At 49.0% G+C, this 130,585-nt stretch overlaps 1 protein-coding gene across 1 annotated transcript; it reads right to left on the bottom strand.

The window, feature by feature from the left end:
• Positions 1-43,552: 43,552 nt before the first annotated feature.
• PCP4 (Purkinje cell protein 4) lies at positions 43,553-97,926 on the bottom strand. The gene is made up of 3 exons (XM_059686495.1): positions 97,777-97,926; positions 68,103-68,154; positions 43,553-43,954 (listed from the first exon to the last, which is right to left on the bottom strand). The coding sequence occupies exons 1-3, from the start codon at positions 97,783-97,785 to the stop codon at positions 43,827-43,829; spliced, it is 189 nt and encodes a 62-aa protein (XP_059542478.1). The 5' UTR covers positions 97,786-97,926; the 3' UTR covers positions 43,553-43,826.
• Positions 97,927-130,585: the final 32,659 nt, after the last annotated feature.

Genomic DNA, 130,585 nt, shown 5'->3' with positions numbered 1-130,585 from the left:
AAAAAAATAAACCCATTAAAGCACCACCACTCTGAGATGACCTCAAAACCAAAGTACAGCTTTCCTGTAAAAATCTGTGAGGAAACGCTGATTTCATTTCGATTCCAAAGGGCAGGCCAGAGCGGACCGGAGCACTGACACAGATATAAATGGTCCGTGTTGGAGAAGGAAGAGCTGGTGGAAAGGGCGGCCCTTCAGAGCTAATCCCTAACAGCCTGAGATCAACACAGAAACCAGGACAATGGTCAGCTGTTGTTACGGACTGAACTGTGGGTTCTCACTAAACGATATGCCAGACCTCTAACGCCCAGGACCCAGAATGAGCTTTATTTGGAGATCCAGTCTTTACAGAGTAATAAAGGTAAAGCGAGGTCATCGGGTGACCTTAATACAACATAACTGCTGTCCTTGTATAGGGGAAATTCGGACACACAGACATGCATAGAGGGAAGGCGCTTTGCAGACACAGGGAGAAGACGGCCGTCTACAAACTGAGGAAAGAGGCCTGACACAGGTCCTCCCTTGGCCTCAGAAGGAACCAGCCCTGCCCATACCTGGGTCTCAGACTTGTGGCTGCCAGACTGTAAGACAGTACATCTCTTTTGTTTAAGCGCCTGGGTGCTGTGTACTTTGCTATCACAAGTTGGCTTTGTTAGCAAACTAACACATAGGTCATCTCCAAAGCCCTCAATTAATTACATGGACCAGCTTTTAGAAAGAAAAACAAACCATTAGAAAACAAGTCAGCATCACGGAGTTACTCTTGATTTCTACCCATAGGGCTTATTCTAGCAGGCACTCTTCTAAGTGCTCTGTGAGTAGTGTCATGAGCCGCACAGTTACCTATGGACCGGTCTGAGTATCATCGTCTCTTGATCAGGAAACTGAGGTGCAGAAGGAACTTGCTCAGAGACACAGGGATAGGACACAACCAGCAGTGGCTCTGGGATCGGTGGCCTTGACTCCTAGGCAACCCTGCCTGTCTTAAACTCCCATTCTCTTAGCACATGGGCTTGCGGGGGTCTGGCAGCTCCAGTCCTGCCCCACACAGATGTCACCACTGGGTTTGAGGATTTGGGGGAACTGCAGGAGGAGGGGCATTTCTTCCAATCAAATGGTGCAGTGAAATCGACAGCATCCAGGCTGCAGAATGAAAACACCAGAGCCAGCACCCAGTGGTGGGCACAGTGGGAGAGCAACATGACAGAAGCTCAGGAATTTGAGACCCCCAACCACTACCCCCCGTTCACTGTCTTTCTACTCATATATTCCAGGGAAGGCCTATGCCACCTTCTTCACCTGCCTCTGTCCTTGACACTGACCTCTACCTGGCCAGATGGTCTGGGGGTTTCCCATTCCCCTGCAGCAGGTGAGACAGCAAGTGTCGGCTGTTGTGGTGAATCATAAGGATATTCCAGGCCACAGAGAAGTCAGAGTTTAGGGTGGGTGGCCTTTGAGGGGCATAACGACACATCCTTAATTAGGATACAAGAGAATACGATAGGCATTTGAAAATTTAGATCTGGAACTCCAGAGGCTAGTCAGCGACAGAGATGTGCATGCACTTGGGCATCACCAGTATATTTTTACACAAACTTGTGGGCACAGGAGACATTGTCCAGGGATGAGAGGACAGGAAGTGCACTCCACAGGCAAGTGGTAGGGGCAGGGAGGAGTCAGCAAAGTGCAAAAGAGCCCCGATAGCAGAGGGCTTCATCCGGCCTGGACCACTCAGATGTCCGTCATAGCTGAGTCTTAGGATCACAAACAACACAGCACAAGTTCACATGCAATCATTTCCAATTTCACTGAACTCCCAGTCACCATCACATCCCTCCGTCTGATTTAGAGGCTGAATTTCTTTTTAGCTTGTTTCTCCAGCTGTTCAATTGAAATTTGTCCCTCTGTGTCCTCTCTCAAAATTGTATTTCCCAAACCAAAACCATGGTACACAATTAGAAATAATATTATTTATATGACTTATAAATTTATTTGTGAGAAGTTTTATGAGCATACAAAAATAGCGTTTCCTTATCTTATCTACTTTTAGCAAACTGACTTTATTGGAAGGAACAAAATCACACGAAGCACAGGGACTCTGGAAAATCTCACCCACGTTTGGGGAAGCTCTGGGAGATGCCGGTGGGTACCAGTGATGGGTGGAAGCAGCCCAGTACCTCCTAGCTTCTCTTCCCACCTTTTGACCTCAGTCTCAGAGAACAATAGAGGGAGGGAGGGAGAGAGAGAGGGAAGGGAGAAATGAGGAAGGGAAATAGGAAGAGAGAAGGAGAACTAGAAAGATGGTGGGCACGTCTTGAGGAGGGCATGACACAGAGGAGGTGGGGTCATGGCATCTGTTGACGGGGATTTCTGACTCCGACGCGAGATTTGTGAGGCTCTCTTGCCACCAACTCAAGGTAGTTGGTGTCCATGGGTTTTTAGCTTGGGGATCCTACTTGTTCTGCGTGTTCTTACAGGAATTTAGGGGGTTTCCAAAGTCAGGCTGCCTCCCCTTTCTTCCTCCTTGATGTTTTATTCAATCGACTTGTGAGAGATCATTTGATGATGGGAGCAAGAACCATTTTTAGTTAGAAATCTTCCCAGACCAGCCCAGTAAGCGCCATGTGGAAACTTGCAGAAAACCTGGGACAGTTGCTGATCACTGTGCAGACCCGCTGCATCGCTGATGGCACAGAGGGGACAAGTGCTGAATTGGTATAAAGATATGTTGCTGACCAGCAGGTGGCTGGCTCCTGTTTGTAGCTGCTTTGTGAGGCTACTTTGAAGAACTGCTTTGTCTGATGGCTACTGGGTAGCAATGGCTACTTGGTCTGAAATAAAGCCTCTCCTATATGCCTATGACTGCTCAGATCCTCTTCTAATACCCAGTGTCCATGGGGGTACAGCCCCTAGCAGAGAAGGACCTGTACTCCCACAGTTAACATAGTCAAGCAGGTACTTGCTCCCACAATTGGCGCAGCAAGCAGGGGCAAGGAGTAGGTGCTCTGATAGAACCTCAAGAAATAGCTCCTCCCCCTAAAATAATCACTATTTTCAGACAAGCTCTGGAAGCAGAAACTATGATATCTACATGTTGATTTTGAGGGGAAGGCTGAGAGGCCAAGACCTGCTTCTTGTGGTCCAGATGGAAGACTAGAAAATAAACCAACCATCCTTTCCTTTCTTGAGAACCTTTACTTGTGCCTTGTTCAATTATGCAAAAAAAAAAAAAAAAAAAAAAAAAAAAGAACACCTAGCCCTAACCGGTTTGGCTCAGTGGATAGAGCGTCGGCCTGTGGACTGAAAGGTCCCAGGTTCGATTCTGGCCAAGGGCATGTACCTTGGTTGCAGGCACATCCCCAGTGGGAGGTGTGCAGAAGGCAGCTGATCGATGTTTCTCTCTCATCAATGTTTCTAACTCTCTATCCCTCTCCTTTCCTCTCTGTGAAAAATCAATAAAATATATTTAAAAAAAAAAAAAAAAGAACATCTATCTTCCTCACCCAATCAGTTCTACACATTTCGAAATCTACATACTTAACTGGGCTCCATGACAATAGTTCTGATCTACACAAATAGTGACCTACAAGCTTTAACATGCCATCTGCAAGACCTCCTGTTTGTTTGAAGGACCAAGTCAATATATCATAAATATCCAACTCTTCATACTTAATCTGAGCTTTTCCTATGGGATCCCTTTATTGCTAACTGCATAAACAGTCCATGGAAACCAGAGCACTTAATGGCTGGAATGAAACTGGTAAATGCCTTTGAAGACCTTCGGGTGCTCAGCAGATGTAGGGGGAGGGTGCCCAGTGGCTGGGACAAGGGAAAGAAACAAGACGGCCTCCTTTAATTTCTTTAATGGATGGGGCTATTTGCTTCTTCTACTCCAGAATCAGCGTAAATGAGCTGCCTATAACAACCGCCAGCCGTTGGAATTCATTCTTGGTTACTATGTACTTATTTCCTAACTGGAAAATATCTATCAGCATGAATGTTCAAAGGGCACTGCAGGCCATTAAAACTCCATTTGTTCTGCAAACAAAGCACTTGATAATTTGGGGACCATCCTCTGTCAAGCAGCACTCACAGCTGAACCATCTAGAGATCTTCAGAGTCAGTCTTTCGAACTCGCAGTAAAAGGCAGCGTTGTGTCCATTTACTGGAAGAGTTATGCTGTTGGACAGGGGACTTAATCTCCATTTCTTCTAGAATTCCCAGGAGATTTAGACTTCGGAACTGCACAATGGATTCCAACTTCCTGAAGCAGTCGGTGGAGGCTGGACGAAATTGTTTGTTTCCTGAAATGTAGCAGAATGGTCACTTGGAGATGGGCTGGGACCACCAGTGTGTTTCTCAAACCCTGCCAAGATTTTTATGGCTCCAAAAAATTATTCTGCCAACAGAACTTCGTGCTGTAATCATCTTGACGGTAATTCACTGCCTGCCTGTGAGTGCAGAATGTAAAAAGATTGAATAAGAAAAATTAAACTCGGAAACCCTGGAGAAAGGGCAGAGATTTCCCAAGGGGGCTGTAAGGCTATAACCATGATTTAATCTTCCCTCTCACTGACGCCATCCGCCTACCTTGAGGAGGAGCCTGCCTAGAAAAGGTAGGGAGAGAGAAGGCAGAATAGGGGCCCCGAGGCAGCCAGTCAGAAGGAATTGTCCCATTCTTTATGGCCAACATGTGGACTATTGAAATGTATGGGACTTTAGTCCTTACTCTCAAGCAATTATGAAGGAGAAAGTAATGCTTAGAACCTCTTTTTCAAAGGCGCATACTATTAGAATTTGGAATATGGCTCTGATACTTGCTTCCCCACCCCCAGTAGACTTTCTCATCTTCTCAAATGCATGCAAATAAACTAGTATTTTTCTCAAGAATAGCCATATATGTTTTATGCTGAGACATCTCAAAGAAACTAGGCACAGGAAAGCCATGAGGATAATCACGATTATGGAATGTCTCATATGCCCCAGGCACAGTGCTGAGAGTTTACACATGTCCTTGCCTTACATCCCATCTGTGTAAAAGAGGATATTCCCCACACTTACCCGAGGAAGAACTGAGGCTAAGAGAAGTCACATGACTTGCCCCAGGTCAAGCACAGCTAGAAGATGGCTCAGCTGGGGCTTAACTTCACTCAGTGTCCCTGCAAAGACAGGAGTCTCTTTTCAGGGCAAATATAATGTCCTGAAAAAATTAAATAATAATGATATTATATTATCATTGGGTTGTTTCTTACTAGGGAAGATGGAGCCCATGTGAATAAACAACCAACACATGAGCTCAGGGGTACTGTGAGCTGGAAGTGATTTTTTTAAAAATATATTTTATTGATTTTTTTTACAGGGAGGAAGGGAGAGGGATAGAGAGTTAGAAAGATCGATGAGAGAGAAACATCGACCAGCTGCCTCCTGCATACTTACTACTGGGGATGTGCCTGCAACCAAGGTACATGCCCTTGGCCGGAATCGAACCTGGGACCTTTCAGTCTGCAGGCCGATGCTCTATCTACTGAGCCAAACCGGTTAGGGCTGGAAGTGATTTTTTTGGGAGAGCCCCACCTGCCCTTACACTTCCCCATAGCCCTAGGGTGAGAATACACCCTCACTGATGGGAAAATTAGGAGACAAAGCACTAGGGAAGCCCAGGTAGTAAGAACCAAAAACAAAAACAAACAAAAAAACCCCAAAGATTCAAACTTGAACAAAATACAGGCAAACAAAGCCTGATGGTCGCCACTCATTCTTTCATTACGACAATTTGTTGAGCACCTGTTATGTGTCAGCACTGAGGATAGGAACTGAGGATCCCACCCGAAACAGTGAACAGGACAGATGAGCTCCCCATCCCCATGGAGCCTTTATTCTCATAGGAAGATGGTAAGCAAGGAAACAAATCAATATGACCTTGATTTCACAAGCCAGGCGCGGTGAGGGCTCCCAAGGCCGGAATTATGGAGCCAGAGAAGATCAGCATGGTTTCCAACTGGACCAGCCGTATTTATTGGTATACAGGAACAGAAAGACTCTGGAATGTCATCCATACTAAGGGAGAGTTTGCATCCTCACAATATTTTGTTCCAAAGCCTCCATTTCTCCCCTTGGTTGGGCTCATTCCCTGTAGTCTACTGTGTTGTGGTTTCTATACGTTCCCCTCAGCTTCCCCAGCCTCGCCTTGCTCTGTAGCCATCGCTGTCCACTTCCTGACACACACTTCCTCAACGTTCCTGCTGACCCTTGACCCTCTTATTGGGGGAACGTGGGCTTCTCTGCCAGCCCCTTCCCTCCCACTGGAATCAATAACAGGGCTGCCTGTGGGTCTACAGTGGGAATATCATGCACTGTAGTTTGGGGGGGCAAGGAGAAGGCACCTCGGACCACAAAGATTTCTCCCATTAACTCTTGAGGGAACTAACCTGCCACTATTTGAGTCTAATTACCTTGAACTTTTACTTACAAAATCTCTTGTTTTAAATGAGAAATTGTCTGAATAGTACTACCGAATTCAAGGATTTAACCCAAGTTCCCAATTGTATGTGCAAATACAAAAAATTCCAGAGTTATGCAAAGGACCCCCCTCCAGAAACTAGGCAGGGAATTTCAAAATAATGTCTTGGGGGGAAGAAAGGAGGTGGAATCTACACAGTGCAATGCTTCCTGCTGCAACTTTGACTTTCCAACAAGTATCTCCTGGAAATGGAGTTACAACAATGTGATGGCCTGTCTCTGCTGTGTGCTGTGGCTGACGGTGAGCAGTGGGTTCATTAGTATCCTCCCCAGCACACATGTCCTGGGAACCATGAGCATCACCTTATTGGGGGGAGAGGGAATAAGGTCTTCGCAAGTGTAATTAAGTTAAGGACCTCAAGATAAGACCATCCTGGGTTATCCTGGTGGGCCCCACATCCAATGATTGGTGCCCTTGCAAGAGAAAGACAGAGAGAGACTATACAGATAGAAGAGGGACGAGCCTGTGGCCACAGAGGCAGAGATGGAGTGATGCGGCCACAAGCCAAGGAATGTCTGGAGCCACCAGAGCTGGAAGAGGCAGGAAGGACCCTCCCCGAGAGCCCACAGAGGTATCACAGCTCCATGGATACCTTGATTTTGGACTTCCTCTCCAGAACAGAGACTACATTTCTGAAGCTGGAAGCCACCCAGTTGTGATAAGTTGTTATGGCAACCCCAGAAACTACCAGAGGGGTGAGAAGACACCCCTAACCACACCATCCTTCCGTCAACTCTTCAGGAAGCCCATGTGCCATTAATTAATTTACTTATTTATCCTCACCCAAGGATATTTTCCCCATTGATTTTTAGAGAGCGTGGAAGGGGGCGTAGAGAGAGAGAGAGATCGGTGTGAGAGAGACATATGGATTGGTTGCCTCCCGCATGCACCCCGACCTGGGGTGGGGAGTGAACTGGAAATCATCAAACCCGTGACCCTTCAGTGAGGGGGCAGTGGAGGGGGGGCTGGGGGCGGGGGGTGGGCTCTAATCACTTAGCAACACCAGCCAGGTCCACGTGCCATTATTGGACATGAATCCTTGTGGATCTTGAAAGTTTTTCAGTTTTTAAAAGCTACATATTAAAATGTTTGCTTAAAATTTTTTTAAAAAAAAACCTTAGTGGATATCCATTTTCCAAACATGACAGTTAGCAAAATAATAAGAACCTACAGGCATGAAATCCTATGTAGGGGTCTGTAGGGGAGACACGAAGGACAGGGTGGAGGCCAAGGCAGGGCGCATCTGAAACAGGTCACCTAGCACACATTTTTGTCACACACGCACCAGCACGCACGCATGTACTTAATAAGACAAATGACTTTAAACCCCAAACTGTGCTTTCCATCTCCCCCAAGAGCTAATCATGCCTTTATGATTGTTACATAGTTTTAATGACTCACGAAAGTTATGAATCTTTAATATGAAATTGATGCCTTGCGCCCAGATGCAAGCTCCCTGGGAGACATTTACGAGGCTGTTGTTAGGTTTTCCTAATTAGATGCTCCGAGCACAGCCTCCTACTCACAGCACTCCTTTATGTGAAACCGCAGGCTCGGTGCAGCCGGCGCTGGCGTTTATCACAGGCCATCAAGGGAAGGTAGCTGAAATCATTTAAAGAGGCAGTTATGTGTTTCTGGTAAAAGAACAAAAACAACAACAACAAAAAACACAAAATTAAAAACCAGCATTTCATGGCCCTTCGCTAGCTTGAGCCAAAAAACCGTAGGACGGCAGCAATTTCCTTCCGTCTGAGGTTGACAGTGCGATTTGTGAGTGACGGCAGGACCCGGGCGTGGCCTCCCGGGTCACGAGCGCTTTGGGTGGAGGGACAGGGCACCAAGAGCAGCCCTGTACCCTGACTCAGTGGGGCCTCCCAGGAGGAGGGAGATCCGGGGCTGACAGGAAGGGCCCTCTCCTGGGAGGGGTGGCCTGTGGGTCCGGGGCTGAGGGGAAGGGTAGCTCCAGGCTAGAGCCTCTGACCGGCAAGTGTCCCAGGGTTCCTGCTTTTGGATGGACACAGGATTGCTGGCCCCACCCCGGGGCCCTCTGCACTCGTGGCCTTGGTGTATTTGAGACAACCCAGTAAGTGGGAGTAGATGAACTCATCAATAAATGGAACATTCTAGAAACCCACACAGCCAAACATTCTATTGGAGTTTTTGAAAAACACATACTGAAAAACTAAACAGCCCAGCTGGCGTGGCTCAGTGGTTGAGCGTCGACCTATGAACCAGGAGGTCACGGTTCTGATTCCTGGTCAGGGCACATGCCCAGGTTATGGGCTCAATCCCTAGTAGGGGGCGTGCAGGAGGCAGCTGATTATGATTCTCTGCTATCATTGATGTTTCTACCTCTCTCTCCCTCTCCCTTCCTCTCTGAAATCAATAAAAATATTTTTTTAAAGAATACAGAATGCAGGATCCTCCAGCGAACTCCTGTGGAACCATGTTTGTTGGTGACTCAGTTGTAACACATCAGTGAGCATCGCCCTCTGGGGGCGAGCCCCACACTGTGGCATCCCAGTGACAGCAGGGGTGGGTGTGTCACCTGACTGCTACTGAGTGGTCATGTGACTGCCACTGGGCCAACGAGAAGCCCCCCACCCCACTCTCTGCGGCCAGGAGGGTGACCCAGAGATGCCAGGATGATGAAGAAAACTGCTCACAGTGGCTGCCACACAGATGTGCGGGTGGCCTCTGTCCCCAGGGCATGTCAGCATTGGCATTAGGTGTCCAAGAGTGGCCACAGTGCTGACCACTGTGTCTAGACTGGGGGACTCCTGGCTCCAGCCCTCCTGTTGAGTCTACTGTGGCCCAGCCTTCCCTTTGGTTCTAGAAGCTTCCAGTGAATTCCCTTCTGCTAGAGGTTTTGATGATGTGATCATGGACAAATGACCCTCAAGATGGGGAAATGGGTGGCAATATCTGAGCCAACATTGCCAAATGGTTTAAGATACACAGATGAGCATTCCTCTGTAGCTCAGAGACTAATTTACATTTTATATGAGCATCTAAATTATTAACATGGATTTATTTATTCAACAAACAACATCGAGAGCCTCCCAGACGCTGGTTGTAGAAGATGGTCTATCTTTGAACAAAGACACAGAACCTCAGACTCAGGCAGGTCTTTAATCAGCAAGGAGAAGATGTGCCGGACTCCACAGCCAGCGTTCCTGAGACAAACTGCGGAGTCATTCAGGGACACAGAGGACTCGCTCCGCGTGATGCAATGAGATCATTCTATGTCAGTGCTTCAAAAGTCTCATTTCTCAAAACAGAATTATAATAATTGATCTGAGTGATAAAAATACATGGCTATTGGCTTTATAATCGAACCACACAAAAGGGCTTTATAGAGAGAGAGGTGCAAATTCATTAAGCCCTTGGTCTCCGTGGTTATGAAAACATTCAAGCACCTTAAGGAACCGTGCCAGCCAGCGATGGAGAGAAAATTCCGGTTCTAACGTAAAGAAATACTAGTAGATGTGCTATATTCCCTCGCCTGTTTCAGACGGTCGTCAGGTGTGAGGGAAACTGGAAGCTTCCTTCTGCTCCATTCAGTTGCCTCTTGGTGAACCCTGACTGTGGTGGACGTGGGATGAAGAGGCGGAGATGGCCACAGCAGCGCGTGGTCAGTCTGATGTCACAGAAATGTAACGCTGATGAGGTAACCGTCTGACCTCAGCATTGTCACTCTTGGGGACCCTCTTGTGCCCTGTCCTGCCTCCGCTGGGTCAGGCCGCAGCTTGGATATCGCGTCTCCTTTCCTGCGTGGTCCCTGCCTACTGCGATGACACAGCAGGACCAGGGCGTCAACTCACAGCTTCTGAGTTAAAAATGAGCTTGGCAACTCACTGGAAAAACCATCATTTACAGGAACAGCTGTTTGAGTCACAGGAGCCACCGTCCTGAAGGACCCAGGGAAACACATTCCACACCAGAAACAACAGATTTGGAAGAAATAAGATGAAGCGTGAACCCGTTTTTCCTGCCCCGTGCAGGCACTCACACCAGGAATGAAGAGCAGATGATGAAACTCTGACAGGCTGTGTGCCCCCGGCTCGGGGAGGGGCACAGAGGAAAAGGCCTGACAGTCAGTGGTCACGGGGTGTCCTGAGAAGGGGCCCCAGGCCCAGGCGGTCTATCCTCTGGAGTCAAAGGGAGGGGTGTGATGATCGATGTGACGTGTCAACTTGGCTGGGTCATGGTGCCCAGTTGTGTGGTCACACTCCAGCCTGGATGCTGCCGCGAAGGTATTTTGCAGATAGGAATATCATTTACGTCATTAGACTCTGAGTAATGCATATTGCCCACCGTAGTGTTGGTGGGCCTCATCCAATCAGTTGAAGGCCTTAAGCGCAAAGACGGAGCTTTCCCAGAGAGGAAGGAATTCACATGTGAGACCACCACATAGAAATCCCGCCTGAGGTCCCAGACTGCTGCCTGTGCAGCTTGAACTAGGACTGTCACATCAGCTCTGATCTGAATTGCAAGTCCGCTGGCCTAACCTAGGGATTCCAGACTGGTTGGTCCTCACCATCACACAGTCACGTGAGCCACGTCCTTAAAATAAATCTCTCTGTTACTTTGAAAAGCCCTGGCGAGTACCAGATGGGCATGACAGAGGCCCCCTCCCTCCCTCCCTGGAGAAGTTTGAGGGCCCAAGTGCAGAGGAACCTGTGCCTTGCTTCTTAGCTGGGGACCAACACCTTCAGCTTTTCACCCACCCCAGGGTAAATGACAGCTGGGACAGCTCCACAAAGTTCCTTACTAGCCAGAGAGTGTCCCTTAGGTGGCAGCCAGGGGTCCAGGGAAACAACCCAATAGACTATGTAAGGATATACATAAGAAGAGAGTTCTATAGGGATTGGCTCACATGGTTAGGGACTTGTTCTCAAGACCTGGCTCCGTTACTCTCTCATCTCTGGTGAGTTACTTCACCTCTAGTGATGGTTTTGGAAATGAAATAAATAAAAACACGAATGAGTGGTGTAAATTATAAGGCCATATGTAACTGTGTTGTCCACTAATCCAATCCCAGCACTATAGATTTGGACGCGCTAGGAGTTTTCATTGAAATTGGCTGTGTGTGTGTGTGTGTGTGTGTGTGTGTGTGTTTTGAAAAGGAAAGTGAAACTGAAAGTATAACTTTAAAACTATAACCATGGAAGCCTGTTCCTTTCCTGTTAAAAAACTGGTGTTACTATTTTATTTTATTTTATTTTATTTTATTTTATTTTATTTTATTGTTAATCCTCACCCAAGGATATTTTTCCATTGATTTTTAAAAAGAGTGGAAGAGACGGGAGAGACAGAGACACATGGATTGGTTGCCTCCCGTCTGTGGTGACCTAGGTGCATGCTCTTGACCCTTCAGTCAGTGTGCCAACACTCTATCCACTGAGCCAAACCAGCTAGGGCTGGTGTTGCTATTTTGGAAAAGACAACTCAGTAACTGTGGAGTGCAAAGGAAAATGAGATCAAAACAGCTGGTGGGGTTGGAAGGCACGGATAAGAGAACCTATTATCTTTTTTTTTCTCCATTAAAGAGCTGGATAATGTTTGTATGAGGGATCTTGATCCTGGCTCTTGGGGCTCATGGCCTAGGGCACTGAGCAGATCTTAGCCGCTGGGAAGCAAAATAATTACCTATCAAACTGAGTGCAAAGCCAATCAACAAATACGTCATCGAAATAAAAATGCAGCTTCTAAATGTAATTTATCTCCCCAATGATATGCTCCTGTTGGAAGCACAGAAAACCTAATCTAAGATGCCTGCAAGGCTCCTGGCCAGAAGCAGAAAAGAGAGGCTGTGAGTCAAAGCAATGAAAATGCTTTCCGCATCGTCATTCATAAGAGAGAGGTTGAGAGTTCTTCCCCTCCCCCCCCCCCCCCGCAGTCTTCTGAATATTCTAGTCTTTTCTATTAGAGTAGGAATCATTGCCTCTTCACAAGGTGTTCAACACACTTCCAAAACAAGGTGTAACTCAAAGGTAATGAGACAGGGCCAGGATTTATGTGCCCACAGGAGTTTGATGCTCTGAGCAGTTACCTTGAATCTTCGGGGGCCTTGTCAGTGATGCTGAATGGCTTCCTGACCTTGCTTCCACGTGAGTGGAGAAATACAGGCTGAAATTACTCACTTATAGCCTGGTGTTAGCTTGCAGAGAAGGCCTGGGGCTAACCTCCCTTCCCGCTCTTCTCACCTCTGGATGATTCTAGTCCATTTCAAAAATTCGAATCCACCATCAAAGGGCAAGAATTTGGCAACATCGAGAAGAACGGGTCTGTCTGGACGAAGGTGTTGTTGACCGCTGTGTCCTGTGCCAGCCCCCCGGACTTAAATAAATGGCCGTGTTTCCGAACTTGTTCATGATGGTTGGGAAGTGTGCTGCAGAGGAGCAAAAGCAGCTCTTTTCCTCTATCCGTCTTGTATTCATCGTCTGGAACCCCATAAATTAGATGGACAGAAGACAGGTTAACAAGAGGAAAAAAGTATAAGAGTACGTGCCATGTGCACACACGGGAGCCCTCCGTAATGAGTAACTGGAAGGGGTGGTTAGGACTTGGGTATATGCAGCATCTTAACATGTTTTTAGAGAAGTGTTGAGACATGAGAAAGGACTTGGGGAATGGGGGTGCCTGGGGAGCTGATGGAAGATAAAGGCTAGCAGTACAGTCTGCCATGAAGGTTCCTCTGGAGTTGATAAAGATCAGAGTTGTCTCCAGACATGAAGTCTGTCATTCCTGGTGGCAAGGGGAAGGGGGGCACCTTTACAAACTTATGTCCTGCTCTTAGGCAAATGGGAGGAGAACAGAGAGCTTTTCTTACATCTGCTCCGTCTTCAACTCAAAATAATCCTTATGTCCAAGTGGCATCTTTCGAGTGGATGTTCTGCTACCTGTCGGTGCTGTAGGCCAAGGAGGGCTGGTTAGTGACATGCTCTGTTCTTTTGCAAACATCCTGGTATTTATACATTGAAATAAACTTGCCCATCATTACGGAAAGATGGAGGCTAGCTGTAATGATGCTGCTGTTGAGCAAGTTGGTTGGGGAAGTCCTTTTGTTGGAATTTACATAACGAAATGCTACCGGGCTTAGGCAGCTCACCCGGAGTCCTTGAGAGGGTGAGGGCTACGCCCTCCATCTTACCCCGGATCCTCCATATTTAGGCAGCAGCCATTAGCCATGTGCTTGGCAAGGAGCTTCTTTCTGGAAGCCCTAGCCTCTGCTATCAATGACAATCAAGGGAAGTGCGCGCCATAGACACAACCACATCCTGTGTAACAAGACCCCGACTTGCACCTGGCCAATCGGCAGGGCCCACAGTCCTCTCTCCTCCCCTTACTCCAACCCCCCTATAAAATCCCTCTTCCCACAGAGCTAGCTCTCTCTCTGCTCCAGCCAGTGCGTCGGCGAGTGTGGGGGGAGCTCAAGCTAGCTTGAATAAAGACTCTCTGCTTTTGCATCGTACTCGGTGCTCCCTGGTGGTCTTTTGGGGATCCTGAAATCTGGGCTTAACATCCTCAGTTAGGCATTTACCATCAAATAACAAAGGAGGCCGGACAGAAAACTCACATACTCCGCTGGTTTCTGCACCATTTCAGGGGATACAGCCTGCTGCCCAGACAGTCCCAGAGACACTGGAACCAGGAGACTGATGGATTACTTCGGGAGGTGACAGGAGGCACTGGAACCAGGAGACTGATGGATTACTTCGGGAGGTGACAGGAGGCACTGGAACCAGGAGACTGATGGATTACTTCAGGAGGTGACAGGAGGCGCTGGAACCAGGAGACTGATGGATTACTTCGGGAGGTGACAGGAGGCACTGGAACCAGGAGACTGATGGATTACTTCGGGAGGTGACAGGAGGCACTGGAACCAGGAGACTGATGGATTACTTCGGGAGGTGACAGGAGGCGCTGGAACCAGGAGACTGATGGATTACTTCGGGAGGTGACAGGAGACGCTGGAACCAGGAGACTGATGGATTACTTCGGGAGGTGACAGGAGGCGCTGGAACCAGGAGACTGATGGATTACTTCGGGAGGTGACAGGAGGCGCTGGAACCAGGAGACTGATGGATTACTTCGGGAGGTGACAGGAGACACTGGAACCAGGAGACTGATGGATTACTTCGGGAGGTGACAGGAGGCACTGGAACCAGGAGACTGATGGATTACTTCGGGAGGTGACAGGAGACACTGGAACCAGGAGACTGATGGATTACTTCGGGAGGTGACAGGAGGCACTGGAACCAGGAGACTGATGGATTACTTCGGGAGGTGACAGCGGAAGCAAATAAACCTACTGCTCCAGAAAAGGTGACAAATGCTGCAAGTTGCCGGGGCCCGCGGGAGAGAGGGGACTCAGGAGGAGCCACACGGGACCTCGGGGAGAGCTCCTGGCGTTTCAGCTGAGTCATAAAGAATGTGTGTAAGCAAAGATTTTAGTAAACAAAAAGGAAGAAAGAGATTACAGAATGTAGATGAGAAGATAAGGCCTGGCTGGCATGGCTCAGTGGTTGAGGGTCACAGGTTGACTCTTGGTTAGGGCACATGCCTGGGTTGCAGGCTTGATCCCCAATAGGGGGTGTGCAGGAGGCAGCCAATCAATGATTCCCTCTCATCACTGATGTTTCTATCTCTCTCTCGCTTCTTCTCTGAAATCAATAAAACTATTTTTTTAAAGAAAAGAAGATAAGGCAAGACAGTGTGTTTAATGTTTCTTGCCTTTCAGAACCTGTACATCTACTGATGCATACGGTGAGTCGAGCCCTGCAGCTCACAGATCAGGGACACATGCGACCCATTTTTTTATGAAAGACACAGATCTAGCGCGGTTTCCCAGCCCCTGGATGTGGGCCTGGGTAATTGTTGTGTGAGCTGCCCTGTGCATGAGGTTTAGCAGCACCCCTGGCCTTCCTTGCTGGATGCCTGTAGCAGCGCCCACCTGGTCACAACAGGCAATGTCTCCAGGCATCGGCAACCTCGGGGGAGTGGTGCAAATCCCCCTGGCTGAGCACTGCTGCTCGGGGGAGCAAGAGAGAGACTTAGCAGATGGTGCAATGCAAGGTGGATGTTGTGATGGAGACATACGGGGAGCACAGAGAAACCCGCCCACCCTGCACCATGCAGCCTGGGGGCCAGCGATGGGTGCCGGGGGAAGGCAGCGTGGTCTGAGTCTTGAAGGATGATGGAGATGATGAAAATAAAATTTCAGGTCAAAATATTGGTTTTAAAGGTAATAAAGATCCAACTATCTGGAGATGTCTGATAAGCACTTGAAATCTTGGCTTATTGTCCCGGGCAAAGGTGACAGACTGCGGACGAAAATCTGGGGTCACTCAAATAAATGGAAGCTGAAGCCCTGTGTTGTCGTGACATTAGGAGAACATCTAGAAATTCACCAAGAAATGGGCTGAAAAGAACACCTCGAGGGAAACGCCAAAGGAGAGAGCGGGGGAGAGCCTGCTGGGGCCGGGGGGGAGAGGGGGGACCCACTGAGAAGAGTGGCTGCTGGGGCAGGGGGGGAGGGGGGACCCACTGAGAAGCCCCTGGGTTTTGTCAGGAGGTCACCTGAAGACCTTACAGGGAGCTTTCTGGAACCAGAGTGTGAGAACACACGTGGGAGACCGGGCAAAGACAACCAGACACCAGAGAGAAGGGGGAGTGGGAGGGCAGCTTGGGGCCAGTGTCAGGTTGGAAAGAAAACACTGTTAAGAACGCCAGAGCTCACGCCGAAACCGGTTTGGCTCAGTGGATAGAGCGTCGGCCTGCGGACTGAAAGGTCCCAGGTTTGATTCCAGTCAGGGGCATGTACCTGGGTTGCGGGCATATCCCCAGTAGGAGATGTGCAGGAGGCAGCTGATCGATGTTTCTCTCTCATCGATGTTTCTAACTCTCTATCTCTCTCCCTTCCTCTCTGTAAAAAATCAATAAAATATATTTAAAAAAAAAAAAAAAAAGAATGTTGACCATTCTCATTTAAAAAAAAAAAAAAAGAACGCCAGGGCTCACGCTGTTGGTGAGCTCGAGGAGAAGGCCGGGAGCAGAGAGATGCAGGGAAAGCCCCTCCCTGGAGCAGGGCCACCGAGGACTCAGAACCAGGAGAGCATAGGGGGACCTTCCCCTTTAAAAGAGACATCTGGGTCTGCCTGGGGTGGGATGTGACCACACAGCAGGCCAGTGCTCCTACTGCAGCAACCACAACAAGGGACTCAAGTACAAAGGATATTTCTGCAGCATCGGATGCGGTGGAGGCAACAAGGACCAGGTGAACTAAGATTCCAAATATGGGAAAACTCTTCTGAGGTGAACCGTGCTGGCCCTCTCCTGTCCCCCGGGAACTTGCTATTCCTAGTGTTTGCTGAGGATCAGGATGGCAGAGGGCCCTGCCAGGAGACAGAAACAGCAAAGCTTCCAGCAGCAAATGAGGCTGCGGTGACGAACTGGAAAGGAGAAGGGCCTTGGGACACCCTCTTCGCTCTGCAGCCACGTGGGAGGCTGGGGAAGGTCAGGAAGCTAAGCAACAAAGTGAATCCTCCCGCATTCTCTTGGTGCTTAAAAGCAAGGCCCTGCAGAAGGTCTACTTCCATCACAAGGAAGACCTCCCCTGAAGTCTCTTGCCAAAGTTTGGTTTAAAATGTGTTCACAAATGCTTTCCTACTCTTCCTTCCCTCCAGTGGAGCTAAGTCCCCTTTCCTTGAGTGTAGCTTCTACTTCTAAGGACTAGAATGTGGAAGACATGATGGAGTGTGACTCACAAGGTCATGAAGGTCAAGGTCACAAAGACATTGTGACTCCCACCTTGCTCTCTCTCCTGAACCACTCATTCTGCGGGACACCAACTGCCATGTCATTAGGACACACCAGGGCCCTGTCTACAGGCTGCATGGTGAAGAAATGAGGCCCCTGGCCAACAGCCAGAGGGAAAGGGGCACAGGGCACAGCCACGTGACCACATGCACAAGCAGACCTTCCAGCTCCAGTCCAGTCCTCATCTTGATGGAGTCCAGCCAACATCTTTTTTTTCCAGGTTCTTATGACAAGTTGTTATTACTATTACAAATTCAAAGTTCTTATTACCTGCCTGACATTCATAAGCATTGAATGTTTTTGTGTCTATTTTACTTATTTTTAACAGTTTACATTCAATATTATTTTGTATTACTTTCAGGTGTACGGCATAGTAGTCAGACAATCATATACTTCACAAAGTGTCCCCCCTAATATTTTCAGTACCCACCTGGCACCACACATAGTTATTACAATACTAGAGGCCCAGCGCACGAAATTCATGCACAGGTAGGATGCCTAGCGGCTGCTGGCCACCAGCCAGGGCCTCCTTTCCCCAGCTGCCAGCCACTGGCCGGGGCCTTCCTTCATTCCACACTGTCTCCTGGTGGTCAGCGCCTGTCATAGCAAGCAATCAAACTCCCGGTCGGTCAAACTCCCAAGGGGACACTTTGCATATTAGGCTTTTATATTTATATAGATTATTGACTATATTCCCTATGTTGTACTTTATCTCCCCATGAGTATTCTGTAACTACCAGTCTGTACTGCTCAATCCCTTCACCTAATCCCCAACAACCCTCCCCTCTGGTAACCATCAGTCTTTTCTCTGTGTCCATGAGTCTGTTTCTGTTTTGTTTGTTTATTTATATTGTTCATTAGGTCCCACATATAAATGAAACCATATGATATATACCTTTCTCTAACTGACTTATTTCACTGAGCATAACACGCTCTAGGTCCTACCATGCCCCAGTCAGCATCTTCACTGCAATGTTATAAGCAACCCTCAGCCGAATCACCCAACTAGGTTGGTCCCAAATTCTTGGCCCACAGAGACTGAGATAATGTTTGTTGTCTTAAGCCTCTACGTTTGGGGTAATTTGTTACACAGAAAGAGATAACTGATACATATGTAGAGTTAAAGAGCTAAATTAAAAACCTCTGAAGGGCACGACTGAAATTTCTGGTCTTTCGGGACTGAAATAAAGATCTGCTGGGCTCTCAATCAAAAGCCTGGAAGAGTGGTGAACCAGATGTGAACCGAGTCTCCCTAAAATTGCAGCTCAACACCCAACTCGGCTCAATCCTGATTGTACTAAGGTGATCGGTCTTTTATCCTCCCTGCCTGACAAAAGAAAAACACTTTTGTTTTTTGTGAAAGATCACAGCAACTGGAGTCTCTACTGTGTGAATTTTTAAAAATTAGATACAGGAAAGGGAAAGGACATATGAGCAATAATCAGTAGCAGAAATACTCAATAGAAGTAGAAACACAGGAAAGCTAGATATTGAAGATAGCAAACAAGGATTTTAACTAGATTAATATGTTTTAAATGAATGTAAAGTTTTATAAAATAGACAAAATGATGAAGAATTTTGTCCAAGAACTTAAGTTCATAAATAATCAGATGAACATCTAAATTTGAAAAAAATATAATTCTCAAGTTGACAGGTTTAACAGCAACTTGGACACACAGAACACAGTACTAACATATTGAAAGAAAAATAGTAGAAAGCACCAAAACTGCAGCAAGAAAATAATAGTGGGGAAAACAATTAAGAGCATAAATGACATAAGATACTCTCAGAAGGTCCAACATACATATATTTTGTGCCCCAAAGAGGAGAAGAGAAGAAAAATGGGCAGAATAGTCAGAGATAGTGGCTGAGAATTTTCTAGTGATGAAAAGAGAGATACTTCATCTTCTGAAATGTTAGAGGATGAAGAGGAATTCAGATATTGAGGTGTAAGAGGCCAAGAGTGAGGGAGAGCTTTCATAGCCGTATCTTCCTAGGGAAGTAGGACACAGACCGGTGCACCTTGAGAGAAGGAGACCATTTAAGAAAGTAAGATTGAAACTTGAAGAAAATAGAAAAATGGTAGATCAGCCACCGTGGCCAATTCACTAGGGAATTAACTAGAGTAAACAATAAGAAATGTCAAATAGTAAGGAGATCAAAGCTGAGGCTATACAAAATAACTTGAGTATCTTTCTCTAATAGCATCTAATGGTTCAACATCAACACTAAAAACACGGACATGTTCACAGGCCCACACATGCACACACCCATATACATACATACACACACAGATGCACACACATCACACAAGAATTTAATCAATGTTAGGCAAAAATCACAATGGGTCGTGAGGACATTCAAGCAGGTACTGAATAAGAAAACTAGATGAGATTATAGGACTACTTCTTTGATGAAGTGCGGGGGTGGGGGGGGGGGACATTCAGAATGAGACAGTGGAAGAGACCAAAGGTCGTAGCCGTGGTGAGGAATTTGCCCTCCTTTAAGGGGGAGGAACTCTGGAAGTTATGATACAAGAAAAGGCCATGCATGACAATTTCTGAAACAAAGTGGAAGTGAAGATTTTTGATGTAAAAATGGTTTTTAAAAAACCTGCAATGCCAAAGGTTACTTCATTTTCCTAAATCTGAGGAAAGAACCCAGGTCAGACCCATCCACTTTATCTCCGCTCCTCCGTTTCCTGATGTGAGCTAAAATGCACTGGTTTTGTCTGGAGTTTTTAGTTACGTTCTGATTTTCAAGAAAACTTTCCTCCTGTAAGCTTCCTTGCTGACATAAAGCAGTCTTTTCAAATGTCCGCTCCAACCGTTAGAAATAAAAATCCAGAAATAACACTCTTTGAAAAGTCACCCTTTTAGAAATGCTTGCCTGTTTGCTTTTTGAACCTCAGCTAAAGATAACAAAAACTTACAGAATTTGGACTTCAGATAAATCCACCTGGCTCTTGAAATTTGAGGTGAAAAACATCAGGTCAGCACGTTTCAAAAAAAGAAGCAAGTAAGAACATCCAACCCAACCTGACAGCTCAGCTTATCCGAAGGCATCAGCTGGTCCGGGCGAGTTCCTGGGACAACAAAGAGAAAGGTGACTTGGCAAATGCAATAGGCGGCCCATGTAGTGACCTCTTAATTACCTTGACCTGACAGTCAATAATGCTGCATGTGAGCTACCCCTAACACTGGCGGCCTCTACCTGGAGTGAGGGTGATAAGGCATGAAAATCTGGGCTGAGGTAGTCTGTGGATGCCCGGTTGCCCGGCCCTTGGAGAGTCAGCTAACAGAGGTACAATTACATGCCTCTCCAAACGGGTCTCCATGATCCCATCACACCTTCCCAGAAATGTCTTCATCCTCAGATAAACTGAACTCTGAGACCCTCAGAAGTCCTACTTCTTCTCATGAATCTTACTTCATGAGACCAGAAAGATATTTTTTTTTAAAAAAATATTGAGTTCTTAGAAGCCAGCATTCATCTTTACCACCAAGGTCTGAGTTAGACATAATTTTTTTTAAAAAAAAATACCACTTCTGTTTAGTTTTGTTCTACTGTGTATCATAACTCCCCAAGGTCAAAACTTATGTTTAAAAACCCAGTGTGCAGTGTTTATTGAGAGTGCTAGAACTAGAAAGAAACCAATTTTTCATCAGCTTAATTTAATTTACATGACATTGACTTGCACTTTCAAGTTTTAAAGATGTTAGTAAGCTTCTAGAAATAGTTTCCCAGGACAATAGCTGAGGGAACATGGCCAGTTTTTATCAGAAGGAAGCCGACTATCCTGGGATACACTTTTTCTTTTTTAACATAATCCATTGTCCAAAACTGGCTTTGGATTTGGGACTTAGTAATAACTTGTCCCCTGACAAATCCAACCGAAATTTATAAGGAATCAACGACATGAGTGTTTTCCTAAGTTTATACCAACGTGACTAATGCAAGATTTATAGTGTTTAAAATCATTATCTTCCCATTGATAGGAGAGGATTTGTTCTATTTTCCCTTCAAGTTTTGCTTTCTCCAATGTAGAGACTTTATGTAGCATAACTTCAAAAATATTCTAAAACAGCCACTCTTTTTCCCAAAAAAAATCTGAGTAAAAGTCTCAATAAAATCAGCAAATAAATTCCATAAAAACCATCATCTCAATTATTGATAGCTTTGCAAGCAAAGCATTTTTATATTAGCCTTCCCAAATCAAAAGTTTCAGCTGTAAAACTGTGCATTAAAATCCCCCTGCATTTTAGCTACTAGCAATTCTACTTTGGGGGAGCAGGGGATGGGGGAAGGTTGCAGAGCCTGTTACTGTTATATTAGCCCATTGTATCTCCACAGGTTGCTTCTATTTTTAACAATAAGCAGTTAGGTTTTCTCTAAGACAGCGGTTCTCAACCTTCCTATTGCCGCGACCCTTTAATACAGCTCCTCATGTTGTGGTGACCCCCAATTTCATTGTTACAAATTGAACATAATTAAAGCATAGTGATTAATCACAAAAACAATATGTAATTATATATGTGTTTTCCGATGGTCTTAGGCGACACCTGTGAAAGGGTCGTTCGACCCCCAAAGGGGTCTCGACCCACAGGTTGAGAACCACTGCTCTAAGATCACCCTTCACAGCTGGCTGTAGGGGTAGCTGAGAGAACTAAGTATCAGATCTTACATCTTTATATTTTGTAAACTATGTTAATCAATCCCTCTTTAAAGTCACTATTTTAACATCATTCCAGTCATGAGGGCTATGCAGGAGGACCCTGAGCCCCAGGATTCAGGAAGAGTGGGAGGAAAGGAACACACCCCACATGGCATGTCTCCCCTAAAGAATAAAGTCATCCCCTGGGGACGACTGGAGAACAGAATGAACTTGTACGTGAATGGTTAGGCTACACCACCAGCTTTCAAGCACATTTGGGGCCTTGGGGCTGGTCATGTCTTGGGCTGGACATGACACAAGATATAACTTAGGGTTTTTCCTCAATGGTCTCAGAAACGAAGTCAGTCCCAGAGGAACAGCCATTGCAGAACTTGAGTTTCAAAATAGACAACCTCTCCAAAGCAGAAACACCCCAGAGTATTCTATTACGAGTTGTTAGACACTGGTCATTCTCTGGGGCAGCAATCATTCAGCAAACGGTCATCGAATGTTTGCCAGGGTGCCAGGTATTCAGCTGTGCCCGGGGTCCCACTCCCCTCTCCCGGGGGTGCCGGGTTGATCCCCTCCCTCATGCTCTAGAGCACCTAACCAGCTTTTGAGGCCCATTCAGGGGCCCCATTCAAGTCCCAGCTGAACTAGGAGGTTTTTTACTAATATTTAGACTCAATAGTATTAATAACTAAGGGTGGGGGATTCTGACTATGTCTGCACCAGATAAAATCTTACTGCATGCTGGTGCCAAGCCCGGGTGCTTGCAAGTTAGAAAAAGCAGGTGGCCTGATTCTGGTCTTCAAGTAATTCATCATGTCAGTGTGAGGGGAGTGTGTGTGAGATGACTGATGAACAGCCTTTAAAAATACACAGAAGAAAAGTATAATGATGCACAATATATGTGGGACATCAGCTGAGTGTAGAAAAGCTGAACCGGAAGCTCACACAGCGGTACATCAAGAGACCAGCCTAGAGGCTGAGCATCAGGAGGAAACCATGGCTCAGACCTCAGCAGGGATGGAAGAGCCAGAGCTCCCCCAGAAGCAGATAGAGCACCCAGAAGAGGTGGAGAAAGCCGCGTACACCAGTCCGGGGGCCTATAGATCCACACCTGGTTTTCGGGGGCAGGGCCAGTCCAGGTCATAGAATTCAAAGACTGTCCCAGGGCAACCTGCCATTTCTGGAGTTTTTGGTTGCAAGTTCATCTTCCTCTTCCAAGCATTTTGGCCACGGGCCTTAGGAGTGACTGGAGTTGATAGGATGTGCCTTGAGGTGGCACAGCCCTTTCACTGTCTCTGACTTGGTGTTGCCCATGATGTGAAGGTGCCAGCACCTTCTCAGAGCACAGAAAAGCCTTCAGTGCCTGAGTCTAGGGCAGTGGTTCCCAAAGTGGGGCGCACACCGCACGGAGGGGGGGGGCATTTTGATTTTTAAGAGGGGCAATTCGAAAATCAGTTATTAACGGTGAATTTTTTGCATTTCTTATGGTTTGAGGGGCCTCATATGCAGTATGTAAATATATTGTGACATATTTATGCATGTCAGTTCTCTATTACATGTTTTGAAACTTTATTTGCTATTTTTTCATATCACTTCTTATTATTATTTTCTTTTTAACAATTTCTTAGTGATTTCTTCCTCAGGACTTCAACTGTCCTTTTGTGCTTTGATTTTTCTCTTTCAAGGATGCCATGTTCTTTGAGAGCTTGTTTGGATCAAGTTAATGGCCTTCCAGGCTTCCTTCACAAAAAGTGAATAGGAGTTCGCTTTTTGAATAATAAGAATTATATGTCACAGGTGTGGGGGGCGGGGGCATCAGGATTTTAGAGATGCTTGGGTGGGGCGTGGCCAAAAAAAACGGTTGGGGACCACTGGTCTAGGGTGAAGCGCTCTCCATGCTGCTCCATGTGGTCTCTTTTTTGTGCCCAGAGCACAATTGCTCCAAAAATCTTCTGATAGGCCGTCCACAGCGGTTGGCCTGCATAACAAAGTGCACATTTAATAGTCACAGATTTTTATTTACATCATTTGCTGCTTAATGGCCCACTGTAGACAACCTTCAGAGCTGTTACTATGTCAGAGGAGCTGCGTTCCAGTGGTTTCTAGCCCATTCTTTCTGGAAAGCATTTTTATAGACTCCTTAGTCAGCCAGCCAGTCCTGGTGGAGGCGATGTGTTTTCAGAATATCTCACTTTTGATAAGCACAAGACACAGGAAATACCCCCCATAGGAGAGCAGTGGTTGGGGCAACTGCAACTGTATTCATTTCCTGTGGCGGCTGTAATTACTACAAAATCAGTGGCTTAAAAACAAGAGAAGTATCTTCTCTCACAGTTCGGGAGAAGTCCAAAGTCAAGGCATCAGTACTTACCCTCGCTCTGAGGACAATAGGAGAGAACCCATTCCATGTCCTTCTGATCTTGGGGAAGGGCACGTAATGAGAATATAGCCACCGTTGTTTAATAATTGTTCACCTTACCCACTATAGATAAGAGTTTTCTTACAGACCTGGGAAACTGGAGGGTGAAACAAGGCTGTAAAAAGATAAGATGCCTTGATGGGTCCATTACTCAGAAAAGAAATGCATTTTGAGAACAGACCAAGGACAGGACATGTTTTGATTTGGTGGCTGTGCCTGGACCCTGACCCACTCCGGGAGTTTGCCTCAGGAATACTGACCATCCTCCGGTCCCAAGAATGGGCTGAGCTGTTTATGACGTCATAGAAGATTCGCCACCTTGTTATCAGACTTTGAGCTTCTGGAGGCCAGACTGCAGACGCTCCCCTCCCCTTTCCCTGTCACACTCGCAGCTCGAAGCTGCATGCAGCTATCTTCTCCCTTGTGTGTGTACAATCAGCCCACTGGCGAGGGGGGGTCAGAGCAGAATTTCCAGGGTGACCAACTGCTCTCCCCATACTGCCGGCGTTATTGGAATGAACACTCATATGTGATTCAGCCCTGTCTCTGCTTAGTTTGACTCAAGTAGTGGCAGGTGGCCTCGAACCCATTGTGTCCATTTTCACTTCCAGCACTGATGGCTTCAGGTGTTCCTTGGCTCGTGACCAGATCACTCTGCTCTCTGCCTCTGTGGCCACATAATCTCTTCTGTGCACATAATCTCCCTCTGCTTCATTTTTTTTAAGACAGTTGTTGTTGGCTTTGGGGCCCATCCACATAGTCCCGTATGGTTTCCTCATCTCAATATCCTTAATTACATCTACAAATACCCTTTTCTTTTTAAAATATAAATAAGTGTACTGGGGTGTCATTGCTTAATAACATTAAGTTTCAGGTAGAGAATTCTAGAATACATCATCTGTATATTGCATGGTGTGCTCACCATCCAAGCTCTAGTCTTCTCCCGTCACCATGTATTTGACCCCCTTTGCCCTCTCATCCTCCTCACTTGCCAGTTAAGGTCACCTTCACAGGTTCTGGGGATTAGGACATGGACATATCTTTTTGGCGACCAACTGTCCCAGTTTTCCTGTGGCTGAGGGGTTTCCCAAGACAAGGGAATTTTAGTGCCAACGTGGAGGCTAGTTGGTCACCCTACCTCTGAGGGGCAGACCCCGGAAGACTAACACCCTTTGCAGAGTCGGGCAGTGGCTCTCAGGGTGTGGTCCCCAGACCAGGAGCAGAGCAGCTCCTGGGAACTTCTTAGAAATGCCTATCATTGGGCCCCATCCCAGACCCGCTGGCCGAGAAACTCCAAGGGGGTGGGAGGCTCAGAAATCTGTCTTCATAGTGTTCCAGGTGATTGTCATAGACACTAAAATCTGAGAACCACTAGAGTAAGATTTGCATCTTGGCCCAAAGAGAATAAAAGTTGGACAAAGAAACCCCCCCACTGGAGCTGTGGCTCTCAGCGCTGAGAGCACAGGGGAGTCCCACGGAAAGCTCTGTAAGAGCGGGGCTGCCTACGCCGCCCCATAATTGGTTCAGAGCAGAGCCCAAATGCTGCTGTTTTCTAAAAGCACCCCGGGCGACCATGGTGCGATCCAGGGCCAAGAGCCTAAACCATAAGACTTAATCCAGGGGCAGCATAATGAGTGGGTGAGTGAAGGCGGGTTTCAGGAAAGAGTTGCCTCGCTCCTTTGTGCTTCAAGGCACAGAATTAACAAACCTGTACCTTCGTTTAAACTTAAAAAGAATGAAAGACCATGTTTCTTTGGTCTAACTACAGATGGACGATAACATGTAATTTCAGAGTAATTTGGGAAGCAGGAATAGGTGAATAGTTTAGGAGTTGAGCAGGTTCCCAAATTAAGGCAGAATAAGGAAAGGCCTGGCTGTGGAAGAAGGGCATGCGTACTGAATCTTTCCCTGAGGGAGAGGCTGTTTCCCACGCCTGAGGACGGGGGACCACCCACCATCCACAGCAGGCTGATGGCAGGCTCCCTGCACTCATGTGTCTAGCAATATATTTGGGCTACCATCCTTTTTCCCTCCACATAATCTAAAATCAAAGGGTGTTTCCCTCAGGTATGTCTTGTGTGGAGCATTGAAAACCAGGTTGCTGATGATGGAGATTTGGTAGCCAGCCCATGGAAGCCATGGGTATAAATTAGATCGTTCTGGAGAGAAGAAATGAAAGCTGACTGAAGCTAGTCCTCCATTTGTTGGGGTGTAGGAGTAAGAGGAAGACCCAGGAGAGGGGAGAGCGGAAGCCAGTGGGGAGAGAGAGCAGCGACAGGAGGACAGTGGGATGGTCTCTGAGTGTGTGCAAGACTAGATTACTGTCAGGGACATGTGGAAGGATGCAGGTGAGGGCCCGCCCACAAATGCCAGGCAGGTGAGGGCGTTCGGGAAGTGTAGACAACTTGTAAAGTTTAAAATCATGGTATTTAGAGACTTGGCTGTGAAGGGAAGGAGAGGAGTCTTAGGAAATACCAGGGTTGTGGGATGATTTTGTTTTTTAAAGACTTTTACTAGTACTTTCAAGATTTTTATTCTCTTAGGGCCAAGACTCAAATCTTACTCTAGTGGTTCTCAAATTTTAGATAAACCTTTTTTCCATGTTTTCATAGGGGAAAAGGAGGCTAAGAGGAGGAAGAAACTAGAAACTCAAGAATAAAAAGAATAAAATTGTGGAGTGCCTTTCCTAAAGAGACTGCCCCACACGGGGGCAACGGTGCACCTTCACAGGGAAGAGACGTTTCTTCATGAACAGGGGCAGGAGCAGAGCTAGGGCTAAAAATAGTGTCCCTAAGAGGGGGCTCTGGGGTTTATGTCGTATGGGAGGTGAGACCTTTATGTTAAGATGGGAAATGAGATAGTCCACTAAGAGTTTAGGGAACAGCTGGTGTTTAAGGAGCGTTGAAAGGGTGTGAGCAGCTGCTGTGGAAAAGCAACAAAGTGGACTCTGGAAGAGGAAGTGATCCCCGGGAGGATGGGCTGAGGTTGGAGCTCAGGTGAGCACTGGGGAGACAGGTGTCACCGTAAACAGGAGCATTGACTGGAAGTCTGCGCAAGGGCGTTACATCCTGAGCTATCCACCCCGACCTGGGAGAAAGCTGCAGCTTATTCTCAGAGGAGACTAAAACAGAGGCAGAGTGTACAGAGCTGATGTCATGGCACAGACCAAATCACAAGAAAACGAAAGTTTACATCCTCAATGGTGAGCCCCTGGGCCCCTTTTCTCTTCAGTATGGAGCGCACAGGCTGCCAGGCTTAGACTCTTCTACTCACTCCACTAGGAGAGTTCAGGGTTTCTCTGCAGCTCTGACAACGACCTATGTGTAGCCATGAAAAGACCCAGCCGCCAGCCAAAAGGCTCTGCCAATAGATGACCTTTAATGCACATGGAATATGAACTGGCCACCAAGGGCCAGCAGACATTTGGCAAAAGCATCTAGCAGCACAGGGTTCTCAAGCTCTATTAGCGTTTGGGGCTGGATGATCCTTTGTTGGGCTGGGGGTATTCTGTGCATGGAAAGATGCTCAGCAACATCCCTGGCCTCTACCCACTCGAGCTGTGACAATCCAAAATATCTCCTGGCATTGTCAAATATAAAATCCTCCTTCTCCTCCTCCTTTGCCCACCTGCGCAGCTGAGAATCACTGATCTGGCATGAAAGGAAAGACAAATTCTAAAACAAACAAATAAGGAAAAGGAAACAGGGGTGATACAAGGATAATAATAGGTCTTTGGGGGGGGGGAACTATAATTAATATCCTGGTGGGTGCTGTTTTAATAAAATAAAAATAGACTGTTATTGAAAGCAATTACGTTCAATCAACAATAACAAAAAGATCTTGGAAACTAGAAATGTGAGATCCAAATAGAAAATGCAATAAAAGTATTTAAAGATAAAATTGAAAAAAAAAATCTTTCAGCTAATAAGACATGATTAAAGAGAAATGAGAAATAGGAGAGAAAACTAAACAAAATGAACGGCTCATTCCAGAAAGCCAACATCGAAACAATAGATATTTTAGAAAGTGAATGATTTTCAGAGAAGAATGGAGTGGAATAATTACCAAATAAATAATTTAAGAAAATTTCCATGAACTGAAGGGCATGAGACTCCAATCGGAAAGTTTGCTTTAAACATTTGGTACAAAAGGATGAAAGAAATTTACTTCAAACCACATCACTGTAAATTTTCAGAAAACTGAGATGAAAAGAAAAACCAAAAGGATACAAACAAAAGATTGGAAATTAGAACGGTATGTGTTTACTCTTCATCAAAATGGAGCCAATAGCATAATAAAGAAACCTTTAAAAATCTTAAGAAAAAATACCAAGTGTTGTCAAGGGCGTGGAATTAGTGCAACTCTCATACATTGCAAGTAAAAAAGCAAAATGACACAACCTCTTTAGAAACCGTGTCTTATAAATCTAAACATAAACTTACCATATAACCTGCAGATCCCACACACTCACAGAGAACGAAACGAAATAAAAACGTATGTCCACACAAAGATTTGTCTGCAAATGTTTATTGCAGAATTATTAAGATCCCAAAACTGATACAAGCAAAATATTCATCAGTTAATGATGGGAAAAATGCAGTATATTCATACTGTGAGATACTTTTCAGCCACAAAAAGGAACAAGATAGTAATACATTTAATAATATGGAAAATCTCAAACACATTATGGTGAGTAAAAAGGACAAACACAAGAGTCTAAAAACTGTATGATTCTATGATTTATATGAAGCGTTGGAAAAGGAAAAAACACAAATCAGACATTGGAAGCCTGAGAATTAACAATAGAGGGGCAACCTTTTAGAGTAATAGAAATATTTTATATATTATAGTAGTAGTGACACTATTATATATAATTACCAAAATCATAAAATTACATACTTTCAATAAATTAATTTTCATTGTCTATAAATAATGAATCCGTAAAGCCAGGGGAGAAAATAATATAAGAAATCTGAAAATAATTATTCATAGCCTAGAATTTTATACCTAGCCAAGCTATCATTCAAATGTCAGAGTTAAGAAAAATACATCTTCAAAAATGCACAGTCTCAAAGAATACAACTTCCATATGCTCCCTTTTAGTTGAAACACAAAAACATATTCCATCAACATGAAAGTTAACCAAGAATGAGGAACATACAACAGCCAGAAGACAGCAACTCCCAACACAGGAGAAAGGGGAAGTGACTGCCTGATGAATAGGTAGGTAGACACTCCAGGGTGAAAGCTGTGCTGCAATCATTTGGAGCAAGAGGAAGGAGGAATATGTCAGATACAAATAATAATGAAGGCAACGACAGATGACTTGAGGTATTTGAATATATTGAGGACCGGATACACGTTCTGTGGAAAGTGTAAGGTTAAAATAGCGGTAAGTACATAAAACCTAAGCAAAGAAAAATTAGACAATTATTAACTCTGGGGAAATAAAATATAGTAACAGCACATTAAATGCCTCAGCTCTGGATTATAGTATCATGGACATAATGAAAATACCAAAACTGATTGTAACAGAATGATATTGATGGAATAGGAGAAGGGAAAGATCAAGCGGGAGATAGATCTTCATATTCCATTTAGAAAATCCGTACATAATTTATGAACCTGAAAGATGAAGAGTTGCACTATATAAGCATGTTTTAGAAACATGGTCATAAATGCTCAAAGAAACATCTGAAAACGCTGGAAGATGTTTCCTTTGGGAAACACAACCTGGGGTTGGGAAGGGATGGAGGGCAGAGCATTGCTGTCTTGTGAAACTATGTAACACTTTTAAAAAGAAATTTGAACCAAAAACATACAGGCAATGCATCAAGAGGGGAGGGTAACGTGCACCCCAATAAGTGGTTGTGATGGAGGCAGAGCTGGAAAAAAAAACAAAGATAAAATGGAGACGTTGGAAGGAATGGAGAGATCTGAGACATAGGTCATGTGTCTGTGGATAAAGAGCAAGGTCAATAAATAATGGTGGTTGCAGAGAAGTGGAAGGAATTAATGGAGGTGGCAAGGGATTCGGCACACAGGTCAGAACATTTTGTTTGGAAACCCATCTTCATCACTTTTCTGTTCCTTTGTAGATCAAGTCCCTAAACACCTCATTTTATTTCTCAAACAAAATGTTCCTTTTGTTCTATTCTGCGTGATTTTATCAGTAGAGTAAGAGTCATCACAGTGAAGGACAGTTATGAAGGCAATCGCTGTTAGTGCCCAAGTTTTAAAGAGTCACATGACACTCAGTAAGTGGATGCTGTAGCACTCTGCCTGCCGGGAGCACTTCCATCTGCAGGTTATGTGCTCACCTTTAAGTACACTGGTCTACGCTTCAAGACTAACTAAGACAACCGTACTTTTGATGAACATGATTAGGGAAACAAAGCCTCAATCACTACTTAAATACCATGATTTGAAAATTGACTTCAAAGAACTGCAAAAGCAGAGAGACGCTAAGAGTCCTGAAGTCCAGAACACAACCAATGACTAAATACATCTTCAAAATGGAGCTCATCATAATGTCAGGGTTAAACGAGGTAAAATGTGAGAATACTTGTAACAACACCTGGCACAACGTGTGTGCTCAGTACTCCTGTCCACAGTAAGGACAGTGGTAGTCCTGATGGTGGTGGTGGTGGTAAGTAAGGTGGTGGCAGTGTTGATGGTGTTGATGGTGATAACAGTAGGATTGGTGTTGATAATGTTAATGGTGGTGATGGTGGCAACTGGCATGGTAAGAAATGGTTATAAAGTTGCAAAAACTCACCTTCCACTCACCTATGGAGTCTGCTTCTTTTTTCTGGCAGATGGCTTCTGCCCCTCTTTCATAGGTTGGAGTTCAGTCACATACAATATCTAACTGTGAGGAAGGCTGGGAGTGTAGACTGGGTGTGTTCCCAAGACAAGGAGAAGACAGGCTGGTGAACTGCTGGCATCTCTGCCAGAGTGGCCATCTGTAACCTGGCCTGGCCTTTGCCCACCCCTCCAGGCTCTGATGCCAGCACACCACTCCAAACTCCCCAGTCATTTCCCAAATTGGAACAGCTGCTATTTCCCAGCAAAGTGTCTTCTTGTCCCTGTGTCTGCCCCTCCTGGAAGTCCCCTTTCTTCCCTGTCGCCACGTGTCAAAGTTCTATGCTTTCTTCAAGACCCATCCTCTCCATGAAGTATCTCTTAGTTGGAATTGCTCTCACTCCCTTCCTTTCTTCATCTATCCATCTGCCAAAGAACTTGTCACTTTTACTTTATTTGTGGACATGCTACCAACTCCATTAAAAAGCAATCTCCTTGCAGACAGATGGTCACATCTCCACATTGTGCCTAACCCAGGTGGACACAAGAACTATTTGTGCCAATTGCATCCTTCATTCTGTGTCCCCGTAGAATTGGTACCACGTCTTGCATTCAGCAGGTGCAAAGTGAACTGGTGCCAACTCATGCCTTAAGGTGTCCCATCCATGGACTGACCACAGCTCTTCAGCTGTTATACTGAAACGGGTTGCATCTGCAGAAACTGGGGGCAGGTCTCACAGAGCTTTCAGCGGGCATGGATATCCCCCAACTATGCACTTGTCCAGGGCATGGTGAGAAATGTCTTCTCTTACCACAAAACCAAGTGAGAGAAAAATTATTTTCTTTTCTAATTTGTTTCTTTTTTCCCCTTCCTGCCTCTCACGCCCCATTTTTTTTATTCTTTTCTTCCTTCTTCTTGAGAGCTTGTTTGGAGGTTCTAGCAGGGGAGCGCAGCTACTCGTATACCCTTGACCGAAGACCGGTCCTCTCCTCGGGGGGGGGGGGGGGGGGTCGTCCTCTTCGACCGAGCGCGCAGCTTCGGGAGGGACGCACATGGATCGGTGAGGGAGGAGGGAGACACCCGCCTAGCCAGCCAGATCAGCCGAATCAACCCTGGCGATCAATGGGGTGACAGATGTCGCAGCCAGATCGCCCTCACATCCTTCTTCCTTCTTCTTATGCTTCCTCCAACCTCACTCCTCTCCTGGACTTTATTTCTTTAAAAGTACTTTTCTAGCTCTGCTCTGTGTACAAGACCGATTTGGATCAATAACCAGTGATGAAGTGCAAGCATCTTTTGGTAACTTCTTTGGACTGCCGCATGCCAGCAGAAAGTTTTCCATAGCAGAAGAGTCAGCGGGAACCCTGATGCCCTCCTCCCCACGCGAGGGAATCCAAGAGCTTCTTGCTCCCAAAGTGCTGTGTTGCTCTATTTAGACAAGGTAGTTTGGATCCTCTTCAAAGAGGCTGTCAATTGATGTTTTGCAGCTTGAGGTAGATTACGCTTGAGCTGACCTGCCTAGCAATGCAGGTCCGTGAGTAGGCGAAGTAGAGGTGACTCTGCAGCATCCTCTCACTCAGAGTCAGGACGGTGCTGGATGTACACGCATCCAGCCGGTGAGCTTGTCGCCATTGACTTCAATAGCGTGGGACATCTGCATTGTCGGTCCTGCCCATTGGTGCCAGCCAGTTGCTGGACTAGAAAGTAAGGACGTTGGCTGTTTTACTGCTGTCCACTGGGGTGTCCTGGACCAGGTTATTGTGGAGGAAAGGGCGCTGACCCTTTGCGGAGTGAAGGAAAGAATGTTCCAGAGGGAGGCAGGGCTCTGCTCCAGGCAGGTCGGTCCCTGCGATGAGCAAAGGAAGGTCTGAGAGCAGGCCGTGGCATGTGGGGAAGGGTGCTAGCTCTGTCCCACCAGGACAAATAGTCAGGAGTCCGTCCAGTTAGAGGCCTCGTCACTCAGGAGCTAAGGGCACCGGCTCTGAAAACAGTCTGCTCAGTGACAACAGCGGTTCCGCCTTTTATAAATGACCTTGGTTTCGAGCTCATTCAAAAATGATTTGCGTTTCTCCTGTTTACTTACCTGAAAGCTGAATAACGAAGAGTATCTGCCTTGGCGGTTTCTTGTGAGGACGAAAATGATTAAACTGAGAGCATCCTTGCAAAGTCCTCAGCAGGGCACCTGGCAGAACATCAGTGCGTCCTGAGCATCACCAACATCGGAGACTGGCCAGGTGCCCGCCATGTCTGTTTCCTCCCTCCCAGCAATAGGAAGACATTTCCCAGGCTCCCTCGCAATGACAGCTGTGTGCGATTAGTTCCGGCCGGTGGAATGTGGGTGCACTTGTGCGCTGCTCAAGGACTGACAATGAAACAAACCATGTATAGTTGAAAGAGACTATATGTTCTCTCAAAGGATATGTTCAAATCCTAATCCCCAGTATCTGAGAAAGAGACTTCATCTGGAGGAGAAAAAAAGAGTCTTTGCAGATGAAGTTAAGCCGAGATCTCTAAATGACATAATCCTGGGTTTAGGGTAGGTCCTAAATCAGATGACAGATGTCCTTTGACAGGAAGAAAGAGGGAAGACACAGATCCACGGAGAAGAGGGCCAACTCTGTCAAGTGAATATGGGGACAGAGTTGAGGGTTGTGTGTGTACAAGCCAGGGAGACTCAGGATTGCAGGAGCACAGACATCGGGAGAAAAGCATGAAACAAATTCCCCCCTGAGTATCTCCAGAAGGAACCAACCCTGCTAACGCCTTCATTGTGGACTTCAGCCTCCGAAAACGTGAGACAATAAATTTCTGTTTTAAGCCACCCAGGACGGATTCCGTCCAGGTTAAGCATCCAGTTTAAAGCAAGATAGAGGTGACACAATCTTCTGGATGAAACCTCTTCTTGTCTGATTGCCCATTAAGAGAACTGGGAGTCAGCCTGGGGCTTAGAAGCCATAGGAAAAGAGGAGAGACGGGACTCGGGAAATTGCGATGGGCCACAGTGCAGTCAGTCTCATCCTAAATGGAACTGGTTTTAACTGGAATAGTTCTTCATGAACAGCATGGGTGCTGAGGGACAGGCTCAGTTCTGTGCAGACTACAGCCTCAAGATTGCCCGTAGCCAGACCACGGAGAGCTTGTGTCCACAAGGGAAGTATTGTCACAAGGTGTCAGGGAGCCTCCTGGGGAGCAATTCCCACACCCCCAACCCCCACCCTCCGGGCAGAGAGCCTTGAGGTAACTAAGACAGGACCAAGCTCAGGGAGCTGTTCTTGGGTGGAACTGTGTAGAGGACACCATCCCTGTTTATCCCGAGATGCAGAAGCAGATCTCAGAGACCAGAGCGCCAAATCACAACAAATCAATGAAGAAAGCGGTGCCCTTGCAGGGATATGAAATTCCTGTTCTGCTAACGTGAAGAGGTAGAGAGAAGCTGCCTATGCAATTCCCAAGGAACCAGGAGGGAGGGTTTCATGGCTGAAGTTCCCGTGATCAAGGAGGTGAAGTTGATGCGGAAACGCGTGATCTTGTTAGGGACGTTGTAACCCTCACTCTTGGAATGTCCCTCCTCCTCCCCCCAGCTCTCCAGTCCTGGAGCTCCTGGCTTCCCAGTCTGCGGGGTCCACTTCACGTCTCCAGCTTTTTTGAAAATACCAGCTCCGCTGGGTCACGTCTTGCCCTGCTCTTTCAGGCTCTCATTTTCTTCTCATATATTTACCTATTTTTGTGGGGGGTTTTTAATTGATTTCAGAGAGAGGAAGGGAGAGAGAGATAGAAACATCAATGATGAGAGAGAATCATCGATTGGCTGCCTCTGGTATGTCCCCTCCTGGGGATCAAGCCCACAACACAGGCATGTGCCCTGTCCAGTGGCCTCCTGGTTCATGGGTCAATGCTCAACTACTGAGCAACACCGGCCAGGCTCATATACTTACATCTTGCATCTCCCATTGGAATGAGCCTTGCAGGGGAAATAGAGGCCATGTCTCTCTTTTCTGTTTCTACAGGACTAAGCCAGAGCCTGACACTAAGCAGATTGGTTTCACCTCCAGGCCAGCCTCCACCCCCACCCCCCTTCCTTCACCCTACAGGTGAGATTTTCCTCCAAGGAAAGGATGATAACTACTCTTGATGGAGAAAAACTAAGTCAATTCTTACCCAATTTCATATTAAGAGGCAGATTTCTTAATAAAAGCAAGTTGTGAAAAACATGGTGTAAACAAAACATATGGTCCATATGGTGCAGAATCCTTGGAGCTGGAGTGTAGCTAGAACTGCCCACACATCTCCCTGGCCATATGTCTTGGGTTAGGTTCCCCCGGAGCAAACTTGGAGGCAAGGATTGGCATGTAAGAGGGTTATCTGGGAGGTTATCTGAGGAAGCAAGGGAAAGGAAGTGGGGACAGGACCCGGGAGGGAGAAAAGCCAATAGGGGTGCATCGATGAGAAGGTAGGTGTGCACATTCAGGGCTGGCCCCTCTAGGGAGCCGTGGGAGGCAGGAGGGAACGGCTCCAGAGCAGAGCCATCTCGCCTGAGGATGGCTATCCCAGTTCCCGTCAACCCTGCCCGCTGAGCTACAGTGGCGCCCCTCGCTCCCAGAACCCCGCATGCAGCTGGAGAAGCCCTGGGCGTCACCCGCCCCTGTGGGAAGAGGCTGTGGCGCGAGCTGGGATGACCAGTGCTGGGACAGGAGGGGCTACTGGTGAGAGAAGAGGGCAGATGCCGACTGTCTGGGGAACGCGGGCCATACCCACACTCCTGTCCCTACTTCAGGCCGCAGAAGAGGCCCGTGTGGCAGACTGTGCACCGCCCTCTGCATCCATCCTCCCGGTCATCCGCCCCATGCCCTCTTCCTGGAACTGGAGAGGGGACACCCCAGGACCCATCTGACCCAGGAGGGCAGCGGCAGAACCTAAGGGAGGTGGGATGAGCAGGTAGAAGGGACACTGGTCCTGATCCCAGCAGCTGCCCTCGTGGCCCTGGAAGCGCCTCATTCAGGCTCTCAGGTCGGACAGCCTCCTGTGGGGCCACTGCTGTTTGGGGTGTTGGTTAAAGCAGCTGAGCTTCCATCCTGACTGCCAGGCCTCCTCCCCTCCGCTCTTCTGAGATTTGGACTAAAATAGCTACGGAGTGACCCTCGGTTTATTTGCGTCTGGTCTCCCTTCTGCTTCCATTCCCAGGGACTGTTAGCAAAAGGCTGCCACCTGGCCGGGCTGGGGATAGGCTGGGCCTCGCCCTCACGGCTCTGATGGGAAGAGGGGGGCGGGAGGGGTTGCTGGGGGCCCTGTTTGTGGGTTGTTTCCTCAGGTGACACACTGGTCCTGAAGAACTCTGGGCCAGCGCCTGGCCACATGGCCTCGGACAAGCCGCCCCGTTTCTCCGAGCTTTGCTTTGCTTGTTTATAAGACGCAGGGTGGACGGGATCGCTATGGCGACGTGCAGCCCTGAATGCTGTGATTTATGAACAGGAGGCGCCTAAGGAGGCTGTAGAGGGGGTGGGTACCCAGTAATGAGAGCGGGATGGAGAGCCGGCAGCTCATGGGGGAGCCACAAAAGGCCCGAGTTCTGTAACCAATAATGTAAATGAGCCGCGTTCAAGTGGAGCCGGAGCGCCATCCCAGCGGGACTGCCGCGTCTTACTTGGAACGTCAGGACAGGGCACTGTGACCTTCGGACTGAGCTTAAGCAACCTTGTGCTCCAAAGACTATTGCAAAGATAACAAGGAAGCAGATGTGATGGCGACTGGGCTGGTGCCCACCCACCGGACTGACAATTAAGAGCATCATTTAGAAATAACATCACTGTGCTGCTCCTCGCACCAATAGAAGCGCCTTCCCTCTGGGGATGGAACCGCCCCTTCCCTTCCTCATCAACACCGCTCCCCTCCTAACGGGAGCGCTGCTTGAGCTTCTGCCTGAATCAGTGATTATGGAACAGCTGTTCTTATTGATCTCAAATCAATGATTGTTCACCTTTTCCTTTGAAAGGCCTTTTTATTTTTTAGGTTAACAGTCCATTGAGACCCAAACAATCCCAAAAGCTGCGCCCAGCCACTGCCTGCAGGCACCCTGGAGCTCCCTCACCATCACATGCTCACCAGCAGGTGATCACATTAATAAAGCATCTCGCTTCCTGCTTTACCCCCGCCCTTCACCAGCAGGAGGAGGATGGCCATGCACGCCTTCCTCTGCTTGGAGCCGGACTGCGGTGTGGGGCCTGGAAGCCGCGGGGACCTTGCAAATGGTACAGAGCCTGCCTCGCTTCCTCCTGCTCACAGATCTGCAGCGGCGAGGCCATTTCCACGGCCGCTACGCCCATCGGCTTGGCTCAGTGCCCTGCGCTGCAGAGGCTGCTGGCTGGGTTGCAATCAAATCACACAAAAGAGCCTGAGCTACACCTGAACCATGAGGAAAGCTGCAGTGGCAGCCATGCTGCCCAGACCAGCCTCCAAGGCAGGGCACCTTTATGTGAGGGGCCTGCCCACAGTTGTCCGGTCATGACGTCATAACGCTGCCCTCCGGCTTCAGCCGTCAACACCTCCCTGTGTGAGGGGGCCCCACTGAGACTGTGGGTGCGAGGATGTAGTGTGGCTTCCATCCCCAGACACCGGGCCTGGTGACACAGTGATCTGCCAGTCATCGTTCTATGGTTTTGGACCCCAACAGATTTCTCCACAACCCCACCTGTGTGTCTGCTCGGTCTTTGTGGAGATGGAGAATCTATGGTCCTCCTCCACCATGTGAAAGGCCTCTCCATTAGCTTGGGCGATGACTTAATACAGCATAGCAGCTAAGTTCCAAGAGCACACCAAGTGTCAGGTAAGGCACGAGAGACATGCACAAAAAATACCACTGTATTAGTTTCCTGCAGCTGCTGTAACAAATTACCACAACCTAGTAACTTCAAACAACACAAATTACTAATGTAGTTCTGGAGGTCAGAAGTCCACAATGAGGTCTCTGGAGTCAGATCAAGGTGTTGGCAGGGCTGCGTTCCTTCCGGAGGCTCCAAGGAGAATGTGTTTCCCTGACTTTTCCAGCTGCCAGAGGTGCCTGCCCTCCTTGGCTCATAGCCTCTTTCTCCATCCTCAAAGGACATTACTCCAACCTTGACTTCTGTAGTCATTTTCCTGACACTATCCTTCTGCCTTCCTCTTCTAAGGACCCTGTGATTACACTGGGCTCACCCAGACAACAGTATAATCTCCCTATCTCAAGACCCTTAACGTCATCATATCCACAAAGTCCCTTTAGTCATGTATCATAACATAGTCTCAGGTTCCAGGAGTTAGAATGTGGACACCTTTAGGGGCCATTATTCTATCTACCACTATCCTTGTTAGAATTCAGAGGCAAGAAGACCCCCTCAGGACTTGAATGAATGAGGGAGGCATGATGAGGGCCACTGAAGACTGTAGACCTCTACTGGTGCCCTATGTGGATAAGATATCTTATAAGTTACAAGACACTTTGGAATTTAATGCCTCATATTGGGTGATGTAGGTGTCAAGACTGTGGGTTCTCAGACCCAGGTCAGAAATCCCACCTCCTGCCTCACTAGCTGCACAACCTGAGCGGTTCCTTAGCCCCTCTAAGCCTTCATTTCCTCATCTGTAAAATGGGGATGAAGTGCCTACTTTATAAGATAGTTAAGATTAAATGAAATAATACTCATAAACTGCTCAGTGGCTTGTTCATCCTGACACAAAAAAAGGGCTCCATTCCCTTCCTACCATCCTGAGGACTTCTTATAGACCCACTTTACAGAGGAGCAAATTGAGGTCAGAGGAAGTTATGGTTCTTGCACAGGACATCACCAGTAGTAGTGGCTGAATCAAGCCAAACCTTGGCTCTGCGGACCACACAGGTCCAGGGCGGTCTGCTCCCTCAAGAAGGGTAAATGAAGCACAGGCACATAGAAATAATGAGAATGGTTAGTTTTGAGGGGTTCAAAATCTCCATGTCTAGGTCAACTCTACAAGGCAAGGAGCAGAGAAAGAACAGTTCTGTGGTTCTACTTTTGACAATTCTCTAGTTGTTTTCTCCATAAAGCCTGCTAGGGCCCTGACCAAACCCATTATTATTCCTGCTCTGTGGACCCTTAATGCCCTGCAAGGTCACATAAAGCAGCATTTCACTCATCCTTCAATTCTTATTCAGTGAAGCATGTTTGCAAAAGAATAAACTACCTCCAAAAGGGCGATGTGACTGAGTCCACGGTCACAGCCACAAAGGACACAGAGCTAACACTAAAGCAACAACTAAGAGGAAGTAGTGATGGGCAGTGGGTATGAATCTGAGCCAGGCAGTAAGCCTGCTGGGCAGTAAATGGAGTCCAATGTGCCATCCAGTCTGATCACATTATAGTATAGTAGAGGCCCAGTGCACAGATTCGTGCATCAGTGGGGTCCCTCAGCCTGGCCTGCGGGGATTGGGCTGAAGCTGGCTCTCCAACATCCCCCAGGGATCCCAGATTGTGAGAGGGCACAGGCCAGGCCAAGGGATTTGTGCACCAGGCCTCTAGTATGCATATAAGATCTTTGGTTAATCTCTTCCTGCCCTCTCCACTTCTCCCTGAGATTCATCAGTCTGTTCCATGTTTCCATGCCTGTGGTTTCCACTCCTGCATTGTGCATCTGCCCCCCTGGTGGTCAGTGTGTGTCATAGCTACCGGATGGTGGGCTGGTCGCTTAGGCTGTTTTATATACATAGGTGATAAAAGGAGCCCTGTTCCTGCAAAGGTGGGTGCTATGGACTGAATGTCTGTCCCCCAGAAATTCACATGGTGAAGTCCTAACTCCCAATGGGATGGTATCAGGAGATGAGGCCTTTGGGAGGTGATTGGGTATAGATGAGGTCATGAGGGTGGAAACCCATGATGGGATTGGTACCCTTATAAGAAAAAGAGGCACCAAAGCTTGCTCTCACCACCATGTGAGGAGACAGCAAGAAGGAGGCTATCTGCCAACCAGGAAGAGAGCCCTCATGGGGAACCACATTTGCAGACACCTAGATATTGGACTACCAGCCTGCAGAACTGTGAGAAATAAATGTATATTGTTTAATCCACTCAGTCTATGGAATTTTGTCATAGCAGCCTGAGCTGACAAGATACTGGACACTGACCAAGGCACCCCACCTCAATGACCACTTCCATGAGTCTGACATTGCAATCAAATGACTAACTCAGTCTAGGCTACCCTCTGTCTCTTGTGGGCCCATATATCTTGGAGCTCAAATCTTCTCATGCACCCTTCTGCATCTCTCTCCAAATGGACTTTTGCCACTTCCTGCAAAAACAAAAGTTTGTTTTGCCACAATACCAGCTTTGGCCCCAATTCAGCAACTTCTTGCCATTAACTGGCCCATTTCTCATGACCATTAGGCCAGACTCACAAAAGAAGAATTCTAATGGGTTGAGCTCACCCCTTGGGTCCAGTTTCTACCACTGACCCACCTGGCTGTAGCCAAGAGAAGCAGAAGCCCATGGAACCCGGGGCTGGGCTGTCGGGAGGAAGGGTGTTGGTGATGGAGGCAATGATTGACTCTTGATCACATAGGTCTTCCATTACTAATGGCTGCCATTTATTAGACATCTACACCGAGCCAGGCTCTCAGGTCTTTAATCTCATTTTAATTCCTAACGTTTTCCATGCATCTTGCCAAGTAGATGTTATCATCACCTAGATGATAAGGAAACCAGGTTCTCAAGGTAGGCAACTTCTCTGCAGTCTCTTGGCCGAATGACCTATACATCAAAGATGAACCCAGTTCCAAGTCTCAAGTGTTGGGGTGCTCCTTGCCCAAGTCCGGGTTGCAGAGCCACGTCCTCCAAGCTGGGATGTTCTGATAAATTGTGCTTCTGGGTCTGCAAGTCTGAGTACCTCCTTCTCCTGGGCTTTGCCTCGATACTTCTCCAGCAACCAGCCACACACCCTTGTTTACCTGGAACTCCCATCATCTTTCTGATGGATCGCTGAGAGTGGCAGTTCCACAGGAAGACCTGGCTGACCCTCCCGGCCTGACCGAGCCTGCCTGAGCTGCCTCCCCTCTGTCCTGCTGCAGCATGAACCTCCCCATTTCAGCATCTGTTCATCTGGCCTCTTCCTACGCACCCTGGTGGGGGATGGCCATGGCACCAAGCACATACGCATGGTAGGAGTTTAATAAATATGTGTGAAGCCCAGTTGAATTAGTGATGCTCCAAGTTGTTTGGGGGCACCTTGAGGGCGTTTCCTCCTTCCTTATAGGGTGAACACTGCAGCCCACAGGGAAGGAAGGGCCCTCTGAAGCCTGGAGCCTAGGCCATCCCACCTTCCTTGGGTGCTAAGAGGTCACAGACTCAACACCCCCAAAGCCCAGGCAGAGGAGGCAGGTTAAAGCCTTCCACTTGCTGTCGGCTGGAGTTCCACACTCTCGTGAATCCAGCTGAGAGGGAAAAATTAGACTCATCCCTGTGGCCCAAAGGAAGTCGGAGGTACCCCTGACCTGTGATCGGGATGAGGGCGGTGTGTCAGAACCCTGAGGCGCCTCTCCCACCATCAGAGCCCTCACCCGACTCTCCTGCACCGATGGGCCATGACTGCTGAGTGAGCGCTGCCTGTCCCTGGGGATGCTGGACTCTCTGGGATGTCCTGCTTTGCAGGGACGGTCCCCTCCAGGGGGAGCAACCTCACTATAAAACCAGATCTGCTTCCAGGCGGGTCAGAGTGGGAGGAGGCCCGGCCACCAGGGCAGACACACCCCTGAGGGAGGCCCTGCTTCCGGTCTGTGAACTGCTCAGAGGACCAGGAACAATGGGGTGCTGGGAACACAGGGTGTGGAGGGATTGCATCTGAGTTATGTAAGCGGTTATTTTGTTCCCAGCTTCCTTTCCGTGGGTACTTCAGGGAACTCCACAGAAGCCTACACCACACCTTCTTGTTTATGTGGCGTTTGTATACACACACACACACACACACACACACACACACACCCCTCAGGAAGCTTTCCATGGCGTGTCCCTCAACTTGCTTCCCCTTTTCCGTGGAGACCCAAGGCCACCACGTGCCCCAGGGAGCCCTGCCTGGTCCCAAGGGCCAAAGTGATTCCAGTTAGCGTTTCTCTATTAGAAACCCATCCGAGGAACCCAGAGCTTCTGCCCCCACCCCACCCTGGTCCCTAACCGAGAATTGTCCAGCAGGAGAAATCTCCTGACACTAACCAATCAACACATTTTCAGATGGATTTTTCTAGACAGTTAATCCTCCCACTCCTGCCCATCTTCCCCACCAGGAGCAGCTGCGCCTCTGCCCATCATCACCTTCATGCTGCTCGAAGCTCCCGCCACACCTTCCACCTGCACCCCCCGCACGCGTGTGAGCTCACACACACACACACACACACACACACACACACACACAGAGTCCCTCTTACTCCCACCCTTTCTCACACTCCACCAGGATCCTTGGTTAAGGAGCTGCCAAGGGGAACACACCGACACCCCCCAGAGGAACACCGTGTTGTCATGCAGACTCTCAGGGTGCTGAGGGCGAGGAGTGACTTCCACACAGGTTCTCTCCTGGCAAAGTCCAAACAACAGCCAGACGCAGGGGGTGGGGGGGTCTTGCCACCTGGGGCCCCCAGGCAGGCACACACCTAACCCCTGGCCCTTGACTCCACCCTCCCTACCCAGTGGACCGTTCCTGCTGCCTGTGGAGCCCTTGGAGGTGGGTGTGCAAAGCTGCTTACCTGTGAGCTTTGCAGCGGAAGCGATGGGACGGGAGAGAGACAGAGAGGTCTCCAAGTTGCAGGTGTGGTGAGTAACCCTAAGAGGCAGCCAATCACAGCGCGAGGAGCTCGGGTGGTGGGGGAGACAGGAGGGCCAGCCCCTGGAGCCCAGGTGCAGAGCACTGCTGGTAAGTGGCAGAATGGCCCTCACCTGGGGGGGCGGGGGGGCATCCATTTGAAGCTCTGAAATCTCCTGCTGAGCTAACCTGATGACACCTGAGGAACACAGATGCATCCCCCTCCCTCATTCCCCTGGATGGGTCACATTCCCCAGCGAAACCCCTGAGTCTTTGGCACCCCTGGGTGCAGGGCTCTCTTCCCATCGCAAGAAGACAATGTATTGCAATCGCCATACATTTAGGACTCTCCAAATGAGCCCAGCAGGTGAGAATGCGCCTCTAGCCCTCAGCAGGAGAGAGAAAGGACAGAGGCACCGTGTTTCAGCTCCATTCTTAAGGGAAGGAGAAAACAGACATCGGCTTACAGCCCTTCAGCAGTGGGAACGTTGCCGATCCATAGAAAGGGAGAGACGGAGGCAGACACTTGAATCACACATCTTAGCTCCACTTTATTACAACACCAAGGAAAGCAGTTGCAGGAGGAATGATACTGGAGATGAACACAGAGATAAAGCCATGCTCAGCGGCATGGCCTACACCGTCTACAGGGCGTGAGTGAGTGTCAGGGGCTCTGTACATGCATGTGGGGCTGCGGGGCGTGTGCTGTGTGCAGGTGATGGCTCTCGCGGATGTTTTCTTTCATTGCTTGACGGATGATGGTTGAACTCGGTGTCTCCCGGCAGACTAGCAAGGGGCTCCCCTGCTAGGACTGGGACCCTGCCTTCTTCTTCTGGAATTTTCTGAACTGGGACTGAATGGCCACAGCCGCACGTTCTGTCTCGGGCGCGTCCATGTCAATGTCAAACTCTTCTTGAACTTTCTTCTGCCCATCTGTAGCAAGAAAAACACAGACAGGCAATCACTGAGCCGGAAGCCGGCAGGAAGGCGGGTGGCTGCTCTGGAAGGGACAGCCCCCAGGCCACCATGCGGCACGCCACCCCCAGCACAAGACCCAGTGCGCAAACCACTGTCCAGTGGCTCCTGTCCTGACCCTCATCCAAGTCGGCCGCCTTCCGGCTGCCCTAGCTCCACACCTGCAAGGGACGATGAAACTAAAGGGCACAGTCTCAGCACCTCAGACATTTTCTGCACAGTTTTCTGCTTCTCGTGTTCATGTTTTATAGACAGTGGTAGACATAGCGACTGTGCTGTTTCTTCCTCCTTGTACTTCCTGTAGATACAGTGTAAATGGTGCTATGGATAGTGACCCAGTGGCAGCAGATATCAGCTCCGAGTTAAACTCGAGTCTCTGTGTGAACTTTACCGCCAATGAGGTTTGCTTATTGAATGAAGGCTTCTGTTTTTATCACCGTCACAAATGGGTGACACCGTGTGACCTTCACAGTTAGGCTGAACTTTCACAAGTCTTACATCTTGCTCTAGCGGACAGGCTCAGCAGTGTGTTGCTAAGGCAGAGGGTTTAACTCGTTCACAGCAACAATGGTTGAAAGCACCATAAAAGACAAATCAAAGTGAACACATGAGCTGGTGTCCCTCGGTGCTGAGCACCTTACTTTTCGCCAAACACCAAAAACAAACAAGTAAAATGCTCTAATCATGGAAGGGGAGAATCTTAAAACTCCTCAGTCCAGTGAAAGCGAATCGCCAGAGCCATCAAAGGCACCCTGGTTTTTTTTAAATATAGAATCTGGGCCCACCCCAGACTCGGGGCTCCCCCTTTGCACAGCCACGGTGGGGAGGGCTCCTGAGAGCAAGGCCAAGCTGGACCATCTGTGTGCCAAGAAGCCGGGCCCCACCGCCCACTTTCCCAGAAGGCGCTCTGGTGGCTCTAACGTGCATCCCGAGTGGAGATCCAGCTCCTTGGTCTACAGATGAAGTGACAGGTAAGGGCCTGCAGTCAGCTCGCGGCACAGCTGGGAACAGGACCCACCATCGGTGCCGGGGCCAAGAGCCGCACTGCTGCCTGGGCTTGCACCTGGAGCCCAGCAGTGTGAGGGGCACTGTCCAGGTTGGGGACGGGAGAATCGGGGACATGGAGACAGGACAGAAGGCCCAGGGGGAGCAGGGACAGGGCTCTAGTCCTGACTTTGTCACCAGGCAGCCTGAGTGCAACCTTCCACCTTCGTGGGTCCATTCATTCACTTCCTCTCTCAGTGACTCAGGCTGATAATGTCCAGGCAGCCCAGGCGGTGCGGGACACTGGGATTCCGAGACGTGAATCAGGTTGTTCTCTCCGGCTTGCTCAGCTCTCTAAACAGTGTCAGTCTCTGTCTTAGAGATGGATAGGTAGGTAGATAAATGGATAGATAGATAGATAGATAGATAGATAGATGATAGATACGTAGGTAGATAGATGATAGATAGATAGATAGATAGATAGATAGATAGATAGATAGATAGATAATAGGTAGGTAGATAGATGATAGATAGATAGATAGATAGATAGATAGATAGATAGATAGATGATAGATAGATAGGTAGGTAGGTAGGTAGGTAGATAGATAGATGATAGATAGGTAGGTAGATAGATAGATAGATGATAGATAGGTAGATAGATAGATGATAGATAGGTAGGTAGATAGATAGATAGATAGATAGATAATAGGTAGGTAGGTAGATGATAAATAGATAGATACATAGATAGATAGATAGATAGATAGATAGATAGATAGATAATAGGTAGGTAGATAGATGATAGATAGATAGATAGATGATAGATAGATAGATAGATAGATGATAGATAGATAGATAGATAGATAGATAGATAGATAGATAGATAGATAGATAATAGGTAGGTAGATAGATGATAGATAGATAGATAGATGATAGATACATACATGCATACATACAGAAGAGAGAGAGAGAGAATAGGAATTCTCATCTATTTCACAGGCCTCATTTCAGAGGCAGCTGGCTGGGTGCTTTGCTTCTGCAGGTCATGGCACAGCCTCCTCTGATTTTCCCAGGGCCTACGGGGTCCCGCCTGCAGCGCTGCAATCACACCTCCATGTGGGAGCAGAGGACGCGGCTTTGCAAGCCTCGCCGACTGATCGCTCCGTGACCTAAATCAGTAGAATTGTTTTCCTCTATCCCAGATTGGCTGCTGATGCCCATAAAAGCAGAGATTTTGAGTGCATGGGTGTCTGGGGACGACTGGGGGGCCATCTATTTTAACCCACAAGCGCCCAGGTGACACGTGGATGGTCTCAGGGAGCCATTCACACTTCAATCTACAGCTCAGGGCCCTTTCTTTGGGGAGCTCCTAAGGGTAGGATGGTCGGGAGGGGCAGGAGGCGCAAGTCAGTGCTGTCGAATGTTTCATGAGCATCAGCACCCGAGCTGAGGCTGAAGAGCAAGTCCCCAACACACCTGAATGTGCGTGCCTGCAGCCCTCAAGCTTACGGCAGCCCACATGCTCACAACAGCCCACGTGCTCACGGCAGCCCACGTGCTCACAGCAGCCCACGTGCTCACAGCAGCCACCCGTTAGTACCAATGACATCCACCGAGGCAGCACCTTCACGCTAGGGACTGTCACTCACGAGGCGAGTTAGAGTCCCCAGTCCTTGTCCTCCCAGGGGAACCCCTGTGTCTACTCTGTCATGATCGCCAGGGGGACAAGTGAGCTTTGATTCAGAAAGAACGGGGAGGGTCCCCTTTATATTTGAAGTGTTGCCGCAGCCTGAAGTTTCAGAAAGGCCTGATTCATCTTTTTCTGTTGGTCATAAAAAAACAGCAATATGTTTTGACAAATGATAAATGAAGATGCAGAAAATTATGTGTATTTAGGGACTATATAATAAGACAGTAGGACAGGCCATAAAAACAAATTTCACAATTATATCTTAAACTAATATCTTCAGCCAAAAGTGATGTATAGATTCCTCCCTCGTTTGGAAAACGGGAGCGGGTCTGAAGAGCAAAGCGCTGGGACGCCAGGAATCGCCACCTTCCCTTTATTCTGCAGTCGCGTGTTCCCTGGGGGAGGTCTGCATTCCTCCTTCCTCAGAGCTGGCCGAGGGCCTGTGAGCTGAGGAGGGGGACCGGGATTGTGGGGAAGAGACAGCAAATTAGATTCTGTGGCACAGGGTCCCGGGAGCTGGAAAAGCACAGCTCTCAGCGCCCCAACTCAGCAGGGGCGAGGGATGACGCCGGGCGTGATCTGGAGGGACCACAGCCAGGTCCCAGCCTCAGGGCCGCTCTGCAGGGCCTCCACCCTGCACTGATGCATGTCAGTGAGGTGCCTGCGGGGCTCCCCTTCTGGGCCCTTGCAATGGAAACAGCTGTGTGCAAGGGGGCCCTTTAAGAGGCCCCTCCCCACCTCCCCTCCAGGACAGAGGCGGGGTGCCCACCGAAAACACCAGGGATCCTTTCTGCTGCTGAAACCCAGAGAGGAGATCTCGGCCATGTCCGCTAGAAGCAGGGCGCACCTCATCCCCTCACCCCACATGGCAGTTCTGCAGGGACAACGCTACCTTACACCCCTCCCTCCTCTGCTCCTGTCTGTGGTCCCCCACCCACCGCAGTGTGAGCGCCATGAGGGGAGGCATGGCCTGCCCTGCTCAGCAGCTCACACAGGCCCAGCTAAGGTTTCTGGGGGGTACAGGGGGGGAACATCTAGTAAGTGATCCAAGTCTAAACACAGGATGCCTCAACTACTTTGCAAAAGCTGCTTGCTCCCCAGGGGATCCGGGAGAATTGACACCAAATTCCCTCCTTCAGTAGAGGGTCTGGCATGCCTACTCAGGGCCCGGGACCATGCCAGGCGCTAGGAGAGAGCAGAGAGCAAAGCCAACCCCTGCTCTCCTGGGGAAATGGACGGTAGACAGGTACATGCACAAATGAGTAATGGAATTTCAAAAATTCCACAAATGAAACTGAGTGATGACCGGGAGAGCGTGGTCCAGGCGGTCAGTAAGGCCTCGGGGAAGGAGATGGTGTGAGAAGAGGCCTCCTGTCCCCAAGCCAGCCTACGACCCCCTGTCCAGCGGGGAGGGCCACCGGGAGCCCATCGTCAGCAAGAAACAACACTTTTTGAAAAATTAGTCTTGACTTACACATTCACAATCCAAGTAGCAGACCTCCAGTCGTTAGCATAAATTCTTTAGAAATTAACAGACGTGCAGTCACCCAGGGCAAAACAAAAATATTCATGGATCCTGAACTGCCCAAGATGTAATTTAAAAAAAAAATTGAAGCTCACATCACTCCAAAACATATCATATTAACCTCCACGCTTGATTAAAGGGACTTAGGTATATGTTTTGAGTTTATGGTGATGTAAAGTCCTTGCCTAGAACAGTAAGTCATGAACAGGGGCTTACACACACACACACACACACTCATATATGCTCACACTCACATATACTCACATACACACTCACATACTCACATACACACACACACAGTGGTAAAGGCTCTCATTTACATATCTATAACTTGCCACATTTTCAGATTTATTTTACAGCAACAAATTACCTCCTGAGGCCTAATCCTATGGATCAGAAACTCGTGCCTGAGCATACATTGGGCTATAATCGTCCTGAGTGGGAGTCTGCCTGGTTAGGAGGTGCTATAAAAGGACCCACGTGCCGCCTGCCACACAGAAATAACAGTCATTTAGCTAAAGTATGCCTTGCAAACGGGGCATTAGCATGCCAAGGTCCTCAGACCGTCCCACCTTCTTCCAAAGTGGAATAGTAACATGGAGAGAACTAAGAGCTGTCACCTGTGTCGCTCTAGGTATAGTTCAGGTAATTGACACCGGGCTTGCCTCCCGGCCTCTCAGCAGGGTGTCACCCTCTCCCGCACCAGGGCACCACCCAGGGCCATGGAGAGCCCAGTGGTGTGATTTCCTCCACAAAGACCCAAACCCAGGCCCTCGAGGCAAGGAGAGCAAAGAGACAAGTAAGAAAATCAAGTAAGGATTGGAATTTTCATCCCTTAAGCCTCAAACTGGATCAAAATAGACTCAGAGAACAAGGCATCTACTGTTGGAGAAAAGGTCAATCCCTCCCAAGGAAAAAAGTAATAAAAATGAATTTATAGGCCTCGCACCTCACAGTGCACCCAGCACCGTTTTATGAAAGCCATGGCAAAACCAACACAACGCGTTCCTTTAAGAGCCAGGGATGCAGCCCGAGAGGTCGCGGGATCTCAGCCAGTTGTCGCTGGTGTGACGGTCCCCCACTCCCTCTGCAGAGGGGTCCAGCAGGCGCCGGAGCCCAGCTCCCAGCAATGCCGCTCCTGCCCGCTGGCTCGGGGTTTATGGGACGGGGGCTGCTGGTGCGGAGAATTGCAATTTCCCGGGTCTTTGCTAAGCAGCAGAGATTAACGAGCAGGTCGGGCATTAGTGGGGGCAGGCAGGGGCTTTCTGCATCTGAAGTGTTCTCGCATCAAATAAAAATGCAATTCCCGTTTCTGCTAACTTTCCATTTACCAGGTTCACACCCTCTTTGGCACTCACCGCTTTTTCCAGGAGATAGAAATCCTCTTTTGCCCTAAAACAGAGGTTCTCCCCCACCTCCCCACCCCCCACCCCCCACCCCTCACACACACACCGTCTTCTCTGTTCACACCGAGCTTCAGTTAATGCGGAGCCCGATCTGGGAGGCTGAAGGCCACAGCTTGCTCCCAGCTCCCCTGGGTCCTCTGCTTCCCACGGTCCCGTTTCCCTGGTCCCTAGCTGCCTGCCCCTGGCTTTATAAAATGACTCCCCAGCTGTGATATTTCCATCATCAAATGAATCCCTGGAAAAGGGTGAACACTGATGAGATCAGATATCTCTTTAAATTCATTAAGGAACAAAATAAGACAACGGCTGTATAAGTGGTTTCCCCATCCGGTGTTAGATTTCCAACGCTTGATCCGATATGACTGCATGAGCACCACTCCCTCAATTTTTCCATCAGAAAAACAGAATGCGCCCCCGGCCGTATGAGTCAGCTCAGGCTGCGGTAACAACACGGCACGGGCTGAGCCGCCTGGACAACACTGTGTTTCCCTGCAGTCCTGCCGGCCGGACGCCCAGGATCCGGTGTCAGCGGGGCCGCTGCTTTCTGAGGAGGCCGCTCTCTCTGACCAGTGGGCGGCCGCCATCGCCCTGTGTCCTCACGGGATCAGCTCTCTGTGTGCCTGTGTCCCAGTCTCCTCTTCTAAAAAGAACTTGGACCCCTGGAACCCACCTTCGCGGCCTCGTTTTAACGTAATCACCTCTTTAAAGACTCTATTTCCAAATAAACTCACAGCCTGAAAACCGGAGGGTTAGGGCTTCAACACATAAATTCTAGGGAGGGCCACAACTCAGTGCATAACATAGTCAAACTGCCTATAGTCTCTAGCGAGGGGGGTGGGGGGGTGAAGGCAGGCCGATGAGGTCTGAGAAACAGGTTCACTAGGGAAGGCTCACATCCAGGTTCCACCTGCGGGAGCGCGGTCAGCTTCTCCTTTCTGAGCCTCCGCTCCTTCCCCGTGTCCACAATGGGGATGGCAATGCCTCCTGGTTTGTTTCTCTCCCCATATTTTACATTTTTATAACCCACCACATTTTCAGATTTATTTTAGGGGTTTGGAGGGACGTGGAGAGGAAGCTCTCTGTGTGCAGGGCAATGACGGGGGAAGGGCTATTTCCTGAGATGGTGGCCCGCACACTGGCTCACCCCATACTCTCTCCTTCCAGCTTCTCTCCCACCGCAGGGCTCAGAGGCTGGAGGTGTCCATCCCCCGGTGTCCTGGGGGTAGGACTCAGCCACCGAGGCTTAGGGTCAGGCGGGAGCATCGAGGCAGGATCTGAAGAGGCAGGCATGAGCCCCGGGATGGTGGCCAAGCACAGGGAGGGCCCACTCCCGGCAAGCTCCGGGGCAGAGTGGGTTTCCCTGGGGCAGCTGCAGGAGCACGGCCTGTGCCGGCTGCCACATGCCAGGCAGTGGCAGCAGCAGGGGCTCCTGCTGGCATGGCCGAGGAGGGCGGTGCTTCCCGTGTGCATCGTCCACAGCTGTGCACGGTCCAGCCTGGGTTCCCTGCCTTCCAGACATTCTACCGAACTGAGCAAGCTTGGATTCTGTTGCCTGCACCACCATGTCCTACGGGCCCACCTGCTTTCCAAGGGTCTGAGGGGAGACCGGGATGCTATGGAAGGGAAGGCGTGGCCCCATCTTTAGGGATCGGATTGCAGGCTGTACTTCCTGGAGAAAAATTTGAATGAAAGTAGGTAAATGAGTGCCCTCTCGGGGAGAAAATAATGTACCAAATGTTTCCTTTCTCTTCTGGGCACATGGAAATGCCTTCCCAGGAATCGGCAGCTAACTTCCCGAACAGCATCCACTCAAAAGGGCCATCCACCGCTTGCCCCTCACAATGCTGAGCAAGCAACAGGCACCTCAGGCTGACAGAGGAGTGAGAACCCAGACCCCCCCAACACGGTGGACCAGCCCTCCAGGCCAGCCCGCCAGGCATGCAAGTGCTCAGGAAACTCCATGAGCAGAAATGCGTGGGGGCCGAGTGTGCTCGTTGCCTCCATTAACCTCCTTTTTTTTTTTAAGTTATAAAACCCCTGATTTGGGACTGAGTTGATGGTTACCGAGAACGAAGTTTCCAGCCCTCTTATTGTTGGTTGTGGCCACACAACTAGATTCTGGTCAATATGATGTGAGTAGAAAGAAAGAAATCTCCTTAAATGAAACCTAACAGACACCCTTTGCCTTTATTGCTTGTTTCTGTTTGCTTCCTGCTGGCTGGAATGGAGGTGTAATGGCTGGTGCTCAAGCAGCCATATTGGACCGTGAGTTGGAAGTCTCACACCAAGGATGAAAAAGCATTCATACAGATGCTTCCTGCTGCTCGAAGCTACCCTGACTCCCCTCAACTGCCTACCTCCAGGTTCCTTTGATGTGAGAGAGGGACAGACGTTATTGTTCCAGTTGTTGTTTTAGGATGTTTGCTTCTTATCGATGAACCTCACCCACTTACACATAGTTCATCTGAAAACATTGCATTTCAAGCTGATGACAGAAACGGAATTCTCCATCACTGTGAATAGGTGCATAGTATGGCTCCATTTCCCTCCCTTAACTACGTCAAAAATAATACACGGAGCCCTAACCGGTTTGGCTCAGTGGATAGAGCATTGGCCTGCGGACTCAATGGTCCTGGGTTCCATCCTGGTCAAGGGCATGTATCTTGGTTGCAGGCACATACCCAATGGGGAGTGCACAGGAGGCAGCTGATCAATGTTTCTCTCTCATTGATGTTTCTGGCTCTCTATCCCTCTCCCTTCCTTTCTGTAATAAATCAATAAAATATATTTTAAAATAATAATAATAAAATAAAATAATAATAATACACGGAGCCACTTTAAAAGGGAGCGGGGCTGCCATCCCAGAGGGACTGCCCGGCACGCCCTGTGCCTCAAACACTTGGAATGCAAGGACAGGGGAAATAACACTGGACTGGCCCTGAGCAACCATGTGTCCCAAGTAACTTTGCAAAGATAACAGGAAGCATATGACTGGAGGATGGAGGACAACAGAACTGCCTGTAAATTAAAGCCATTTAGAGTTAGCGTCACTATGTCACGGTATCTGCACCGACAGCAGTGCCTTCTTTCTGTGGATGTCACTGTCCCCTCCCTTTCTCATAGGTCCCTACCCATCACTCTGCCTCCTCATCGGACCACCATTTCGGCTTCTGCCTGAATCAGTGCCTCCCGAACAGCTATTCTTTGCCCTCAAATAGCTGCTTGTTGCCTCTCACGTCGAAAGGCCTCCAAGCAGGCGGATGGGGTTTTCCTCTGCGGGCTTTCAGGGACTACAGGTTTTCTTAGATGCACGGGGTGACTGGGCAGACGTGTCCCTGGCGTATAGAATATGACTTTGGGTGCAAAGCTCTGGGTGACACCTTGAAAGGGGTCTGGGAAACCAAGCCACGGCGGGGTCCACACCGGGTCTAGCGGCAGCCGGGCTGAGTCATGCTCACGGCTGATCAAAATCTCAGACTCTAGGCTGCCACCACCCCGGGGTCCCCATCCGGTCACTCCCCTCTCTGCACTTCTCAGGTGCAACAGAAAAGGGAGCAGAAATAGACAAGACCACAGACATCTCCGCCTTCCGTATTTTAAAATTCCCCTCAAATGTTCTGACCGCGGCCAAGGGCTCCAGTGGGAATGTCCTGAGGACAGGGACGGCTTCTGCAGAGGTGGGTGCCTGTTCGTGAACGTGTCTTTTTGTGTGAACGAAGGTGTGCACTGGGTTCTGGGAACTGGGAGTTTGAGCTCCACGCACTCTGGTTCCTCATCCCACAGCCTCAGTCTCACACGTCCCTTTCCGTGTGTTTAAGGCAAAGACACATGGCATCGCTTCTATCTGTTTCTTTTAAGGACACTATTTTAAGATCTCCGGCCAAGTACTGATTTGCTGGAAATAGCTTTTGAGAGGTGAGTCATCTTAAGCTTTGGGCTTTGCTAGTCTACTTAGCAAGACGCTGGGTTCACATGTTTGTAAAGAGAATAAAATCAAGTCCCCACCAAGGAGTCAAGTTATGTCGTTCCGGACCAGGAAGCTGAGCCGCCTGGGGGAGCCCGGACTCAGAGGACTAGCTAACCAAAGAGTGTGGCTTCCATTTTTACATTATTTAATAACTAGGGGCCCGGTGCATGAAATTCGTGCACTGGGTGTTGGGGGGGGGGAGTGTCCCTCAGCCCAGCCTGCCCCCTCTCACATACTGGGAGCCCTCAGGCGTTGACCCCCATCACCCTCCAATCGCAGGATTGGCCCCTTGCCCAGGCCTGACGCCTCTGGCCTAGGCGTCCGGCCCAGGCAGCGGGGACCTGCAGTGGCAGCGGGGGGCGCCGCGATCATGCAGGCTCTGCCCCTGCCCCTGCAGGATGCCTCTGGCTGAGGCGTCCGGCCCGCAGCTGCAGCGGCCCCGCAATCGTGGGCTTTGCTTTAGGCCCAGGCAAGGGGCCCCTAGCTCCTGGGACTGCCAGCTTCGACCGTGCCCAGCTCCCATCGCTGGCTCCACCCCTACTTCCTGCTATCACTGGCCAAGGCGGAAAAGGCACCTGATTCTCCGATCATGGCTGGGGGGCAGGGCAAAGGCGGCCCCAGGGCCGCCTTTGCCCTGCCCCCCAGCTCTTAGCTCCCCCCTGGGTTTCCGATCACTGTCAGTGGCAGGGGGCTTCTTCCTGCTTTCCCTTTCACCTCCCTGCATTGTGCCTACATATGCAAATTAACCGCCATCTTGTTGACAGTTAACTGCCAATCTTAGTTGGCAGTTAATTTGCATATAGCCCTGATTAGCCAATGAAAAGGGTATCGTCGTACGCCAATTACCATTTTTCTCTTTTATTAGTGTTGATAATGTTCTGACAGCTGATTCCAAGAATAAGTGGAATCAGAGTGCTTTCCAAGGCAGCGGCAAAGTTGTGCACCCCACTGGTGTGCTCAGTGGTCGAGCATCAACCTATGAGCCAGGAAGTCATGGTTCGATTCCCAGCCAGGGCACATGCCTGGGTTGCAGGCTCGATCAGTGATTCTCTCTCGTTATCGATGTTTCTGTCTCTCTCTTTCCTTCTCCCTTCCTCTCTGAAATCAGTAAGAATATTTTTTTTAAGAAAACGGAAAGTTGTGACGCTCCAGAAGAATTCAGATGTGAGCTGTGCTTGCCCGAGGAGCCATCCCCGCTGTTGAACCGGGGTCTTTTATGTGACATTGTGGCAGGAGAGCAGGCACCTGCCCTCTGCGCACCCAGCAGAGCCCCCTCCACAAGCTCTTACAGGTCCGAAGTAAAGCAGAGTGCTTTCATTTCAAGAATTCCAAACGCTGGGAAATTCCAGTGGCAGGCAACAGGATCCGAAATCATTCCATTCTGAAATGGGTTTGTTTGTTTTAAAAAGAGACACATAATTTCTCAAAGGACCAGCAGTGAAATATCCCTTGGAGCACTCTAACGATTACCAGAGGTTGTAGAAGTATTTCTGTCTAGATCAGAAATGTAAGCAGTGATACTATATCCATTTTTGGATGCTATAGCTCCAGGGAGCATTAATAGAGGCTGATGTCAAAAAAGTGATGGGAGAAACCAATTTAGATAGGAGGTTAGGGAGCGTCTAACATCGGTCTGTTGGAGAGCGGAAGTGTTCCCCAGAGCAGTCGCACCTGACCTTCGCTAAAGTCGTGTTCAGCTGAGCTGAAGAGCGATACGCCCGGGGTTGTATTGTGCCGCTGTGAATGGCCAGGGTGCCTAACAGGCGCCTTCCAGCCCACCTCCATCATTGGCAGGATCTGAGGGTTTCGTTCCACTTTGAGACATGTGAACAGGACACGGCTGGACATCTTATCTGCAGGTAGCTCACCACTGGGTCTTTCTAGGAACCGATTCTAGCTTTGCATGAACCAATCTGGCTCATGATTTCAAAATGATAGTTCCACTCCCCCGTGCACTGCCTTATTTTAAGGTGTCGATGGGCTGGATTTATAGAAAATGCAAGGGAGACATTTCAAGAAGTAGCTGTAACTCCCTGTGCCATTGCCGTGGGGCTGGGGAGGGTAAAGGCTGGCAACATCACGCACAGTTCCAATCTTTCCTCATTTTGTTGAAATACATTATTTGTTATCACACGTTCACAGTCGGTAACAGTCCTATTCAGATTCCATCCATGTGCCTCTCCCCGCTACTGCCTCCACCAGGAAACAGCCTTCGATTTCTCCTTTGGACTCAGCGCCCATGCCCTCGAAATTGTCAGAAAATAAACTTGAAAGAAGTCAAATGTTTTATCGTGTCCCGGGCCACGGGCAGCCACACAATCCTCACGTGTCCAAAGCAGACAAGAGCCTAAAGACGGCATCACCCCACAATGAGGAACTGGGCCCAAAGAGATGGATGACTCACCCCAGGGTTAACCACCGGCAAATGGCCAAACCACAGGACCGCAGGGACGGGGACTCTGGGACTCCTCCGCTGCCCCCCTCCCCCCTTCACAGCAAACAGAACAGGCGCGGTTTCGTGCCTGACCGGCCGAGCAGCTCAGAGGCCCTGAAACCAGGGGAACGGCCTAAAAATAAACCCACTAAGAGCAGCCCACGAACATGCCAGGGCGGCTGGAGAGCAGGTGGCGCGCTGCCAGCTGGTCCCCGGTTAAACCCAGCAAAAGCCTGACGCTAAACGTTTCTCTATTTTCTCCTGAAATTCCTAGGAAACTCTTACTGAGTACGACTACCTGGAGGACCATTTCCAGCTCTCTCCTGGCCAGAAAGGGGGTGTCATCTACACCAGCAACTTCCTGGGCGGGTTCTGACGACCACCCCAGTGGAAGCAGAGGGTGGAAACGCCTTCATATGGACTGTGGGGGACAGATTTGGGTGAGTGCATGTCCATTCGCACTGCCTTTGCCTTACAACCCGGAACCCAGAAGTCTAAGCAAGGTCAGAGGCATGACCTTGATGATTAGCAGAGTCGGTGATGCTGTGTGTGGGACGCGGGTTCTGCCGTGCAAAGGTCCTGGTGCACTCGGGCCCCGCGCTCCTGTGACAGGAGGAGGCTGACATGGGAGTGTCAGCTTCTCCCACGGGAAAGCGTCTGTCTGATACGGAGGAGACTGTTCTCTAAATGACTGCGGAGCGCTGTTCGATTTTCAATTACCTCGGGGTCTGGGCGGGCGGAATGGGAGAGAGAGAGGTGCTTTAGGAATGCTGAAGAAGCCACTTGCCGAGCACAAAAACAGCAGCAGGCTCCGTGGCGCATCATCGTAAATTACTGAAGGAGAGCTCTCGCCAACGCGTGATGGCGGCCCTGTGGCTGTCTCCCCGCCCCCTCCCTGGCCCCGACCTGCGTCTGTGGGATCAATATGTGTTTCAGCTGCTCAATGGTCACTCAGTCCAGATCCCAACAGGAAAAGGGGCGTGGCAGCTGGAACGGACGACTGTGGCCAGAACCCACAGACTCCCTGGGGGGGGGGGTCATGTTTTGGGAGGAGGTGGGTAACCTTCAAGGGGAATATAATGTTTAATGACTTATTACATTAAATCTATTAATATGCAAGTAATTAGCCCTCTCCCTCATGACAAGGGGCCAATTGCTATAAAAAGGGGAATGATAAATACTTCACATTAATGCTGGGAAAAACAGAGTTTATAAATAGTTACATTCTAAACTCAGTAATCCCACAATACACATTATCCTTCTTCCCTCCTGAATGTTCAAAGTGTGGTTTATATTAAAGGGGGTCACGTCCTCACTTTTTTAGGGCATAGACCCTCCCTGAGGAACCCAAGAGAACCACCTCTGGCTGGGGAAGGACAGGGGTGAAGATTTGGGATCTGGTTTGTACTGAATTAAAAGAAAGACATGGTCATTGCTCGCAGGTTTAAGCAACTGGTGTTACAGTCACAAGTCTGAAGGTTTTTTGTTGTTTTATTTTTAAAATACTTTTTTTAAGTATGGTTTTTTTTTTATTGATTTTAGAGAGGAAGGGAGAGGGAGATAGAAACATCGACATCAACACAGATCGGCTGCCTCCTGCAGGCCCCCTTCTGGGGATCAAGCCGGCAACCCCGCTTGTGCCCTGACCAGGGTTTGAACTGGGACCTCCTGGGGCATGGGTCACGCCCAACCACTGAGCCACACTGGCGGGCACAAGTCTGAAGTATAACTCCAGGTTGTGAAGCTGGGGACTCCGAGAGGGCCCTAGTGACACCAGATCTGGTCCCGGGGGCCTCTCTGTTACCACAGTTAGCGAGATACTAATGAGGGGAAGGAAGCAAAGGGTTTACTTCCCCAGGAAGCTAAGCTGCACACCCCAGGGGATGGGATCCTAGCATCGTCCCACCGAGGGGATTAACTCCCCTCCCCTCCCTGCTCCAGTACCGATTGTGTGTATGGGAGGGGGCAGCAGGGGGAGGTAAGGGCATGCTCAGTAAAGTCAAAATGGTGCAGGGTGCGTGCTGCCAATCTAACCTGGAGAAGCAGAGTTGGCTGAGGGGTGGATCCCCATGCAAGCCTGGGGAATACAGCTGCGGATGTTTGGGAAGTTGACCCGTTATTTTGAAAAAGTTTCTGGTTATAATCCCAGGAGACAAAGCGCTGTCGCTCCCTTGGTGGCTTGCACTGGCCCCAGTGCTCGCCTGTTCTCTCTCCATAGCCAAGTGGCCTGGCAAACTCCAAACTCAGGCTTCAGGGGAGCCTGGGTACCACAGCCCAGTCCCAGGTGCTGGCCTGGGACTAAGCCTTCACACGGCCCAGGCTCTCTGGACGCTGCCTCTATTCCTGGCCCTCATTTCTATGGTGAGACAGACGGAGATGGGCCATCGGAGGGGCATCTTTTATTTGCCACAAATAAATCTTGCCACCAGACCGCATCCTCTCTTGTGGGTCCCTGGAAATGCTTTTCCTCGAGACACCACGGGAGCCCCACTTCCACGGTAACATCTCCAGGACCGTGGAGGCCCACGGTAGCATCTACATCTCGTATCTGGACCGCTGGCTGGAGACAGCTCAGAGCTGCATCCATCCCAGAGCAACACCAAAGCCCCGGCCAGGCGACCACGATTCCAGGCCTCCCCAGAATACCTGTGTCCCCCTTCCCTGTGTCCAGGGCGGCTGGGCGTGGCTTCCTGCTGCAGCTCACGGCAGGGTGCATGACCACACCCCACCCCTGTTTGGTCCCTGGGGCCTGGGAGGGGCTGGACCTCCCTGCTGCTCTGATAAACCTCACTTTCAGGGGAACTGTGCCTGCTCTGCACGCCCCACCCCCATCCATTTCCCAGTCAGCTTGGGTCCCAGACTGCACAGCTGTATCCACCCTCACTGCCCATCCTGGCTACACTCCTCCAAAGCACCCCCACCCCTGTCTTTGGCCACCCCCCTTTTCTTCCTGAATGACACCTGCAGGGGGCTAGGAGGGGCTCACTGACTGCCTGGAGCAGTTAACCTTCCCGGGGACAGCCTAATTGCGCTAAGGATATCAAACATGCCGTCTTCCAAACTAGCTCTGACAGTTCTCCTCCCTGTAAGACTATGAAGCCAAGCCATGACCCTGCACAGTTAAAACAAAAGGAGGAGACTGATGGACGCTGCTTTTCTGTTTTGTTACTTTTCTAAAACCACTCTAGAATTCCTGCGCAAAAATTTTTCCTGCTTTGTCTTTGTCAAGCTGCAATCATTTATAGTATAAGAGGCGACATTTTTTAATTAGGGAAGCCTGCGAGGGGCGAGGGGTGAGCTGGCCCCGGGGCCTGGGGAGAGAACGGCGCTGGCAAGAACCAGGGCGATGTTCAGCTCTGGGCCCCACCCCCCAGCCGCTGTCCGCCCTCTGGCCCTCTTCATAGGCCTCGCGCTTAGCTTTGCTTGCGTTTGTCCCATGGGTGGTACTCGAGGCGATCAGAAGACAGAGAGGGAGATCTGGGTATTTATTCCCTGGCCTCCTTTTCTGCTAGGGCTGCCAGAGAAAATACAGACTTTCCAGTTAAATACAGATTTCAGATTTTTTTAAAAAAATGAAAACAATGTTCAGTATCAGGATGCTCCAAATAGTCCATGGGACAAATGTGTACTATTAAAGAAAAACGTGGTTTCGCTTATCCAACACTGGAATTCAACTGGGCATGCGTGTTTTTATTTGCTAAATCAAGCAACCTAAAAGTCTGCACAATTGCCCAAAGCTCAGATCTGTCCTTCCCCAGAGGCAGGCCTGTCAGGAGTACAGCATCCCTGCCCCCCTTCAGGCCCTGCCATTGCCGGTCTGCGGCGCTACTGTTCTTTCTGGGTTTCCCTCAGCCCTGCACACACCTTTGCAAATGGTCCCTTTGGTGGTTAACCGGCCTCAGAGTACTCAGATGGCCCGGGCCCTCCCTCTCCTCCCAGGACCATGGCTGATACATTCGCCACTGAGGTCTTCCGACTCCACTCTGCCAGCATTTTCCTTTGAAAATATCCCTTCGCCAGCTCGCTGACAATCTCCAGCACCTGTTAGGTGCTCGGCAAATATTTCTTAATTGAATGAATGAGCAAAACAAAGCTAGAGTCCATAGTGTTTTTGCAACATCACGTTTCTGGTTATGAAGGGCCTCAAGGTCTATATCCTGAAGAGGTGATAGTCTAACCAGCAAAAGGAGAGCAAGACCATCGAGGGGGTACGTGAAGTGGCATGAGCGGAGGGGGCCAGCCTGCGGTACGAAGAGGAGAGGTTTCTCTATGATCCCGGTCACTATGGCCCTGGAACGAATTACCCCAGCATGGAGCAGCCTAAACACGAGAAGTGAGTATTCTCTCCCCCGTCTGTGGGTTGGCAGGCTCCGCTGGGCACTCTGCTGAGTCCCCCAAGCAGTTGCAGACAGATGGCCCTGGGGCTGGGGCACCTGCAGGACTTTGTCCCACCTGCCTGCCAGCCGGGCCGGGGTAGCCAGCACGGTCGCCGGCTGGTTGGGCTGCTCCAGGTGGCCAGCTCGGACTTCCCGCAGCCATGATGGCTTCTAGGGAACGGGCTCTCCCACTGCACGGATCGCAGAGAGAAAACGGGAAGCTGCCCAGTTCTTCAGGTCTGGACCCAGAAAGCCATGTGCCTCCCTCTGCATTGTGCTAGCGGTCTGCGGTGTCACAGCCTGCCCCCACGGCCCTGGACGAGGGACTCGGAACCCCGCGCCCTCCAAGGGCCAAAGACTTTGTAGCCACTTTTAATCCCCTACAAAGTATGACCGCAAACCAGAAATCCCACAGAATTACAACCGATACACAAGGCACTCCGGGAATATTCCCCAAGTCCATTAAAAAGTCCGGAAAACCAGAAAGAGCAGGGCAGCTTTATGCCCCTTATTTGGAAAATTAGATTCAAATTAATTTTCACGCCAAAAAGCTTCCGATTATCTGTTGTGCTTAAACCGCGATAGCAGTTTAGGACGTGCTGGGGGAAAATAATGCTTCGGGAAACAAATGCAGTTTTGAAAAAAGAAGTTTGTACGTGGCACCCATCAGGGCCGTCCTCACGCGTGGGCAGGGCCCCCGCTCGGAAGGCCCAGGCCTGACTCATGCTCCACCTAATGACAGCTCAGCAGAGGCTCCTGTGAGGGGGGCAGAAGGGAAGGAGGGGCCCTGCGGGGGCTTGTTAGGGGCTTGTCTTCCTGAGCACGTGGCTGAGTGCAACTGCTCCCGTCTCCAGACAATCCGAGGCATTTATTTGCTTCCTGACTCCCTGGGAGAGGGAGCAGGGAGGCACCTGCCGCTGGAGCAGAGCCGCAGTGGTGCCCCCAGGCTGCTCGGCCAGGCCTGCGGGCGGGACCAGAAAACCCGCCGTCACAGTGAAGGGGTGGGCAGCGCAGGGATGCGGGCCGTAGCATCGTGATAACGGCGCAGCGACGGGCGGTGGACCGAGTGGTGATCTCATGGTGAGGAATGTAAATGTCAAGTCACTGTGCTGTGCACCTGAAACTAAGATAACATCGCGTGTCAACGGTCGTTTAATAAAAAAATGTTTAAAGAGGATTCAGGGCCGATCCGTTCTCAGCTTGCTCACGGTGATGGAAACTGGCCCCTTCCTGAAACCAAGGAGAGGCCCGCTCAGGAGGAAATAAAAATCGCACTCGGAGCAAATAGCACCTCTTCTGGACTGAATGGTCTAGGTGGAGCCAGATCTTCAGGATTCGTCAGCGCGGGTGGGACACGCCCCTGTGCTCCTGACTACGAAGGCTGGCGGAACAGAGGGGTCCATAGTGTTGGGGGGAACTTAAGCGAGCTCCTAGCAGGCTGCCCCCATCTCTCCGTCCGCGCCCCCACCCTTGCACTCTGTTCTAGAATCCTGGCCCAGAGCTTTTTGGGGAGACACGGGGAGACTTCTGCCCCCTGATCTGAAGCAAGTCCTGTGGTGGCTGCAAGGATGCCCCGGAGCCGTTCCCAAGGGACACCGCGGCTCCGCGTCCCTGCGAGACTCGGGTGGGAGAGCAGGTGCCGCCCGAGGAGGGAGTCCGGTTTCTGAAGACAGTGAGGCCCACTCTGTGCAGGAACAGAAGCATGAGCGCTTCTGCGTGCCTTCCCCAGTGGGGTGATCACAGAGGAACCCGCTGAGAGGAAACCCACATCTCTACACCATCTGATCACGCCAGCCAGGCTGAAAGGCAGACCGTTCCCTCTCCTGAAAAGCTGCCTGCTGTGCAAACTCACTCTATAAACTTTTTCTACCTACTTAGAAAAAGTAAACCGTTGCCACGCCCTTGAAAATAGTATGTCCATCTAATAATTGATAAGAAAATGAAACAGTCCAACTTTCTGGCGTGGGCAGGACTCCTAAGGGCAGGGTTGTCATGCTCTTGGTCTATCGGCTTCATCGCTTAAAAGATTTTAAGTGACAATTTTTAGCATCATTTATCATTTTAGCTTTGCACTAACGCAGAAGGGCCTTCTCCGTATGATATGGAACAAAATTCGATCTTCAGTTAGTCTAAATTTATCCAATGTCTAATCGAAAAAAGAAAGAAGGAAGGAAGGAAGGAACGGGAAAATATATGGGCAAGCCCACAAATTAACATATGGCTTGACTTGAATGTTTTAGTTTTAAAAATTACTATGGCTGCCTTAGCCTGTTGCTCAGTGATCAGAGCACTGGCCCTCAGACTGAAGGGTTGTGGGTTCAATTCTGGTCAAAGGCACATACTTCGGTTGCAGGCTTGATCCCTGGCCCTGGCCTGGGGCACATGAGGGAGGCAACCAATCGGTATGTCTCTCTCAAATCAATGTTTCTCTCTGTGTCTCTCCCCCTCCCTTCCACTGCCTCAAAAAAAAAAAAAAAAAAATCAATGACTAAATATCATTGGGTGAGGATTTAAAAAAAAAAAAAAAGTTAGCATAGCTGTCCCTGTAACCCCCCTGGGGTCACATGTCCTTGCCAAAGTGAGTTAACACATTGCGGACGGATTGTGAGAATTCTCGCTTCATATTACACAGTGTTTTACAAAGTATCATACTTTAAAAAGATATTAGCTTGTGAGAACATGTAATAAATAATGTCAACATGCAACAGATATTTAATTTTAAAGCTGGCCTTTAACATTTATGTAAAACGTTTTTTGTACTCGTTCAATAGAGACTTACCTGGCCACTGGGTAGAGCTAGCAATAAAACTACTGGTCCGCAATGTGTTAAATAGGTTGCTGAGATAGTGGTGCTGGTGACTACATTTTCAGCTTGGCCAAGATGTAAGCCTGTTACCAGTTCCTTTCCATGGGCTCCGACCACAGCCAGCCTAGCTGCCAGTTTACAACCAAGTGGGCTGTAAACAGAGAGGGCAAGTGAAGGCAGGGTGGTGTGATGGGCCAGAAGGCCAGGTAGCCGAAGCCCTCCTCCTCTGCTTGGGGCGACCTTGGGGAAAATCACCTGATTTCCCAAGGAAATGTTGCCTGGCAGGGCCGCCCCACCCCCGCTCCGAGTCTGCAGTGGAATCAGGAGATTGTATAAGAGCATTCTCACTTATGCGCTGTGTGCGGGTGCCGAGAAAGGTAACGGGCGCAGGCACAAATCTCCACGCCCACTGACAAGGTTTCACGCGTGCTCGGTGGGTGAGAAGCACCGCGTTTACCAGGTAGTGCCTGCACACGGAGGTTATGATGATGCTCAACTAAAGGGCAGGAGAAGAACCCTCTGTCCTCGCTGATGATGATGGTAACACATCCCCTGTCAGCACTGACTCCCAAAATAACCTCCACACACACTCCTCACTGAGCAGGATCCCACTGACCAGTTGGCGTGGAGGCCCTGATGCTTGAAGGTCTGGCTGTAATGAGCAATTGCTATTTCGTTCTTTCCCCATCTGGGTCGATACCACAGCAACCTGTGTATTCCAGTCTTCCTCCTGGAATATACATCCTTAGAGTGTTCCCAGCCAGCGGCACAGAGGACATAGCCCACTGTAATATGTGTTTCATCCACTGCTGTTTTTACTTTTTTTTTTTTCTTGGTTGCTTCAAATACTGAAAAAAAATTAAAAAAGGATAAAAAAGGGCCAAGAGACTCAGATGGAGACCGGAGTCCTTTGACTTTTCACCTTGAAAGCGCCGCGGGTCTGCGGTGCTCGCAGCAGCACTCGGGGTGTCGGCACGGGCGGGCCCTGGGCCTCGCGGCTATATTACAGCAGCCAGGAAAGATGCAGAGCTCCTAGCGTGGGAATCTCGGCCTTAAAGATCCATCCTTCAGGGAGGCCGTTCCCACAGCCAGACGCAGTCGTGAAGATTTTATCTATCTTTTAAATATATTTGTATTGATTTCAGAGAAGAAGGGAGAGGGAGAGAGGGACAGAAACATCAAAGATGAGAGAGAATCGTTGATCAGCCGCCTCCTGCACGCCCCACGCTGGGAATCAAGCCGACTACCTGGGCAGATGCACCGACCAAAGATCGAACCCTGACCTCCTCATTCATAGGTCAACGCTCAACCACTGAACTATGCCAGCCAGGCCAGTCCGTGAGGATTTTAAACTGCACGTGCTTGGTTCATGCTGCCTCTCAACATTGCCGGTTGCCTTTTCCCTTTTCCAAGAGGCTTAGCTCAGGGCAGGGAGCTCCCACCTAAACTCCCACTGCCACTGTGACTCACGCAGAACTGGCACTTTAGGCTGTCCATGCGGACGAGAGCTTCACAAACCCCTGCTCCCCGATGCTGCACACGCAGCCTAGAAAAGCCGAGACCGTCTGTGGCAGGCTGTGGGCTCCTCTGTCACCGTCCCTACCTGAAGCAGGACCAAGTCACGTCACCGCTTTAGACAGATGCTTGGCACGAGCCCGCTGTAGCCTCTTTAGAAATTGCACTTCCTCCTCTGCCGTCCACCCCAACCTTCCGGGCTCAGAAGTAGGACAGCCAGGCCCCGCCCTGCCAGCAGTGACCTTCTCTCTCGGCCTGGCAGTGAGCGCTCAGTCGCTACCACCGTGGGTTCCCCCTTGCACCACGCTGATGTCTCACCTCCCACATGAAACCTCACCCACGCACTTCCCCAAACCACAGAGCAGTGAGAGAGCAAATGGGCCCAGGCAGCATCTGCCCACGTGGGGTCATAGGTACTGATAGGTCGGTTCATCAGGCATCAAGGACACCAAAGGGGAGATTTTTAGCATCTACTGGCTGATCTGGAGCCAAGGAGGGCGTGCGTACAGTGCTTGAGGAATACTGAGTTTTATTTCTTATTGGAAAAACCATGCTCTGATTAATAATAATTATCTATCTGTCTATGAATCAGGTCCTTCTCAATCAATCTCTCCACCTACTTGACAGCAGAAAAATACATTTACAATATGTGTCTGTGTGTGTGTGTGTGTGTGTTGCACCCTCAAGTCTAAAGCTGAGATAAACTGCTATGGCTTTGGTTTTATTCAAAACAACATTTCAGGTTATTCATTGTTAGCCATCATGTCATTATATCAAAGCAAACTAAATCTATGTGCTCCTAGCAGCTCCCCACACCTACTAGAAATTTCTCAAGACAAAATCTGTGTCCCAGAAACATGGGCGCCCTAATTCAATTCAGTGCCTGAGGTTTTGATCAGCAGCTCGTACCTCAAAGAAACTGCCACTGCCCTAGGCCCCACCTTTAGCTCAGAATAACAGCTGCCTCTGGGCATTTGCCAGCAGCTGGGACCGGAGGGGATTCTTTTACTAAAATCAGGCGCAGCTCTGCCGTTCACCTCCGAACACAGAGGCTTTTGGAAACAAATGTATCACCGCTCACCACGTCAGGAGAAATCCATTCCCGATTTAGAAATTCAATTTCGCTCGGGTAAGCCTCCCAGGCCTGAAAGCGAGCCCGTCAGAGGCTTATTATTCACAAATCTTTCCCGGGGATTGGAATCCTCCCAGCAGCCACTTCCCTCCTGTGTTTTTCTATTCTCTGTGTCCATAAAAAATTTAACTCTTGGAGTCTCTCTGGATGCCCAAGTTTCAAGATACGGATCAAGATACCCAGCAAAATAGTGGTGGTGCGAAAAAAATCTTGTGACCATCTCCAAACTGAACATGGGCAATGCAGAGTCAAGATTCAGAAGGTTGTGTCTGTTCCTATAGATACATTGACTTTACCAGAGGAGGAGTTGCAGCCGGAGCTGGGAACTATTGTTTCACTCAAATAGGGCATTATGTCAAGAAAAAAAATGAAATTCCTGGCCTAATCAGATCATGAAAGTGCTTTGTTCATAGGGGAATGAAAATCTCTGAGCCACCAAGATCCTAATGAATTCATTTTTTAATTAAAAAATAATAATAACCCTATATAGGGTGTCCCCCCAAAAAATGTATACACACTTAACAGCTGATAGCTCAATGGATGTTTCTTTCTTTACAGAGTGAACCCATTGGAATGAATAATTATTCAAAGTGTGGATACATTTTGGGGGGACACCCTGTATTTCTGAAAAACCTATCTCCAAGCCACAGAGGAAAGGAGAACACCTGAGCTTGCTGGACTGTGTATTTAGAGGTTGGAAAGAGAAAAGGCATTCTGGGAACGGGGTGGATAAACGTCATATTTCACATCAATAAATGCCATGGCAACAAAAACAAGAGTCTAAATTCCCAGCCAATGGCCCTCTTGAGATGATATTTAATATAACAAAATGCCAGCAGAGCCCAGGAGATCCCTCTGGGGTTGTATTGGATCTGACTTGTGTCTTCTGCGACCCAAATTACAATTCCAGGCCACTCATAATGCGCTCCATCGTCCTCATGCTTTAAGTGTTAAATGGAGACCTAAACTACATGTATAATATTTGAAATAAGAACACTTTGCCTTGTCGATGACTAATGAAATCCGGGACTAATTGACTACTTACGATCATCTGACTGCTATCCAAATCTCATCACATTTTAATGCTCTGTGCTTCATAGATCTATTCTCCTGGGTGCCTGCTCCTTCAACACAGGTGGGCAGCTTCATTTGTGTTAGTAGAAAATATACATTAAGAGAAAAGAGCTCTCTAGATACCCGTGATAACACAGTAAAATAATCTGATTTTTGATGGAATGTAATATTAGGTTGACTCAGACATTCCAAGATGATCTTCTCTTATTATGAGTTTAAGAATAAGAAATTAAGCAACTTAGATTTTTAGAAAAATGTCTTTAGTTCACTTCCAGACGTCTTTACCCCAATCTTTTCTGGGTTGTTATTGACTTTTGCCTCCAAAGGCCATGTTCTTCCCATTCCTGGTCACATCCCAGCTCTTTCACGCCAAGCCTTAGTTCCCCATTTATAAAATATGATCATTCCTACAATTTAAGGCCCACGTGGAGGCTGGAGTCCCAGGACACGAGTAACCCGGTCTCCACTGCACACTTTTAGTTTGTGTGTACGACCACAGGGACACGCACCGATCCTACCCCTCCCCTGGCGCCAGCACTGCGCAGATTTGAAAACATCCTTTAAGAAGTCAAGCACTTCACAGTTTTCAAAGCACTGATCTCATTTGATCTTATTTTGTCCTCACAACAACTGGGATGGTTCTCACCAACCCTAATGAAGAAAACAGAGGCCTATATTTGCATTGTAATTATCCTGTTGCCCAAAGTGGGAGTCCTCTTTGGGGAGGGAACTTCTTACCACTGCATTTAGCTAGCTCGGCTTCCTCTGTAAAAGCAGACCATGGAGATACAGAGGCAGAGCTGCCTCCAACAGATTGTCAAACTGCAGCGGGAAGGCCGGGGAGGGTTGGGGGGCAGGAGGGAGGGGGGTAAGAGATCAACCAAAGGACTTGTATGCATGCATATAAGCATAACCAATGTTCATAAGACACTGGGGGGTAGGGGAGGCCAGGGGATTGTCAAGGGCGGGGGAAATAAGGGACACATATGTAATACCCTTTGTAATACTGTAAGCAAAAAAAAAAGAAGAAAAAAAAAAGCAGACCATGGTGCTACTGAGAATTGCTAAAACCCTCTCTACACCGAAGCACAGACATGCAGAGTAAGCTGATTTCTGGGGCAGGCAGGATCCACAGCTGCCGCGGGCGCTGAGTTGCAAGTGGAAAAACAGTAGGTAGTGGGACGACTCGTGTCATCTTACCGTTTTCGCCAGACGTCTTGTCTTTTCCGTTGGTTGCTCCAGCAGCTTGTCTCTAAAGTATAAAGAAAAGAAATTATCAAATATATTCAGAATTATGTTGTCTCTCTTATCGTTTCAAGTATCTCTTTCATTATATCAAGTCTTATATATTACTTTGGCTCAGGTGGTTACAGCAAGATGCTCCTGAGACCAGGAAAGCATCGACCGAAGAAAGGATCTACTGAAGTGCCACAGGCTGCCTCCCTTGTTCATATCAAGGGACAGCAGATGAGAGACTGGTGTTGATGGAGCATAACCTCATTGAAAATCTGAGGGAAACAGCCAAGTGTTTGTGCCAACTGTGAGAAGATCAGCGCTGTCACCTTCATCAATGGTGGCCATTACACTGCTATATTCTCATTCCAACCACAGTGTCCAATCTCTTATTTAAATAAATTTTAGTCAACTAATATATCAGGTTGATAGTCACGTGTTCCCCTATTTTCGAGTTATTTTTCTATCACCGTTTATGCCTCCCCCCCCCCCGCCCCCCGCCCCATGCATTTTTATTTTACCAGGTTGACCAGAAGTATGAATATTTCGTGGTTGGATTTGCATCTTTGAGCAAGATGGTCTGGGTGTGAGGTCGGGGAGCTGAGTGAAATAGACATGTAAACACATAAGCATGCTTCCTCAAAGCTTATTTAGCTACTGCTTTTTAAATAACATGATGGTCAGAATTGTAGGCCCTGGAGAGCGAAGTATTTTGTCAATCAAAGTTTCTGGTAATTATCAGAAAATATGCTTTAAGTTGAAAAGGATTGAAGAGACGTAAAGTCTCTTTTAGGTGAAAAACAATGAAGCCAGGTAGGGAGACTGACTTGTCTCAGGTTGCAGTCGAGACTGGAGACTGGACTTCCTTGCCCAGAGGTTCGGTGTGGTGCAGGAATTGTCACTGTTACATAACTATCTGCATGGGACCTTGGAAGAAGAGGCAGAGCACTGGGCAAGGAGAAAACCATACGGGTGACTCCTGCTAAGGGATGAAGGTGCCCTCAAAAGTTATATTTTGGTCCAAGATTTCAGCCTAAAAGTAATATCAAGAAAATAATAATCAGTTAATCAGTTTCCATTAGTATTCCATGTTGTCATGAGAAATTCCCAGGTCTTTAGTCAACCTTGAGTGAGAAAATGTTGCTTTGGGGTTCTGATTAGTGTAAATAAATGGGGTGAATAATAAAGATTTGTGTTAATTACATTAACCATCCTGTGTATGCATATTGCCTTTGTAGATGATAACCCAAGAGAGGCGAAGTCAAGTCTTCTGTTTATTACCATGTCTACCACACGCACACACACACCCCACACCAGTCAATGTGAAGTGCAAATGCCCACCCAGGTCAGGGGGTGCCCTGTCTCATTCTGAGAGGGGGAAACCACCTCTCTCTGGCAGGAAGTGGAAGGAAAGGTAACAGTTGGAAAGTTTACATAAATGTGGGTCCCTTCTTCATATTTTAGAACACCTTGCATGTCCAGAATGCTGGGTCTTTCCTATGTTCCTATGGAGGGAGAAGTTTGCAGGCCTTAGCCAAACATCGTTTGTTCTTCAACACACTCCACTGAGGTCCCCATATCGTGGCATCATTATCTAAACCTGTAATGTTCAGCCTCTTCATTTAAACCAAATCACACATTTCTGAAAGAGAGATTTGCAAGTGAAAATGCCCCTTTCTTCTTGCCTGTGTTTATTCTGATGGCTCCCCTTTCACACACAGAGGAGGGGGTAAGTTCACTGCACTGGATGGAAACCTCATCACCATTGTGGAGGCCCAGCAGCCGTCTTGGTGTTCAGACCCTCCCCGTCCCCGCGTTATGCATTGATGGCTCATTAAAACAAATCAAATTCCACGAAATAAAAAGATAGTGTTCTAGAGCTGAATAAGGTCAGATTAAATGGCTTACAAGTGCAAAACAGGCGCACACTCAACCCCACTGTCTTCAACTACCTTAGACATTGACACCTTTCAAATGTCATGAATACTTCATTTCATAAAAGATCACCTTTTAGAAACCAGATGATGTGCACGCCGGGGACAAAAAGGAGTCCTTTCCCCAGGATTCCTAAGACAGGGTTTTGTGTCAGGTCTCGCCTGATGGAGGCAAAATGCAGCTGATACATGTCATAGGGAGATGGTGTCTCAGCTCAGAAAATGATCCTGACGAAAAATAACTAGTCATTGAAAGCACCTTTTTTTAGAATTCTTTGAGACCTAGTGGCATTTTTAAGACAAGGCTGAGAGCAGTGAGGTAATTGTCCAAGAGCTTTTCTGTTGCTGGGCTCTTAGTGGTCATCACCCATAATTGTTTATCAACAGGTGAGGAGGCCGAAATTCCCCGGTAAATGAGGAGGGTGTAAGTCAGGCTGGCATTGGGCTGGCCACAGCTCACACATGCCATGGCCAGGCACCCTCCAAGGCTCCCGGGCACCATGGACTCTTAGATTCTGACAACATCCCTGACAAGGTGAATACCATCCTTGTCCTCATCAGCCTCACTTTACAGATTGCATCCTAAAGGCACAGAGAGGATGTGGTCACGGTCATGCAGCTGGGAAATGGCAGAGACATAACTCCAACCCAGAGATGCTGGCTCCAAAGTCTTCCCTTTAAACCTGAGCCTGAGCACCTCCAGTCTCCCCCTGGGCATCTCCCTCAGCAGGTGGGAAGTAAACAGGGCAGGGGGAGTCCCCTGTGGAGGTCAATTTGACTTCATTAGCACCCACAGAGAGTTTGAGGCATCTGACTTATAGAAAGAAGCAGAGTCAACCTACAGAACAGGGATCAATTGTAGAATGACTCTGAGATCTTTTATTAAAATTTAAATAACATGGGAACCCATAGCTAGTCTATGCTGAAATGGATGGATGGTTGGATGGGTGGATGGACGGACAGATAGATGGCTGGCTGGCTGGCTGGCTGGATGGATGGATGGATAGAATGGATGGATGGGATGAATGGATGGATGGATGGATGGATGGATGGATAGAATGGATGGATGGGATGAATTGATGGATGAAATGGATGGATGGATGGATGGATGGATGGATGGATGGGATGAATGGATGGATGGATGGATGGATGGATGGATGGGATGAATGGATGGATGGATGGATGGATGGGATGAATGGATGGATGGATGGATGGATGGGATGAATGGATGGATGGATGGATGGATGGATGGATGGATGGGATGAATGGATGGATGGATGGATGGATGGGATGAATGGATGGATGGATGGATGGATGGGATGAATGGATGGATGAATGGATGGATGGATGGATGGATGGATGGATGGATGGGATGAATGGATGGATGGATGGATGGATGGGATGAATGGATGGATGGATGGATGGATGGATGGATGGATGGATGGGATGAATGGATGGATGAAATGGATGGATGGGAAGTCATTCCCCGAATGTGCAGTAGGGAAAGGTCCTTTTTCATGAGGTGAGAGAAGTTAGTGCCCTGAGGGAGGAGGCTGCCTGTTCTCCCCACTCACGCTCCTGGCCAAGTGAGAGAAGGCCCCGCCTCCTTCATCCATTAGCACCAATCATGAGCTCAGCATCCTGAGCACCTGTGTTGCCTGCTGACCAGAAGTAGCCACACCTCAAGAATATCACTATTCTAATTGGACTAATAAATAAGATGGCATGTTAAAGGGGAGGGGCGTGATGGGCTGTCTTCAGGGCAAACCCCGGTGTGAGATTCTAGCTGTCGGGCTCTTTTCTAGGAACTTCAGAAGTGATGCAGTGATATCTTGACCACCATCACCGTCATCCAGTTTACACACCAATCCAATGTAGTATGTTAGGGCATGCAGAAGGCAAGGAGCTTCTCTCTGACCAAACATGCAGTCGCCATCACCAGGTTAAAGTGAGTGTGTGGCACACACTGTCCAAATGACCTAGAGTGCCAGGCACACGTGTAGGAGAGCTTGCTGCATGTGGCATTCAACGCCTTTTTATCAGCAGATTTGCCTCCATGTTTCAGCCTGATCTAGAGAGCCCATTGCCATGGCCTCTGAGTACAGCTGTGGTTGGCGGAGCAGGTGAAGGTGAAAAATCAGCCCCGATTTCAACACAGCAGAACCCGAGGCAGGAGTCTCCTCCTAATTCTGCTTCCAGAAGACTCTCGCCACCTTTCTTGTCGTCTGCCTCTTGCCGTGGCACTTGACACAGATGTTCTCATTCAAGTCCTCTCCTAGTCAACTCCAGCCCCACCCCGACCCTAGCGACTTCACTTTCATGAAGCGATCCTATCTGGGACCCTCTGTGACACCTTGTCCCACCCCAGACCCAGCACCTCTTCCAGGCTCGCCGAAGGGTCTAGAAGTATAGCAGTCCCTGCCTTCTTCGGACTCTGAAACCAGAGTCCCCGCTGCTCAAGCCAGCCCTGTGCCCATCCTCCTGGGTCACCCTGGCACTCGCTCTTCCAACATCTCAAGACAGCGTCCCTGTCCCCATTCCCAGGGCCTCTTTAAGGGACAGGGTCCTGTGTGAGGAAGTGAATGCCACTCAGTTTACCTCAGGATCACAAATAAGAAAACTCCTGGCTCGTTAGAACGCAGACATTCTCCTCCAAGCATTTTCCTCCTTTCCTATTGTCCCCACTTCACTACTAGGAAACGGTAAATGGCCATCTAAGGACGAGACACGAGAAATTAAAACCCCAGCCGCACAGTAACCCTTGTATCCGGCCCAGGCCATGGGTCTGCTGAGTGACAGCGAGGAAGCCTGAGGGACCGAGGCCGGACCACAGCAGAGAGGACATCTCTCAGACCCTCGCCCAGCAGCTCACATCCCCCTCCCTCCTCGGTGATGCTCACTAATAACCTGATAGGGTTCAGAATTTCATAAACCCCCCGTTAAAGGAGCCTAAACAGAGAGTGCGTATCTGATCGCTCCTCCCGACCATCTAGCAGGTGCCAAGGGTCTAGAAAAAGGTGGGAATGGTATTCAAAGGTGTCATTTGGGGAGTCTTTTTGCCTGACAGTCCATTGCAGCAAGAGCTACAGGAAATAACAAAGATTATGTCTTCCTTTCGCATCCCAGAAGGCAGAGCCTGAGACAGATGCCGTTGGTGCTCCACACGGGAGAGGGGGTGCCAGGAAGGAGGGAGGGGGGGTGGGAAGGGGGAGGATAGAGGCGATGGAGGGCTCCTCATCTAGATGGCACTGCCAGGTGCATGCCACACTGATCTTGTGCCCCTCAGGGTGGGGCGATCTGTGCCTGAGGACCGACCAGGGGAGGAAGGCAGTGAGTTATCACCTGCCCCCTGCCTCTCCTGGTCCCAGACATGCGCCACAGCATCCGCTCCCGACGCTGCTACCCTGGGCAGCATCTCAAACTCAGCATCTGCCTGGGGACAAGCAGGAAGCCTCAAGGCAGGAGGTGAGGGGTGGAGGCCCGCAGCGCAGCATGGGCAGGAGGTGGCACGCTGTCCCTTCACACCTGCCTGAGCCTGGGGAGCCCAGGCCAAGCAGACCACCCACAGGGTCCACACGGATCGGTCCGGTAAGAGGTGTGTGACTCAGCACATAATTTGGCTGGGTGACTCTTTTCAACCAAGTTGCAAAATCAGGGACAATCCCTTACATAAGATACTCCGCCCGAGGAACGGGCCACGCCAGCCTTCGGTAGATAACTGACTTCGGATCCATTTCTCCCCAACCTTGAGCTTGGAGTGGCTATGGAGGCACATCTGAGATTCCCATGCTGCATCGGGGGCTGGTCTTACATCAGTAAGACCATGTCTCAGCAAAACCAATAAATAAGTAAAGTCTATTGTAATAATCATAACCTACATGTCTTTTTCCATATGAACAACCATAAACCTACTCTTGCCCAGCCCTGCATAAGGGGCACCAACAAACTCATTAATCAAGACAAATACCACACAGGATCACTTATATGTGGAATCTAGAAAAATAACTCAAACTCATAGGCTGAGAGTAGAACGGTGGTTGCCAGGGGCTGGGGGTGGGGGACACACGGAGGGGTGGGTGAAAGGTCCAGACTTCCAGCTCTAAGAAGAATAAGGTCTGAAGATCCAAGTGGAACACGATGGCTACAGTTGATAGCACTGTTGTATAACTGAAATGTGGCAGGACGGCGGAACTCAGGTTCTCACACAGAAAAAGGGACATATGCCAGGTGATGGACACGGAGGTGGAATCTTTCACGGGGTACACATACATCAAATCCGCATGGCGGCCTCCGTAAGTGTGTTACAATTTTGTCAATTACACCTTGTTAAGCTGGAAAAATAATATTTTAATTCAATATTTTAGAAAAATCAAAAGTACTGCATAAAGTCATGATAAGCACCCTAGCCCGTTTGGCTCAGTGGATAGAGCATCAGGCTATAGACTGAAGGGTCCCGGGTTCGATTCCAGTCAAGGGCATGTACCTCTGTTGCAGGCCCTGGTCGGGACTCGTGCGGGAGGCAACCAATTGATGTGTTTCTCTCACATCGATGTTTCTCTTTCCTTCTCTCTTCCACTCACTCTAAAATCAATGGGAAAATATCATCGGGTGAGGATTTAAAAAAGTCATGATTGGCAAATATCATTTTACGTAAGACCGGGGCCATCGGTACCCGTGGATATTTCCTGGCCTCAGGCTCCTGCTGGCTCCCAGACTCTGGTCCCCGGTGAGTGAGAGATTGGAGAAGCGGGATGATGTGGAGGCTCAGGAATAGTTCTGAGACAGCCTTTGAAGCCTTCCGTCTGCAGCTTTCTCCTGGGCCGTGATTGCAGGTTATGAACTTGTACTGTCATCGGGAGAGTTTTTATGACATGATTTCCGGAATGCTACGGTATTCATCTTTCCGATCCCGCTGCTGTGTATGATTTCATCTTTGGGATGAGACACAAGTTCCCAATGAAAAGGTATTTATTTTTTATTTCAGAAAGCTGAAGAGAATGAACATGAAATAAATTCCAGCAGGTTACATGTGGGGCAGAAATGACAGTCCAAGACTAGTTTCTGAGTCTTTCAGACCTATAGCCTTTAAGTGGATAAACCTGTGTTTACGCCAGGACCTTGGCTTGACATTAAATTTGGAGAGGTCTGGCTTGACTAGAAAGTCCACTTTAAAGCCCCATAGGGTCGGGGAGCAAATTGCCTTCTGAAGCAGTAAGGCCCCCAGGTCAGCCCCAGGGCCCGCCACTCTCCGCCCTTCCTTACCCCGTCTCCCCGAGACACTAGCTCATTTTGCCACCAACTATTGGCAAGCGCTCTGTCTATGCATTTGCTTTGGCCACACTGGACAAAAGACGCAAGCGTGGAGCCAGGCCCATGGGGGACAAAGAGCAAAGGGAGCCTGGCAGCCTCTGGCTCAGCCCTTGAGCTGCCAGGGGAGGAAGGGACGCCCCTCCCAGTCCTGGGTCAGCCTCTCATGGGGGCAATACAAGGAAACCTCCCCAGTTAGAGGCCTTTGGTCTCTCCCAGGCTAAGAAAGAAAAGATCCTTTTCGAAAGCAGATTGTCAAAACCGGGTTTCACACCAACCTACAGAACCATCAGGCAGTAAAGTCACGGCTCCTTGTCAGAGGCCCAGACCCAACCAGGGGTTGGGGTGCGGATGGGGAGGTGTCCGACTCCTGGACTATTTACCTTTGCTCCAAGGAGCCAGGCACTGTGCTGGGCCCTGAGGTCCCCAGGAGAAGGACACAATTCTCTGACCGATAGGCTCACAAGCTGGAGGGACAGGCAGAGACTAAACCAACCATCTCAGCCCTGCAGGTAAGAGCTGGACCCAAGATGGCTAAGATCAGGGGCATGGCTGAGGGACCCCAATGCAGGTCAAGGGGGGCTTCCCACCTGCTGAGAAGGAGTATGAGTGATAGGTCCCCAGCAGCTGTGCATTGCTCGGGAAATCCCTCATCCAATCTCCCTTCCCTCCCTCTGAGGGCAGATCCTAACCTCTGGCCCTGCTGGTCACATGCAGGAGGTACGCACTCCCCACCTGTCCATCCGGGACATTGTCTTCCACAAGACAAGAGGCATTATTTGATGACATCAAGTTGATGGCATCTGTGTATCAAGAGAAGGAGGGCCTGGCCAGTGTGGTTCAGTTGGTTGGAGTGACATCCCATACACCGAAGGGTCGTGGTTTCAATTCCTGATCAGGACACATACCCAGGTTGTAGGTTTAATCCTTGTTGGGTGCATATGGGAGGCAACCAATCAATGTTTCTCTCTTTCTCTCTCCCTCTCCCTTCCTCTCTCTCTCAAATCAATTTAAAAGAGAGAGAGAGAGAGAGAGAGAGAAGGGAGAGTACTTGTTTTAGGTGCTTTTTAGCGTTTTGCCCTCTGTCTTCAACATCTGGCCTCCGTTGGGCTCTATATACCAAGCAGTTGCAGAAACATGGCAAAGAAGGAAAGAAAACTCCGTCTCATCCCCATGGTGGCTTACGGTCTTGTTAGCAAGTCACTCAGTGCCATCTCTCCCCTGGTGATGCCACTCACTGCCATCTCGCTCCTGGTGATGCCACTCAGTGCCATCTCGCTCCTGGTGATGCATTTTTCCTGGAGTAATTTTCCTCTGCGGCGCTGCCTCCCTTGCGTGCTGCGCGCCCTATGTCCGCATTGCTCATGCCCTCGTGGCCCCAGCACCCCTGGGATACAGCATCGTGCCAGCGGGCCCTCAGTTGGCTCATCAGTCAGAGGCAGAGCACAAAGATGCGTGCAGCTGGTTCCCACATCGCAAACCCTTTGAAAAATCGACACCCAGCCCAGGAGAGACATCCGATGGAGACGGGCCCCACAGACCTCAGCGCCTCCTCCTACGTGTTTTCTCTGCTTTCTTTCCATCACGGGGTTATAAAGAAGCAAGAGGTGTGTTTCTACGGTTTTATATTTCATGTTTTATGGACAAAGGCTCGTGGGTCTCTTAGAAGAAATATCAGCCTTTCAGTGAACAGAGGAGTGAGACCACAGCAAACGCATAGTGAGATGGGACAGATGGCTGGGCGGCCCGCGGGTCGCAGATGACCACGTGGGACCAGTGGGTCATTAAGCCGGTGGTTTCTTGGGAACATTAAAGCCACGTCATTAAAGGCCACTCCCAAATGGAGGCCCCTGAAGTTTTCCGAAAAGCAGAAGAGACTTTCATGCCAACATTTCATGACAAGGACAGAACAGATTTGACTTCTTGCCTCAGAGATTCTTAAATCGTCTATAATTCTCCTGGTAACATTCTGAAAACTGAGCATTAAAAACGGCACTAATTTAATCCCTAAAGATGTAGACACGAATGTCAGAAGAGAACCTTAGCTGCATTTTACTTATATATTTTTTAATTGATTTCAGAGAGGAAAGGAGAGGGAGAGAGAGAAACATCAATGATGCGAGAGAATCATTGACCGGCTGCCTCCTGCACGACCCACCCTGGGGATCAAGCCAGCTACCCAGGCCTGTGCCCTGACTGGGACTCAACCCATGACCTCCTGGTTCATAGGTCAGCGCTCAACCACTGAGCCACGCCAGCTGCGTTGTTTTGTTTTGATTTGCTTTTAATCTTGGTTTTAAAAAGGATGGGCTCTTCCATGAAAGGAGCATCATCCGGTATGACCCTCCCTACGCCCGCCTGGGCGCCGGCTCCCGCCTCTGTAAGCCCGGAGCCTGGACCTCCGCCCAGAACACTCTGCTCTGCCCTGCGTCGCATCCTGACCTTGGGGATGGTCAGGATAAGCGGCTCCGCTGTCGCTTCGGGAGACCATTTATGACAAGGCCGCTCGTGTTTAGGGGTTTTGTCTTCTTGAAATTCAGTTTACATTTTATCTTACAGCCTTATTTTTTTAAATGAGTATTTTCTACCTTTAAGTTTTTCTTTGGGCCAATATTCCTTTTAAATAACACTGTTTTCTAGTTATAAAAGGAGGATCTGGTCATTATGAAATTTTGGGGAAATAAATGCGCAAGGAGGAAACCAAAAAACTACAAACCCACCCAGTCAGAGTTCACCCAGGGTAGCAGCCCTCGGGGTGCGGAGCAGAGCGCGGCCGAAGGGACCCTGGGCCCTGGGTCACCCTGGAGGCCGTGTGGCCAGCAAAGCCTCGCCACAGCCCTGTCCCCAGTCTCAGAGCCAGCGGTGAAGGCGAGTGTCAGCTCAGGGAGCCGGGCAGACCCCATGTCAAGACCGGCGCTGAGGCCGCTGCGCGAAGCTGAGGCTTCCCCCTGCTCACCGGACGCCGTCCCTGCTGTTCGAGCCGCAGAGTGACTCACAAGGACAAGGACAGGAGATGCCACCACCTCCGTCAGGCTCCTGCGTGTCTGCTGCTGCCGCTCTGGGCACGGTCTGGAAGTTGTTGCAATATGATGTCACTTATTTGCAGGCCTGAGGGAGCGTGCTGCCCTCAGGACGGTGCAACACCTTGCCTCGTGGGTTGGGTTTATTGTGCTTCAGGGTGTGATGGTGAAGGATGCAGGTTCTGGGGCTAACGGTAGAGGGAAGGGCTGACTCTAAAGAGACACAAAAGAACTTTTGGGGTGATACAACAATCTATTTCCCAATTGTGAGACTGTCAATGTGCCTAAACCCATCAGCTATGCAACTAAAAACAGTAACGTTTACCATATATAAATTACGCCTCCATAAACCTGACACAAAAAAGAAAAGAAAGAGCGTCCTGGAATCCGACAGTCCAGGCTGTCCCAGCCCCATGACTCAGCAGCTGTGTGACCCTGTGCTGGTCACTTGACTTCTCTGAGCCTCGGTTTCTGCTTCTCTAAAGTGGGAATAACAATACGCCTACCTCATCAGGTTGTGAGCATTAAATAAGATAAAAAACAGTCCCAAGGGGAGAACCAAGATGGCGGCATAGGTTAACGCCGGAGTTTGCTGCTTTGAACAACTACTTCAAAAGTGAAACCAAAAAACGGAAGGGACATCACCCAGAACCACAGGAATGCTGGCTGAGTGGAAGTCCTACAACTAGGAGGAAAGAGAAACGCACACGGACACTCAGAGGAGGCGCAGTGCTGAAGTCAAATTCTGAGGTGCGGAGTGTGCGGAGCGGGCTGGCGGCGGAGGGCGCGGTTGTTGTTTTCAATCGGGAGGGAGTCACAGACTCTGAGCACCAGATCCGGGCGAGTCTTTAGGGACCCAGACTCAAACGGGAGAAGCGGGACTGTCTGGCTTCGGTCAGAGCGAGTGCAGCCTTCTCTCCGAGCTTTGCAGCGGGTGCTGGGACTCAGAGAGGCAGAGCCCCTGGGGACAGGACTGAGAGCCGCCATAACTGCTCTCTCCGGCCCACCCTGTTGATCCTGTGCGACCCGCCCCGCCCAAGCCCTGCACAGAGGCATTTGCCGGATAGCCTCAGGCAAAGGCTAGATTAGCACCTCCCTAGAGGACAGAAGTTCTCTCACTGCTGACACTCATAGCTGATTCTCATAGCCACTTGGCCTGGAGGTCAAACCCTCCCTGGAATTAGCTACAACAATCAAGATTTATCTATAAGACTGCGAACAAAGACCACTAGGGGGTGCACCAAGGAAGCATAACAAAATGCGGAGACAAAGAAACAGGACAAAATTGTCAATGGAAGAAATAGAGTTCAGAACCACACTTTTAAGGTCTCTCAAGAACTGTTTAGAAGCTGCCGATAAACTTAATGAGATCTACACGAAAACTAATAAGACCCTCGATCTTATATTGGGGAACCAACTAGAAATTAAGCACACACAGACTGAAATAACGAATATTATACAGACGCCCGACAGCAGACCAGAGGAGCGCAAGAATCAAGTCAATGATTTGAAATGCGAGGAAGCAAAAAACATCCAACTGGAAAAGCAAAATGAAAAAAGAATCCAAAAATGCGAGGATAGTGTAAGGAGCCTCTGGGACAGCTTCAAGCGTACCAACATCAGAATTATAGGGGTGCCAGAAGATGAGAGAGAGCAAGATATTGAAAACCTATTTGAAGAAATAATGACAGAAAACTTCCCCCACCTGGTGAAAGAAATGGACTTACAGGTCCAAGAAGCGCGGAGAACCCCAAACAAAAGGAATCCAAAGAGGACCACACCAAGACACATCATCATTAAAATGCCAAGAGCAAAAGATAAAGAGAGAATCTTAAAAACAGCAAGAGAAAGAAACTCAGTTACCTACAAGGGAATACCCATACGACTGTCAGCTGATTTCTCAACAGAAACTTTGCAGGCCAGAAGGGAGTGGCAAGAAATATTCAAAGTGATGAATACCAAGAACCTACAACCAAGATTACTTTATCCAGCAAAGCTATCATTCAGAATTGAAGGTCAGATAAAGAGCTTCACAGATAAGGAAAAGCTAAAGGAGTTCATCACCACCAAACCAGGATTATATGAAATGCTGAAAGGTACCCTTTAAGAAGAGGAAGAGGAAGAAAAAGGTAAAGATACAAATTATGAACAACAAATATGCATCTATCAACAAGTGAATCTAAGAATCAAGTGAATAAATAATCTGATGATCAGAATGAACTGTTGATTATAATAGAATCAGGGACATAGAAAGGGAATGGACTGACTATTCCTGGCGGGGAAAGGGGTGTGGGACATGTGGGAAGAGACTGGACAAAAATCGTACACCTATGGATGAGGACAGTGGGTGGGGAGTGAGGGCAGAGGGTGGGGCGGGAACTGGGAGGAGGGGAGTTATGGGGGGGAAAAAAAAGGAACAAATGTAATAATCTGAACAATAAAGATTTAATTAAAAAAAAAATTTAAAAAAAAAAAAAAAAAAAACAGTCCCAAGGCGTGGGTCTGGTCCCTAAGAGGAATCTGACTGCAATGCTGAGAGAGGCTCGGAAAGAGGCCCGCCCCTTCTCCTCCATCATGCTCCCTGCAGTGAGTCGGGTGACAAAGGCACATTGGGCTGAGCAGTCTGAAGCCAGACCCGTGGCCGAACAACAGTCAACAGTGATTCCACTGCCCACGCCTTTCCTCCTTCACCTGCTCAGTTTCTCCTCCGTGAGGGATGAAATTAAGTTAAATCAAATGCGTCTCTCACGTGGCCATTAGGAGAATCCCGTCCGTGTCATCACTTTTTTCCTAAGGGGAGCAGCCTCTACCTGTTTGTGATTATATTATTCATCTCAGTTGTGGTGTCCTGGGCCTCCGATCCTGGCATGGATCTATTTCATGTGTTTGGTACCAACCGCGGCTTGTGGTTCCTCTAGAAAGAGAAGACGCAGGAGGAGGGTGGGATGATTGCCAAAGGGGGAACGCGGAAGGGAGCTGGGAGGACTTAGCGGCCCGGTATAGTGTGTGTGCGCGTCTTAATCGGCAGATTCTCCCCAAAGCAACGCTTCTCGTCCAGCCACTTCCTTTCCGCCCTTCCTTGGGTTACCCTCGGATAAAGGCCGCTGGGGTAAAGCCAGGTGCTTTCTCGAACGGCTGCTATGCCCCAGCGGAAGACAATCGGCTCTGAGACAAAGACAGACCCCCTCCTGCCCCACCCCCACCCCCGCTATCAGTCCTACCTGCGCACAGGAAGTGCCAGGTTCAGGCAGGGCAGGGAGGGGGACAGGAGAGGTTTGCTTCCTCTCTCCATCCCGAGAGGTCATTGCTGACCAGCCAAATGCCAAGGGCAAGAAGGAGCCAGAGAGCCGTCAGTGAAAGATAAATGTAAAGGCAGACCCCGAGACGTGCCAATTAGCCACCTCGTTTAAGGACAAATGTGCCTTACACGGGTGGGGAGGGAGGGGGCGGCCAGTTTCCCGGACTGAATGAAACCCTTACTGTATCATCGTGAAAACACCGGCCCTGCCCGTCCCGCTGGAATCATGGGATTTGGGGGGAACTTTTCTATTTCAGAGAAGCTGACGTGAGATCAGAAAATCCGGATGTGGTTCCCCCAGATTAAGGAAACTGGCCACAGAGAAAGACACAGCTTTGCTTTGCTTTAACAGTAACACCAGCATCCCGTCCCCGTTCCCTCCCCCGTCAGGCTGAAGGCACAGCGCTGGGTGTAATCGAACGAAGGCAAAGCGCGGCCAAAGACCACAGCATGAAGGTGCCCGTGGCCAGGAGGACATGCCCTGCCGGCCGCTCCACAGCCAGCCAGCCCGGGCCTGGGGTGGTCCCTCGCCATGGCCACGTGGCTCCACATGGTCGAGCCCACGTGATCTACTGAACGCAACTCCCTCGCCGGGGCAGCAAAGTGATGAGCAGGAGAAGAAAGGACACAACAGCCACCGTGAAACCAGAGAAGCCCCGTTTAGGGCTGAGTGAACGGTGACGCTTCCGGGTTTGGCAAAGACATTTCCTTGTCTTTGCACCAAGCACCAGGCTCTGTCTCTGCAAACACAAACAGCTTAGCACCTCTACCCTGTGAGGTGGAGATGACAACTCTGCCAGCTTGATAGAGACAGAGCTTGAGAGAGAGAGAGGCTCAGTGAGCCACCCAAGGACCCAGGGCTGCTACGTGGAGGGGATGCAGTTGGATCAGGGCAGGCTGCACACTTGCCACTGACTGGGGAGGTGGGGAACCCGACTTTGGCAGCTCCCTCTGCCACCAACGGCACAGACACTTTATGCCTCAGTCCATCTGGTGGCACGAGGTGGGGGGGAATCAGGCTTCCTGACCCTCCTCATGGTGCAAATCCATGCCATCATCATGCAAAACTGTGTGCGTGGCAATGCATGGACCATGGCAGGAAAGAGATGGGGTGAACACACTTCACAAGATTGTCGGGGTTCAGCGTCCACGCTGACACCAAACCTGCAGACGTGGGTCGTGCACCTGTGAGGTCGTGGCCCCAGAACCACGCAGACAGCTCTGGCTCGGGGATCCCTCTGCCTGGGCATCCTGATCTATGTTCCACACGTGTAACCGGCTCCATGGCCTCGTGTCCGCACCATCCTCCCACGAAAGCTACAGCTCGGCCCTCGCACCGACTTCCCGTGAGGAAGAGCAGACGAGCGCTCGGCAGGCTGTGTGCCCAGGCGTCTGCCTCCGAGCCGGCGCTCCAGGCTCCGAGCTGCACACTTTCTTCATGAAGAGGCAGACAGCGTTAGGCCCCACTCAACTAAAACGGAAATCCCTTCGGGACACGGCAGAAGCCTGAGGTTGTGCGCTCTTAGAAGAAAGGGGGGAGCTTTGTCCTAAATCAGCTGTGGAGACACAGATTAGAAGTCAGGATAAAAGCTGCACAGACCACGTGATCAGCTGCTCCCTGGGGAGGTGAACATTCCAGCTACCTCGCCCTGAAGACGAAATGCGCACATCCCACCACCATCATCACCAGCACCACCTACCAACTCAGTCCCACGGCTGTGTCTCCTTCGTAGCGGGTATTTGCTCCATATTTTATTTTAAAATCTCTCCAAAATCCAGAACAACATCATTTGCTGGAGAATAAACCCTGCTGGACTTTGGTTAAAGGTGCCGTCCAGGGGCGGGGCCGGTGCTCACGCCTCTGAGGGGCTTCCTATCTGACCCCGGCTCTTCCTGCAATAAAAGCCCTTTCCTTCCCCAGCACAGCAATGTCTCTTTAACGAGACAAACCTCAGACATCTGCCCTCTGTGTCCCCTGCCAGGCACACTCAGGACAGAAGGTGAGGACAGAGGTCGCAGGACAAGACAGGCCACCAACGCGTTCCTCTGAGGGAACACCCAGTGCTCTGTGAAGACGATTGGGACCAGAATGGGGGGGATTTCCCACATGGGGTTACAGTTCAGCTCTTATGTGATCTTTAAAATATATGTACTTTCTAGGGGTCCTGAATCCACTTTGTTACTCCATCCTCACAATAGGCCTCTATCACCTGGTTTCTTGTTCAAGCATCTGCTAGGTGGGCTCTCTATCTATCTATCTATCTATCTATCCATCTATCTCATCCACCCACCCACCCACCCATCCATCCATCCATCCATCCATCCATCCATCTATCCATCCATCCATCCATCCATCCATCCATCCATCTATCCATCCCTCCATCTATCCATCCATCCATCCATCCACCCATGCATCTATCTGTCTTTTTACCACTAAAAAGCCATCAGGTGTGCAGGAGAAGAAAGGCCACCTCATGGCTGGGCGACCTGTGCAGTCACATGGGGCCTCTGGCTTAGTTCCCGAGCTTGATTTAATGCTCTGTCAGTATTGTCATGAAACTCTTCATAATGTTTCACATGGAGCCCCACATTTCTGTTTTCCACTGAGCCCCATAAAGTGTCCCAGGACCAGTCCCTACTGCCCAATCACAGGCTCTCAGACCCCAACTCTTCCTGAGCCACCAACACTCCGAAGAGTTCATTGCAGAGGCAGATGGAGCGGATGGTTGCAGGACTGTTGCTTGTTTTTAAATTGCCTCATTTCTGAGGAGACCTGCTAGACTCTTCCACGTCCCACTTCCCGGCTGTAATACCACAGGGACGGAGGGGCGGGAGGCGGGTCCCCTGAGGGCACTGCTTGCAGCTCTGAAGTCGCATTACGCTGCATTTATATTTTTGTCATGTGCGAATTCAAAATCCTCATCCAAAATTCCACCGTGGGGAGCTCTCGCCTGAATTTCAGCCAAATCCGGCTCTCAGTGAGAACTCAGCAAAAAAATGATGACACGGAAATTCACAAAACAGTATCCCCAGAAATGAGCTGAATCTGTTTTGAAGATGAGAAAAGTTAAATCTAGATGAACAAAATAAATTAGCAAACAAAAAGGAAACAGGCTCATAGATAGCGAGCAGGCTGACAGCTGACAGGAGGAGGTAGTGGGACTGGGTAGAAAAGATGAAGGGATTAGGCAAAAAAAAAAAAAAAAATTCCCAGACACAGACAACAGTATGGTGACTACCAGTGGGGAAAGAGGTGGGGGAGGTAGAAGAGGGTAAAGGGAGATAAGTGGTGATGGAAGGAGAATTGAATTGGGGTGGTGAACACACAATACAATATACAGATGATGTATTCTAGAATTGTACACCTGAAAGCTATATAATTTCATTAACCAATGTCACCCAAAAATATTCGATTAAAAAATAAATAAATAAATAAATCTAGATGAAAAAATTACCATGAACTTGCAGAAGGTATTTGGTAGAAGTACTTGACAAATTGCTACATCTAGTTTAAGAAGTTATCTTCAAGAAGAGATAAAATAGCTCATGCCCTAGCCAGTTTGACTCAGTGGATAGAGCGTTGGCCCAGGGACTGAAGGGTCACAGGTTCCATTCCAGTCAAGGGCATGACCTTGGTTGCAGGTGCAATCCCCTATTCTGGTCAGGGCGCTTGCGGGAGGCAACCAATTAATGTGTCTCTCTCACATCGATGTTTCTCTCTCTGTGTGTCTCTCCCCCTTCCTTCCGATCTCTCTAAAAATCAATGGAAAAATCTCCTCAGGTGAGTATTAACAAAACAAACAAAAAAGAAGAGATAAGATAGCTCACATTTCTGAGGTATAGAACATTGCTGGAAATAATATTTGCGTCGTGGCACTGGATGACCTTGACATTAATAATAGTAATGGTTAAGAAGCCCCCGTGGGCTCTGGGATAAAAGCGTGCAATGACATCCTGCTATGGACAAGCCCTGGTGCTCCCCCAGGAGGTAGAGCACAGGCATGTCTAAATTCACCCGACATTTCTCACAAGTAGAACATGGATCTTTTAAGATAAAACAATGTGCACAATTGTACACATTGACTGGCTTCATGTAGCCTGCTTCCCATGTACCGCACAGAATTTTCACTTAACACTTTTAAAGGAAGATACGGTAAGCCAACAGAACCCAATATTCATTGGTAGGCAAGAGAAAATGTCCGAAGGGTTTAAAGCAACCTCTATCACAAAGCAGGAGTTAGAAATTAACCATGGTGTCATAGTAGACATGCACCCATTCATTGGTTTTGAAGATTGCTAAATTCTCATGTGATTCTAAAATGTATGACTTTTTTAACATTTTTGTTGTTGTTGTTAATCCTCACCCGAGGATATTTTTCCATTGATTTTTAGGGAGAGTGGAAGAGAGAGGGAAAGACAGAGAGAAACATCGATGTGAGAGAAACACATTGATTGGTTGCCTCCTGCATGAGCCCTGACCAGGGCCCAGGCCAGGGAGGAGCCTGCAACTAAGGTATGTGCCCTTGACCGGAATCAAACCCAAGACCCTTTGGTCCACCGGCCGATGGTCTATCCACTGAGCCAAACTGACTATGGCTTTTTAACATTTTATTGATTTTAGAGAGGAAGAGAGAGGGAGAGGGAGAGATAGAAGCATCAATGATGAGAGAAAATCATTGATCTGTTGCCTCTTGCACAGCCCCCACTGGGGATCGAGGCCCCACCCAGGCATGGGCCCTGACCGCGAATCGAACCATGACCTTTTAGTTCATAGGTCAACACTCAACCACTGAGTCACGCCAGGCTGGGCTAAAATTTATGACTTTTAAGATTAACCATTAGTTATGGTGGCTGTTCTTCAACCAATATTGTACTGAGCCCCTACTTTTGTAAGCATCGGCTCTATGGGAAGTTTTCTCTGAACAGTTCCACCTCCCACCCCACCCCCCACCACCACCACCCAACACACACACACACAAGGACTTAACCAGCTCCCTGGCCCTCCGTTTGTACAGTGAACGCAGATACCCTCTGTGTGGATCCTGGAGTCCAGTTAATATGATGTGGTTCTGTCTTGTCTACTCCCTCTACAGCCTGTGAGCGGAAAGGACTCTGTCTTATTCCACAAACTCCAACACAACATGGTTTCTCCATCAATGTGGGTTGAGTGGTATGTGCTGGGGACATGAAAAGGTATAGGAAACACAATCCCTTTCTTTTAAAGTTTCCTAATTTAGAAGGCAGAAAGAAACGTGACTGACAAAATAAGTGATTACCGATCGTACACGCGACAGTTTTGACCATAGAAAGGGCCACCACTCCCTGAGAAAATGTTCTCTAAGAGTTTCATTTGGGGGTTCAGAATGCTCTTACTTATTCCAACGGAGCCAGGGAGGGTAAGGCAAGGAGTGGAGGTGACTGGTGTGCACTCAAGGCCAGGGAAAGTGCCGGGCGAGGCGGAAGAGAACTTTGTCAACAGAGACCTTAAGGAGACGGTTTGCAGGAGCACGCCCTGCCCACATCCACCATGTTCTCCCTGTGTGATTGGCATGGGGTGGGGCTGGAGTGGGGGTCCGGAGGTCAGAGGGCAAACCCAAGTCTCTGCAAATAAAGTAGAAGACCTGGCGAAGGACAGAATGTCTTCGTTACGACTTCTGTGGCTGCCCTTTTTTTGTACTGGAGACTAATAAAAATATCCAGGACAACATTATTTTTCATGTGTTCCATGTCTAAGTCCTAAATGGAATTGGGACAAGTGAAAAAAATGGGTTGTATAGAGGATATGACAGGTAATGAGACATTTAATAGGATGGGAAATGTGTAAGTCAAGCCTAGACTGGCTTTTCCGTGGGAAGCTCTATGATTTTAAATAAGATTCGCCTTAGGGCACTCACTTCCCTATTTTAAAATGACTACTTTGAATGAAATGACAAGTACGGCCTCCTTAATCCCCTGAATTCTAAGTGGGGCCATAGACACGACCATCTTTCTCTAGGTCAATGGCCTGTAAGCAGGCTGCCTGCACCCGTGGAGGGGCAGGGCCACCCTGCTCAGTTGCATGGGTTGTACACAGCACAACCCCAGGGGGCGCCATTGGCACACACCGCAGTCTGATGGCACCTCTGGGGTTAGGAGGTGCTTACTAGTTATTCTCACAACTGTGCACGGTAGAGAGAACTTTAGAATTTCTATTTATATCTGTGTAGGGTCACAGATCAATAAGAAAAAATAGGTTTAATCAACAGCTAGTATCTGATGCTGACATTGTCCCTTGGTGGGTAGGGAAGAGTGGCAGCCCCAGGATGCCCTCACTCTCGGCGTACTCTCAGAATACCGCCACGTGCTGCACTGTAGCTCCTCGTGCTCCGTAAGAGGATTCCTAGATGAACCGATCACCTTTAACTACACTAATCTCCCCACAGTAGGTAAATGGATTTAACAAATTCCTGCACAGTCACATGCTACAGCATGGATGAACCTTGGAGTCATGCTTCAGAGTCAAATGAGCCAGTCACAAAAAGACAAATACCGGATGGCCCCACTTACATGCAGTAAGAAGGGAAGTCACCTTCATAAAAATACCAAGTAGAACGGTGCTGACCAGGGGTGGCGGGACAGCAAGGAGGGGAGTTGTTGTTTAACGGGTATAGGGTTTCAGTTGTAGCAGATGGACATGTTCTGCAGATCTGTTTCTCAATGAGGTAAGAAAACTTAATACTACTGAATTTTACTCTGAAAAAAAAAAATGGGTAAGATGGTCAATTTTATATGTTTTTTTTACCACAATAAAAAATTCCTGCGTAAAATTTTCACAGATTGAAAACCATACTAATAGTGCCAGCAAAAGCAACAAAACAATGCAAATGCTAACTAACCTTTTACTGTTAGAATATCTTCCTGAGCACCCATAGGAGCTTAAAAACCACCGTCATCAACTTCCTCTCAAAAAGAAGTGGTTGCCCAGACCACGTGAACTATAGATTCCATGCTTTTCCATTTACAATGAACTTTCACAAGTGTATATTGCACCTTGACATTTTGGCAAGGGATAATACAGCCGTTGCAATGAGCAAGAGACCTAAAAGTATGGTTTGCTTCATCATTCTCTCATTTTTAAATATTTACTTTTTGTGTGTTTTATACCCACACTTAATATATTAGCACATTAGCACTTATAATTTTTAAATATTTTTTAAAATGTATTGTGCATACATGCTCAAAAATTTATCTTTCCAATATTCATTTTTGTATGTTTCATAACTACACTTCACATATTAGTACATTAGCACTTATAAAATTCATTTTAAAATGAATTTTTAGAAAATGCTTTGTGCATACATGTTCAAAAATTTTTCCGGAGAGGGTGCAGTACCAAAAACTGTGGAGATGCTTATTCTAGAGGAGTGATCCCCAAGGTCCCTGTGGACCCCAAGCCCTTGTTCTGGGCTGGATCTGTGGGAGGGCTGCTGGGATAGTGCCAAAGAGCTGAGAGGCTTTCAATGTCAGCTCTTAACTACTTGCTGATGGCTGTTGTTAGAACAATGACAGCTGATTGTGGGAAAGTCAAAGAAGGGACTGGGTAGGCTAGTGCTCCCCCTAGGGGAGGACAGGTCATGCCTAACCACCGTGACCGGTTTGGGGAGAAGATGTCCTGTAGCATAATGCAGCCATTTTCCACGGGTGTACCCCAAGAATTTTATAGCACGCAATACCTAACTGTGTCCTTAGGAGCACTGATCTCTTTTCCTTAGGTTGTCGAATTTTAAAAAATGACACCAGCCAGCACAATAGCCGACTGGTGTGAATGCATCAGAATTATACCTATTTTTTTGTCAGATCGGCAAAATAATAATAATAATATATATTTTTGGTGTGCCGCAGAATTTTAATAATTAGTGTATGTATGTCATGAGATGAGAAAGGGTTGAAAATGGCAGGCAAATGGTTTGAAGTTTTGCTTATTGCTGGCTCCATCTATAGTTCTTTGACACGGATGAAGAGACACGAATTCTGAAGGCGGACTCAGCACCCTCGCCCACCCAGGATGTGGGCAGGTTTGTGTCAACACTAGTGTCTGCTGATGCCCTCTCACCGCAGGGATGGAGGGACGGGCACCGGGAATGCTCCGGCACAATTGCTCTCAGGCTCCCAAATGGACCAATTCATGGCCCTGGGGTTTCTCTGTGCATCAACCAAGCGGGGAAATGTGATGGGAAACGCCGCGGCACAACCAGCCATTTGCCAGGCTCAAGAAAACTGTTCTATGTTTCTTACACCTCCTAACAGAACAGTGGATATTACTTAATGAGGAAATTATGTACGTAAGAATCTTGATTTTTTTATGCTCAGCCAAGGATGTTTTTCCATTAACTTTTTTAAGAGAGAAAGTAAGAGGGAGGAAGAGAAGGAGGGGGAAGAGAGAGAGAGAGAGAGAGAGAGAGAGAGAGAGAGAGAGAGAGAGAGAGAAAGAGAGAGAGAGAGAAACATCTACCTGAAAAAGACACATCCATTGGTTGCCTCCCACGGGGTGGCCGCGGGGGGGGGGGGGGGGGGGGGGGGGGAGCGGGGGCAGGAAGTAAGGGTAAGTCTGCAACCAAGGTATATGCCCTTGACCAGGAATAAAATGAAACCTGGGACCCTTCAGTCTGAGGCCGATGCTCTAACCACTGAATCTAACCAGCCAAGGCAAGAATCTTAAATTTTCAAACAAGTGTAATTTCTTAATTAGATTTTAAATATTGGAACTTAGCCACATGGTGGACAGGAACGTACGTTGGCTAAACAAAAGAACTTGAGAGAAAGGGAGAACGTATTTCCTTGTAATATTTTTTTCTTGTTTTGTTAAGACGAGTGCTCAAGAGGATTGTCAGCCTCTGGGGTCCTCTTTGCAGGCCTTGTATACAATTAAAATAACTCGTCGCTTGGTGAGAATCTTGGCCAGGGCCCAGGTGGGGTGCTAGGGGGACAGCTGGCTGTGACCTTTGCCACACCTCTCCCCAACAGCTCTGGATTGTAGGACGAGGAAAAGCATCACCTCAAACCAGCCCAGGTGCACACGCAGCCTTCAACTCGTCATAGCCTAGCATTTAAGCACTAACATTCAGAAGATGTTGCAGACCATTGAGGAAAGGATTGCACTATGGGTGGCCTGAGGTGTTTTTGTCTTGGCCAAGCCCATGCCGTCCTCGTCCTCACCCGAGGGGACCGCCATCCTCACACCAGGGGACAGACACCTTCCAGAGAGGAGCACTCCCTTCCTCTCCACTCTGGTTCCATCCGGATAGGAAAATTGCCTCATTTGCATAGTTGGCCTCCCTGGCTCCGTCCCCCAGAGATGTTTGCATGGGGACTTTTCACCTGTGGGTGACTACCTTCCTGCTTTATGGCCCTAATTTGTCTTCCTTTTATTTATAAGGTGGCAGTTTAAGAGTAAAGGATAAAATAATGGCATTTAGCAGGTGATTGATTTTTCCGCTGGCAATGTTATAAATATGGCCAAGCATTTCCCTTTCAGAAATGGAATGAGAAGTGATTCAGTGAGATTCTGAAGCGTAAGTGTAGGGCTATTTGCAAGGCACAAACAACATTCAGGCAGATTGATGCCTGGAATGTGTGACGTACGCTGAATTGCTCATGTATAGCAGCCCAGAAATGAAGGCAGGCTGACAGGTGTGGGCCGTTGACGGGCGTGGCAAGCTCGCCTGCTCCTGGTACAGACAATGATCTATAGCTCCTGGGCATCCCCATCCCCAAAAGGCGCCGCCCCAAACCGCATGGGGAATGTTTCCGGATTCCTATCTATACTGCGCTTCATTCCAATGATTGGGAGAGGATGGTAAAGAGCTGGTGCCGGGGACAGCAGGGGAGTGGAGACAGACCCTCTTAGCCTGCACAGGGGCACCATTCAACGTCCAGCTTCCCAGGAAACAAATGCAAGTCCATCTCTTTTTGCATCTGAATTGTCAAATATCCCTGTTTCAAGTGTAAATTAAAATATTTGAATATGCAACTATCATTAAAATATTCGTTTTAATTAATATGAGCATTGAGGACGCCTGTTTAACGATTAATTATAATATTTAACTCGGCCACTTGCTTCCTGCAACCTAGAGAGATACTGTCGTCAAAACAGCAGCCTGGCTGACGGCGATTCCGCGCGAGGAGCCACCTTCCCAAACCCTGCGTGGACTCTTTCCGAGCCCCCTAAGCACAGCCAGGTGGGTTTCCTGCCTCCACACAGTGACCGTGTTCCTGGGCCCGGCCGGGCTCTGCCTCGCGCCTGCAGTCCCTTTTGTTTGAATTTCATAGAACTTACCTGATGTGAAACAGTCACCAGGGACATCTGTGAACCGCGGGGTAGGAGAGTTCCCCGCCCCTCCTTCGGCGCCCCGATTTTCCTTGACATTTTCCTAAATGTCAGGAGTCCTGTCTGTGGAGATCCTCCCCAGTTGTTCTCATTCCCTTGGCCTGCCGGGAAAGCATTTGCTTTGCATATGTGACAATGCATCCCTTTCCAGCACACAAGGATTTGCATGGTGAACACGGGTTTCAAGCCGGGAGTAAGACAGAACTTCTCTTCCCCAACCCTATTTCTGCCACAAATCTCAACATTGAGAAAAGAGGGTCTGGTCCCTGGTCACGTGCATTGACCAGTCCACACCCCGAAATCCAGTTGTCCATCCAGTAACTGGACACCACCAGCTGCCACACCAGGAGCCAGGCCTTGTGGACGACAAAACATTGTCCCTGTCCTCGGAAGTTCACCATCTAGGTAGGATAACGCTGATAAACAAAATGCAACCCGCCCTGGCCAGTTTTTCTCAGTGGTTAGAGCATCGGCCCCCAGACTGAAGGGTCATGGGTTCAATTCCAGGCACATATCCCAATTCTTGGTTGCAGGTTCCCCAACCCCAGTAGGAGCACGTGCAGGAGGCAACCAATCGATGTGTCACTCTCATATTGATGTCTCTCTCTCTCTCTCTCTCTCTCTTTGTCTCTCTCTCTCTCTCTCTCTCTCTCTCTCTCTTTCTTTCTTTCTCTCCCCTTCCTCCCTCCCTTCCACTCTCTCTAGAAATCAATGGGAAAAATATCCACGGGTGAGAATTTAAAAAAAAAAATGCAACCCATAATACTTGCTATGGACTGAATGTTTGTGTTTTTCCAAAATTCATGTGGTAAAACCCTAACACCCAAAGGTAATGGCATTAGGAGTGAGGCCTGTGGGGGCTGAGTAGGAGATGAGGGTGGGGCCCTTGTGAACGGGATCAGTGCCCCTATTAAGGAGACCCCCACCGAGCTCCCTCACCCCTTCCATCAAGTGAGGACACCACGAGGCGTCCGTGACCCAGAAGAGGGCCCCCACCCACCCATGTTGCACCCCGATCCTGGACTTCCAGCCCGCAGAACTGTGGGCAATAAATTTCTGCTGTTTATAAACTGCCCAGCTGTGGTATTTTGTTACAGCAGCCGGAACAGAATAAAGCCAACCCTTCAACAGCGTGATCTTTAATGCTGTGTTTTCTTCAAATATCAGCCTAATATAATAAAAACCTGTGCACACGCAGCCCCTAAAATCCTTCTTCTCCCTCAGTAGGAAGCCCTTTCCAGAAAGTCATTCTAAGTTAATGAGGAAGCCCCAGGCTGGGGCTCTAATTATTCATGGGTTCAAAGAGTGCGGCGTGCCCCGTGGACGGAGCACCAGCCACAGACAGATGGCAAATGCCCTCTGCCTAGGAGCGCACCTCGAAGAAAGCCTGAGAGAGCAGAAATTAGAATTTCACAAAATAATGCGGAGAGTGTTCATCATACATTCAAGGCACTTTCCATCACAAAGCCCCTGTTCCCCTGTCATCGCGATCACATATTCCACTGAACCTTTAATAAAATCAACTGTAACTCATTTATTCAATCCTTCCAGGGGGAAAAACACACACACAATACATCTTGCACTCTTAGAATTCAGAAAAGAAAAACAGTGCGAGTTCTTAGTCCCACCGCATTCCTTAATGACATGCAGGATGCGGGAAACAAATCGTGTGGCAACCCCTTTCGTCAGCCCCGCAACACATTTGCATGCGTAACTGGGGCCTCTTCTCCGTTAGGAAAAGTCGGACGTCGAACCCAAGTTGTAATGGGTGTCTTTTTAGACCTAATATCTCCAGTTAGAGGAGAGAGAGTCTCTATCATTGTGTGACACAGCAAAACCATTTGCATCTTGCTGGATCTTCTTATATCTTTACCGCATTACAGGAGACATTGAATTGTCATTTGACCTTCTGTCGCTGTGCCTTGGGGGCCAGTGGCAAAATCCACATTGTGTGCCGTTACCCTCGGGATCTGTGCTTAACTGGTCAGAGATACACAGTTCCTTGCAGACCTAATCACCCCTCCATCCGCCTGGGTTTAGTTCACTATTACACCGTAAGGGACACACAACCATAACCGTTCTCATTCTAGGTCTGTTTCCTCTTACTGTGTGTCTCACCAGCCGGTTGCCCTGACGGCTAAGTAGGTAAGCCCCAAACCAGTGTCCCATGATGTTTTGTAACCAATGGCTACTTTCGACGAAGGAAAAATTGTGTCTTTCCTGTACTGCCCCCCGCCCCCAAGACTGAAGTGGGACCAGCCACCCGTGCTGGTCCAACGAAATGATGGGCACAGCCTTCTGCTCTCCTTAGCGACGTCACACATAAGAAGTAGCTTACGATTCCATGCTAAGGACAGACATGTGGGTCGAAAGATGTGCCCTTAAATGTCCTTGGAGTGTTCAGGCCACCAGGCATAGGCCTTCTCTTGCAGCCACTGTCTGGATGGAAGAAATGGCCATGACCCTGACGCTGAGTCACAGCATCCCATCCAAGCAGATGAGAGAAAGGCGCCCATGACGGGAAATAGGAGGATTGGGAGGCTGCTTTCCCAGAGGGGTCACCACCCTAATTAATAGCTGTCAGCTGATCCTGGGGCGACCCAGAGCTCCCCTCCCTCACACACAGGGCAGTGCTGCCTCCTGATGAAATCAACTCGCCGAATGTTTCCCTTCACGCGGTGACTTCTCGCCGCTGGCTCTCCTCAATAACGTCCTTTGCAAAGCAACTTGAAAAGAGGCCCCTGGCGAAGACAATGAGACGCGCTGCCATTGTTGGTGGGACTCTTTTCTTCAAATCATGTCAGGTGGCTACGCAAAGCGGGCTTTCACTCCTCCTGGGCCTGGGAGTCCGGCCGGAGAGAGGAGGCGGCTGTGTAAATTGCACTTGGCGGCCAGGCTTCCCGACCCGGCTCGCACACCTGAGCCTGCACTGTGATCCCTGCTAAATTATCCTCCAGCTCATCTCTGAGCTGCTGCAGGCACAGCTGACAGACTCCAACACCGAAATGTAAATGAGCCGCCCCCACACGCCACCTCCGCTCCCTTGCTTTGCCCTAACTTTGGACTTGACTTTGCTCGCTATACTTGAGCTTCTCTCTTCAATCACATGTCATCCCCCCGAAGAGAGAAGCGTTGTCACAGGGGATACAGAAGACATGGTGTTGCACAGTCACCCAGCTTAAAGCCAGCTCCAGACTCAGTTTCCCCGCCCGCCTTCCCTTCAAGACGGGAGGACCAGGAGGAGCAGAGCCCACCCCCCACCCCGGGGGACATGCGGCCCTTGGAGGGTCTCTCCACCCAGCGGGGCTCATGCCCTGGCCCCAGGGGGCCGCTGGGAGCTCCGGAACTCTGCAGCAGGCACTGAACCCTGACAGCTGGCACAGGATCCATTGTCCACCAGCCTCCAATAAATCCAGGAGTCAGAGGATGGTGGGTAAAATCCTGTGCCTTGACCCTCGCAGTAATGAGGTACACGCCCAAGCCAAGAATCATCTGAAATCCATCCCTGCCTGAGAGTCATTAAAACTAGAAGCCCCGTGTAACTCACCCAAGAGGAAAAGCTTGGGGGCAGGGGGATCCGGTTCCCTCCCCAGAAAGGAGCTTCTGTTCAGCTTTATTAAATGTTTTAAGCAGATTTAAGTTTTAGTCCAAGGACACATTCCCGCTCTCCAAGGAGCACCCCACCCCCCAGAAACTGGGAGGTCAGCCAGAGAGCTGGTGGCTGGGCTGGGGGCCAGAGGGTGGGGGCTGCGCCATGGGCAGGGGATATGCTACCAGAGGGGCCAGGGGAGGCGAGGGCAGGCTGAAGGGTTTGGTGGGCAGCAAAGGGAGGCTGTGGGATTTTGTCAACATTAAAGGAACGTGTTTGCCTGCCAGCTCCTTTGATGAAATGCGGGGGACAGGGCTGCACTCCTTTCATGAAGCAGAAAGGAGGTTGTGACTCCAATCGAGGGGTGAGGTCTGGGACACTTGCTCCCTCCCGGGGGACCCGCAGTAAGAGAGCCCCTCGGAGCTGGGCATTCTGGAAAGCTCATGAGTACCACGTGGGGCAGGAGGAGAGCTGGCAGGAGGCCCGCCACTCGGAAGGGTTCCTGGCAGCTGACTTGTTCAAAGAAAGGGAGCCCCAGGGCTATGCCGCTTCCAAGCCCTTCTTCCATATGAAACGTAAACCCCACTGCACACAGGCATCCCTTCTTGTTGTAAGCACGGGGAGCTGACACACATAGAGAAGCTTCTGGCATCTCCAGGGAGTCTAGCAGAAAGCCCCCCACCCAAGCATGCAGGAGATGGGGGGCCGGATCTCACATCCCTGTGTCTGCTCCGAGCCCCCACCTCCTTTCCCTCGGCTCCCACCCTCCTCCTCCTCCTCTCTCTCCTCTGGCACCTGCTGTTCAGAGAAGCCCTCATGCGCTTGGCCATCCACCTGGCAGTCAGCTGCCCGGCATTGCAGCCCATGTCCTGGGTCTGTCTTTCGCCTGCTGGTGGCTTTGAACTAGTTGACCTTGAACTTTTCGATGCCTCAGTTCCCTCACCGGTCAAGTGGGAATACTACGAGCACCTATTTCACAGAGCTGTTGGGAGGCTCAAATAAGGTAACATGAGTGGATGCTCGGTGCCCAGCTGGGCTCTGAGGCCGCCGGGCCACTGGGAGCTGCTGCGTGGTTACTACTGTTGTTGTTGGAAGGGTTTCCGCCTTTCCCTCCTCTCCCCATGCTCGCCTCACCCTCCTCCTCGCTCAAGCCCTTGGCACCATCCCCAACCCCATTCCCACATCTCCTCAGGCTGCGCCCGCTGGTTCTTCCTGTCATGTTTACATCCCAAGCCACCCATCAGAGAGATAAAAGCGGCGAAGACACATTTTATTTCTGAAGTTGTTAATTTTACTCTAGACTTCCAAAAAAGGATCACCCATCTGTCAAAAAAAAAGAGAGAGAAGAGGAAAGATCTTACAAAGTCATTATTTGAGCGCCAACCAAAAGGAAGTGAAAACAGACCGTCTTGGTCGCGGAGTGGCCTTAGAGGGGGTGTTGCATGACCCAGATCTGCCCCCTTGGAAACAGAGAAAGAGAACATAATCTTTTAAAAAATAAAATGAACCCCAGCAAAACCGATTCTGTACAGACATATTCAGGGAAGTGACCTTCAACTTAAAATTGTCCCTCTTCCGCCCACATCTCCCGTCTTGGAGCCGCACACCTGGACGCGCCCGGTATCCACGGTTCCTCAGCTGGGCTCCTCCCGGGACTCCGCGTAGCTGCAGGTGCTGCTGCACCGCCTCCGCTTCCCCGCGCTTCCCCGCACCGCACCGAGCAGCAACACCCCTTCCCCGCGCTCCCCAGCCCGCCCGCCTGCCGGAAAGCTGTCCCCTAAAACAAACACACGGGGAAGCAGCACAGAGCTTCCGGAGAGCCTCCCGCGACCCGCTTCCTCCTCTGAGGGCTCAACCCCAAAGCGCTTCCCAAAGTCACCATTCAGGAGGAAGCAAACAATGCGTCCCTTTCTCTTTTTAAGGCGAATTTTAAAAAGTTGCAAACTTAACCGGTCTCTGCCCTTGCCCTGCAAAGCAAGCCATACATAGCGCTGGCCTTCAGAGCCAATAGTTACAGGGCTGCCTTCACAGTTCCAGAGATAACGGAGTCCCTTCTTCCCCCGTCCCCTCATCCCACCGCCAGCCCCGCTCCCCAAGTTCCCCTTTCCGAGTAGAAGGGCCGCTCACCTCGCTCATGATGCTTCACCACAGCTCCGGTCCCACCGCTCAGCACAGAGAACTCACTGCTCAGGGGTTGCTGGCTGCTCCGCGGGCCCTGGCTTTCTCTTAAAAAGGGCTGCCCCGTGGCATCATGCCTCCCTAAGCCAATGAAATGCATTCACCTGTCTGAGCAGCTGGCGGACATCTGAGAGCACACAGGGCCACCTAGTGGGAGGAAGAAGGAACACACCCCAGGTCACGGCTCCCCATTCTCTCAGGGAGAGAAGAAAAGGAGGTTTTCTTTAAAAGTCAAAGCCAGAGGTACAAAAACTGTTCATCCACTCAGGGGGGGCGGGATGTCAACACATAGAAAACATGTTTTCAGTGTCAGTTCAAAGAAGGTTCGTGTGGTTTTTTTTAATATCTTTTTTTTTACTTCAGAGAGGAAGGGAGAGGGAGAAAGAGAGAGAAACATCAACGATGAGAGAATCATTGATTGGCTGCCTCCTGCACACACCACACGAGGGAATGTGCCCTCACCGGGAATCAAACCGTGACCTCCGGCCGGGCCAAAGTTCATTTTTTTAATTTTATTTTTCAATTACAGTTGACTTTCAGTATTTTATCAGTTTCAGGTGTACTGCTCAGTGGTTAGACGTTTACATAATTGACGAAGCGATTCCCCCCATAACCCTAGTACCCACCTGGCACCACCCACAGTTATTACAGTGTTACTGACTGTGTTCCCTGTGCTGGGTTTTACGCCCCCGTGACTGTGCCACACCAATCCGTACTTCTTAAAACCCCTTCCCCTTTTGCACACAGCCACCAACCCACCTCCCTTCTGGCAGCCCTCAGTTCTCTGTGTCTCTGAGCCTGTTCCTGTGTTGTGTGTTTGTTTATTTTGTTCTTTAGACTCTGCATGTAAGTAAAATCATATGGTGTTTGTCTTTCTCTGTCTGACTTATTTCACTTAACATAATACCCTCTAGGTTGATGGCGAACCTTTTGAGCTCGGCGTGTCAGCGTTTTGAAAAACCCTAACTTAACTCTGGTGCCGTGTCACATATAGAAATGTTTTGATATTTGCAACCATAGTAAAACAAAGACTTACATTTTTGATATTTATTTTATATATTTAAATGCCATTAAACAAAGAAAAATCAACCAGAAAAATGAGTTCCCGTGTCACCTCTGACACGCGTGTCATAGGTTCGCCATCACTGCTCTAGGTCCATCCATGCTGTTGCCAACGGTAAGATGTCATTCTTCTTTATGGCCGAGTAGTGTTCCATCCTCCCCTCGTCTATAGATGGGCGCGTGCCCCCTCACCCCCCGACGTGGGCTGCTTCCACCACTTGCTGTTGGAAGTTTGTTCTTAAAGGGAGAGCAGCTCTGAGACAAGTGTGTGCTGGGTCTCATCCCCCCTAGTCTTCCGGGCCCTGCAGCTTCCCCCGCCCCTGGTAGTACCAACCTCAGCTGTTACAGCTGAGCATTTCCACTCCTTCTCCCCGAGCCCAGTTCCCCAGACTCTTCATCCTGGCTGGTGGGCACGAGAGAACTGGCCGTGGACCTGGAGGTGCGCGCTGTGACAAGAGGGGAGGAGGTCCCCGGCTTTCTCTGTGGTGGTCATGACGTGGCCAGCGGCGGAAGCCTCTGCTTTGACTCTGGAGTCTGCTGAAGGTCGGACGGCCTCACCCTGTCCAGCGTCTCTATGCAGAGGTTTAGTCTCGGCCAGCCCTGGACTCATGATGCCTGAAGAGTCTCCACGGCAGCCCGCGGGCCCCCGACTGTCCCAGGGCGGATGCTCAGAGCTGAGAGGCAGGGGCTGCCCGTCTCCATGACCCATCGCTGGTCACGGTGACCCCTGCCACCTGCCAGCTCCCACTGGTCCCAGAGCCCAGCAGAGCCTCGCACGGTAACAACGATGTCGTGTCATGGCAAACACCCCAAGCGATGAGGTGCCCAGGGCCTACTGGAGGTACAGGCATAGCCAAGTGGTGGCTACCAAATAGCTCACGTGGGAAAATCGGTGAGCCCCTGGGTGGCTGGTACAAACCTCAGACACCTCATAAGACCTCAGCCACCACCCCAACACGGAGACACGCGGTCCAGAGCTCCCCATGGGGAGCAGTGTGAGACAGGTGACATAGCCGGCACCTGGAGGAGACTCCGGGAAAGAAGAGAAGGATCTTCAGGGGAATTTGATCAGGTTTCCCACGTGGCATTCAACGGACCCGATAGTTTCTCCAGGACATCTCTACCTCATGTTCATGAGTGTAGAGCTGTGTCGCTCTGGGGAACACAGAGGACATGCTGAGGATGGTCACAGAGAGAGAACTGAGCTTCCGTGGGAAACCCGCACCCACGAGTCACACATGAAGCAAGTGAGTGTGCACCCCACACAGTTCCATGGATGCTCGCTGCCACCAAATGCCCCTCCGATCATGTCCCAACAGGTGGGCCCTCAGACCCTCTCCCAGCCCCACCCATTCTCTTTGGGAGGTGGTGCGCCAACCTGACCTGCCATCAGACCAGGATGAGGTCCATCAGCAAAGACTCCCTGGACCTCATCTCAGAAGCCCGAGGGACAGCATGCTAAGTGGATGGCCTTTGAACCTTCCCATGTGGGTCTGATAGGCAGTCAAGTGTGAAAATCATTGCTCGAAGCAGTGATAGCATGCCCACGCGCACACACACACACACACACACACACACACACACACACACACACCTCTCACTCCTTCAAAACTTTCCAGGCTCCCTCCTGCCCCTGCCTCCTCTCCCGACCTCCCTTTAGGACCTGCGTTGCCATTGTTGACCGTCACAAGCACCAATCTTCTGTAAGGAGCTGCAACACATCACTGCCTGACTGTCCTCACATCAGGAAAACACAAGACACGGTAGATGGAGTCCCAGAGCAGAGCCCCGCACCTTAATCCTTGACCCAAGCGATCGTTTCTGCATGAACTTGGCAGGGTCTCTCCATCCCTCAGTGCCGCCTTTCCTCCACGGGCGATGCAGGAATATTAAAACCTCACATCTGCCAACCTAAGCAGAAATATATGCGCTGAATGTATTGAGCTGGGAAATAAATTTTGAAAGAACTTCAAGAGAATTAGATCTACAGCTACCTATATTAGATCTCTGGGAATGCTTCAACCTTGCTGAATTAAAATACAGACACACGGTCCCATAATTTATGAAAAAATCTATAATATCGGTAGATTACTGTCATCTTCGTGGACACGCGATCCTGCCTGGAGGTGCAGAGCCGGACCGGGCCATCTTTCAAAGTCTCTCTTTGGGATGATTTATAGGGACAGTGTGGAGGGATGGCCCGGGGCTTTTCATCAGACATCACAAATGCATCGTGTGTGTGCAATCTCGGGGGCACGGGGGCTATCAAACGCCCACCTCCTGCCTCGTGGCCCCACCTGAGCTTTTCTGCCTCGACACATGCCGCCATGTCCCAATCTCTGAGCTTCCGGACGGAGAGAGAAGGCGCTCATCCTCCTGGAGTGGGGGCGTTGGGGCCCATGCCAGTGGCGGGGACCCTCCCTCCCTCTGCCTTCACTCCTCCCCAACCACAGGCCAAGCACAGTCCCTGGGCGTCCATGCACCCCCACCTGGATCTCAGCACCCCCCACCCTGTTGGGTGGGCCCAGTGGGCTCCTGCCCTGGATCCACCCCATTTCCTGCAGTTTTGAATTTGAATCCTTCCTCCAGAGTCTAGCCTCTGCCAACCTCTGGGTGTCACATGACCCAGAGCCAGGAGGTCATCCCGGTCCTCTCTATGGATGTGAAAATGCAACATCATCCTGCACACCTCTGTGTATTGCAGTGATTCATTCCGTGGGTGCTTGTTTACACAAACCTTGCCTCTCACCTCCTTGACTTAAGCCTCCTGAAAGGGGGCAAGGCCCCCCCCCCGGCCTTCTGTCCGTCCCCCTTCCCTCCCCCCTGCCCACTGCTTTCTGTCCGTCCCCGCCCCCGACCCCCGCCCCACTGCTTTCTGTCCGTCCCCGCCCCCGACCCCCGTGCCTGGCACCGAGTCGGCTCCAAAACTTCACCGAGTGTGCATGTTGCCGTAGAAAGTAAACTCTTCTTTCTATAAAATTAGATTCACTTTCCAAAGCCCACATATAAGAATTTTATCTTTGGAAAATGAGAAAAGGAATGATATTTAAAAATCTCTATGCAGTCAGATTTTAAGCCAACTTTTTAAAACATTAAAAAAAAATGTTCTGGCAAAACGGACCTGTTTAAAACCTGGACGGCTGTGCTTTGTCGGCTTTTTAAAGAGAAAATAGATTGATAGGAATGTTAGGCCGCGGCTTTCCTTCCGAAGTTTCAGCAATAACACGGCACTCCTGCCACTCGGTCCCCAGCAGCGCCTGCTCGCCCACACCCTCTGCGCGCTGGTGGTCGCCCTCGCCTGGCCGCTCAGGGGAACAGTGTACATTTTATTCTTTTCAAAGATGCTGAAAATTTGTTGTCCGTAAACTCTCTCTCTCTTTCCTCTGCTGTGTCCCTCTCTCTTCCTGAAACGAACCTGTGTTTACACATGTGACCTCCCATCTCACCTGGACACTCGGTGAGATCTCTCGTCTTTAAGAGCCGCCCGGCCGGTGTTGCTCAGTGGTTCGAATCCTGGTCAAGGGCACATGCCTGGGTTGCAGGCTCGATCCCCAGTAGGGGGTGTGCAGGAGGCAGCCACTCAATGATTCTCTCTCATCATTGATGTTTCTCTCTCTCTCCCTCTCCCTTCCTCTTTTTGAAATCAATAAAAATATTTTTAAAAAAGGAAGAAAAGAGGCTCCAACCAATAAGAGAGGAAGGAGAGACAGACATGAACAGGTCAGCCGTCTGCCAAGCTCCGTGCGTGGAGCTCTGTCCTGCCGCATCTTCCAGTGCCAAGTGCTGCAGCCCTACCTGCAGCTGCTACTATTTAAAGGTTTAAATTACTTCCTGTTTGTGGATGAAAAGGTCATCTTGTACCCTTTTAGCCCAATTAAGTGTCCAGCCGGTGCTGGGGAAGGACGGCCCGGGGTGTTCACAGAGCCCTTGGCAGCTCCGTGTCAGATGAAAAGGTCAGCGGGTGTTTGTATTCAAAGAGCCCGTCTCTGCCGCCTCAGCCCGGGCCCAGCGCTGAAGGCCACGCTGGGGCCTGCTGCTCGGGCTCCCATCTCAGCAGCCGCCTCGCTCGCAGAATTGTGCTCGGAGCCGTAATTATTTTTCCCGTCCGCACACCCCTGGCGAGCTCCTCCAGTTCACTCTCCAGCAACTGTTCCCCAAACTGCGAATCGGTGATTCTGCAGAGCCAATCCACTGGTCCGTGCTATAGGCTGGACTGTGTCTCCCCCAGATTCAAACAGTGAAGCCCTAACCCCCAAGGGGACTGTATTTGGAGGCGGGGCCTTTAATGAGGTCATTGGGGGGTCAGAAGGGTGGGTCCCTACCCCAATAAAACTGGTGCCCTTTTAAGAAGAGGGAGAGTCCCAGTGGGGAGGGGATGTGCACCGTGTGAAAACGTAGGGAGAAGGTGGCCTTCCACCAGCCGAGAATTGGAGCGCCAGCCTTCAGAACGGGGAGGAACATTTCTGTTGGGTAAGCCCGCCCCCACCCACCCTGCGGGACTTTGTTATGGCAGCTCAAGCAGACTTGAAGGTTTGGGCGGGACATGGCTGAGGTTCTTTCTGTATAAGGCACTACAGTGACCCCTGAGACCCCACCCCATTGGGACGTAAGTATCCCCTGCTGAATGCTGGGGATGGACTCAGCTCTCACCCCCTGGAAGGCTGCTGGCAGCCAAAGGGAGCTGGCTGCCTCACCCAGAGTCCACATACCCTTCAGGTGACACCCCCACCCCCAATTCATTCAGGCCCCTGTCCAATAAAGGCCCGGCCCCCTTGTCCCACTTTGAAAGAACCCTGCAGGTCATCCATGGCAACCCCGAGCTTCCTGTGGGATCAGCGGAGGCCCTTGTTCTGCCTGATTGCAGCCCGAATTCCACCACTAAGGTTGGTGATGGTTTTTCTTCTTGGGCAGATTAGCAAGATGGACACCACTGTTCCTGTTCTGTCGTGGTTCCCAATAGAGTCTTTTCCCTGTATGAGGGGTTCTGCTGGGCAAGCAAACAGGGCAAAGATATGTGGGGGGCAGGGGGCCTGCAGAAATGGGTGGACTGGACGTAAACCAATACATTCCCAGGGGTACCCTCTACCTCACTGCATTGTTCAGCATTTCCATGGTGATGGGAGACATGTCTACGGCACCTCTAAGTGGGCCAGATGCAAAGGGAATAGAATGCCGGAAACTACTAACCTCTTCCAAAAGGGATGCGGAAATGACGGCCTAAATTGATCTGCAAAGCCTGCATGTCGTTTTGGCAATTTCAAGACTGCAAAATATTAGCATAAAAAGTGATCAGTTCATTCCTCAATTCAATATGAATGCTTGCTTTAACTAATTCCAAACACTAAATCATGCTAAAAAAGCTTATTACCAATATTGTAAAATTAAAGGGGGGAAGTCATTCAATTAAATCCAGTGAGCTAAATGTCTTTAGAAGAAAATTAATTCCCTAATTAAGCAGCAGAGGGGTGCAGTGCTCCCCCAAAGCAGCCAGAGCCACCCGCCTTCTAAATGACTAAGCTGTTCTGACTGAGGCATAGCTGTGGAGACGAAGCTTACGAATGCAGGGATGCCATCATCTGCTTGGATCCCAAAAGGCAAGGCCATTTTCATCACATAGAGAAATTAACCAGAAAAACACAGCTTTTGCAACCAGGGACATACACGTCAAAAAATTTGGGTGCCAACATTCTATTTAGTGGCCCTATTTTGGTCTGAACCGATGACATTCTTAATGGTCAAACTGTCATCTATAACAATTTCCCTGCCCAAACATTAAAGTGTGGACAAACTCACTGCCCACTTTCCCATAAACACACCTCTTAGCAGTAACAGTGATGCAATTAATAAGATCCGTGGGGGCGTGGGGTCCTGGGGGTCTTGTGCATCCTTGGATCTCTGGGACAATTGAAAAATACCTTCAACTACCTGAGATCCTTCAACTATTGGAAAAGCAGCCAGTGGCATTGGGTCCATAGAGCTGTGTTCAGCCCGAAGTTCTAGAAGAGAATTTGTTTCCTTGTATTTTCCATCTTCTAAAGGCCCCCACAGCCCTTGGCTCATGGCCTTCCATCACCACAGCCTTTGCTTTTGCTGTCACATCTTCTCTGACCCTCTCCTCCCGCTTCTATCCTTTAAGGACCCTTGTGATTACATTGGGCCCATTAGATGGATAATCCAGAAAAACCGCCCCACATCAAAACTGTTAACTGGATCAGATTTGCAGAGCCCTTTTAGGTCACGTCAGGGAACAGGTTCACACAGAATCACACGTCGCAGAAATTAGGATATGGATATATTTGCAGAAGTCAACATTCTGCTGACCACACTGCCCACATTCCACAGCTCAGAAATGAAAGAGCCCCCCTAATTGTAAATCCCCTCCTCACATACACACACACACACACACACACACACACACACTGCCATCATGATGCTTGGAACCATGAAAAATCCCAACTCTACTTAACATGCTCCTCTCTCCGCCCCCCAAGGTGTAAGGAAAAAGGAATGGCCTGGATTCAGACGTGAATAATCCAGACTCTTTTCAGGGGCTTCGTTTCAGCTCCCAAATCACTAGAAGTCACCTAGAATGTCAAAGGTTCACCTGGAAACTCAGCTCCCGCACAAAAGCTGCAGGAAACTCATGTACCAAAGAATTTCCCCAAGTGTTAGGCGAGCTGAGAATCTGCTTCTCACTGGGCAGCAGGCACAGTTCATTTTCTCAGGTAAATGGAACGTATTATTTGTTCATAGCGATGGAACCCAGTCCTATAATTACAAAAATAAAAGGGACGAGTGTGGATGTCTGCCGCTGTCACCATTCCTTTCAACGTGTGAGGATGGAATTGTCCACATCTGATTCTATTAGTCGATATTAAAAGTATCATTTCCAAGTAGTTCCATGACTTTTATGAAGATAAGACTTTGAAGATAATTGAGCTGGAATGGTTAAGCCGTGATGATGCGAATACAAGGAAAGTAGATGCTCTTACTGCCCATGACAAACCCGTGAGATGAAAAGCATTCGTAGGTAATGGTTATTTGATGTGGAAAGCACCCACGTTCCTCCTTAGAAATGTAGTTGATAATAATACATTTCCATTTTATTAAAATTGGCTGCACAAAAAAATAGATGATTATTGGGTACATCTCCAGACAAACTTACAAAACCAATTTCAAAGGAAAAAAATGTTATTAAGTTGGGAAAACAGGAAATTTTTCTTTGGAAATTGTTTTAATGAATAACAGTTTCCAGTTCCACAGGTAATTTGCCTTTTTAATTGTGGAAAATTGAACAATGACAGCTCAGTGTGTCTACTCTAAAAATGCTGGCCTCCTGTGGAGTCAAATTCAGACGCGCGCCGTCACTCACGCGTGACGCTGGCTTTCCTCTGGGCAGAGGGCGTCAGCCGCGGCTGGTCTTTCACACCCGCCAGCGGCGAGGCCAGAGCACCGGAGCTCCCTGCTTGGGTTCATGTGGGCTCACAGAGCCGTAACCATTTCCACGGGCTTCAGCCGAAGAGAAGGACTGACTGTACGAAGCGGGCCGCCTCCTGGCACCAGGGACACAGGCCAGGCAGTCACCAAGGATGGCTGGACTCGGGACCTGGAGGTCCCCAGGGACCACGAACCACTGGTGATTGCTTTCCACTTTCTTTCTTTGCAAACTGGCCTTGTCGGCTACTCAGGGCGGAGAAGCTGGAAGATGGCCACCCACCAGCTCAAGTTCACAGATGTGCTTCCTGCTACATGGGGTCGAGGAGTACACGTGGTCAGGTTTCCCAGGAATCAGCCCGGCTTGGCCCGGTGTCTGCCTATGGATGGGCTAACTCTGCCTGGGGGATATAGTCACATGACAGATGTGTGGCATAGTCACATGACTGATATGTGACATAGTCACATGACAGATATGTGGCATAGTCACATGACTGATATGTGACATAGTCACATGACAGATGTGTGGCATAGTCACATGACTGATATGTGACATAGTCACATGACAGACATGGCTCCAGGACCCAGCCCAGAGCCTGGCAGGCCAGCATGTCCTCAAAGCGGGGACTGGTCAGCCAGCCTGTCAGCTCTTGACAGAAAGAAACTCCCACCTGTGCGGGCTCAGATTCTATTATCCAAAACCCTGGGGCTCTTTTGGGCGGTGTTACTGAAGGAAAGGAGTTGGCATTCGGGGCAGAAGGGCGGCCCATTGGTCAGGACAGCCCATGTGCCGCAGGCCCCTAGGGAGCCCTGGTCCACCAGCGAGCGCCCCAAGGCCTCGCGCCGCCCAGCCGGCCACTGTGTCTGAGCGCCGCCTCGGAGCGCAGCAGCATCCCGATGAAAGCGCTGCAGCCCAGTCCACGCTTTTCCAAACAGGCAGGTGCGGGGCCCCAGCCAAAGGCACAGGCTGTGAGCACAGGCTGCCCGCTCTGCCAGCCCGCAGGCCATGCAGCCCTCAGCAGACACCCTGACCGCCCTGAGCCATGGCTCTCCGCCACCCAGAAAACAAGTGAAATACCTCCCCCCGGTGACCTGTGTGAAGATTAGGAAGATCGGGGTTGGGTTGAGTGGTGGGGAATGTCTGCTTCTGTGGGGCAAACGTGGACTATCTGCAGTTTCCCAGGCTCCAGACCAACGCTGGAGGCCCCGCACGGTGCCTGGCGCGGAATGAAATGCAACCTGCATCCCACAAGGATGCAAATTGAACTCGGATCGTGCAAAATACAATTTTTAAAAGTTCCAGGTGGGAACATTGTGTCCCACCCCCAACCTCGGACAGACTGTAGCACATGCCATACGCTGAGGAACAAACCACGCGGGGAGCAAGCAGCCTTGGGGGAGATTTTAGTTCCGCACCGTCTGTGACAGCTCATGACAACGGGAAGGGCAAAGAGAAGGTATGGTCCCAGCGGCGTCTTAGAGATGATGGCCATCTGTCCTTAGGTGTGGAAGGTTCTGGAAAAGGCCCATTCCTGCAATAACAGCGGGCAAACAGTGGGCTGGGGCTGGGGCTGAAGGTGCTCCGGGCTTGGAGATGGCTTTCATTTTTGCTTCAGCCTCATCTTTTGCATAATTTTGCATAAAAAAATAACTTTTATTTCTATCTCCCAAGTCCCTACCGTGTCACTTGTGTACAAATAGCGCCCTCCGACCCTGGCTGGCTGGAGGTCAGGAAGCACAGAGAGTATTGTGCCTGTGCATGGAGCGCTGGGATTCTCCTCAGCACTTTTCCTGGCAGTTAACTTTTAATTAAAAGATTAAAAAAAGATGTTAATTACCAGTTAACAGATGTCAATCTATTCTGACAAGGAAATTAACACAGGCCTCCATACTTCTTGCAGTTCGGGAAAGGGGTGAGGATAAAGTGTACCTCTGCCCACACTTCCCTTCTGACGTGGGGAAATGTGGGGTGGAGAGCCACGCCACACTGGTTGCCAGGCTCAAGATTTAAGGGCCACATTATAGGTAACCCGAAAAGGATGGGCACTCACGCCCACGGAAAGGGAGGTGTTGGTGCGCTGGAGACAAGATGGATTTCTTTATGCACAAGAGGCTCAAAGAAAATTCTTCCCAGACCGGCCGGTGTGGCTCAGTGGTTGAGCATCAACCCATGAGCCAAAAGGTCACGGTTCAATTCCCTCTCAGGGCATATGCCTGGGTTGTGACCTCAATCCCCAGTGTGGGGCGTGCAGGAGGCGGCCGATCAATGAGTCTCTCTCATCACTAGTGTTTCTATCTCTCCCTCTCCCCTCCTCTCTGAAATCAATAAAAATATTTTTTATAAAAGAGCATTCTCCCAGGTTGGAAAACAGGGTTCTCGTCTCTCACAGCTCTTGTTGCGTGATTTATACCTTGTGATGCCCCCCAAGACCTCCTTCTGAGATGGTCCCCTTTCTTCCGGACGGGCGTTTCTTTCCCAGGAAGGAAACTTGAACTGGTATCTCTTACGTGATAAGAGCAAGTAAGTGAGCCACTGAGAATGGAACGTGGAAAGTGCAAAGGTGCTCAGCATCTCAGATGAAATCCTGCTCCCAGATAGCCGTGCCCGACCTCTGGGGGCCATCATCCCCACGAATAAATTAAAACGTGGGTCCAATCTAGCAAAGGAAAATATTCTTTTCACTGGCAAGACCCCAATGCAGGTTGTGTTTTAGCTCCTTCCCAGGACCATGAACACATTTTGAGGTCATGGCACTGAGGGAAGGGGTGAGGGGGAAGCTTTGCAGAGGTGAGGCCTGAGACGGCGCCGATCCACTGTGGCCACAAAGCCTCTGACCTCGAGATGAGGGGAAGCAAGTCCCCAACTGGCCTCGCCTCTGCGGAAGATCAGAAATTCAAACTGGAAACAAAATGGAAAAGCGAAGAGTGGTGCGTAGGATACAGGGTGACACTGTGGCCTTAACTCCATCATATCCCCTAATACAGTGATGCGAACCTTTTGAGCTCAGCGTGTCAGCATTTTGAAAAACCCTAACTTAACTCTGGTGCCGTGTCACATACAGAAATTTTTTTATATTTGCAACCATAGTAAAACAAAGACTTATATTTTTGATATCTATTTTATATATTTAAATGCCATTTAACAAAGAAAAATCAACCAAAAAAATGAGTTCGCGTGTCACCTCTGACACACGTGTCATAGGTTCGCCATCACTGCCCTAACACCTTACAAACGTGTGGTAACCATGGCCCTGGTCCCATCACTGGGGACGCCTTGGAGCAGTGTCCTGCTCCCCGCGGGCAGAGGGAGCCCCATTCACAGCCAGCGAGGCGGCACCTGCAACGGAAGCTGGTCCTGGGAAGAAGCCAGAGCTCCTGGCACAGGGAAGCCAGGGTTCATCGTTTCGCAAGAGGCAATGACGAGGTGATGTAACAGGAGCGACACCCCTTTCATGCGGCGAGACCGGCTGCATCGTCTCCCAGAAACAATGGCGCTCACCTTGGCCGGTGTCCCTGCTTTGCAGGTGAACTAGGAAGGCTGGCATCTGCTTTGCGCACCCCCAGGAACAGTGCTGGGCCTGCCACCTGGGCCGCAGCGCATCAGGAGTCCCTGCCTGCATCCAGCCCAGCCAGGAGATGCTCGGGATTCTAGACTCCGGAAGGGACCACAGTGGAGAAAACCCCGTCCTACTAAGGGGCGGGGAGGAGTCTCCTGAAATCCACCTGATCCTTCAGCGAAGAAACTACATGCCTCCCTCCCATCCCAGGCAGGTGCAGAGAAACAAACCATGAAGTCCTCGTGATGAAGACGACAAGAGCCCCAACACTTCGCTGGGAGCTGACGCAAAGGTTCCGAGCCCTTCCCGCTGCCTCCAGGCCCCTTTAGGAGCTCTGTGCTTCCCAAACCAAATGAAAATGAGCGAAGTACACGCGCCCCTGAAGCTTGAGTAAATATACAATCCTGAAAAAGTGGCTGCTCTAACTGAAATGTGCATTTCCTTTTTACTGCTCATGCCCTGTATCAGAGGTCCTCAAACTTTGTAAACAGGGGGCCAGTTCCCTGTCCCTCAGACATTCCACACATGCGCACTGCGGGCCCGGGACGAGTCGGCTGCTAAGCAGGACAGGCAGCGGCGGCAAAAACACTTGGCGGGCCGGATAAATGTTTTCGGCGGGCCGCATGTGGCCCGCGGGCCGCAGTTTGAGGACCCCTGCCCTATAACTTTAAATACCTTCATACACACTACCAGCTGGGACTTTGTGCATCATCCCTGCTCTATTATAAAGGCCTTGTTTTTACATTACTCTCAACTTGGGCAACTCCCTCACACAAACCACAAACAAAACACAAACAAAAGCATCTTGTGGAGATGAAGGTCAGGCTTTCAAGGTCAGGAGGCCCAGCGTCCTAAGTGTGGGGTATGCACTCTGGAAGGACTCACAAATCCTTCATGGCCCACGAAAATGGAGGTTCTGACCCATTTTATTGCCCCAGAAAGGATGGGGGAGAGGCTCATGCATCATTCAATGTATAGATATCAATACTCAGCATCCATGCGAGTGATACATAATGAATGCCAGCATCTCATTAGTGAGAGTAGAAACCCCACAAACAACTGGAGGACAAGATGAAAATTGCCAAACAAGAGCTGTGGACAGTTATGCTACTGTGTGGACTTTTCCTGTGAAACTTTAAACAACTTTGAAGCTAAAAGCAAAAATGGTCAAAGATTACAACAAATACCTATGCACCCTTGACTCCAATTCACCAATTGCTAACATTTCCCCTCAAAAAAACCTCTGAGATAGTCCCCACTTTCTTCCAGAACAGAAGAAAGTGGGGACCATCTCTCTCTCTCTCTCTCTCTCTCTCTCTCTCTCTCTCTCTCTCTCTCTCATTTGTCTCTGTTATTTGAAAGTAATTTGAAATCATTATAACATTTCATCCCCAAATGTTTTATCCATAAAGGTTTCTTCTGCCGAAACCAGTTTGGCTCAGTGGATAGAGCGTCGGCCTGCGGACTGAAAGGTCCTGGGTTCGATTCCGGTCAAGGGCATGTACCTGGGTTGCGGGCACATCCCCGGTGGGGGATGTGCAGGAGGCGGCTGGCCGATGTTTCTCTCTCATCGATGTTTCTGACTCTCTATCTCTCTCCCTTCCTCTCTGTAAAAAATCAATAAAATATATTTTAAAAAAAAAAGGTTTCTTCTGAGAAAAAGAATATTTTCTACATAACTTGAATATCATGACCACATCTATAAAAATTAACATTGATAAATACTATTATTAAGTATACAGTGCATATCAAATGTCCCAAGACCGAGACCCTACCAAGGGTCATGCAATGTATTGATCATTGTGCCTCTTTAGTCTCTTTTTGCCTAGGACAAATCCCTTGCCTATGTGTTTGGTTTTATGTTTGTTTTCATTTGTAACATTTTCAGAGTCCAGGTCCGTTGCTATGTAGACTGGCCTACGGTTTGAATGTGTCTGGTTGTGTCCTCATTGTTAGATTCAGTTTAAGGCTGGGCCCGAATGCTAAATATTTGATGCCCTTCCCTTGCGTCAGAGCAGGAGCCCATGAAGTCAGCTTCTCCCGTGACCCTGATGACCGAGGCTGGGCTGGAAGGGAAGTTTCCCCTTGTGATTAATAATAACCGAGGGAGGGCTACGCTGCGGCCCTGTGACTGCCCTGCTCCCCAGCAACTTTCCACCTCAGCACGGCACCCGGCACAGTTAGAGTGATAACTGCAAAATAATGACTTCGTAGCTCCCTCATTTTCCATCTCATACTGTCTCCTCCTTTGTTCTGTTTTGCATTGACTATGTGGGTTTGAAGGAGGGGGAGAGCTCTAGCTGAGGTGATAAAGGAAACCTCAGGGAGGAGAAAGCATTGGAGATGTGGAAGGAAATTAGAAAGGCTCCATTGAGTGCCTTATATTAGGAAACAGATATGCAAATCCAGACAGGGCGCCCTGGCTGGGCTCGGTGACGGTGACACTGCTTTCTCAGTCTTCTGCTGAGACACACATGTGAGGAGTCACATGGAGGGAGGTGGGGCTAGAACTCTGTCCACTGCTGGGAAGAGAAGGTCAGGTTCTGGCCTTGAACCCCTTGGCTTATCTGGGCCAAGCACCCCCACGTTTCTCAGACACACAGCTGCAGGGCACATGTGCTTAGTACATCATCCCAATGCGCCCATGTTGAGTGTTTGGGGAAAATAGACATTTTAATATGAAAACAAGTAGGACTGTGATAAGAACGCAAATCATCAGCAAAATGTGAAACTGGAATAAGAGATTCATACAAACATTTTGTGCTTTGGGTAAGACGATCCGGGTCTTTCCCCAGAAACCCAGGGACACACACCTCCCCTCCCTACTGCCAAGACAGCCCTGAGTGGAACATCCAAGAAACACTGTCCAAAGCCAGGGAAGCACAAGTGGCCACAAAGGTCAGGACCAGGGAGGAAAAATGAATACTGGGGAGAACCAAGATGGCGGCATAGGTTAACGCCAGAGTTTGCTGCTTTGAACAACTACTTCAAAAGTGAAACCAAAAAACGGAAGGGACATCACCCAGAACCACAGGGGCGCTGGCTGAGTGGAAGTCCTACAACTAGGAGGAAAGAGAAACGCATACGGACACTCAGAGGAGGCGCAGTGCTGAAGTCAAATTCTGAGGTGCGGAGTGCGCGGAGCGGGCTGGCGGCGGAGGGCGCGGTTGTTGTTTTCAATTGGGAGGGAGTCGCAGACTCTGAGCTCCAGATCCGGGCAAGTCTTTAGGGACCCAGACTCAGGCGGGAGAAGCGGGACTGTCTGGCTTCGGTCAGAGCGAGTGCAGCTTTCTCTCCGAGCTTTGCAGTGGGTGCTGGGACTCAGAGAGGCAGAGCCCCTGGGGACAGGACTGAGAGCCGCCATAACTGCTCTCTCCGGCCCACCCTGTTGATCCTGTGCGACCCGCCCTGCCCAAGCCCTGCACAGAGGCATTTGCCGGATAGCCTCAGGCAAAGGCTAGATTAGCACCTCCCTAGAGGACAGAAGTTCTCTCACCGCTGACACAGCTGAATCTCATAGCCACTTGGCCTGGAGGTCAAACCCTCCCTGGAATTAGCTACAGCAATCAAGATTTATCTATAAGACTGCGAACAAAGACCACTAGGGGGTGCACCAAGGAAGCATAACAAAATGCGGAGACAAAGAAACAGGACAAAATTGTCAATGGAAGAAATTGAGTTCAGAACCACACTTTTAAGGTCTCTCAAGAACTGTTTAGAAGCTGCCGATAAACTTAATGAGATCTACACGAAAACTAATAAGACCCTCGATCTTATATTGGGGAACCAACTAGAAATTAAGCACACACGGACTGAAATAACAAATATTATACAGACGCCCGACAGCAGACCCGAGGAGCGCAAGAATCAAGTCAATGATTTGAAATGCGAGGAAGCAAAAAACATCCAACCGGAAAAGCAAAATGAAAAAAGAATCCAAAAATGCGAGGATAGTGTAAGGAGCCTCTGGGACAGCTTCAAGCGTACTAACATCAGAATTATAGGGGTGCCAGAAGATGAGAGAGAGCAAGATATTGAAAACCTATTTGAAGAAATAATGACAGAAAACTTCCCCCACCTGGTGAAAGAAATGGACTTACAGGTCCAAGAAGCACGGAGAACCCCAAACAAAAGGAATCCAAAGAGGACCACACCAAGACACATCATAATTAAAATGCCAAGAGCAAAAGATAAAGAGAGAATCTTAAAAACAGCAAGAGAAAGAAACTCAGTTACCTACAAGGGAATACCCATACGACTGTCAGCTGATTTCTCAACAGAAACTTTGCAGGCCAGAAGGGAGTGGCAAGAAATATTCAAAGTGATGAATACCAAGAACCTACAACCAAGATTACTTTATCCAGCAAAGCTATCATTCAGAATTGAAGGTCAGATAAAGAGCTTCACAGATAAGGAAAAGCTAAAGGAGTTCATCACCACCAAACCAGGATTATATGAAATGCTGAAAGGTATCCTTTAAGAAGAGGAAGAGGAAGAAAAAGGTAAAGATACAAATTATGAACAACAAATATGCATCTATCAACAAGTGAATCTAAGAATCAAGTGAATAAATAATCTGATGAACAGAATAAACTGTTGATTATAATAGAATCAGGGACATAGAAAGGGAATGGACTGACTATTCTTGGGGGGGGAAGGGGTGTGAGAGATGTGGGAAGAGACTGGACAAAAATCGTGCACCTATGGATGAGGACAGTGGGTGGGGAGTGAGGGCGGAGGGTAGGGCGGGAACTGGGAGGAGGGGAGTTATGGGGGGGGGAAAAAGGAACAAATGTAATAATATGAACAATAAAGATTTAATTAAAAAAAAAAGAAAAATGAATACTGGACAGACTAGATTGTACAAAAGCAAGCTCAAAATTGACTGAATATTGACCTCTTTGAAATCAGCGTGTGGCCACAGGAAGGGAGAAATACTAACAATTCATCTTTAAACATTTTGTTTCTTATAATAAGCACCCTTCTTGGTAGACAGGGCTGTAGCATGGCTCCTTTGTCTTAGCCGGAGATAACCAGAACACTTCATGGATTGTGTTAGTAAAGAGAAATCAGGTTCGAACGCTTTTAAGCTTTAATTTTAGGGTTCTTATTTTAGGGCTCAAGTTCTATATTTTGCAGAGAGAGACAAGACTTTGTTAAAAACCCAATCGAATAGAAGAAGCATTCCAAAGTCTTATCAGGATTTGGAATCTGGCCTATCATTTTATAAGACAGAGAAAAGAAACCAATGCTTTAAATAGAACAAAATGAAGTCATTCTTTTTATGGAATTTTTGAAAATCCAAATTCTGAGGGCTCAGATTGAGTTAAGCTACCAAAAAGTGAAAGCCAATAAAGCCTGGAAATGTAGATTTTTAAGAAGTAGAAAATATACTAATTCTGATCATTACAAAGTAGGAAACTTCTTTGGGTCCACCTGTCCATTTTGATTCTGGGTTCTCTTCAATATTTAGTTTATTGCCTCTTTGGAACCAAAGCCTCAGCAGCTGAAATGTTAATGATGTTAGAAGGCACTCCAGTCACCACTGTTTCTGCCCATGGAGCGTGTTAGGTAACAGACCGCATCCTCACGTGGGAGAGCCGTTCACTCCAAGAACCCAGAGCCTCTAACATCCAGAGAGCAGCTGATCCCCGAGCTCCTTGGTCCTTCCCACTGGGGACATGTGTCAGGACATGTGCAAGGTGACCGACTGGGTGTAAAACTCCACCCCACCTCACAACCAGCCAGTCCCAAACCCAATCTCAACTGAGTCCTTCTCGTTCTTTCTTTCCTAGTGTTTCTTAGTTGATAGTTGTGTGTTATTTGTCTGAGCTATGTCTCCTCAACTAGACTGTCAGTCCCATGGGGCTGGGGATCATGCTCCTCGTCTGGGTAATTGGCCTACCGTCCAGCTGGACTTTTATGTAACCAAGTGGGTCGGCTTGAGACTCTGGCTTCCTGTAAATCCAGTCATTCACCAGCTAATGTTCTCTGAGCCCCATCAGGCTCCAAGCACTGTGGCTGCAGCTGGGGGGATAAAGACCAACGGGACCCAAACAAATGAGAACACATCAACCAAATCAAAGCCTGCGACAACCATTTCTTCTTGGGGCAAGTACGTTGATGCTTCATTATTAAAATACAACATGGAAAAAGGGAGAAATGGCCAACTTAGGAAGAAAAACAGAATAGAGACCCCTGAAGTTCTTATACACAGGGATCCTCAACAATCAAAAAACAAATGACTTTAATTTCCAATGCCAGCACCTATGACTGGTAGCTGTGGGCTGAGAAGCCACTGCTGGGCTAAGTGAGGAAAGTCCACCATCACTTAGTGAGTTGGCCATGGGTGCCATATGCCATATTTTTTCAGTCCAGACCTAGGATACAGACAGCGCTCCAGGGCTGGCATGAAGGTCAGAGGAGCATGTTCTGACCTGCCTTAGCACAATATCGGGCAATTTAATTGATTAGCTCCTATTCCAGGTGTCCACTTGGTGAGTTCTTGCCGCACTTGCTGTACCATTTTGTAGAGTCTATGGGAGGCAATGACTCTGGGATGGAGATATCGCAAGTGGCCTTTGCTCTGGTTCTAATTTATGATTATCTGATAGAGTAACATTCCTCTAAGTTTTCCAACACATGCAACTGAGCCCAAGGCATTCCTGATTTAAGTCAGGCCAAAAAGATTCCCTGTGTCAGCCCCCACCCCCACCGCCATAACATACAGCCCTTCCATGTTCTGTTACAATCATTCATTTATTCCTCTGCAAGTTCTGTAAAGACAGGGACAATTTCTGACTCATTTTTGCTTCATCAACCCCAGAATAGTGCCTGCTACATAACAGATTCTTATTAAATGTTAATTCAAAAATGAACTGAAAATCTTACACCAAAAAGATGAAAATGTTGGCTCAACGATAGCAATATCTGGATATTTGAAAAATGGCCAACACCTCGTATTTCTGAGTAGTAGAAAAACTGAAGCAAGACATCTCTGAGTTGGAAAGAAAAAATAAATTCTGTTTGATGTTATGCAAAAAGGTAATAATATTATAACTGCTGCCTGTTATACATATATACATCAAAAATAATACAAAATTCTATGATGTTTAAATATATAAAGAGTAATAACGGGGAGGGAAGTCAAAAATAACAATAACAACAAAGAAGCCAATTTTAAAATGAGCGAAGAACTTAGCTAGATATTTCTCCAAAGAAGATATCCAAATGGCCAATAAGCACATGAAAACATCGCCAATGATTAGAGATATGCATATCAAAATCACTGCACACCCATTAAGGCTATTATTTTTTTAAAAAAAACAAAACAGAAAATAACAAGAAATAAAGTATTGCTGAGGAGGCGGAAGAGTTGGAGCCCTTGTGCACTGTTGGTGGGAATGTAAAATGGCGCAGCTTCAGTGGAAACAGTATGGGGACCCCTCAAAATATTAAACATAGAATTACCACGTAACCCAGCAATTCCACTTCTGAGAATATACACAGGAACTGAAAGCAGGGACTCGACACATATTTGTACACCCATGTTCACAAGAACCAAAGGGTAGGAACAACCCAAATGTCCATTCATGGGTGAATGGATAAAAACATGGTGTATACATACAATGCAATACTTTTCAGCCTTAATAAAGGAAGGAAATTCTGACCCGTGTTCCAACATAACAACCTAGAAGACATCCTGCTAAGTGAAGTGCACCAGACACAAAAAGACAATATTATGTATGATTCCACGTCTATGAGCTACATAGAGTGGCCAGATTCGTGGAGACAGAAAGCAGGCTGGTGGCTGCCAGGAGCTAAGGGGGTGGGGGTGGGGTGGGGCGGGGGGAGGAGAAGAGAGGGGAGTTAGTTTAATGCGGGCAGAGTTTTAGTTTGGGAAGATGAAAATATTCTGGAGACAGATAGTGGTGATGGTTGCCTAACGATGTGAAGGTACTTCAGGCACTTAAAAATGATGAGGATGCTAAATTGTATGCTACGTGTATATTGCCACGATAAAATAAAGATATGGTTAAGAAGAAAAACCGCATGCCCTTCGGATGATCTATTTCGCATGACATTACCCGTGTCGAATGCTATCTCGGCAGCCCTGTTTATATCGGTGAAATAGTGGACGCCGTCCCAGCAGCCTCCGTGAGAGCGCCAGCGAGATGGATGACCGTGCCAAGCGCGGGATGGGAGATTTTGCAGCCATAAAAGTGAGTCAAGCTAGTCTCTGTGTCCTCACATGGACGTTTCCCCAAGATAAATAACTGAGTGAAAAAGCAAAGTGCCAAGCAGAGGGCACGTACGCTCCAGTTTGCTTCAAACCAGGGAGGAGCGTGTGCTTGAGTTGCACGTGTGTGCACAGACTTCCCCTGGGAGAACACAGGGAACTGATGGGCAGTGTTGCCTGTGCAGCTGAGGTGAGGTGTGCGGGAAGGGATGAGACAGGGGGTCTGAGGACGCATCCCCGGTTTCGTTTTTGAGTTGAGAACCATGTGAATGCACTGCCTGTTCATAACGATTCCTGGGAACCACTTTTTAAAATATAAAGAAGCTGTTCCAACAAAAACAAAAAGTGATTGTGGGGATTTTTACTTCTGTTGAACATTTTACTCTTATTGATACACTGTGTGTGTTTCCTGGGGCTGCCAGAACTAATTACCAGCACAAACCAGTTTGTAAAAATCAGAGTCGTGTAAAGGCAGGGTGCCTGCGGGCCACACTCCCTGAGTTCTCACAGGGGCTCCTGCTGGTCCTGGCAGCCCTCGGGCTCCCTGGCTTGTGACTGCATCACTCCAGCCTCTGCCTCTGTCTCCATGTGGCCTGCTCCCTGCGTGGAGAGCCACAGGAGGGGAGACTGGAGGATTTTTTTCTCTGTAAGTACAACGAGAAGCCATTGGATGGCCTTAGAAAAGGAATAAATATTCTCTGGTTTATGTCGGTGGGGACCCCTTGCTGTTTGGGCTAGAGCTAGAATGGAAGCGAGAAAACCAGTGAAAAGGGTCTTTATCTCGCTGACAGGTGATGGCTTGTACCAAGATGAGAGCTGTGGGAGGGGTCACGTGGCTGGGCTGGGGAAGTAGAGTGTGGAGGCAGACCTGGCAGGACTTGCGAATGCTTGCAGATGTGGTCATGACGGAGAGACACTAATCAAAGATGACTTTTATCTTTGTTTTTCATTTTATAGTGGGGCACTTTATCTGTCGGGGACTCTGCTTTGAGAAGCCTAGTGGACCTTTAAGCAGAGATGTCAAGGGGGCAGTTGCATCCATGAAGTTGGAGCTCCTGGAAACAATCAGGCATGATGATAAAGTTGCAAGTCATCATCGTCCCGGTGCTATTTAAAGACATGGGAGCAGAACAGAGCACCCGAGGAGGAAATGTAAACAGAGAAGGAGAGACGGCCCTGCGCGTGGGTTCTTCGGCGCGTGACCTGGTAAACACAAGTGACAGGGGAGGCTGTGTGAGGGGGGAGGGAAAGCAAGAGGATGAAGCAACATGGGAGCCAAAGAAGGAAGTGTTTCAGAAGAAGGAGTGCTCCGCTCCCTCCGTCAGCGCTGCCTAGAGGACCAATGAGAGAGCCCGTGTGGCTCTCCTGGGCCTTGGCGAGGTGGCTGGCGGTCATCAGGGTCATCACTGCCCTTGGCACCAGCCGATTCCCTGCTGTGTCGGGGACAGAGCTGGTCTGAGCTCTCAGAACAGGGAGGAGGGACTGTGCCTGCAAAGGGCGGCTCTTAGCAGGGGCCTGGCACACAGGAAGCTCTGGTAAATGCTATGACGCAACGTTACCACGTGACACCGACGTTGTAGATTGCTACAGGTACCGACGTTGTAGATTGCTACAGGTACCGGCGTTGTAGATTGCTACAGGTAGAAATACTAAAGTCAGCAGGCACTCCCAAATGCTACTCCATCAGGAAGAGGGGACCAGCAGGGGAACATGGCCAGGACAGATTAACTATTTTTAAATAAGTAAATAAATGTAGATTTCTATTTTAAATCCTATTAAAAGATGCCTGGTAAAAACTACAAGAAAACTCATTGTGTAGACACAGGAGGCGATGGAGGCTTGGGTCCTGCTGTGCCCTCTGGGTCCTGGAGCGAGTGGGAGGCAGGGGACGGTCAGAGGGAGGGTTTCCTGGGTGTGTAGGCTGAAGGGCACACTGGATGGAATATCTTTCCCAGATGAAGGAGTTGTTCTGGAAATAGTAGCTTTTCTTTTTTTCAAAGGAAGGAGCTCTTCCTTTATTTTTTTTTTTAATTTTAAAATCTTTATTATTGAAAGTATTATATATGTCCCCTTTTTTCCCCTATTGACCTCCTCAATCTACTTCCACCCCCCACCCCAGGCCCCCACCACCCCACTGCCTGCATCCATGGGTTATGCATCTATGCAGACAAGATCTTTGTCGACCCACCCTCCCTCCCCCACCTTCCCTAAGTAGCTTTTTAACCTCACATGCCCTGATGTCCCGGCAGTTCAGCGATCTCATCAGAAATGAGAGATGCTAGCTCTTCATTGGAAGGTTGTGCTTGGAGACCTAACCTGCAGGCTGTGACAGCGTGATACCAGCCCAGTCTGTAAGTGGGACGAGGAAACACCTTCTTCAGCCACCATGATATCCAAACTCTGTGAGTTCAGCAGAAAACCAAGGGAGCAAGCAAGATGCCATGACCTCTGGCCCCTCTGAGCCCTGAGGCAGCAGCTGACCATCCCATGAGATGCCCCCCCTGTCCGACTTGCCCCTTGAACTCTAGTTCTGCTGCACTGGGACGTGTTCAAGGTGTCAGCCCAATCCAGCATCACCGCCTTCCATGGTCCCACAGAGACCCTTCACCCCGTGAACCCACTGATGTGTTTATCTGTCTGATAAAGAATTAATCACGTAGAAAACTGAGAACGTCTCTCTCCATTCCCTCTCCAAGCACCTGAGGTGTGGAAGAGACAGGTTCGTTGAATCATAGACTTAGATACTCTCGCCGCATTCTGCCCTTTCCTCATTCATTCAACCAAATGATATTGAACCCCTGTCATATACCAGGGGCTGTTCCAGCCAGCAACCGCCAAACAGCAACACACAAGACAAGCTTGCGGGTCCTCATGAAGTGGCAAAACAGACAATAAACTGGCAAATGAATGTGTCTATAGTATTCATTTCAAATACTAACAACTGCAATCAAGAATAATACAGCAGTGAAGGAACAGAGGTGCCAAGAGTGGGAAATGGAACGATTACAAATACAGCCAGCATGGAGGTCCTGCCGTGGAGGTGCCATGTTAGCACTGATGTGAACGAAACGAGAGAGAAACCCAGTGACTATCTGGGGAAAGAGCCAGGATTCCTGGGAAAGGGTACAGCAAGGATACAAACTCCATGGCGGGGATGAGCCTGGCATGTTCTAGAAACTGCGAGGAGACCATTGTGGTTGGATCAACATGAGAGAGGAGCAGGGGAGAATTCAAGGTCATAGTTACCTGAATGTCATGCAGAGACTGTGGGCCATCATAAAAGAATTGGTTTTTTTAATGGGTTGAGAAGCTTTTAGAGGCTTCAGAGCAGGGGAATGGCACAATCTGATTGTTATTATAAAATGTCACTGGGTTATTTTCTGGAGCAGAAGCAATAGGGAGCCCATTGCCGGTGAGAGAGGATGGCGCCTTTGACAGGGTGCTGGCCATGGAGGTCATCTCCGTTCCCACTGCTGCTGGGAGACGTTAGCACAAACTCAGTGCCTTAAAAAAAACAGTCATGTATTGCTTTCCAGTCTGCGGGGCAGAAACCCAGAACAATCCGGTGATGTCAAAACTAAGGTGTGGGCAGGGCTGCAGGTCTCTCTGGAGGCCCTTGGCAAGAAGCTACTTCCTGTGCACTTAAACTGTTGGGATTCACTCCCTGTGGCTGCAGGACCAAGGCCCCAGTTGTCTTGCAGGCAGTGAAATGGGGGCTGTTTCCAGCTTCTGCAGGTGCACGTTCCTTGGCTCCTGGCCTCTCTTCTTCATCCTCAAAGCTAGCAATAGGGGCAGTTCTCCTCACGTCCTATCTCTCTGGTCTGTCTTTCTGCCTTCCTCTTCCACAAAAGAGTTCTTGATTAGATTGGGTCCCCTACAGGATCTAGAATCTGTCACCTTAATCACATCTGCACAGGCCCTGTTGCCATGTGAAGGGACATGTTTCTGGAGATTCGATCATGGACAGCTTTGAGGAGGGAGGCATTCTTCTGCCAACCACGGAGGTGGTGACGATAGGTGGGCTCCAGATGTATTTGAAGATATTGCCAACAGGACAATGTCCTGACCTGGCAAGCAGTGGGTTTGGAGAGAAACCTAGGATTGATATGTTGATTTGAGGTGTCTAGTCAACATCCAAATGAGATGCTAAGGGAATTGGATAACAAGTCTGGAGTTTAGGAGGGAGGTCAAGGGTGAATATAAGAGCATGAAACGGTCAGCTTAAGCCTGTTTTTTAAAGCCATGAGTGAAAATGTGAAACCGCCCAGGGGACTGTAGACGGAGAAGAGAATCAAAATCTCTGCCCAGAATGAACTGACATTTAGATGTCATAAGAAGAGGAGAATTTTTTTTAAAAGACAAAAGAAAAAAACAGAAAGAGAAGGTAGTGGAGTAGGAGGAGGAGGTTGGAGCTTCATGGAATTCCAAGGAACAATCGCAGGAAGAAGTGACCAGTTGCACCAAATGCCACCAATGGGTGGGCAAGCTGGAGAATGCCAGGTGTCCACTGAGGTTGACAAGATGTCTGACTGATGCCAATGTGTACCCCACATAGAGGTCCACAGAAGAGAATTTGTGAGTGAGTGTCAATTCCCAGTCCTGTGGCAATTCGTTAAAATTCTAGCTGATTTCATTGCAACACTTTTATGGCAGAGGTGACCTCCTGTCCAGCCACAATGCTTATGTCCCGCCTTTTCGGGGGCGGGGGGGGGAGAAGGTCTCTCCTATAGCCCGTGAGCTCAACTCTCTGACTGATGGGTTCAGGAAAAGCTATTGATTTTGGTGGTTTCTCTGGTTTTTTCTCTTTAAAGTCTGAGTGACGCTCATTCTTGCTTCCTACATCCCACGCCCAAGTGGACCCCTGTCCAATTTTCAGGGCAAATCTGCTGCATGCAAACTCAGCACCAGCAAAACGCCTTTGGCAAACAAGACAGTGTCCAGCACAGCCCCGTGATGACCACCGCTGATCATCCTCCAGTGCTCAAAGGTTTTCAGGAAATACGTAAACATCCGGTTAAGAGGGCCAACAGGTGGAAAGAGAAGCAGCTGACACTAAGCATGCTAATTTCTGATCCCTCCCTTCCCTCTGCCAAACCCCTTTAGAAATGAAATGTGACTGAGGACTGGGGGAACACGGGGTATTTTAAAGCTAAAAGGACATTCGCAGGCAGGTAGGCTAAATGCTCTGGTCCTTTCAGATGCAACACTGATTTGAATAACAACCATTTCTCTCTGCCCATCTTACCATCCCGAAATGAAATTCACAGACAGCATAACTTACCTCTCAAGACAAAAACTCCACACCATGCACTATGGGTGATGTAAGGAGAGAAGGGGCCGCCACACTTCTTCGGGAAAGGGCCAGAGAGTAAGTAGTTCAGGCGCTGTGGGTCCGCGGCCTCTGTCTCCGCAGCTCAACTCTGTTGGGTGGCAGGAACCTTGCCACAGGCAAGACGTCACTCTTGGCTGGGTTCCAGCAAAACGGCACTTGTGGACACTGAAATTTGAATTTCATAACATTTTCACGTCATCAAATATTCTTCTTTTGATTTTATTCCAGCCACTTAAAACGTGAGAACCATTCTTAGTGTGTGGGCCACGTAACACTCGGCAGCAGGCTGGACTGGGCTCTCCTGGCCTACTGCTTGCTGACCCCAGTGGTAGATGCAAAACAAATGTCCCTCCCTTCCCTTGTTCTTTATACACACGCACACACACACACAAATGCACACCCATGCACACAAACGTGCACACGTGCACACCAAATGCACGTGCATGCACACATATGCACACACACACACACACACACACCACAACTGTGAGGACGCAGAGGCCCCAGGCGAATTCTCCCCCCCCCACCCCCCCCCACCGCCACAATCCCAGCCTTTGGGTTGTCTACATTTCACCGAATCCAGTCCAATTTGCACTTTTTGAGAAAAAAAATAAAAGCTAAATCAGCTGTAATTTTCTAAATTAGTTTTTGATTTAGATGATGATTTGCTATTATTTGAACTGCCTCAGACTTTATTAGCCATGAAATTAAAGCATCATATTACCAGTTGTTCCCAAAGTGTTACCCTATGAAATATCATACATTCTTCAGGTTTTCTGAAAAGAAACGCCATCAATTCATTCCGAGCTCCACTTCCCCCCACAGCCTTTACTGGAATCTTCTAGATCAGCGGTTCTCAACCTGTGGGTTGCCACCCCTTCGGGGGTCGAACGACCCTTTCACAGGGGTCGCCTAAGACCACCGGAAAACACATATATAATTACATATTGTTTTTGTGATTAATCACTATGCTTTAATTATATTCAATTTGTAACGATGAAAATACATCCTGCATATCAGATATTTACATGACGATTCATAACAGTAGCAACATTACAGTGATGAAGTAGCAACGAAAATAATTTTATGGTTGGGGGTCACCACAACATGAGGAGCTGTATTAAAAGGCCGCGGCATTAGGAAGGTTGAGAACCGCTGTTCTGGATGATCTGCGTGCTTCCCCTGGTACGATCATGAGGCTGGGCAGCAGTGGCCCAGTCCGAAGCCAGGGCGGGGCGATCATTCTCACCAGCCTTCCACCCGCTGCGGGTGCCGGGAGCCGGTCCATCCTTGCTGTTTCAAAGGACCTGGCATATATGGCATACTGTTCTTAAAATGTTTGCTCACCTTCTTGGCGCTGTGTTTTAACCAAGGTCACCTCTCCGAGAAAGGTTGAATCCCCAGGTAGGGATTTTCCCCTGAAGTTAGGGAGGGAATAAAACCCCTCAACTAAGTGCCAGGCGGGTAATTAATCACTTTAACTATGAACACTCATGCTTAAGCTACATAATCTTTACTCCCTGGAATGGAGATAAGAAACGCCCTAACCTTTGTAATAGAGATTGATAGGATTGAATGAACTGGTATAAATATAGATGTAACATGACAGCAAGACACAGAACTTAGGAGACAGGGCTTGGAAGACAGGACCAAGAGAGACAGAGCCTAGGCACAGAACCTACACAGAACGTTCTCTAGAGACAGAAGAACTTCGCTGGAGAGAGCATGCTGGAGGATCCTGGACAGGGACTGGCCTCGGAGCCTGGAGGCGGAGCCTGGCGAGAGAGCATGGCAGGGGATCCTGGACTGAACCTGACTGCGGAGATTGGCAGGAGAGCCTGACTAGAACCTGGTGAATGAACCAGGCTGGAGAACCTGGAGAACCTGGCTGGAGAACCTAGCAAGAGAACATGGACACAGAACTTGGCTGGAGATTGTGGCTAGAGATCCTGGCAAGGCTGCTGATCAACTGAACGCTGTCTCCATGTCATTCCTTCTTCGCCGACTCCGTCCACACCTTTGGGGACCCCTGGGCCTGCTGGGGTTGGACCCCAGCATGCGGGCTCAGGCTCCATGTCTTTTTAGAAATACCAGCAGGCACCCAACAAAAGGGGGAGACAATTGCGGGGTTGCTGGCAGCTCAGGACCCAGCCCGCACCTCCATCTCAGCATTTGTCCAGGTCAGGCTGAGAGGTGGGAGATGGAGCTTCAGGAGTTTGGTGAGCCCCACCCCCACCCCTGAGGCCGTAGCCCTGGCATGATTGACAGTCTGTGCTGGGTGAGAATTAAATATTTACCGCCTGCAGAGGAGCGCGGCTCCCTCCGGGGCTGCCTCAGCCGAACAGCTGGGCCATCTCAGAATCTCAGATGAGCAGCCAGGGTGTGTGTGTGTGTGTGTGTGTGTGTGTGTGTGTGTGTGTGTGTGTAAACTTCTCAACAAAGGTAAGTGCCAGAAGGGATTTCAGGGGTTCACAGTCCAATTCCTTTGTTCTACTCCTGTGTCATCGAAGACGTGACCGACTCAAATTCAATGCAGCCCAATGCCTTTTCTCCAACTGGTGTCCCAGGAAATGAGTTCATCCCTAAGGAGAGAAAAAAGTGGAACGCTGTTAGGCACACCGTCTCTTCGGGGCTGTACAGACACAGTCTTCATCCCTCGATTTCTGTTTCCTAAACTTTGCCAGCTCTTCCTGGCAGGGTATCTCCTGCCTGCCCCTCCACATCCATGTTCCCCCCTCCTCCATCCATACGGACATCAGTGAGCAACCTGGCCTCCGGCTCTGGGTGGGCATGGTGAATGGGAGGCATGAGGAGGAGATGGGGGGTGGGATGGGAGGCCAGAGTCTGTCACTCCAACTCCCTCCCTGCCAGGTTTCCAGGGCTTGACTGTCTCCCTCCAGCTACGGCCCCGGAGCTGTCGGCGACCCTCTCCATACAGGTCTAGCCCCTCTCCCCGCCCATCAGTTGGTGGATGGTAGCAGCTCCTCAGGCCCACGGGTCCTGCCTAGGCCTGCTGGACCACCCATCCACCCTATCTTGCCTATTACACCTGCCCCCAGCACCCTTCTTCCTTACTGTCTTGCCTCATTTCTCTGGTCTCCGCAGTCTTCTTGTCCTCAGCTGTTCCACAGAGATGTCTGCCTCCCTCTTCATGCAGGATGGAGTGTTTCCCCAAGGACATCACAAGCACTTCAGTGGCAGATTGCACACACTGGCCCAGCGTCTGCTGCCTGTTCTGCAGCACCCATTCACCTTGTAGTTCATCCAACTCCTAGAAACCAGCAACCCCACTTCAACACCCCAGTGGTTTTCCAAGGTCAGGGCCACACAGAACCAAGGAAGTGATTTCATTCAAGATCTCCAACTATCTTCGCTCTGTTGACATTGACACGGAGTCCTCCTCCACGTAAACTATGGGAGATCCCTGAGTGCGCAGGGCAGGCTCGGAATCTGCAGAGTAACCAGGTCCAAGACCCCAAGGAGGATGGGCAGGTGTGGTCTACCAAGCTAGGATTTCATGACAAGAAGCTTTGAGGGATGTTTGTTTAAATAACAACAGCCTCGCCCAGCCGGTATGGCTCAGTGGTTGAGCATTGACCCATGAACCAGGAGGTCATGGTTTGATTCCCTGGTTGCAGGCTCGATCCCCAGTAGGGGGCATGCAGGAGGCAGCCCATCAATGATTCTCCCTTATCATTGATGTTTCTATCGCTCTCTCCCTCTCTCTTTCTCTCTGAAATCAATAAAAATATATTTTTGAAAAATAATAGATAAATAACAACAGCCTCATCTGCCATTCATCATCAGAGAGCCATAGCTATCTTTCTGAGAAACACCCTTAGCCATGACCTTGGGAGGGACTGACTCCTCTCACCCCGTGCCCCTGAGCCCGCGTCAGCTCTCTGCATTGCAGAAGTGAGAGGTGAATTTTCCACATCAGCAAAACCCCATTTTCAGTTGGGAGCTGCCTTGGGATTTGCAGGATCCTAAATAGAAACTGGCAAATGCACAGACGTAACACCAAGAGAAAGCACGGATGGCGTGTTTGTGTAAAAGCCGGTCCTGGACTCATGAAGGTCATTGTCAAAGAAGCCGGCTCTCGGTCAGCATGGTCAATAGAACTGTCCACAGCCATGGAAGCTGTAACCTGCACTGTCCAATACAGTAGCCGATAGCCAGTGTGGCTGTTAAACGCTTGACTTGGGGCTAGTACAACTGAGGAAGTGAATCTTGCCTTTTATTTAACTTCAAAGACTTTACATATGAAAAGCCTCATGCTATTGGATACTGCAGCTCTTGATAATTTTATTCAAATAGCTTATCTACCTCTTGTGAAATGAAAACTTGAGAAACTTGCTCCTGGAAAAACCTGTTCATTGCCGGCACAGGCAAACCTCCCAGTCTGATCAACATGAAAATATTGCGAGAGTGATTCAATAAGCACACACTAACTTGGAGAAATTTCTATGAAAATCAGTTGGCATTGTGCTCCCCAATTCAGAACTTGAAGGTCAATTATACTCTACATGCAACTCCTCCCTGACTCCTCAAATAACCACAGAGATACAATACGTAGAGCCTGCAGATGGCAAATATTTGTGATAATTCAATATACTGTCTTTCTCAATATGGACCTATTTAATACCAATACTTCCTGAATACCTACAGAATGTCAGATTCTGTAAAGGTTACAAAAGGCGTGAGGGACATGATGTTTGCCTGGTCCTGGGATCTGAGTTCTGTGGTGGTTGAAGGAGAGGAAATTATTCAGTGAAGATCACGCATTGAACAGCTCGGCCCACAGGGTCTCCTGGACCTTCTTATCTTTCTCCTTGACTTGTACGCATTCCAGGGCGGTGGTGGGAGACAGAATCGCACTGCCAGGGAGTAAAGAATTCGTGTGATAAATAAGAGTCTCATTTAACAGGCAGGTGCATTGGCAATTTTTCCCATAAAATGGCCCGTAGGAAAGCAAAATGGGAATGTATTTTTGAAATTTTGCATTTCAGTTCTGCTTCAACAAAAATAGGCAGCCAGGCCCTGACCAGTTTGGCTCAGTGGATAGAGCGTCAGCCTGTGGAATGAAGGGTCCCAGGTTCGATTCCGGTCAAGGGCATGTATCTTGGTTGCAGGCACATCCCCAGTGCGGGTGGGGGGCGGGGGGAGGGTGCAGGAGGCAGCTGATCGATGTTTCTCTCTCATCGACGTTTCTAACTCTCTATTCCTCTCCCTTCCTATCTGTAAAAAATCAATAAAATAGATTTTTTTTTAAAAAAAATAGGCAGCCAGTCCCCTTACTTTAGGCATATAGTCTTAGAAGACATGGCATTTTTTTTCAGGATCCTTCCAACCCTGCTTATATTCAAACTATTTGACAGCCAGTAAGGTATGAGCACCATGCAGTCAGAAAAGATAGTGTGTGGGTACCAACCAATCAGAAGAGACATTGTATGGGCACCAACCAATCAGAATGGGCAGGGTGCCTGCCAAAGCCCTATGTGCCAGCAAATGCCCCTTGTGTTAGCTCCTGCTTCATAGGAGGGAGTGCATGGGAGGACCCTAATGGGATTTAAGATCATAAAAGTATTTTCTAAATCAGCTTAATATAGACTTGTCCACCACTTACTGGACCAGCAAGCAGGAGTGTTGAGTAATGAGAAACATTAACAAGATGACTTAGTAACTTGAAGGAATTCACTAAAATCTTCACACATTTTAAAAGCCAAATTCTATTTGGCAATAGCATGGCAGGGCATGAGGGGTGCTCAGAGCAGCTGTCAATTACCAACCATTATGGAACCCGGCACCAACTAGCGCAGAGCTCAGCCAAACAGCAGTCCCATCTCTCAGTGAAATAGAAAGGCCCTGAGAAGACCTACATGGTAAACATGTATTTGGAAAAGGCAGCAATTTCAGTCTTTTATTCTTAGTAACAACATTTATATTCACTTTAAATGGGGCTAATGCACAATAGGCAAAGACTACCAAGAAGATGTGATTTTGTTTTTACAAACATCTGTTTTGCATCTTGGAAAATGCTTGATTCCTGGGGATGGAAGAAAAAGGTGAAAGGGTTTAAGAAAGGTGAACTTGCCCAGTTATAGAAATAGTCATAAGGATGTAAAATACAGCATATTATAATATTGTAATAAGTGTGGTGCCAGATGCTGCTCACTTTGGGGTGATCACTTCGTAAGGTATATAAGTGTCTAACCCAGGGGTGGGCAAACTTTTTGACTCGAGGGCCACAATGGGTTCTTAAACTGGACCGGAGGGCCGGAACAAAAGCATGGATGGAGTGTTTGTGTGAACTAATATAAATTCAAAGTCAACATCATTACATAAAAGGGTACGGTCTTTTTTTTCAATAGTTTTATTCATTTCAAACGGGCCGGATCCGGCCCGCGGGCCGTAGTTTGCCCACGGCTGGTCTAACCACTATCTTGTACACCTGAAACTAATATCATATTATATAGCAACTGTAATTGTAAAATAAAATAAAAGAGACTTAAGAGATACGGTAATCAAATACAATGTATGAACCCAGACTAGGTCCTAAACCAAAAACAAAAACAAACAAAAAAACTAACTATAAAAAAAATAACAAGACAATGACAAAAAGTCCAGTACTGAATTACTATTTGATGATGTTAAAAAATTGCTTTCAATTTTTAAAAAAGTGCTTGATTCCTGAACACTGTGATTCTGTAAACTACCACCTGAACAGTGAAGTGAAGAGAGGCAATGCAAGCTTCTTGATGTTTTCTCCTTTATTTATAAAGAACACATTCCCCTGCCCTGGCCAATATAGCTCAGTGGATAGAGTGTCAGCCCTTGGAGCGAAGGGTCTCGGGTTTGATTCTGGTCAAGGTCTTGTACCTTGGTTGCAGGTTCGATTCCCGACCCCGGTGGGGGCGCATGAGGGAAGCAACCAATCTTTGTGTCTCTGTGACACCTCTCTCTCTCTCTCTCTCTCTCTCTCTCTCTCTCTCTCTCTCTCTCTCTTCCCCTCCCTTCCACTCGGTCTAAAAATCAATGGAAAAAATATCCTCTGGTGAGGATTAACAAAACAAAACACAAGGAACACATTACCCATTTCCAGCTTCACCAGTGTTTGTGGTATGTGAGCCACAC

The sequence above is a fragment of the Myotis daubentonii genome, chromosome 3 (genome assembly GCF_963259705.1).
Source record: "Myotis daubentonii chromosome 3, mMyoDau2.1, whole genome shotgun sequence".
Lineage (NCBI taxonomy): Eukaryota > Metazoa > Chordata > Mammalia > Chiroptera > Vespertilionidae > Myotis > Myotis daubentonii.
The sequence above is the reverse complement of the archived record's forward strand: the minus strand, read 5'-3'. Positions and strand labels throughout refer to the sequence as shown.

What these genes read in the sequence shown, in the direction of transcription:
- PCP4 (XM_059686495.1), bottom strand. An exon ending in CAAGACGTCTGGCGAAAACG is followed by an intron (nt 43,955 to 68,102) that starts GTAAGATGACAC and finishes TTCTTGCTACAG; the next exon opens with ATGGGCAGAAGAAAGTTCAA.